The sequence below is a fragment of the Nuphar pumila genome, chromosome 2, assembly GCF_984573655.1.
Source record: "Nuphar pumila chromosome 2, dmNupPumi1.hap1.1, whole genome shotgun sequence".
NCBI classification, from domain to species: Eukaryota; Viridiplantae; Streptophyta; class Magnoliopsida; order Nymphaeales; family Nymphaeaceae; genus Nuphar; species Nuphar pumila.
This window is the reverse complement of record NC_143250.1, coordinates 61,115,693-61,259,871: the sequence shown is the minus strand read 5'-3', so window position 1 is coordinate 61,259,871 and position 144,179 is coordinate 61,115,693. Positions and strand designations below refer to the sequence as shown.

At 37.4% G+C, this 144,179-nt stretch overlaps 3 protein-coding genes and 1 long non-coding RNA gene across 4 annotated transcripts; all 4 read left to right on the top strand.

Annotated features, from left to right (window-relative positions):
* The first annotated feature begins 24,764 nt into the window (after positions 1 to 24,764).
* Positions 24,765 to 29,191, top strand: LOC149845540 (GDSL esterase/lipase At5g33370-like). The gene is made up of 5 exons (XM_089988314.1): positions 24,765 to 25,086; positions 25,252 to 25,379; positions 25,568 to 25,810; positions 26,547 to 26,799; positions 28,968 to 29,191. Exons 1-5 carry the CDS (start codon positions 24,765 to 24,767, stop codon positions 29,189 to 29,191), a joined length of 1,170 nt encoding a protein of 389 aa, XP_089844440.1.
* Positions 29,192 to 47,294: 18,103 nt separating this feature from the next.
* LOC149845539 (uncharacterized) lies at positions 47,295 to 48,359 on the top strand. Its single transcript, XR_016430451.1, has 2 exons — positions 47,295 to 47,434; positions 48,004 to 48,359. It is a non-coding gene; the product is annotated as an uncharacterized LOC149845539 (long non-coding RNA).
* A 16,367-nt stretch (positions 48,360 to 64,726) lies between these two features.
* On the top strand, positions 64,727 to 134,696 carry LOC149845538 (bifunctional TH2 protein, mitochondrial-like). Its single transcript, XM_089988302.1, has 8 exons — positions 64,727 to 64,762; positions 109,011 to 109,423; positions 109,497 to 109,605; positions 123,237 to 123,527; positions 123,667 to 124,081; positions 124,179 to 124,454; positions 133,681 to 134,291; positions 134,410 to 134,696. Exons 1-7 carry the CDS (start codon positions 64,727 to 64,729, stop codon positions 134,088 to 134,090), a joined length of 1,950 nt encoding a protein of 649 aa, XP_089844428.1. The 3' UTR covers positions 134,091 to 134,291; positions 134,410 to 134,696.
* Positions 134,697 to 136,355: 1,659 nt separating this feature from the next.
* LOC149845537 (membrane protein PM19L-like) lies at positions 136,356 to 137,418 on the top strand. Its single transcript, XM_089997660.1, has 3 exons — positions 136,356 to 136,485; positions 136,826 to 137,003; positions 137,118 to 137,418. Exons 1-3 carry the CDS (start codon positions 136,356 to 136,358, stop codon positions 137,344 to 137,346), a joined length of 537 nt encoding a protein of 178 aa, XP_089853786.1. The 3' UTR covers positions 137,347 to 137,418.
* The last annotated feature ends 6,761 nt before the right edge of the window (positions 137,419 to 144,179 follow it).

The following is a 144,179-nucleotide window of genomic DNA, read 5'->3' as shown; positions in this document are numbered from 1 at the left end:
TTTTAATACATGTTGTAACACCCCAAAATCTTAACCCAAAAATTTAAGAAAAAATTAATTTTTGTGAACTTTAAAAACAAAAAATAATATTTTTCATGAGAGAGTTGAAAATTTTTAAAGCAGGTTATAGGTATCAATCAACAATGTAAAATCAGAGAACCATTCATGAATCATTTATGAAAACTAAAATGATTTATATTTTTAAAAGTAGGCATTCACAAAATGTACCAAGGTGGATCAAAAAGACAAAGTTGCAATTACATAAATAATTAAGATCAAAATGAAACAAATTCTAAGTCTAGCCCTAGATGCTTAGAGGTCTTGATTCTCGACGTCGCCCTTGCATCTTGTCGTGTACTGTGGAGCATATCAATCACCTGAAATCCCTTTAAAGGGTAAGACTCGTGAAAGCCTGGTAGGTATACACCAATATCAGATAATTATATAATGTTAAAATATACATTTCTATAGAAGATGTCACAATTCATCAGGCATGATATAATTCTAATATGGTTTATCAAGGCATGAAGTAGTTTAACAGGAAACAATATGTCATGTTTCAAAATTAGCAACTTTAAAGTAACATGCAACTTTATTTAGAATACGACTATGCACTAGCAGAGCATATTTTCATTTCAAGACTGTGTAAATAAGAAGGTCCTTGTTTCTCTTGATTACAATTTTATCGGATACATGGGGGAATGACCACTTCAACAATCATGACATTTTGGTGGTATATTATTCATAAGTTGCAATTTACCTGGGTGCATGACTGAGTAGAACCCAAAGCAGTCGGTATGTGATCGAGAGAAAAAGCCCGCTATAGCGTAACGTTCAATATAGGATGCATCATGTACAAGCATCAGTAGTTGAAAATCTATCACCTAGGACACATTGATAGCTCCAGTTTTTTAACCTCCGAGTGATTGAAGACCATTGAGAAACCTTGCTCCCATAAAACATAATAGTCATCCAAAGCTTGTACCACCTACCTCTCTAGGTAAACCATAAATCACATGTAAAGGCGAACATAACATTACAAGTGTGTGAGTGTATTTATGTATCTTTCATGGTACGGTGCCCTTTTCACATTCATATTAACCTAAGCTCATGTATGAACCAACATAAGTTACATGCTTATATTATATCACATGTCATACACACCAACATGCCCAATGGCATTATACAGGTTCTTTGAACCCCCGACTCCAACATGAGTCAACATTCATGCAAATCATGCATTATTTCATGTGTCAAAGAAAAGACATAAGATCATGTCTCACTTGACTCGATGGGTCCCATGAGCTCTGAGCTCCATCAAGAGCCATGCATATATAATGTATCATAATTATGTAATATTTTAACATGCAAACATAGCTAGCCGGGCTATGTGACCCGTAATTCTGATTTTTGAGTTTAAACAATTCATTGTGTGCATGCATCATCACGTGTCATTTTTAAAAGTATATCACATGCATTAACATTGTAATAAAATTATATATGAATTATAATCTTCCTCATAAAATGACATATGTGAATCCAACCATAAGAAATTATATGCATGTATCTTTAAAGTTTGTAAAGCCTACAAAAGCTCGTGAACATGCAGAAGTTCGTAATTATGCAAGAGCTTATAATTATTTTAAAAGCTAATAAATATTTTAAAAGCTCATAAATATCTCAAAAGCTCATAAATATTTTAAAAGCTCCTAAAATTTTGAAAAGCTTATAAAATCTCATAATTATACAAAAAACTAGTAAATGTTTCTTCTTGTAAATAAATATATATATATATATGAAAATGAATATATTTATATATATTATATAATTATTCAAAAACCAATGTAAGCACCATACCTCGAGATTTGCTTAGGTTTTAAAGGTGCAAGAAGAGGTGACAAAGGTGGTGATGGCATATATCTCGAGACAACTACGAAAAGAGCAATGATGTGGTTGCTATGACTGAGTGGCACACCCGATCTGATGGTGGTGGTGGTTTCGCGGCCGCCTTTCCCCTTTTTTGTTGTTTTTTCTTTCTTTCTTTGCTTTTTTTTCACGGCATAGTGAACGAGAGCAGGGGGTAAGGCAGCCTACGATAGGTGGGTCTACCAAAAATAATAGAGAGAGGGAGGCGACAAGGGCAACCCACAACAGGACAGAGGGATCAAAGAGATGGCTCAGAGAGAGAGATGAGGCCTTCTCTCTTTCTCTGTCTTTTTATAGAGGAAGGTAGACGGCAGGGGAGGGTTATGGGCGGCAAGGGAGCTGACCCTCATCGTACATGAAACATGGGAGAGGACAACCGTTTGTCCTCTCAGACTCGATGAAAGGTGCCCTACGGTCTTGCTGGTCAGGCTATGGCTCAGGCCACGGGGTGACCAACACACCATAGTGTCGGTGGCACGATGGTGGGGGCTGCGATGGCTAGGGTGCCACCGTATCGACGACACGGTGGTGGCCCACCGAATACCAGTGGTGTCGAGTTGGGTGGTTTCCGACATGTTGAAAAACACTAGAGGAAGAGGGATTAAACTTAGCGTGTGATGTTCATTTTATAGATTTTGAAATAAAATGAAAAAGGGGTTTTGGGTTTAGATTGGGTGTATGTCTGATTGGATTCCAACCCAATCTAAGTGTTTTTGGTCCTTGGGTTGGATTTGGTGAGACCTATTTGGGTCTCATCAAATCTAAACCTAATTTCTTATTTCTTATTTATTATTTATAATTTATATATTAGTGTATATATGCCCATTGGATTCATTTGGGCTCTAAATGGACCCAAAATTATTTTTTATTTAAATATGATCAGTTTGCGACTTCAAACGGACCCATACTCTTATTTTTTTAGTAGGATATATTTAGATATTACAAATAGATTCAAATCTTATTTTGCTTAGTGGAATACATTTGGGTCTCCAAATGGATCCAAAACAATTTTTCTTTAGAAGGAGATCTATTTGGATCTTAGGTGGATCCGAATAATTATTTTACTGTAATGGCCATTTGGGTCTCAAATGGATCTAAAAACTTTATTCACTTAGCAGGATTCAATTGGGTCCCCAAGTGGATCCAATATTTGTTTTCTTAGTGGGATCCATTTTGGTTTCCAAATGAATCTAAAATACTTTTTATTTAATAGGATCCATTTGAGTTTTCAAATGGATCCAAAATACTTTTTATTTAGCGAGATTCATTTAGGTTTTTAAATAGATCCAAAATATCATTTTCTTAGTGGGATCCATTTATGTCATGTAAATGGACACTACAAGAGAAACTCTAATTAGCGACAGAAATTTACGACAGATTTTTTTCTGTCGCAAATTTACGACGGATTAGCTAGAGAAAACTATCCATAGCTAACATTCGAATTATTTGCGAAATTAGCGATGAAAAAAATTCTGTCTGGAATCTGTCGTGAATTAGCGATGGATTCATGACGGAACAATTCTTTCTCAAACTCTGTCGCAACTTCGCGATGGCTCAGCAACAGAAATTTTTTGTCGCTGCTCTGTCACACATTTTCGACGGCGTTTGCGACAGAATTTTGCCGTCGTGAATCCGTCGCTAGATTTTTCGTAAATCCCTAATGTGAGCCCATTTTCCCTTTTTGTTTCATCAGTCGCCCGCCCGCCACCCGTTTGCCTCCCGTCACCCGTCGACCTCCCGTCGCTCGCCCACCGCCCGCCCGACCGACAACCTCCCGTCGCCCGTCAACCTCCCATCGTCCGCCTGACGCCCATCGACCTCCTTTCTCTTTCTCCTCATGTTCTATCTCTCGTTGCTCCCCCTCTAGGTTTTTTGACAAGCCCTGTCCGCAGGCAACCCTTTCCCCTATGGTGTAGCCGCCCCCTTCCCCCTATGGTTGCCAGAGGGCCAGTAGAGGCCCGACAGCCTCTGTCGGACCCTCCCCACCCCTGTGTAGTCGGTGGGGGCTGGCAAAGGCCCCGATCGCCTCTGCCAGGCCCTCCTCTTGCCCTTGATCTCTTTGGCAGGACAAGGGGGTCCGCCTATGTCCTCTTTTTCTCTGGCATGATAGGGGGCTTCACCCCTATCTTTTTGAATGCCAACAGCCCCCCCCCCCCCCTATCCTTTTGACTTTGCCAACAAGGCCCTCCCGTAGGCTACCGGAGAATGATCGGCAAGGGGAGAAGCCTCTTGCCCTTTTATTTTCCCTGGCAGAGGGTGGCTTTGCCCCCTGTCCTCGATAATTTTGACAGGGGGCAAAGCCCCGCCGTCCCTTGTCTTTTTTGCCCGGCAGGGGGCGGATCCCCCTGTCGAGAAATTTTGTCTCGGTAGGGGGCGAGACCCCCTGCCTCATGATTGATACGGGAGGGGGCGAGACCTCCCTGCCTTGACCTTACTGTCGGCAGAGGCAGCGCCCCTATCTGTCTCGCTTTCACCAGAGGGCTGCATCTCCCTGTCCGGGATCGTTTTCGACAGGGGGCATCACCCTCCTTGTTATCGATTAATAAATTTCATTTTAACACAGTGTCGCTTGCAGATTTCTTAACGGATCCCGCTTGTGCCCTGTGACCCGTGGTAAATAAGTGACAAAAGCAATGCAAATCGGGTAAATACCTGTGGTGAGTAAGTGATGCATGTGCATCACAGGTTATTTAATTTCTTGGATGCAACACTTTTCTGTTCACACACTCACTTAGTTGTGAATATCTAGGACTGCTTTGATGGAGTTCAGAGATCATGCTGAGCATGATTTTAATGTATGAAAATAGAAGTGTTCTTATTTTTTGAGTTCGGATTCCATACTAGTCATGGTAGTAGTTAGCAGAATATTGGAGTGTGTTTGTTGCAGGTACATGTTTGACATTGTTTTGATATGAATGATTTAAATGTATTGCAATGTTTGATGTGATTTTATCCATGCTTGCATGAAGTTACTTTCAATTTGATTATGATTTTCACATGAAATTGTATCATGAAAATATGCTTCAAATGAATATATTGTGTTATGAATGAGTTTGCACTTGAAAATGAATGATAAGTTATCAATGCTTCAAACATATTTCAAATGAATGGTTTTGCACATGAAAATATTAAGTTATCAATGCATGCATCATAGTTCTTGCGATTATATGATTATATATGTATGTGTGTGTGTGTGTGTGATATATATCAAATCATTACATCTACTATGAATGTATGATAAATTTGATATTTTCTTTATCATAGCATTCTGATGATTCTCTTTTAACTGGTTAGGATAATATTCGTAATATCATACGACAAAATGACTGCAAACCGTAAATAGATATACTATAGGATAGTATACTTAATATGTAACACTAAGTTCTATGCGTGCGTACATGGTTCAGTAATATAAGTATTTGTTAAGTGCAGACGATTTGATTTGGAGTTGCGAAGAAAACTTCCACATCTCATTGATGCAGAAGTACAGAAAGAACGTGAAAATAAGTTTGTAGCATGGTTGAAAGAGTTAGTAAGGACGATGGCATATATTCTTTAAGTAGAAACAACAATAAGTTACTTAATTGGTCGTGATCACAGTCATTGTTTATGCTTGTAGGTCTGTCATGGTGATGTTAAAGATCAAGGAATATATGATTTATAAAATGATCTGACCAAAGTTGTACAATGTTACAACTGGTACATCGTACATGGTTATCGATTTTATACAAAAGATTACGGTGTAAACAACAATGATGAATAGTGGCGTGTGTGCTAAGGGTAGCAACTACAGTGAAAATGAACATGACTACTACGGTGTTATAAAAGAAATAATAGATTTGACTTAATTAGGCATAAATAATAGGGTAACTTTATTCAAACGTCATTAGTTTGATCCCACAACAACAAGAGTCGACAAAGCCTCAGGCATTGCGAAGGTGAATCATAAATCAAGGTTTGAAACATATGAACCATTCATGTTAGCCTCGCAAGCTTCACAAGTTTACTATACTTCATATCTGAGTACAAGGAAGTCAGATGAAAATGAATGGTGGGCAGTTTTCAAAGGGAAGTCTAAACTATACATCGAGTATGATCAGTTACAGGAAGACAAGTTAACTGAAGAGAGTGATTACTATCAATCAGATAATATGTATGACTTCTCTTATGGTCGCGATGTTGCGCATGATATGCATGTCATATTTTCATTGGTCGATGGCACATGCATAGAAGAATATAATCCAAATGATATACCAAGTGGATGGGCACCTAATGAAGAAGAAGAAGAAGATGACGAATAGGAGGAGGAAGAAGGAGAAGAATATGAAAGTCAAACAAGTGATGAGGAAGAATTCTTGAGCTAGTGAAATACATCTTGTAATACATACCTCTATTTGATGTGAATGATTTGAATGTATTGAAATATATTGCAATGACTTGAATGATTTGAATGTATTGCAATGTTTGAATGTATTGCATGAAGTTAATTTTGATTTGATTATGTATCTTCAATAGGTATAGAGTTATGATTTGAATGTATTGAAATGTATTGCAATGACTTGAATGTATTGCAATGTTTGAATGTATTGCATGAAGTTATTTTCGATTTGATTATGTATCTTTGATAGGTATAGAGTTATGATTTGAATGTATTGAAATGTATTGCAATGATTTGAATGTATTGCAATGTTTGAATGTCTTACATGAAGTTATTTTTTATTTGATTATGTATCCATGATGATATAGAGTTGTGTAATTGATCAAATTGTATTGCAAGTTAAGGATAAATTATCCATGATTAGCAAGTGATGTTATATCTTATGTTTTAATATATTGCAATAATTGATGTGAATGATTTGAATGATTCAAATGTATTGAAATGTATTGCAATGACTTTAATGATTTGAATGTATTGCAATGTTTAAATGTATTGCATGAAGTTATTTTCGATTTGATTATGTATCTTCAATTGGTATAGAGTTATGATTTGAATGTATTGAAATGTATTGCAATGACTTGAATATTTGAATGTCTTACATGAAGTTATTTTTTATTTGATTATGTATCCATGATGATATAGAGTTGTGTAACTGATCAAATTGTACTGCAAGTTAAGGATAAGTTATCCATGATTAGCAGGTGAAGTCATATCTTATGTTTTAATGTATTGCAATATTTGATGTGAATGATTTGAATGTATTGAAATGTATTACAATGATTTGAAGGTATTGCAATCACTACAACAAAGCAGTAGATTAGCGACGACCACATTCCGTCGCTAATCCGTCGCTAATCCGTCACTAACATGGTTAGTGACGGATTAGCGACAACGAGGCGATAGTATGCTTACGTCGCGAATATTTTGACGCTAACTGGCGACGGAATTATTCCGTCGCCAGGTCCGTCGCTAATTGCGACGGAATAACGAGCGCTATATTCCGTCGCCAATCCGCCGGTACTAAACGGCGACCACGGCTTGGCGACGGATTTAATTCCGTTGCTATGCCGTCGCTAGATTAATATGAATAGCGACGGAATCATCCGTCGCTAATCCGTCGCAAACACGAAAAAAAATCAAAAAAAAAATTATTTAAAAATTTATATTTCCTGTACAATTTCTATTTCCTGTACAATTTATATTTCTTGTAAATAAAAAACAAACCACACAAAAAAAATCATATAACAAGTATCTACAATAATTAATCGTTCTACCTTAAAATTAAGAAGTTTAATTATTTACAATTCAACAATTACATTTAGGAAAAATAAAAAAAATAGAACTTCTTCAACACAGTCCTCTAATCATCGCCAAGATTTTGTGCGTCTTCTTGTTCATTGTCTTTATCTGTCCCTTCAGCTCCACTATCCTGATTATCGCTAGCAGCCTACACAAGAAAAGAACAGTCAGTATTGATAAACAAAATATAATGAAATAAATTACACACTATATGTGATTCTATCATGTGCTCATGTGTGATCTAAGGCAATAAAAAAACTCTATATGTGATTCTATCATGCTCATATGTGTGCTAAGGCAGTCAAAAAATTGAATATGTGATTATAGCATGTTCATATGTGTTCTAAGGCATCTAAAAAAACTCTATATGTGATTCTACCATGCTCAGATGTGCTTTAAGGCAGGCAAAAAACTATATATGTGATTCGATCATGCTCGTATGTGTGCTAAGGCAGTAAAAAAATTGAATATGTGAATATAGCATGCTCATATGTGCTCTAAGGCAGGCAAAGCCAAAAAATTTATATGTGATTCTATCATAAATGATATATAACATGTTCATATGTGTTCTAAGGCAGTTAAAAAACTCTATATGTTATTATAGCATGCTCATATGTGTGCTAAGGCAGTCAAAAAACTGAATATGTGATTATAATATACTCATATGTGTTCTTAGGCAGTCAAAAAACTGAATATGTGATTATAGCATGCTCATATGTGTTCTAATGCAGTCAAAAAAACTTTATATGTGATTCTATCATGCTCATATGTGCTCTAAGGCAGACAAAAAGTTAAATATATATATATATATATATATATATATATATATATATGTGATTCTATCATGCTCATATGTGTGCTAAGGCAGTCAAAAAATTGAATATGTGATTATAGCATGTTCATATGTGTTCTAAGGCATATAAAAAAATTCTATATGTGATTCTACCATGCTCAGATGTGCTTTAAGGCAGGCAAAAAACTATATATGTGATTCGATCATGCTCGTATGTGTGCTAAGGCAGTAAAAAAATTGAATATGTGAATATAGCATGCTCATATGTGCTCTAAGGCAGGCAAAGCAACTTTATATGTGATTCTATCATGCTCATATGTGTGCTAAGGCAGTAAAAAAATTGAATATGTGATTATAGCATGTTCATATGTGTTCTAAGGCATCTAGAAAAACTCTATATGTGATTCTACCATGCTCAGATGTGCTTTAAGACAGTAAAAAAAACTATATATGTGATTATACCTGAGAGGGACCTGGAATCGAAGATCCCCTATCCTGAACAGCGGCCTTGATCTCATTTCGGAGAAAGGGGGCGACGGTGTATTGGAAGTAGTTATTCAGTGATTCATTAATGATCTCGCCTACATCATCACCGGAAAGAATAGTCGGCTGCTTGGAGCTTATGTCGGCGCAAGAAGTCGGTGAGTCGTAACTGGAAGAACCAATAACTGGTGAAGTGTTCATATTACTCCCAAACCCGAACACGCGACCTTTTTTGGGTTCACCTGCTGCAGTCACCCATGCTGTAGGATCAAATGATGGATGCTGAGTAGCGTCTTCGCCATATCGCTCTACCATCTGTTGCTCATATGCCTCCTACAAAATAATGTTTAAAGTATTCATTAATAATTAATGATAACATTATGATAACTTGCATATATATTGCAATGATTATTAATAGAATTAATACATACCGTTGTCGTTCTCGCCTTCTCTGATACGAAGACTCCCGTGGTCTTCCGTTTATGTGTTTCTACAAACACATCCTTATATGGTACACTGCCTCCTTTTTCTGCTTCCTGCGAAGTTAAATGACAAAAGATTTAGTACACAAGTTTGCAACAATACTTATAAAATTAATATTATATATTGATGAGTTACCATTTTCTTTAGGTGACTCCCAAATGTCTTAGATCCACCTGTGTGTAGATGGGCTTCGGGCATCTTCGATCAATTTTGTGAAGCCTTCGCAGAGCGATTTTTAAATGCATCTCCTGCCCACTTATCGCACATTTCATCCCAGTAATCTCTCCTGATAGTAATAGGACCATGGCCCTTCCACAGTAATGGATCATCTACTACGCCAGATGCTTTTTTTGCTACAGTCTTCATAGTGTGCAGCATGTCTGCAAATCGATTGGCAGCCACCTTCTGCCACACCTTCCTTGCATCATTTTCTTTCACCGTAGTTGCAAAGCGATTCGAAGCCTACAAATATTTTCAGAAAGTTAGTAGACATTGCTTAAATAAATTAAATATGAAACACATTAACTATGAGAAACAACTGTATACCATGAATGAGGACCACAATCTGTCTAACACCTCCTTTGGGTACTCTTTTCATTGAGCAACTGGTCCTGGTAGATGTTGAAGAAGTGAATTCCTAATCTCTCGTACTACTTCTTGTGGCTCAAACCTCGTGCTGCACATGAATTGTTACAGAGTAAATATCAATATAAAATATTTAAAAGATATGCAATAATTGAAAACAAAATACTTACGATCGATTATCGATATACACTATTCGAATGAGTCTTCTTGTGCCAGCCTGAGAAGACCCCGTTTCCTGTGTTGGCTGTTGACTTGTGCGATCAACTGGTGTAGGTGGGTCGTGTACAGGCGCAACATCATCTGTAAAAAAATACATTAGAAATTCTCAGAATGTGCATTTGAACTAATCAAGCATCTAATTAGTTATATGATATACCTATCACAGGAACCCGTGAAGATGAAGGTTGAGCCTGGCTACTACTGGATGAGCGACCACTATAACCTCTACGAACCATATTCTAACAAATAACATATGTCATATAATACATTCAAATAATTCACATCAAGTATTACAATGCATTCAAGTCATTCACATCAAGCATTGCAATGCATTCAAATAATTCAAATCATTGACATCAAGTATTGCACTAATTCAAATCATTCGTTAATTGCATAAATTATAATACATTCAGATAATTGAAATCATTCACATCAAGTATTACAATGCATTCGAATCATTCGTATCAAGTATTACAATACATTCAAATAAAATTTTTAATCATTCACACCAAGTATTGCAATACAACTCATATCAAGTATTACAATGCATTTAAATAGAGGTTTGTAGTATAAGATTTTGCTCACTAGCTTGAGAATTCTTCCTCGTCACTAGTTTGACTTTCTTCTTCTTCTTCTTCTTCTTCTTCTTCTTCTTCATTGTTTGCCCATCCACTTGGTACATCATTTGGATCACATTCCTCTATGAATGTTTCATCAGCCAATGGAGATATGACATGCATATCATGCGCAACATCGTGACCATAAGCGAAGTCACAAACATCATCTGATTGATAGTAATCATTGTCTTCAGCTAACTCATCTTCCTGTAACTGATCATACTCGGGGTATAGTTTGGATTTCACCTTGCAAACTGCCCACCATTCATTTCTATCTGACTTTTTTATACTCGGATATGAAGTATAATAAACTTGTTGAGCTTGCGAGGCTAATATGAATGGTTCATATGTTCCAAACCTGGATTTATGATTCACCTCCACAATGCCTGAAGCTTTGTCGAGTCTTGTTGCAGTTGGATCAAACCAATGACACTTGAATACTGTAACCCTGTTATTCATGCCTAAGTAAGTCAACTCCATTATTTCCTCTATAACACCGTAGTAATCATGTTCATTTTCACCGTAGCTGCTACCCTTGACACACACGCCACTATTTATCGTTGATTTGTTTATACCGTAGTCTTTTGTATGGAATCGATAACCATTTACGATATACCCGTTGTAGCATTGCACAACTTTGGTCGGACCATTTTCTAAATCACATATTCCTTGATCTTTAACATCACCATTGCGAACCTACGCACAAACATAAACAATGATTGTGATCACGATCAATTAAGTAACTTAGTGTTGTTTATAAGTACAAAATTTATGTTAGCTTCTTTACCAACTGTTTCAACCACTCCACAAACTTAGTTTCACGTTCTTTTTGTACTTCTGCATCAGTGAGATGTGAAACTTCATTTCGCAACTCCAGATCAAATCGTCTGCAAACCACAAATACTTATATTACCGAGTCATGTATCCACATATATAACATAAAAGGATTTATAATTGAGTTGCATATACATATACTTACTCGATGTATGGGTCGATCGCTGAGCAATTAAAAAGAATATAGATGTGTGCTGCATCTTGCTCTCGATCTGTCAATAGCCTTGATCGGCAACTACCAAATGCATGCCCAAGTGGTTGAAATATCGACAGCTTGTCAGCTACAGTTACTTGTTCTCCATCATCGTTACGGGGCGGACATGTGTAACGTGTTGGAATATGAGGTTCGAAGTACATAGATGAGAAATTTGAAATCTCTTCTAAAGTGTACGCCTCACAAATAGACCCTTCTACTCTTGCTTTATTACGAACCTTTTTTTTTTAGGTCGAACATGCATCTGACAAGAATATACATTTCAAATTTTAAATATCTGTCATTAAAGAGACAAATATAAAAAAACATATACCTTTCAAATGGGTACATCCATCGATATTGCACAGGGCCACCAACCCTTAGTTCATATGGCAGATGTATGATCAAATGTTCCATAACATCGAAAAATGCTGGCGGAAATATCTTTTCTAACAGACAAACAGTGGTGATGACAGAGTCCTCGAGATTCTTTACATCTGATACAATGACCTCCGATGCGCACAATGTTCTGAAAAATCCGCTCAACTCAGACAATACCCCCCATATAGGTTTGTCTAACATATCATGGAATGCTAGGGGTATCAATCGTTGCATAAAGATATGACAATCATGGCTCTTCAACCCATATAACTGTCCATCATCAATCTTCACAGCCCGAGCAATGTTAGAGACATATCCATCTGGAAATCTCAGTTGTCTCAACCATTGACATACATGTTTTATTTGATCAGGTCCGAGCACGTACTTCGCCTTTGGTTTCAGTACTTTGCCATTATACTCTTTGAGTTCCAATTCTGGTCTTTTACATATTAATTTTAAATCCATACGGGCCTTCGGATTATCCTTCGTTTTTCCTTTAATATTCATTACTGTATTGAACACATTATCAAACACATTTTTCTCTACATGCATCACATCCAAATTATGTCGTATCAATAGGGTCGGCCAATACGGTAGTTCCCAAAAAATAGATTTTTTCGTCCAATTGTGTTCCTTCCCAAATCCACGGAAGGGTGTAGGACTGCGGGCATCTGTTAATACATCTGGAAAGTATCGCAATCTTCTTAAAATCTCTATGCCAGACAATCTTGAGGATGGACCTTCCGTTTCAGCTGTGCCTGCTGTAAATGCATTCTTTTGACGTCGGAACGGATGATCGCTGGGTAGAAATCGACGATGGCAATCAAACCAGCAAGGCTTCCTTCCATGCCTCAATCTAAAAGCTTTGGAATCCTCCATGCAGTACGGACAAGCCAACCTCCCATGTGTGCTCCAACCAGATAACATACCATATGCAGGGAAGTCACTGATTGTCCATAGAACAGCGGCCTTCATGTTGAAATTTTGTTTTTTGTGGGCATCATACGTGGTAACACCGTCATCCCACAGTACTTTTAATTCATCAATCAATGGCCTTAGATATACATCAAGATTTTGGTCAGGTGAGGTCGGACCAGGGATCAACAGAGACAAGAAAAGATTTGGACGTTTCATACACAAGCTTGGTGGAAGGTTGTATGGAGTTACAAATACTGGCCAACATGAGTATGGAGTTGATCTACCCCCAAATGGATTAAATCCATCTGTACATAGACCGAGTCTAACATTTCGCACTTCCATTGCGAAGTTCTGATGAGTATGATCAAAGTGCTTCCAAGCTTCAGCGTCAACAGGATGCGTGATCTTGTTTTCATCGTGTCGAACTTTATTTGCATGCCATCTCATGTGTTTAGCTGTCTTTGAAGACATATACAATCGCTGCAATCTAGGAGTGATAGGAAAGTAGCGGAGCGACTTGTATGAAACTTCCTTTGATCTCGTGCTACCATTGCCTCTTGTCTTTGGCTTGAACCGAGGATGCCCACATGACGGGCATGATATGTCGTTTTCCTGCTCCTTGAAATACAACATGCAGTGATTTGGACAAGCATCAATCTTTTTGTAACCCATACCTAGAGCGTTGACCATAACTTTCGCACGATAGAAATTTTATGGCAATTTCTCATCTTTAGGCAATATACTCTTCACAATCATGCACAAACGGTCAAAACATGATTGACTCAAATTATACTCGGACTTCAAATTCATTAGTTGAAGAACTGCAGACAAGATAGTGTGACTCTCACAACCGTTCCAAAGTGGCTCATCAGCATCTTTAAGTAAATCATAAAATCTACTAGCTGCATCGTTTGGTGATTCTTCATCTACGACAGTTCTTACATCACTAGAACTCATAGCAGAACCCAGTTCTGTTCTTGCAGCATCAAATATCAAATTCGTATATGGATTATCGTGCACCACATTCACCCGTGCATCAAAATCGTTTCTAAATTCTTCTCCATGAAACGTCCAGTTCTGATAATCACTCACAAAACCCTTCCTGTATAGGTGATGTCTAACGCCATGAGGTTCTACAAATCGATTATTCTTACAAATCTTGCAGGGACACCTAATCCGACCTGTGGGATCTACCGTACTGACACTCGCCGTTGCAAATTCAATAAAACTATCGACACCATCCATATATTCATGCGATAACTCATTGTCCACTATCCTACGGTACATCCATTCACGGTTTGCAGTCATTCTGTCGTATGATGTTACGAATAGTATCCTAACGAATTAAGAAAAAAACAATCAGAATGCTACGATGAAGAAAATATCAAATTTATCATGCAATATACTATGTCAAACAATAACAAGAATTTTGATGCATGCATTGATAACTTAATATTTTCATGTGCAAACTATTAATGACACGATACAATCATTTGAAGCATGCTTTTATTATAAAATTTTACATGGAAGTCAAAATCAAATTGAAAGTAACTACATGCAAGCATGGATACAATTACATCAAACATTGCAATACATCATAATCATTCATATCAAATAAATGGAAAACATGTACCTGCAGCAAACACACTTCAATATCTCACTAACTACTACCATGCTTAGCATGGACTCCGTACTCCAAAAATAAGAACACTTCCACATTTCTACATTAAAATCATGCTCAGCATGATCTCCGAACTCCAACAAAGCAATCCTAGATATCAACAACTAAGTGAGTGTGTGAACAATAAAGTGTTGCATTCAATAAATTAAATAACATGTGATACGTTTGCATCACTTACTCACCACAGGTATTTACCCGATTTGCATTGTTTTTGTCATTTACTTACCACAGGTGGCCGAGCACGAGTTAGTTCCGTTGAAAAATCTGCACAAAAACAAAACAAATTAAGTAACAAACTAACTAATCATGAAACAAGATGAAACACTAACTAAAAAAATTAAAACAAATTAAAACAACTCTAACTAATTGAAAGAAGAGAAAAGAAAAATAGTATATATGTTAAGCCAAATCTAACTAGAAGATGCTAATTTAACAAACCAGCTATAACATGTTGAACCAGTCGACTAACATAAAGTCATAGACAATTTCTAATCTGAACTACTTGGCAAAGGAATAGTAAATTTTTATCAGCAAATAGTCAATTTTTTATATATATATCAGCAGTTAGACATTCTTTTTAGCAGTTGATTTTATGACAGCATATTTATTATAATTTCCAGTAGTTTGATTCAATCTTTTCACAGCAGTTTGACAAATTGCAAATCAGTAGCTTGATTTATCATAGTTCAGTAGTGGATTTTGATTTCCACAAAAATTTAAGAATAGTTCTACTTTTATCGACATGATTTTCAAATACAACAATTTGTTTTCAATTTGTTAGTTTGTTTTCAATTTGTTAGTTTGAAAGCACGGCAGGGGGTTAAACCCCCTGCCTTTCCGGCAGGGAAGGGGGTTAAACCCCCTGCCGGAAAGGCAGTTCCGGCATGGGGGGTTGACCCCCTGTCGTGCCTTTACGGCAGGGGGTTAAACCCCCTGCCTTTCCGGCAGGGGGTTTAACCCCCTACGTTTCCGGCAGGGGGTTTAACCCCCTGCGTTTCCGGCAGGGGGTCGACCCCCCATGCCTTTCCGGCAGGGGGGTCGACCACCCCTGCCGGAAACGCAGGGGGTCGACCCCCCCTGCCGGAAAGCACGGGGAGCGGCGGCTGGCGAGGTCGTCGGTGGCCGGCGCAGTCGACAGCAGAGAGGGGGAGACCTGGAGCGAAGCTCGGGGGCCACTGGGTCGCCGAAACTCAGAGCGGAGGCGAAGAGGTGGCTGCAGGGAGGATCGTCGGTCGTCGGCGGCTGAGGACGCCGGTTGCGAGTCGCCGGCGACCGAAGGGGAGACAACACCTCCCGGCAGCAGCCACAGGGAGGAACAACAGGGAGGAGGAAGAGGTCAGCGGTGGGTCGCCGGTGCTCGGGGTCCCTGGCGCAGCCACTAGCCAAGCAGGGAGGTCGGCAGCGAGGATCGTCGGCGAGGCGGCGGCGGCCGGACGGTGGTGAGAGCCGACGGGCGACGGGAGGGAGAGGGCGGCGGGCGGGAGCAATACAGTTAGGGATTTAGGGAAAAGAGAAACAGGAAAAAGAGAAAGAGGGATGGGATTAGGGATTTATGCGACATTTAGCGACGGAATGTTTCCGTCGCTAAATCAAAATACAAAAAACGCGACGGAATATATTCTGTCGCTACGCCGTCGCTAATTAGCGACGGATTAGCGACGACAGAGTTCCCTCTCTAAATCCATCGCTAAAATGGTGTTCTTGTAATAAAAAGTAGCGACAAAAAATTTAGTCGCTAATCCGTCGCTAAGTAGCGACAGATTAGCGATAAAATTTGTTTCCTCGCTAATCCGTCGCGAATTAGCGACAGATTCTATCTCTAGCTAATCTGTCGCTAAGTAGCGACGGATTTTTTCCGTCGCTAATTTCCGTCGCTAATTAACAATTTTCTTGTAGTGAATGTTTAAATGTATTGCATGATATTTTCTATTTGTTAGAATATGGTTCATGGAGGTTATAGTGGTTGAGCACCCAATGGTAGTCAGTTTCAACCTTCATCTTCACGGGTTGCTTCGATAGGTATATCATTTAACTAATTGTATACTTGATTAGTTTAAATACGCATTGTGTGAATTTTATAACTCAATTTCCTATAGATGATGTTTTGTCTGCACATGACCCACCGACACCAGTTGTTCATACAAGTTACGAGACAACATTGGATGCAGGGTCTTCTCAGTCTGACTCACGATGACTCATTCAAATAGTGTATATCGATAATCGACCATAAGTATTTCATTTTCACTTATCCTACACTTATCTTATAAATATTATATATTGATAGTTAATGTATACCAATTCATGTACAGCACGGGGTTCGAGTCATAAGAGGTAATACAAGAGATTAGGCATTCACTAGTTCAACATTTACCAGGACCGATCGCTCAATGGAAAAAGTACCTAAAGGAGGTGTTGGACAGATTGTGGTCTTCATTCATGGTATACAATCGTTTCTCATAGTTAATGTATTTCATATTTATTTATTTTTTATAATCGTTTTTGCTAACTTTCTGAAATTATTTATAGGCTTTGAATCGCTTCGCGACTACGATGGAAGAGCAGGACGCGAGAAAGGTATGACAGAAGGTGTCTGTCAGTCGATTTGCAGACATATTGCACAATATGAAGACTGCAGCAAGAAAAGCATCTGGCGGGATAGATGATCCACTGCAGTGGAAGGGTCATGACCCTCCTATTATCAGGTCAGATGTTTGGGATGCATTGTGCAACAAGTGGGCGAGGCATGAATTTTAAAACCGCTCAGCAAAGGCTGTACAAACCGAGCGAAGATGCTTGATGCCCATCTAGATCTAGGACTTTTGGGAGTCACCTGAATAAAATGGTAACTCATTAATATATATTGTCAATTTTATAAGTATTATTGCATACCTGTTAAATAACTTTGCAGGAAGCAGAAAAATGAGGCATTGTGTCATACAAGGATGTGCTTGTTGAAACACATAAACGTAAGACAACAACAGAGTTCGTATCAGAGAAGGCGAGAATGACAACGATATGTATTTATTGTATTAATAAATATTGTAATATACAAGTTAGCATAAACATTATAATTCTTAATTATTAATCCACATTGTAATCATTACTTTATAGGAGTCATACGAGCAACAGATGGTAAAGTGATATAGCGATGACTCCACTCAACATCCACCTTTTGATCATGCAACATGGGTGACTGCAACAGGTGAACCTAAAAAGGGTCATGTGTTCGGGTTTGAGAGTAATATGAACACCTCACCAGTCGTTGCCTCCTCCAATCATGACTCTCAAACTTCTCCCGTCAGCATCAGCTTCAAGCATTCGACTAACCCGCCTAATTCTTGGGATGGTGTCTGTCAGCTTGTTAAGTACACAATGCATGACTATTTACATGAAGCAATTTTCGACGTTGTCTGTAATGAGTTGTGCAACTTTTTTTGGGACAGGGGAACTTCGTCTGCAGGTGCCTCTTAGGTATGAAAGTTTCATGTGATTTGTTTCATGTCGTTAGATTTAAAGCTAGTATATGCATGATTAGAACACATATTTGCATGATTGAATCATTATGAATTTTTTAAGTCAGTCTTAGAACACATCTGAATTATGTTAATATCCTTCAGTTTATTGCTAGTTGGATTATGTGTAATTCACTCATGTTACTTTGATTGCCTTAACTTAGGTGCATTGCATATAATTTATTTCATTATATTTTGTTTATCAATACTAACCTTTCTTTTTTCTTGTAGGATGCTGAAGATAATCAACGTAGAGGAGCTGAAGGGGTAGATCGAGACGGTGAAGAAGATGACGCGCAGAATCTTGGCGATAATTAGATTCATGTGTTGAATTTTTGTACCTTCTTGTTGTTTCAAAAAAAATCTTTGTAAATGTTCACTTGTAAATAATTAGAACTTGGTGAGGATTATAGTAGATCGATAAATTGTTTTAATTGTTTTTTATATGTATTTTTATGTGTACTTTATTTTTTAGACACAAGAAATACAAATTATACAAGAAATATAAATTGTATCACGATATTTTTTTTTTATATTTATGTTTTAAACAATTTTTACAATTTTTTTTATTGTTTGCAATGGATTAGTGACGAATATTATCCTTCGCTATTTAGTATCGGTGTCTAATTTAGCGACGAATTAGGGACAAATATTTATCCATCGCAAAAGTGAATCGGCCAATGTTTTTGCAATAAATTTTTATGTCGCTACAATAGCGACGGAATTAGTGATGGATTAAAATTTGTCGCCAAACCAAATCTCTGTATATTAACGACGGTCTTGCGACGAATCATGGCATTCACTAATTCGTCGCAAATTAGCGACGGAACTTGCGACAGATAGTTTCTGTCGTTAATTAGCAACTAGAATTTTGTGATGAAAGTTATCCGTTGCTAAACTGTTTAGCGATAGATTGACGGCGGATTAGCGATGGATTGAGGTCGTTGCTAATCCACAGATTTTTTGTAGTGGGATCCAAATCTCTTTTATGTTCGATTTAAACCTTGTTATGGGTCTAAACCTTACCCAAATCCATTTGGGTTGACCTGACCCATTCAAAGATCCAAATGGTGTGAATCAAAGTCTCATAAACTAATATGGGTTTGTTTGAGTTCAGGCCCCCTCCCAGGTCCAAACTCAATAGTTCAACCACGGATTGGGTCCACCAACAGGATCCAATCCTGATCATATGGATTGATCAATTTGGATCTCCCTTGATATCCAGGTACTTTATTCAAAATCTCATAAATTCCTAATTGCATGTTTTAAATAAACAAAGTAAACAATAAACTGCTAATTTACCGGTGTACATTGTTTTTTAACGGTAAATTTTTCAATAATATATTAAAATATTTAAAAAAAAAATCTCGAATATTACACATCACATTATGATTCACATGTAATAAATTTTTATTATTTTTGGGCCGATACAGAATGATTTAGTTGAGTATCGGTATTGGCCGATACAGCTGAATTGGTGGCCAAACTATTCAGGGCGGATACCAATACTGACAACATTGGTCCGAGTTGGAGTTGTAATTGAAATGACTTGAGGCATATGGAAGAGCTGGTGCAGTCGCATTGGAATTGGAAGAGCAAGCTACGAAAGCTTTTGATTCAGGATAAAACAACTATAGTGAATGATATGTCCGAGTTTAGCATCAATTGAGTACAAAAAGTTTAATTAAAGGGCATGGCCTTTATAAGCATACAAAATGAGAATGAATATATATATCTAAAAAATAAATTGACCTACGCTACTAGTGTGACAGGTTCAATAAGCCTAACAAGGAGAAAGGTAGCACAACAATTTGGTGATAAAAGAGATGGCCAAGGACTAAAAATGGTTTCAAACACTAATTAACCCAAAGATTTGAATGAAACAGTATAATTTTGTACACCTAAAATAATCATACCAAGAAAATCATACTATGAATCATTGAAATGAGAGCACATTTTGGCAGATTGGCAGTTGTTCCTTTTGGTGAATTCAAGGCAAAGTGGAAAATTAGAAATCCTCCTGGCATGAACTGCAATTTCAAATGGTGCGAATCGAAGTCTCATAAACTAATATGGGTTCGTTTGAGTTCAGACCCCCTCCCAGGTCCAAAGTCAATAGTTCAACCTTTGATTGGGTCCACCAACAAGATCCAATCATGATCATATGGATTGATCAATTTGGATCTTTCTTGAGATCCAGATCTAGGTACTTTATTTAAAACCTCATAAATCCCTAATTGAATGTTTTAAATAAACAGAGTAAACAATAATCCGCTAATTTACTACTGTACATTGTTTTTTAACGGTAAATTCCTCAATAATATATTAAAATATTCACAAAAAATCTTGAATATTACACGTGTCACATTATGATTCACATGTAATAATTTTTTATTATTTTTGGGCCGATACAGAATGATTCAGTTGAGTATCTGTATCGGCCGATACAGCTGAATCGATGGCCAAACGACACCAATACTGACAACATTGGTCAGAGTTGGAGTTGGAATTGAAATGACTGAGGCATATGGAAGAGCAGGTGCAGGCACATTGGAATTGGAAAAGCAAGCTACTAAAGCTTTTGATTCCGGCTAAAACAACTATAGTGAATGATAAGTCCGAGTTTAGCATCAATTGATTACAAAAGGTTTAATTAAAAGGCATGGCCTTTATAAGCATACAAAATGAGAATGAATATATATATATATATATATATATATATATATATATATATATAAAATAGACTGACCTACACTACTAGTGTGACATGTTCAATAAGCCTAATAAGGAGAAAGGTAGCACAACAATTTGGTGATAAAAGAGACGGCCAAGGACTAAAAATGGTTTCAAACACTAATTAACCCAAAGATTTGAATGAAACAGTATTATTTTGTACACATAAAATAATCATACCAAGAAAATCATACTATACAACAACAACAACAACAACTACGCCTTCATCCCAAAACAATTGGGGTCAGCGATATGAACCAAAAAAGAAATTCATTTTGGGTCTTCCACATGAATCCTTTTCCTCCAATCATTTCTATCCAACGCCATGTCCTCGGTGAGGTTCAAAGCATTCATATCCTTTCCTATCATCTCCATCCAAGTCTTCCTAGGCCTACCCCGACCTCTTTTAACTAATATATTTTCCCATTTCTCCAACCTTCTAACTGGAGCATCATTAGGCCTTCGCCGAATATGTCCAAACCACCGTAAATGATTCTCTCGCATCTTATTTTCAATGGGTGCAACACCTACCTTCTTACGTATCTCTTCGTTCTGAATCTTATCTTTTATTGTATTTCCACACATCCATCTAAGCATCCGCATCTCAGCTACACTCATTTTTTGAATATGATGTCTCTTGGCAGCCCAACATTCCGTACCATATAGTAAAGCGGGTCTAATAGTCGTCCTATAAAACTTTCCCTTCAACCGCAATGGCATTCTACGATCGCACAACACTCCAGTAGCACTTTTCCATTTCATCCACCCAACCTTTATCCTATGATTTACATCTCCATCAATTTCTCCATACTTTTGAATGATGGATCCCAAATATTTGAAATAATCATTCACCGGTATATCTTGCTCACCAAGCTTCACTACACTCCCATCACTACTTCGTTGCTTACTAAACCGACATTCCATATATTCAGTCTTACTCTTACTCAACTTAAAACCTCTAGCTTCCAATGTCTGTCTCCATAATTCTAACTTAGCATTAACCCCAGCTCTAGACTCATCAATCAAAACAATATCATCAGCAAACAACATACACCACGGTACATTTTCTTGAATTGATCTCGTAAGCTCATCCATCACTATCGCAAATAGGAAAGGGCTTAAAGCAGATCCTTGATGTAACCCAACCGTTATCGGAAAATTGGTTGTCACCCCTCCACAAGTGCGGACATTGGTTACTACTCCTTCATACATATCTTTAATTATACTAATGTACTTGAGAGAAACACCTTTCTTCATCATTGTCCACCAGAGAACGTCCCTAGGTACTCTATCGTATGCCTTCTCTAAATCAATAAAAACCATATGCAAATCTTTGTTCCTCTCTCTATATATTTCAATAAGTTGTCTAAGAAGATGTATAGCTTCCATAGTTGATCTTCCAGGCATAAAACCAAATTGATTCTCCGATACCATGACAACCTTCTTCAACCTAGACTCAATCACCCTCTCCCAAAGTTTCATGGTATGACTCATGAGTTTTATACCACGATAGTTTGTGCAATCTTGTATATCACCCTTATTCTTATATAAAGGCACCAAAGTACTCTTCCTCCACTCATTAGGCATCTTATTTGTTCGCCAAATCAAGTTAAAAAGATTTGTCAACCATTCTAAACCTTTCTATCCCAAGCATTTCCAAGCCTCGATAGGTATACCATCTGGGCCAACTGCCCTTCTTGATTTCATTTTCTTCAAAGCCTCTGCAATTTCTTTCTTTTGAATCTTGCGCATGAAGTCACGATTTATCTCATGAAAAGGAATGGAGAAGTCTCCAAGATCTTGAGCATGACTATCATTAAATAGCTTATCAAAATAATCTTTCCATCTCTCCTTAATCTCCTCATCTTTGACTAAAACCCTTTGCGTTTCATCTTTGATACATCTAACCATACCCAAATCCTTCGATTTCCTATCTCTCATCTTTGCAAGCCTATAAATATCCTTCTCGCCTTCTTTGGTATCCAACTTGTCATAAACCTCCTTATATACCTTAGCCCTCGCGTTTCGAACAACTTATGAATCATTGAAATGAGAGCGCATTTTGGCAGATGGGCATTTGTTCCTTTTGGTGAATTCAAGGCAAGGTGGAGAAATTAGAAATCCTTCTGGCATGAACTGAAATTTCAATCTTGGTAGGCTGAAATTTTAATTATTTGCGTACATTCTTGAATTTAATAGCCGTAAAAGTATGTTGCAGTATTGAGTGATTTCTTAGGGAAAGACATAGCGTTGGTTATAGTAGCAGTTGAGTGTTACAGGACCTCGAATTTAGAGGCTCCCCTTACTTGGTTTAGGGATGAATGGCTGCATGGTGGTTGAGACCAGGCTGTCTACTAGTACTTAACATAGAATGGGTTTATTTTTTCTTTGGGTAAGGGGAGGTGGATTCATCTACTCATATTAAAATTTCTACCCCACAATTTTATGTTGCTCACATGGGGGAAAGCTTTACCTATCCATCTCTACTGAAACCATAATAAATGGTAAAGTATTGAGGAGTAACTAGACATCCATGGGTTTGGCTACAAGCGCAACCAACTGCTAGCAAGTTTCTCGGTTGCAGACAGTATTCACTTAAAGGCATTCATCTTTTGCAACTAGAACCTCAAGCCAAAAAGAGAGATTGCACACGTACACTCACAAAAATGAAAATAAATTAAAAGGAAAAAAAAAAGGGAAAAGAGAAACATGTTACGTAAGCCAGAAACCATATATAGTGCTAAAAGTTTTAAACGGAAAAAAGAAGACAGCCAAAATCTCGTGAGATTTTTTTTTGTTTCGGTGTTCATATCGACAAAATAAATAATTTGAAGGAGAAACAAAAGAATGTGAATGCCTGATAAGTAGTTGAAATAATCTTAAATATCGGGATAAAATTGTGTTCTTTTGATCATCTAAAAAAAAAAATCAGAAAAATTTATCTAAAACAAGCAAAATACAGAAAATGGAGTAAATGATGAAAGGTTGAATCCAATTCTAAAATATGCATTTAATACTTAAAAAATATAATAACAGAAGTTTCTTAAAATTATCACAAAATATTAAAAAAGAAAAATAGGAAACCAATTCAGACCGGTTTTGAGTAAATCGGTGAAGTAGCAATTTGGTTCGATTTTTTACAACATTGCTTAAAACACAGGCCCATATTTTTGCATTTATTTAGTTCAAAATCTCCATTATAAGAGCACCACTTCAACAAAAAGAAATCTCAATTCTACTCCTACCAGCAACACTGCTGGTACTGCTAGGGCTATTAAGAGACTAAATGATTTATCCACCGTTATTTCTGCTATTCTCACTATAAATTGCTCCTGCAAGTGTAATATTTCTTGCTACTGCTGGTATTACAACTAATGATGGTGACAACCAAGATGGAAGATAAACCTCCCCAGACGAAGCAACACTAAAAGTTGCCTTAAAGAAGCACTACAATATTTGTTGCTGTTATGATATAAATGAGGAAAATGAGGCTTAAACTGTCCCAATGCAAGTTTGTCCTTTTCTTCTGTGGTCCCTGTCTCAAAACAAGCAAAAAAAGTTATTATTATGAGAATTGTGGGGTTACCCTTCAAGAAGAGAAGATTACAGGTTGTAGACAATATAGGGCTCACTAGAGGACTTGGTCCCATGCTGCTGCCTTTTGTATAAATGACCCCTTCTCGCCTCCACCTACGTCGTGGTGACCAAGTTGGTGAGAGGGAACCCATCAACACCCAAGTCATCTTTGCCACCATGGCTCCTCGTCTGGCTCTCCTTGCTTCTCTTATTCTCTGCATGGCTCTAACCAATCTGCCGGTGCTGTTGGAGGCGCGCGCATTCTTTGTCTTTGGAGACTCGCTCGTCGACAATGGCAACAATGACTTCTTGGCTACTACAGCCCGCGCTGATTCGCCGCCTTACGGCATCGACTACCCGACTCACAGGCCAACAGGCCGTTTCTCCAATGGCCTTAACATGCCTGATATTCTCAGTAAACATAACAATGACTTCATTAATTTGAACTTCTATTATGAGTTTCTATCTCATTAGTATGTTTGATGAATTTAAAAAAAAAGAAGAAAGATAGCGTGCTTCTTCTGTTGAACTCTATGTGTTCTGCATGCTCATACTAACAATTGCATGCCACATGCAATAGGTGAGAACATGGGCATTGAATCCCCCTTACCCTATCTGCACCCTTTTCTTCATGGGGAGAGGCTACTTGTGGGCGCCAACTTTGCATCTGCAGGAATTGGCATCCTCAATGACACCGGGTTCCAATTCGTAAGAGATCGCGACATGTTAGCCAAAATCACTTGATCATATGTCCAAAACTCAAATTAATCTTTTTACTGTTGTATTCATTAATTTTTTTAATAGAATTAAACAATATGTCAAGCTTTTATCATTTCACCCTTATAATATTTGAACCAGATGAGTTTTAACCAAAATTGAAATATAAAAAAATGCAGCTTAACATCATAAGGATCTACAAGCAATTGGAGTACTTTCAGCAATACCAACGAAGAGTGAGCGCCTTGATCGGGCCTGATGAAACACAGAGGCTGGTGAACCGAGCGATTGTGCTCATCACAGTAGGTGGGAATGATTTTGTGAACAATTACTACTTGGTGCCGTACTCTGCAAGGTCACGCCAGTTTGCACTTCCAGACTATGTTCGCTATCTCATTTTTGAGTACAGGAAAGTGCTAGCGGTAAGCTCCTCCATTTCCTTTAATTTTTCTTCTTGTTTGAGCATTTTGGCTACCTAAATTATTAGAGGAATGGTTAGGTGACAGCGCCAAGTAGTTTACAAAGTACCCGGGCCACACAAAACACAGAAAATCACTAACGCTTGGACAGGTTTTCTGTATAAAACATAAACACAGAAAATCAACGTATGCTGCAATTTTCTGTGTAAAACACAAAACACAGAAAATCTTTACACGTGCAGTGATTTTCTGTGTTTTGTGTAGACCGAGCATTTTGCGAAGTACTCCGGCCCGATCACTGGATCTGCTCCACAACTATTACGTCAATTAAGACTGCTATAAATACAAAGTGCCACAGTTGCACGCACCAATTACTGTGGCAATAGTAATTTCGGCCTCATATATTCTTTTGTAGAAGTTTTGAATGTTCTACAGAAGAATATATGTTGAATGTTGGTAATACCTAGTTGTACAGGAGCTTCTCTCATGCCCTTTATCAAGTTAGTGCTCGAGAGTGCTAAAAAGATGCACAGACCAAAAATGACTGAAATTGAGATGCTAAACATGAACTCCAAATAATATGCTTGAGGTGTTAAAGGAGGACCTCAAGATGTCTTAGGCTACAAGTGTAATCTCCATACCAATGGGATGAGTGTCACTTATAATCTTTTCATCTTGGGAGCTAATTCATAAATATATTTTTCTTTCAAAAAAATATGTTGGTAACATGAAAATGCAGAGATTGTATGAGCTTGGGGCGAGAAAAGTGCTGGTGACGGGCACTGGTCCCATGGGGTGCGTGCCTGCAGAGCTAGCATTGAGAAGCAGGGATGGGAATTGTGATGTGGAGCTGCAGCGGGCAGCAAACATGTACAACCCGCAGCTGGTGCAGATGCTGAGCCAACTCAACTACCAAATTGGCTCGGACGTGTTCATTGCTGCCAATTCCTTCAACATGCACATGGACTTCGTCTCTAACCCCAGAGCCTTTGGTAAGTTTCATGCAACTATATCTATCTGATCATATTTTGATGATAGTTTTGCTTTGGTATATAAGTTCACTTGGGCTAGCATTTTTACTGTGGTACTAAGGTGAATTTATCAGCTCATACAGATACTTTCTAAAGTCGAAGAGAAAACGATTCTCTTGGTGAAAGTACCAGTCAACTCAACCTTCTTCTTGACACGCCCATTTAAACTATGGTCATTATTCCCTTCACTGTGGTGAAAGTGACATGAAATTGGTATATAGACGTATGGTAAATAGTTTTCTTTTAAAATGGAGCAAAATAATTCACGGAAACTTGGTTGTCACATGATATATCATGAATGCATGTCTGGATTTTTTAAGGGAATTTTCTTGGTTTTTTTTGATGGATTGGTTCTTGAAATTCCTAATCTCGTTGCAAAACCCATTGCCTTTTTTTTTTCGTTTTCAAAGTCTTCGTGTATATATGATTAACATTATGGTGACTAGGAGCACCTACACCTACCTACTAGAAACTAGGGATGGCAGTGGACTGGGGGAAAGCGGGGCCCCGCCTCGCCCTGTTTGGACTGGGGATGAAGGGTATGAAACCGGGATGGAGGCGGGGGCGAAGGTTAAAATCCATCCCTGTTTGGGGATGGAGACGGGGATGGACTTACACTTTTCCCCGCCCACCCCGTCCCCGCCATGTCCCTGCCTAGCCCCGCCCCATCCCCAGTCCTTCTAAAGGATGGCAATAGACTACGAGGAAATGAGGGCCCGTCCCGTCTCATCCCGGTTTGAACCGGGGATGGAGGACATGAAACGGGGATGAAGGCGGGGTGGAGGTTAAAATTCATCCTCGTGCGGGGATGGAGGTTCTAATCTTGAGACGGGGCGGGGTGGAGACCCTGTCCCCCGCCCCGATCCATTGCCATCCCTACTAGAAACCATGTGTAGGTTACTCTTATTAATCTGACCACATGAATGTATTAAACATAGTTTGTTTAGTAGGATTCATAACTAGAATCATGTTTTTTGGATGTAAAAATATGATTTTTCAAATCATGAAATTTCAGTTGCTTATCCATTATTGATATTAGAAAATCGTTTCATACAAAAAAAGATATTTGAAAATCATGAAAAACCTACATGCACATCCTAATCACATGATAAATCTTGTTTTCTACTAAGAAATGAATATAGATCATGTTGTCAGGTTTGATCAACAAAAAGAAAAACTACAAAAAATTGTAAAACACACACAAGTGGAATATGTTAAACAATCAAATATGTTTTCTGGTTTGAATCATGATTTTCATAGGTTCTTTTGCAAATATATCCCTGCATATGCATTTAGCCCGGTCCATTTGCTAGTAATCGACTGTTGGATCATCATAATTGGATAAAAAAATGTGATTTTTTATGCTTGAATATTTATGAAAATTTTAAGCCATTGATTTTCAACCCTTAAAAGATCCTTCTTATACATCTTAATTGGATGATCCAAGATTTTGTTTCTATAAAACCAAAGCATCTAGATCACATCCTCATGGTTAAATTTTGGAAAAAAGTTAAAAAACCTATGAAAATCTTGTTTCATACCAGTAAACATATTTAAGTTACCATATATATATAGTCACTAGAATATGAGAACTGAAATATGAGAATTATAATATAAACTTTTTTTTTTGCAAATCCAACCATGTGGATAGTGTATTTTTTATGAAAAATGTGATTTTTGAATGCTTGAATATTTATGAAGATTATGAGCTATTGATTTTAAAGCCTTAAAAAATCTCTTTTATGCATGAAAACCGTACTAGTCAAGAGTAGGTTCTTATTAAACCTAGCATGCAGATCACATCCGTATAGTTAGATTCAAGAGAAAAAAACAAAAAATTCATGAAAATCGTGGTGCACACATTAGTTTTCATATTTTGAGTTCTCATATTCTAGTGATATATATATATATATATATATATATATATATATATATATATATATATATATATATATATATATATATATATATATATGTGTGTGTGTGGGGGGGGGGGGGGGGGGTGAGCTGATTTGCTCAAAAAAAATGGTTTGGGTACTAAATAATGCAGGAATGTGTGCTCACAGCTGAAATATTTAATGCTATGTCATTTTAATGATTAGGCATCACTGCTCTATTTGTTTTTTCAGGGTTTGTGACGTCAAAGGTTGCATGTTGTGGGCAAGGACCATACAATGGCATAGGGCTGTGCACTCCCCTTTCAAATCTGTGTCCTAACAGGGACATCTACGCCTTTTGGGACCCTTTCCATCCAAGTGAGAGGGCATCCAGGATCATTGTTAGCCAATTCATGACCGGTTCTACACACTACATGTATCCCATGAATTTGAGCACCCTGCTTCTATTGGACTAATTAAGAGATCTTTGGCTCGTGTCATTGATTGTCATTCCCCATGTGAACGTGTCCTTTTATGTGTTCGTGTCTGTAGTAGGGTTTAAAGTGATTTAGAGGTTTCTGTTGGATATGAGTTACAACATAATGGGGAGCACTGTTTGAGTGTTTGAGGACCCTTTTTAATAATATTTGTCATTAATGCTATCCCATGCATGAGTGAAGACAACAAAGAGTTTTATTTATACACCTTATGGCCAAATCACCAACTTAGTTTGACCTAAATTAGTTCAACTGTTAGCCAATTTGATTCGTAGCCAGTAGATGAGACAGCACGGACGGAAACGGAAGAACAACCGTGGGACTCCATCCGATTCCGCGATCTAGTCCGCAAGCCGACAGCCAAAGAGCCTTCTTCTAACTAGGAGAGTAAGCTAGCTACTGGAAGTGAAGAGCTCCTCTCTTTGTGGCGTTTTCTTCCTCTTCATTCTACTTAGGTGGAGCAATCAAACTCTATCTCTTTAAAAATAACAGTGAATCATGTATGATATGGAGAAAAAAAATAGTAATAATGGTGATGAGAATCATCTCAAACCTGTAAATAAAAGAAGGAAAAAAAAAAGAAATCCACAGTGAGATGAAATATCTTATGGTCATACTAAAAAACAAAAAACTGAAAATTTAAGACGGATAAAGTAGAGGTGCAAGGCAAGCACAAACCAAAAGCATGGTTCAAGTGGCTCTATCCCTGCATTACCTTTCTTTTGTCCTTGCAATAACAGGTATACTATATATGGTCTCTGACATTTAAGTAAGAGAGGGAGTTGTGTGTTTTCCCTGGAAGACAAATTCATGTGTTCGGGTGTGTACGGAGGAATATCTTGGGACCCACGATAATTCATATGTCAATGTTACCCATGATGATTTTATAATAAAATAACATATAAAAAAGATAAGTAACATATAAAAAAGATAGATATGTGTTTGACAAAAAATGTTCTTCCATAAGATAGACATGCGTATGACTTAAATGTCCTCCCGTAAATAGTTTTGCACATTCTCGTGAGTCCAGGTTTCTGCTTTGGTTTTTAGCTTGTGTTACAATACATTACTACCTTCTTGCTCCTGCCTTGTGTTACAAAACATTCTCGGGTCCGTTCCTACCTCGTAGAGATAACTATAAATCGATCGACTGGTTCGATCATTGGTGGACATCATAGTAGGATTTGTCGGCCATCGCTTTTTGCCGTCTTCTCTTCTTCTTTATTTTTGTTAGGCAGCATGGAAAAAAGCAATGACGCACAAACATTTCAACAAGTGTCATTAAGGCATCGTGAGTACATTTCCATGTTATCATGCTATTGTTGAAGAACGTATGTCATCGTGAGTGCCATTAAGGCATTGTTTTGTTATTGCAGGTCGATGCTGACTTTTTTATGCTTGGAAAATTGAAGATATTTGTAAGACGCTGGAACCTGTTGACAAGAATGCTTGATTACATATGCGAGGAAAGGCTTCTACTCCATCCGGTATCGTTCATTCACTCGGTATATGCAATGTAATACAAATCGTGATTGTAGTAACATACTACCGATTTGTGAGATATTGTTTTGTTTGTTAATATTGATTTGTAAGCTATTATGCTGAATTTTTGTATCAATTTGTAATATATTATGCGATATGTATATCGATTTGTAAGATATTATGTGTTTTCTAATGTCGATTTGTAAGATATTTGTAGTGTGATTTTAAAATGTTTGTGTACAGAATTTACATTATTGTACGTTTGTGGTGGCGATTTGCGTATACAATTCGCTTCTCATTTAGCAATTTCTATTAAAACCGCTTCACAGCGTCATAGATATAATTAAATCGTTGTCACATGAATCGTTATCATCAACACACATCTACAATAAATCATTTCTTTTATTCTCATGGTAAATAACAACTCGATGTATAGTATAAGCAAATAACAAATTATTGTTTTTTTTATACTATGATTCATTCAATCGTTTCTTTGACTTGCTTAACTAAACAGTATATGTTGTTATATGCATCTTGAATAAATCATAGTAAACATATGTGCTGGCTAACACAAATTGATATCTTGCTTATGACAGTGGTGAGCTTATCATCTGGTTGTAGTGAAGATGATGTATCTCAATCATTGGAAAGTTATAGAAAAGTGAACATTTGTATTAATGACGCACCTAAAGAAGTGAACATGTGCACTAATGATGCACATGATAAGAAGGGTGCAGACATTGGATTCACTCTTGACTTGAATATTTCAGTAGAAGAAATGCAATTTGATAATGAGGTAGACGATCATGACATTGCACTTGATAAAGGTGCAGGCACTGAAAATGTACATGATAGTACACTCAACTCTGTTTTCGTAGAAAAAATGCAATTTAATAATAAGAAAGTTGCATACAAATTTTACAATGATTATGCCTTAAAACTTGGCTTTAGTATTATAAAGTATTCTTGGTTAAAAAATGCACAGGGTGTCGTGGTGAGAAAGACATATGTTTGTTCTAAAGAAGGTTGGAAGAAATCAAGTGGAAATCCAACAAGGAGCAAGCCAGATTCAAGATGTGGTTGTCTGCTTGTCCTTTTCGGTGTATTAGTTTTAGGAGTGTAAGTGGCCTAGAGCTGGTCAGGTTTTGTTCATGTTCTATGGGACTTGATCTTGCATTAGGTCTAGACAGTGGATGCAAACCTAAACCTATTTGGATTGAGTCGATCCAATTCTGGTTCAAAATTCATATTAGACCAGTATAGGCTTTTTTTATGCAATTTATTTTTGGTTCAGGTCCATGTATATAGCATTTCAGGTGACGGATGGTCAACAATGGTTCTGATCCCAATTGGGTTGGGTCATGGGAGGCCTTATTATTTGGTAATAACTTCATTTTTAAAAAGTACAATCGCTATGCATGAAGATAGTAATGGTGTATATAGATATAATATAAGTTCATGTAGTTTTTTCAACAATAAGTTCATACAGTTAGGTTGGGTAAAATTTCAATCAAATGAAACTAGTTAACATATGAATCAGGTACACATTGTGTATAAATATTGTCCAAGTTTAGGTTTGCTAATTGGGTTCATGCCAATCAGGTGTAGTCATCGAGGTTCATCAGTGTTGGAGATGCCCCTGCATTTTTTCTTTCAAAAACAGGCAACTACCTTTTTCCCAATCCCCAGAGTCCAACCTCAGCATCTTCTTTAGAAACCTATGTCACTATGTTACTTTACACTCTTACCAGCAACTATGTTCATTCTAATACTTGGTGCAATCAGCATCGATGTCAACAAAACCTCGATGACTGTAACTGGGATCAGAACCATTGTTGACCATTCTGCATGTCACGTGAAATTCTATATACATGGACCTGAACAAAAAATGAACTGCATACAAAAATCCTATACTGGTCTAATATGAATTTTGAACCAGAATTGGATCGGCTCAATCCAAACAGGTTTAGTTTTGCATCCACTGTCTAGACCTAATGCAAGACCAGGTCCCATAAAATATGAACAAAACCTGACCAGCTCTAGGCTACTTACACTCCTAAAACTAATACACTGGAAAGATGTTGACAACAGAACAGTTGAATGTACATGCAAAATATATGAATTCAAAGGTATTTTATGTCGTCATACATTAAAGACACTTAATCAAGAAAAGATATCAGAAATATCTGAGTCATATTTAATGCGAAGATGGATGAGACAAGCAAAGATTGAATTGCTGGTATGTAATCAATGTTAAGAGAATGTTTGCATTTCTTATTAAACTTAATGTAGTGTCTTATATTGTTTTGTTTTATGACAGGCTCAGTTCAATTCAAAAGTGAGCAATGAAACACAGAAATCGCGTGTGAATTCTTCAGCTACATAATTGTATTTGATTGTATTAACATGACGAAACATAACATTGTATTAACATGATGCAACATAATAAATCTGCGTGATTTATGAATTATGTAATTTGATGTAACTTAATAAATCTCTGTGATGATTGACTTGTATAATTGAAATCACACTGTAAAAATTATTGTAAATGGTGAACATTTCAAGATCAATCATTGTAATATGTATTGATCACATATATAAATCATTGTCTCATCTAGCCTACAGAGCTACAATTTTGATACCATTGGTAAATCGTCGTTGTTCAGTGCTTATTCCATTAGTTGTCTCATCTAGCATTCACATATACAAATTATTGTACAAATCATAATTTAATAATGGTATAAGAATGTTGTCTATGTTATATAAATCGCCGTCTCATCTAGCCTTCACATATACAAATCATTGTACATATATTGTATATGAATCATTACACAAAAAGTTATTTTGTAAATAAACTGTATTAAAAGTAAAATCCGTTGTCTCATCTAGCCTTCACTTGTACAAATTGTTGTAAATGCAGAAAACTTTTTTTCTTCCAACATGTTATAGAAATCATTATACCATATAGTGTCCTATAGCGATTTACATGATGACGTCTATGTCAGAGACAATGATTTGCCTTTTCTACAAATAACAGTCTAACTTATTGATGTGTATAGTAAAAGTGATTTATCATGTAGTCCATCAGTGCGATTTACAACCACATCAATTTACATAGTGTCCTATGTAAAAGGATGAAAAACACAGATCTTTCCATTCTGAAAGTATATATCAGCATTCCTCTTGATATCAGATCTATCAGTATTTATCAGCATTCCTCTTGAAATTGGGGTAATTGTTGAATTTTTATTTCAACCCATATAGATTTACATAATTTGTATACACAGTCTTACAAAATTTGTATACATAGTCTTACAAAATTTGTATACATAGACTACAGAATCTGTTATAAATCTTTGTACATCATATTACTCCTGGGGGGCTCGCGTCGTTCGTTGCCTTCTAGGTATTCTTGCCATCTAAGTTTTTTTGTCTTCCACAATTAGAAACTCCATCAATTTTTTGCATAGTTCTATGCGGAATCCATGTATATCATCCTGCAACAAAAAGGTAATGTGAGACCAATATAGAAATTGAGTCCCCGATAATATAGGATAATAAAACATGTTTAAGTGTAAAGCATACATCATCGAAATCATGTTCTTGTCCATTATATATTGCTTTAATATGATTCTTTATGAACGATATCGATATGTAATATCGCAATTTACTCATATCGATTTGCAACTGTTACTAAAATATTGTTTTAGTATAAAACTTAAATCAGTATCAAGTTGTAATCGATTTGTATTTATGAAGTTACCTCGATTTGTATCATTGAAGTTACCTCAATTTATATTTTACTAAGTCTAAACATTGTATCAATTTGTTTATTATTTTTCTTTTCTACCATTTATGAATCAGTCATTGTGTAAATCGTGATAGGACATATCATTCACATGGACAAAGCTCATAAAAGCAAATTGCGATAGGACAAATTGTTTCCACTTTATGTTTGTGCATATACAAATCATGATAGAATACTTCCTCTATAAAAAACAAATCATGATCTGTTATAGAAAGAAGTATATAATTATACAATGTTACGTTAAAACAAAGAATTATAACTGATTGCAAGCCAATCAGTATCAAGCAAATTGTGATAGCATGTAGCCTTCATATGTACAAATCATTTTAGCCTTGTATCAATCATTGTATAAATCGTGATAGGAAGACAGCTCATAAAAGCAAATCATAATTTCTATAGCACACAACGTTAAACGCTTCTTCAATTTTTATTTATGAAGGTCGAACATTACAACAATTTATTCAGTGGCACTTATGTGTTACACTTATTAAAAAAAGTCATCGATTAACATGCCAACTTGTGCTTTCAGATTTAGGTAGCATATATTAATTCAAGCTAGTGGTGAGATATAGATCTTGGAAAATTGATCCAATTATGCCTGAAGATCTGCTATAAAGTCATCGAGTAACATGCCAACTTGTGCTTTCAAATCCATGTAGCATGTATTGATCCAAGCTAGTGGTGAGATATATATCTTGGGAAATTGATCCAATTATGCCTGGAGATCTGCTATAAAGTCATTAAGTAACATGTCAACCTATGCTTTCAGATCCAGGCAGTATGTATTGATCTAAGCTAATTGTGAGATATAGATGTTGCAACAAATATCATGATTTACGCAATGACGTCTATGTTGTCCACAACGATTTGCCTTTGTTACTAAAATATTGTTATAGTATAAAACTTAAATCGATGTGGTTGTAAGTTGATTTATATTTATCAAGTTACCTCAATTTGTACATTACCAATAAACATTGTGTCGATTTATTTTTTCTTTTTCGCCTTTTATCAATCATTATGTAAATCATGATATGACAAATTGTTTTTGACTTGTACTTTAAATTTATCAAGTAACATGCCAACTTGTGCTTTCAGATCAAGGTAGCTTGTATTGATCCAAGCTAGTTGTGAGATATAGATGTTGCAACATATATCACGATTTACGCAATAACGTCTATGTCTGTCACAAAAATTTGCCTTTGTTACTAAAATATTGTTATAGTATAAAACTTAAATCGATCTAGTTGTCGATTTCTATTTATCAAGTTACCTCGATTTATACTTTAGCAATAAACATCATATTGATTTGTTTTTTCTTTCTCTTTTTTGCCATTTGTACTTTACCAACTTGTACTTTAAAGTCATCAAGTAACATGCCAACTTGTGATTTCAGATCCAGTTAGCATGTATTGATCCAAGCTAGTTGTGAGATATAGATATTGCAACAAATATCATAGTTCATCTGCGCGATTTATAGCCACAAACGTTTCATAGATACATCATGAGCAATGGTTTGACTTAGATACAATACATCACTATTACTATCGAAGTTTACACAGAAGATGCCATCATCATTATAGAAATCTCTACTGATTTAAATGTATAAATCGTTCATGCTTCAAACGTACAAATCATTGTAGAAATCACAACCTTCGTAAGTACATATCATTGTAACATTTGGGCTTCATAAGTAAACATCGTTGTACAATTCATGGTAACTTCATAAATCATAAATACACATCGCTACTACTTCAAACGTATAAATTGTTGTTGCATCGAACATACAAATTGCTACTGCATTAAATGTGTAAATCATTGTTGCATTCAAACATACAAATCGTTATAGAAATTTAGTCTTCATAAGTACATATCGTTGTAATGTTTGGCCTTCATAAGAACAAATCGTGCTAACTGGTTTTCGACGCCTAGAAGGGGGATAGGTACAAATCAATTTGTTTCAGTGTGAAAATAGGTGTTATTTATCATGAATAGTACAACCAGTTATAAGATTTAGCATTTAGATTTATAAATCAATTTGTTTACATAACGAAACATTATACAAAACTCACAGAAATGACAGGAGTTTTGGTAATCCGACAGTGGAGGAGAAACACTTAGAAGGTAGATGCAGTTGATGGTGGCAACAATGCTCTCACTGCGCAGACAATGGCAAAGGTTGCTCCGGTGGCAGCAGACGACGACAAAGGGTGCTCCGACGGTAGTAGACGACGACAAAAGGTGTGTCATCAAACGGAGCTTCTGTTACAGTAGATGGTATGCCGTCAAAGGGTGATTTGGTGGCAGCATAGGAGTTTACTGCTTAGGGCAAAATGGAGTGTTTGGACTTTGAAGAATTAAGATCATCCTCCCTTTTTTGGATGAAGGATATTTTTGTCATTTTCTTGAACCGTCATTTCATGGCAGGAATGGTGAGAAAGGGTACTGAAGTCTTTGTAACGGCATCGGTCTTCGATGCTAAGTGATGCTGATACACACGGGGATACGAGCCCCACATGCTTATATATGTGACGCTCATTCGGACCCCCAAACATGCACATGCGTGTTCGGGGGGGCATATAACCTGCTTCGTTTAAGTAAGGGCTAGCTCTAGCTTATGTAATCATTATTTATTAGAAGGCTTGGATTTGTTTTTTCAGAAAATGGCTAGACTGATCTTGCAAAATGGTGCACTTTCCGGAATACCTAGCAATTTGACAAAATTTCTCATATTTTTAAAATTTTGATTCTCAGGTTTCTAGGACATTTTTATCCTTTCATAAATATATCACCACCTTTGAAACTCTTATTTGTGCCAAAGGTCTTTAAGATGTATCAACTTTCTTTTACTAAAATCACATAAGAGACACGAGGACGTTCTCAAATGTGAGAGTATATATTTAGTTAAAGAAGGTTGCACATTTTGGAGACCTTCGCAACTATGGTTGCGAATGTTCTAAAAATGTGCAAGCCTCTTTTTAATAAAATTGCATAAAGGGGAACAAACATGAGGAAGTTCACAAATGTGTGAAGACATTTGAGTGCAAATGTCACAAATGTAGAAGTATTTAGTTAAAAAAGGTTCACATGTTTTGAGGACATTCGCAACTCATGGTTGCGAATGTTCCCAAAATGTGCTAGCTTCTTTTCAATAAAAATGTATAAATAAAAATGTATAAGGGGCACAGGCAGGAGGGCGTTCAGATGCGGATTTTGATGACATTACCTCCAACAGATAGACTGCAACAGAATGTAGACTGATTTAGCAGCAATTGCGCAGGCGAGATCTTTGTTCTCTACGCATTAGAAAAGGTATATGAGCTTCTTTTTCTTGGCATTCATGATCTCCATCCCTTCTTCTACAAAGGAAAAAACTCACTACTAGATTATGTCCCACTCTTCCTTCTCTAGAGCTAAAGATACAGACTCGGGGCAACACAAAACGATGGATAGTCATAAAGACAACGCTCGTTCTTCTGATGCTAGCTTCTTAGATGCTTTGAGGGGTTTTATTGAGAGAAAAATGTTGACCCACATCTCCTTGTTAAAAAAAAGGAAGAATATGAAGTTTTTTATAGAGGTGGTGTGCTGCAAAACGCAGATGTAATCAGTGTGAACGACGTTCTTGTCCTCTTGGTGGCATCTTACTTCAGCACAAATTTAGTTAAAAACGTGCCTCTTTCCATGAAACTGGAAAACTTTATTTTTTTGGTTTTCTCAATATATCGCCTGAAAAACTCATTTTTTGAAGACGTTTAGGATACGAAAAATTATATATCTAAAGATATTTTAAAAAAACACAGAGTATGGATCCAAAGTCTTGAAGATTTTCGATCCCCAAAATAAAAGAATTTTTGTTTAGAGAGATGTCTTGAGAAACGACAACCTTGTAGTTTTTCAATGACATAGTACTTTTTTAAATCTTAATATTTTATTGAGTTTTGTTTTTTTAGTTCCTCATTTTCCTGTATATGCTACTCACCTAATTCTTTAAGTCATTTTTATGCCATTTTTCTTCATCGGTCTTTCTGAACCTCCGTAAGAAATGGTAGGAACATTTGCCTTCCATGAGTTGCGAACTTCCACGGAATGTGCAATAAAAAAAATGGCATAGGCAGGAGGACATTCACAAATATAGTAGGACATTCACAACAGTGTATTTGCGATTGTACTATATTTGTGAATGTCCTCTTGTGTCATTTTTTTTCCTCACATTTTGGGGATATTTGCAAGTAAGAGAAGCTAAGTTATGCTATATTTGTGAAGGGGTAAAAATGTTCTAAAAAGTTGGGAATTAAAATTTTAGTTATGTAAGGATTTTTATCAAATTGATAGGTATTTCAAAAAGCTCACCATTTTACATTAATTTTTTTTCTTATGATAGATAAACCAGATCAAAGCCTACTAGGTACTGATATAGAGATGCAAAATGTACTAATAATGGAGGTTTTACAATTTTTGGTTGTTCTCTAAATCCCTTTGCATCCCTAATTGATGCCACATTGGTGCATCAAGATTAGGATTTACTTGGGCTAGTGAAGGTATGATTCTTTGACCCCTCTAGATTTGGCCAGGTCTCTCTCTCTCTCTCTCTCTCTCTCTCTCTCTCTCTCTCTCTCTCTCTCTCTCTCATAGAGGTGTCAACAGGTCGAATTTATTCGGACCTGACCCGACTCGAACCAAACCCTATAGGGTTCGAGTATGGTAATAAATAATAAGACTCGAGTAAGACTCTAAAAGCCCGATAAATACATGGACTTGGGTATACTTTGTGAAATTTTATACTAGACCCGGACCCGACCTGAGTTCATATTAAGATCTGCAAATTTTTAATGTAAAACTGATAAAAAATATGATTTTATCAAGTGTTGATAAAAAATTGAAAGTTGGGAAAGATTTGACTTACTCGGATTCGCAATTTTTTTTTAAAAGATGCGAGGACATCTTCTGCAAGTTTTAACCATCCTTTGCTTGAAGGAAGGGTAAAGTCCAGACCAGTTTCTCGATTTTTGTAGCGTGAATCACACCGTCGAGAAAAATCAAGTTGCAATAGAATAAAAAAATGTGTAAGTATCTATTGAAATGAATAAAGAACTAAATAAACAAATGAAAAGAGACAAATTGATATGAAAAATACTTTTTTCGAACTCAAGGGCCCGTTTAGATTTTACGCTCATTTTCGTCTGTCAGCACCTCCATGTAGGTATGATGGTTCTCTGATGGCTTCGAGATAGAGTGTAGACAAGACTTGGGTATGCTTATTCTCCGAGTCAACACCTAATATAAGATTTACAGATTTTTTTATCCTCTTAGATTATATGAGACTACCCTATTTATAAGAATTTTGCATGGGATGTGGATTCATAAATTACTGGGTTTGAATCTAACTCAAATGAAAATGTTTTTATCCTTATGAAAGATAAGACTCATCTAAAAAGAGTTCTGCTTAGGATAGGACTTTGGGTAAGATAGTTTTTTTAGGCTTTAGGGAGATAATTATAGAGTTTTTGGTGGTTTTTATTCAAATGACATGTGTGGATGAAGTTTCTAGAAGTTTTCTACAGATTGGATAATAAAAATTTGGATCTCCATGCTTAAATCGAGTCGTACTTCGAATCTGTTATAATAAGATAACTTATTTTTAATCATAACTTGATGTTCATATGTTAGATTGAAGCACCATTTGATGCGTTAAAAAGCTAACATCCTCAACTTTAATTCATCTTTTAAGTAAAAAACCAAATTCAATTATTTTGATGATCAACAATGCACTCAAAGTGGGTTTTATCTGAAAAACAAGATTTTTATTGAATAAGTTACATTATTTTTGTCATAACTTCCTAATTTGATATCGTATTGACCTGATTTTTAGCTTGTTGAAAAGTTAATTTTCTCTAGTTTAATTGATATTTTAAATAAAAGTTTAAAATATGCCATTTTGAAGTCCAAAAGTTTAATCTAACAAAACTTTGAAATAACGTAATCAAATTTGAGGTGTTTACAGGTATGGTTTGAGTGTGGTTCATATGTAGTTCTTATGTATAGTTTTTCTTATAATGAACCCGTTTAGACTCGAGTTTGGACCCAATACCATACCTAAAAGTCAGGTCTAAGTTTGGTACCACTGGGTCCAAACCAAACCCGACCCGTTGACACCCCTACTCTCTCGTACACACACTGACACACATGCAAGCACGAAAGAGTTTTCAGCCGTTCATTTTGCAAAGTTTTAATGACGTTCATCTAAGGCATCAACGGTTCTGAAAAAAAATGTAGCCTTAATCTAAAAGATGCTGAGTCCAACAATGGTGTTTTGTATGGCGTTCATTGTCTAGTGAAATTCATCATTGCCATCATCAGAACCAGAGTAATTATCATCTAATAATGATTAATTACATAGAGGATGGTGATGATTATAGCAGTATTTACATTTTGTGATTCACAATTGGGATGTGTTTAGCCATAAATAGTCTCATAGAGCCTTTTTTTTTTTACAGTTGGTTAGAAAATTTCATTTAGAGCCCAATTTTTTACCCTTAATTTTAAAAAGGCTAAAACTCTTTTGAAAGATCAGAAATAGGCAATAAGTTTCCCAATAATTTTAAAAAGGTTATTATTGTTTTGACTTTTTGATTTAACGTGAGTAAATATATATAGTAATAAAGGTAGGCCTATGTTCGGCAGTTTTTTAGGAAAACCAAGGCCCATATTGGAAGATTCAGAAATGTACGGTTCATTTTTGGAATTATCAGTTTCGTTCCGTATCAGCCTAAATCGACTGATTCACTTTGTATTGGCCAAAAATCGACAAAACTTATTCAGCTTATTTTAAAATTATTTTAAAATAAATTTTAAAATTTATTTAAAATAGTTTTTAAATTTTAACATATTATTAATATTTTCTTGACATGTATCATTTTCTGATAAAAATTTGGCCGATTTCCTGAATCAGGGTCTGGTACGATTTTGACAACATTGGATATTCCTTATATAGCAGGGAGATACTGCTGTTATAGTTTGGATGTTCGATGGCTGAGAGGTAGGGGTGTCAACGGGTCGGGTTTGGTCGGAACCAGGTAGAACCAGACCTGACATTAATTTTTGGGTATGGTATCGGGTCCGAACCCAGGACCCGATAAGAACTACATGAACCAGACTTGGGTACTAACCAGTAAAATAATATTTTTTATCATTTTTACATTGAAAAATTACAGGTCATAATCGAAACTCGGGTTGTGCCTGAGTCTAGTATAAAACTTTGTAAACTATACCCAGATCCATATATTAATCGGACCTTTAAATCCAGACCCAAGTATTAATTGGTTCTCCTTATTTATCACCATACCCAGACCCTGTAGGGTTTGGTATGGGTCGGGTATGTGTAAACCCGGCCTGTTGACACCCCTACTGGGCAAAACCTGACACGACCCGCCAACCCGACCCGCCAACCCGCCTCTTAGGCGGGTTCGGGTTGGGCTTAAGCCAACCCGTTTAATAAACGGGTCGACCCTCCTAACCCGTTTATTAAACAGGTCGGGTTCGGGTTGAGGGTATGCCAACCCGCCAACCCGGCTGACCCGTTTAATAAACGGGTTAGGCGGGCGGGTCAACCCGTCTGCCAACCCGCTAACCCGTTGACCCGTCAACCCGACCCGCCAACCTGAAAACCCGTTTACCCGACCCAACCCATTTATTAAATGGGTTGGCGGGTCGTGTCGGGTTACCCGTTTATTAAACGGGCCAGGTTCGTGTTTGCCACAGCTGACCCGTTTAATAAACGGATCAGGTTCGGGTTGAGGTATGCTGACCCGCCAACCAGTCGGGTCGACCCGCCAACCTGACACGATTGCCACCCCTAACTGCAAGGTGATACGATGATCAGGACCTTGTTTTGGTGTTGGTGGTGCAAAACTTTAGGAGTACTCCTCCCTAACCACTGAAGATAGTTTATTGTTGGCTTCACCTGGAATTTTTTAACATAGCGTTCTATTTCTATAACATTAAAGGACCAGATGAAATCACATTGCACAAATGTGTTCCCAGAACCAGGCTGCCCTCCTACTTGGGCTCAACAGAAGATGGAGGATGGCCAGGTGCATAGGCACACATTTTATGTGACCGGCAAGTTTGTTGTAAGGGTGCTAAGATGGAGTCACCGGATCAAATCTCACTGGCACACCGTAACTCTTAGAGGTGGGTCAGGGCGATCATGGGACCCCACCCAGGGTTTTCCTCACTTGGGCGACGGTTCTTCATCATAAAAAAAAAAGTGATTGCACCTGACCCACCATCCTCTCTCTCTCTCTCTCTCTCTCTCTCTATATATATATATATATATATATATATATATATATATATATATATATATATAATGACAGTTGGTAATATTGCCATGATGTCATGTCATCTCTAAAAAATGATACGTTCAAGTTGTTGTGACCTTATAGATGTGTTCAACATGTTAGGGATTGGTTGTTGAACTGTGTTTTTTGGACGAAAAATATATTTTTATGAAAAGTATCATAGGTATAGGTATTTGAAGCCTTTTAAAAACTTTTCTATATAGCGTAATTGGACTATCCAAAAGCCGTTTCCCAGTGAACAAAACATATACATCACATCCATGTGGTTAGTTTCATGAAAACAAAGATATTAAAAGAAGCTCCTGGTCAAATGTGTTCCCTATCAACACGTTTGATAGTTTGATACGCCCGAGAAACACCACGCCGGCAGGACATGCGGTGTTTGTCCTGAACGCGCCAGTCTCCCGCTGAGTGTCCCGCCAAATCCAACTGCACAGGATGCGCGTCCCGTGTATCAAACATGCCCTATAAGTGCGTTTGAAGACCTTTTCTATAGGACATAAGAGTTGGACCCTGGGGGCTGACTCTTGCATCCCCATTTTTTAAGACAAGCTGGGGCGAAGCATCACAAATGCAGGACAACCCACCTACGGGGACTGCAGTGTCCAGAACTGATCTTGTCCCATGTTTCAAACACCCTTTACGATACATATTAGCTACAATTAATTATAGATGCATACATTATTGTTGTTTGGCAAATTGGCTTCAGCTTTCATTGCAAGGCAAAAATAGCAGCCTTAGAACTAGTGGTGTCAACGGGTCTGGTTTATCCAGACCCGATTCAGAACAAACCTTATAGGGTCCGGGTATGGTGACAAATAAGAAGACTTGATTAAGACTCAGGTCCGGACCCGAAGGTCCGATTAATACTTGCACCCGGGTATAGTATGTGAAATTTTATACCAGACCTGGACACGACCCGAGTTTCAATTAAAACCCAGAAATTTTCAATGTAAAATTTTTAAAAAATATTACTTTACCAGGTATTGTCCAGGTCTGGTTCATGTAGTTCTTATCAGATTTGGGTATGGTTTCTCTTATCGTAGATTCAATTAGACTCGGGTTCAGACCCGATACCATACTCAAAAATCTGGTCCAAGTCTGGTTCAACCTTGGTCCAAACCAAACCCGAGGGTTGACACCCTGAACTGTGAGGACATGTCCTTTTGGGCTGTACGTGTCGTGCAAGTCGCATCTGAAGTTGTCGCTTGTGAGAATAGATTCGTGGATAGGAAAGGGAAAGAAAGTAAAGCAACAGCACTTTTCAGTGTATGACCACAAGAAATTCGTACTAAGTGCGCCTGCACGCTTAGTAGAATCTGTTCTTTCTTGATTTCCATGCTTGGTGGTGATGACAAAGACACTTTGGGACCAAATCCCCATCTCACTATATATATTTTTTTTGGATAATCCAAGGGTAAAACCCCTTCCTCACCAACCGCACATTGGCTGGCCTACGGTTGGTAAAACCCTTCAGGTCCCCCCTGGCCACGGATATTGCACCCATCCTCGACCTTGCAGCAAGAGACACCACCGGTGGGTTTTGAATTTGTGAATTCCCATCAACTTGGTGATATTCACAAGTCGCCCCTACCAAATAAACAAAGCCCTCACGAAGAATGATTAAATGCGAGGGTCGCTGAATTGAATATACTTGAACTAACTGGTGACTAAATTGATCATTGTAGTTATTGTTGAATTTGAAAATTGTGTAGAGAGAGAGAGAGAGGCAAAAGAGCTGAACAAAACAACAACATTACTAAGACAAAGGGTCAACAAAACGTTGAGCCCGCGGGCAAACAAAACAGCAGACCCAAACCAAGGGCCGAAAAACACGAAAGCAAACATAAAAACATGAGGACAGAAGGCCAAAAAAGAACGAAATTCTGACAAATTCAGCAAAGGTCAGGAGGAAGAGAGGGCGGCGGCTGAAGGCGGAAGAGACCAGAGAGAGAGAGAGAGAGAGAGCAATGGAATGTAAGGTAAGGTAGGTGGGTTGGCTCAAGGCTTTCAAGTTGAAGGAGGTCAAGAGTTGGCTACCCAGGCTGCCCATCCTTTGCTGCAAGGTTAAACCCAAATGAAAAACTGTCTTCTATGAAAAGGGAAGTACTGGGGCTCTGTCTGGTTGGTAGGAGTTGTCGGTGCACGTCTCTTTGTGGTGGGACATTGCAGGTTCAAAACTCAGTGGTATTGATTAATAACTAGTGGGAGCCCAGCTTACCTAAAAAAATGGGGAATACTCATGGAGTTTTACACTGCAGACAACGACGAGGTCCATGGTCAACGCACCTCTTGGCGAACCAAGTCATCAACTGGGCTCCGCTTGTCTGTTAGGAGAAGCTAGTGCATATCACCTGTGGAGAGAGGATCCTGTAAAATGCTGGGTGAGATTAGCGTTTACAACCACAAAACCCACCCCTGTGTGGGTTTCACTTGTACTGAGCTACAATACAGTGGGGTGGGTTATGTGGTTGTAAACGCTAATCTCACCCAGCATTTTACAGGATCAGCTCTCCACCTTGTGTTGGACCGTTGCAGGTTCAAACCCCAATGGTATAGTTGTATAACTGATAGGGGTCTGCCTAACCCCAGTTTGCCTTTAAAAAGAAAAAAGAAAAAAAAGCGAACCAAGTCAGTGCTTCTTTAAGAAACCAAGTTGAAAACGGCTTAAATTTATTAATTTAGGAGTGTTACATGGACCCCTAGCTACCCCAAAACCTTGAGGGGAAAAAAAAGTAGTTGGGCCATGTTGAAAAAGTAGGAAAAATGGAATCATGAAAAGGTCTGCATATTATAAAGTTGGCATGGTATAAACTCATCTCTGATCTTATCAAGAAGAAAGAGCGGCCAATACATTTGAAGTACATTTCCTATATACGGATTGGGAGAACCTTATAACACCAAAAGGGACTAATAAAACAGCCTTCTCAAGAATCATGAAAATGGCACGCATCTTTTCTCTTACCCCGTTGTTTGCATGCCCCCATTATCTTGAAAAGTGAGATATGCTCTACAATGATATCCAGCATATATGTCACTTTTCTAGATAATGAGTATTTTTTAAACGCCTTATTAATCAGTGGAGCATAATGTGCTGTTTTAATTTTCTTGAAGGAAATAAAATTTATTAGAAAGATAGTAGAATCATGTCGCACGCCCTTGGTAACTCCAGATTTTTGCAACTCAATGATCCTTTTGCTAGGTTTTATGAAAAAATGCAGAAAAAAAAATCTATACGAAAACAAGATCATGTTAGATAGCTTGTCTCGAGGAATAATGAATGAGTTAATATTCGGTGCTTAATGAAGGTATGGAACTAAGGAATATAAAGCACCTTTTTTTGTATTTCTTAGATTTTTCTTTTTAAAGATTGGACCCTATGAATATGATTTACAAGGTTTGTTTAGTAAAAAATGAAAAAAAAATGTGACAATTTTTTCATATTTTTTAGATTTCATTTGTTTGTGTGGCATGAAAAAACAGGCTGAAAAATGTGAGAAAATTTTCGCTTGTTTGTGTATAATAAGAAAATTAGAGTCTGAAACTCTCACTCTCTTTAAACACACGCACAGACACAGTTGAAGATGAAATTAACCAGGAAATGTAAACAAGAAAGTACAAAAGATCAACATATTCATTCAAGACTTGTTTATCATATCCTTGACATGGACATTCCTAAGGTTCCATATAAAGTCCCATCTGTATCACCTTATAACATACAAATTAGTGAATAATAGCCTGGCCAAGGATGAAACACAATTTCAATGTTTATCTCATTACTAACAGAATTTATATCTTTTTTTTTCTACAACAAAACACACTAGCAACAACCGGGAGCATGTGAACCCTCTTCTTAGAATGGTTATGGCTAAGGTATTCTAGATTCCAAAGTGTTGACCATATTAGAAGTGAACCCCTTCTTACAAGGTGAAGCCACTCAGCTGCTGTGTGGTTGAGCATGAAAGCCACTTCTTAGAGGAAAGGGTGACGAGTTGTCATAATTTAAATGAAAACTTTTGTTATGAAACTATCAAAAATTTGAGTTTTAGTACAGTAAATTTCTCACGTCCGAGACAAGATATATAAAAAAAGTTTCAAAATTTTCTTTCTTCAACTTTTCCTGCTATTTTCCTGCTTTCAAGCGTGCCCTTATAAAAGAAAGAGAAAAGTAATGAAGATTTGGAACGTTTAATCCAACTTTAATGATGGCAGCATACATTACACCAGCTCTTGCTTCAATTAAATAAGGGAATGAGAGCTTTGCTTTTAATATTAATAAAAAATTTTGTTTTTGTAAACTAGGAAGCAAAAGTTAAATTAGAACTTCTAGTACTTTGGTTGTACTGTTTATTTTAGTGCTCGCTGCAGTGCATCAAGCGAAAGAATATATCACGCTTGTCAACAATGCTGACAAAAAAGCAATGGCACGCATATTTAAAAGCCACCTTTTGTAAACCTATAAATACCTCTCCTTGCATTTTACTGCTATTTAATCAGCCAAATGAGAGGAGCTAGGATCAAGGGAGCAAGCCTCATTCCGATCAATCCCACCTCCAATCTAGGACGTCTGTGGTTAGAAGTTCATTATCCATGATCTTCCATGTTACTTGTCAGATCGAATGCTGTATCAACATCATTTATATGGGTTTTTTTTTGTTCACCTTGTTAATACATGTACTTCTTTCTACACAATTTTCAATTCATCATCATCAACAACAACATTACATCAATCTTCGATCTTACTATAGAACATTCTATCGTTCTATGTCACTGTGACTGTGTGACATGCCATTTAGAGTGTGTATCATGGGTAATACCAGTTGGGTACACTATGACACTGCTGACATGCAGACACTGACACTTAAGAACACTATTTAAATAAAATTTAGTTATTTTCTAATATGTTTAATAATATTTCAATCAAAATGCGTGTTTATATATCTAAATATCAAAAGAATTCTACTGAATGAAAAAAATCTGCGTGAATCATCGTGTCTTGTTTTTCTCAAAAAGCTTTCGAGCTTGCATGCCGAATTGGAGTTGCATGTCGAGTCGTACCCGTATCTTTGTGTCATTGCTATCGTTGATTATTGTGCTATATATATAGTGCTAATCCCAAGAGTATGCAATATTTGATGTAGGACGGGTAGCAGGAGGGATCGCTGCACCAACTCTACTGCTGAAACCTGCAAAGAGCACTTCAATGAGGATGTAATTACTGGCAGCACAGCCGAGTCACATAACTGCTGGGTGCCTCACCCAGAGAGTGGAATGTTTGTGCCACCTGGTGCTCTAGCAGTCAAGGGTGGTGCAGGAAATGTGACCATCAGGCATGACCCTGCAGTTTCTAAGGTCTGGGTTCGAAGCACTGAGACCATGGAAGATAAAGAATTTGGTTGTTAGAAGTGTGTGTGCTTCACGCTTTGTAGTTTATAATAAACAAAAGTATGAATAAATGAGGTGATATATATATATATATAGATAGATTAAGCCACTACCTTGCTTCATTGCTTGGCCTGTTAACAATGATCTCTCCTATGCTCTGAGCCTTGCATGGTTGAGAAGCCTAACCAATATACATTTCCCTAGATAATTTTTTGGATAATCCAAAGGGAAAAAACCCCATCACTGGCTGGCCTCTGGTTGGTAAAATCCTTGAGATCCCCCATGCCTACCGGGGAGTGCACTCAGCTTCGACATTGCTGTAAAAGATGCCACCCGTACAACCGAGGTGGTATCCCATGTGGTAAGCAGGGTCTTGTGCTAAGCTGAAGGACCAGGTTCGAATCCCTCAGACACATGGGGCTTAAGAAATATCTGGTAGGGGTTTGCCTAACCCCAGCTTGCCTTTCAAAAAAAAAAAAAGTATGCCACCCATGGGTTTTGAACTTGTGATGTCCTGTTAACTTGGTGACTTCACGAGTGCCCCTCACCAGAACTCAAATACTTTTCAAAAACGTCACTCGCCATCATCATCAATTCACCACCATAATTATCTTGTATGAAAACAAAGTGGTGGTGAGATGGTCATGGTGGTGGCCGTTGTGGAGGCACCACATGATAGTGATGGTTGTTGATAATGGTAGTAATATGTGCCCAACTGCATCATCATCAGAACAGTGTCAGCACCTAATGTATTTGTAACATCTCTTTGTTCAACAATGTTCTCCCAATTACCTTAGATAAAACCAAGTTACTACGAAACAAAATGGATACGAAAAGTGATGAGTGGAGTGAAAGAGGAAAGGTGAGTGTTAAAAGTAGTATGAAGCGAGAAGTGGGATACTTTTGAAGAAAATAAAATTTATTAATTCAACATGTTGATTACATCGAGCAGGAGGCTGGCAATCAGCCCCAGTCCATGGAAAAATAAAGTCCTAACTCACGTAGCTGGTTATGGTTAAAGAAACAATCAAGACCTAACGGAACCCAAAACTAGCAACCAAGCTAGTTACTTAGGATACTTTTGGTTGTGTTTTTGGAAAGTGAAAATACTGTCTAAAAGAGATTTACTTTCAAAATCTCATGAGAAAGTGAAACTCACAGAAAGTGAAACTCACACAAATGATATTCACTTTCTAAAATCACACTTTTGGGTTCTTTGTCAACTCACTTTTACGAGGCTTGTTTTTGGGGTTATGTGCCAAAAAAAGACCTATGTTTAATTGGTTTTGGAGTATTATTCAAATGAGATTCACTTTCTAAATATAATGTGATTTCAATCACATGAGATGCAGCCAAACTACTCGTTAGTATTGACATTCAACATCTACAGTTCCCACCTTTGAGGCCCGTAAGACTTATTGGAGGACTTCACCACAAGCTTCATCGCAGCAATGAGGGCAAGAAGTGGGATACTTGTGAAGCAATTATGAAAGTGCATAAAAAATGAAAGAAAAACACATGGAAATAATATGAAGTGAGAGCTAGGGATTCACAATGAACCAACCCGGCTCGGGTACATCCACTTTGTAAATGAGTCGACCTTGAACCGGTGTATGAAGCTCGGACGAGCTATCGAGCTGTGCTTGAACGACATGTCGAGCTCGATAAGGCTCAATAGGCTCGATAAGGCTCAGTTCATTGTAAACCCAATGTATATGATATCTTTGCAAATAATTTTCATGTGCATTGTTAGTGTAATGGGTAGGGCATTAGTCTTTCTTCAAAATGTTTTGGGTTCAAATCCTGTCTTTTGCACTTTTTTTCGTTGAGAATTTTCAGTATGTATATAATTATTTCAGTGATAATAGTAAAAAAATGATGTGCTTTGGTTTAATGGTGGGTCACTTGGTTAATATTAGAGAGGTTGGAGGATCAAATCCATCAACAATTTTTTTTAAATAGATAGTGTTGAAACTTGGCTCGAGCTCGAAACCAAGCCGAGTTTGGACAATGCCTTACAAGATCGAGCTTGGACAAAGTCATTTTGAACCGAGCCGAGTTTGAACAGCCCCAGCTCAACTCGAACTCGGCTCATATGCATCCCTAGTGAGAGCACAAAAGAATAGGAAATGACTTGAAATCTAGTAGGAAATGATATATAATTTAAATGCACACTTGCTATAAAAAATGTATTGTATTTTAATATGACAAACATAAGTAAGAAAAAAGCGAGAGGGTAACAATACGAAAGTGAGGGGGCATTGGTCGAGTTTTCAAAACCCATAGTTTCGATTGAGTTCCCTTGGGTGCTAGTAGAAAGTAATCCAAACACATCCTTGATTTTGAAAATTCCTTATTTTCTATGATTTAAAAAATTTGTGGTTGTATTTGGTCTCAAACACCTACTGTGAAGTCAGAGTCCAAATCCAGGGAGCAGATAAATGCCATGGCATATACCTGACCAACACATGTAAAGGCATTTGAGGGTGTGAGAAAATTGAGAGAATGTCGGTCCATTTTGCCCATCCATACTGGAAACAAAAAACTAGTAAAAACCCTCAAAAAAATGTTATCTCCAAAAAACTTTCTCTCTTATTTTGAGGAAAATCGGTTCTAGGGAACGAGTATACAGAGAGAGGGGTACCACAAGGAAACTAGTTTGGTCAATTGTTGTCAGAATACCGACTAGTTTCTATCGAAATACTGGTTGGTATGTAAGAAACTTTAAATGTGAAAACACAGAATTCGATGGGCTGAAGTGTGTGCTGTTATGCTTGAAATCGCCAGGGAGGTCCACACTCTCAACTCTTTACAGTTAGAATGTCTTTCTTGTAACTGTATCTATTACTATATGTTTTCCATACCATTTCACTGCATTTATAGACTTGTAAATAGTTTAAGTTTGGGACACATTCCTGGGAGAAATCCCTTCAGCCTCAAGAGACACATCTCTTTATTTTCTAAACATTGTGACTGTTGGAATAGCCCCCAACAATCACCTTATGGTAATATAGCCTCACATCTTCCACTTGGCCATAAGGGATTTCCTGTGTTTATATGCTTGTTCTCAACCGGAACCTTGCATATACACTTTCTGAATGATCTTTACTCACTTACCACTTAAACATATCTGAGTCTCATCTGACTCACATGTCTAGTGAAAACATCTTCAATGACTGCCTTGGTTAGCGGATCTGGTACCATGTCACTTGAAGGAATATAGTTCACTGCTATTTCACTTTTTATAAGCATATCATGAATATATTGATATTTAACTTCAATATGCTTACTTTTAGAGCTATCAACTCCTGGTTGTATTAATCTTATAGCAGCTTTATTGTCATAATAAAGTTGAATTATACCTTTTAGAATATCCAATTTTAACTTATTTAAAAATCAATTTATCCACACTCCAAATGTAGCTACCATGTTAAAGGCAATATACTCAGCTTCTTGGGTATGTTATGTCACACACCCTTGTTTCTTGCATGACCATGCAACTGCCCCACCTCCTAACATAAATACATAACCAGAGGTGGACTTTATTTTATCTCTATCACCAGCAAAGTCAGCATATGAATAACCTACAAGCTTTAAACTATCTGACTGATAGCATAACTTGAGTTCCTTAGTTTTCTTTAGATATCAAAAAATCTTTTTCACTGCTTCTTAGTGAGAGAGCCCAAGATTACTTTGATATCTACTCACTAGACTTACAGCAAAACTTAAATCAGGTCTAATGCAAAACATTGAATACATTCGGCTTCCAATTGCCTGAGCATAGAAAACATTCAACTTTCTTATCCATCTTTTGGACAATCTTTCTTACTAAGTTTTAGGCTTTTTACTATAGGAGTGTCATTTGCCTTGGTACTTTCCATTCTAAATTTTTGTAGAATATGATCAATATTTTTTTCTTGACTTAGACATAGCAATCTCGATTTTCTATCTCTCTGTATCTTAATTCAAAGGATATATAAAGCTTTACCTATATCTATCATTTTAAATCAAGAACTTAACCATGATTTAGTCATATTTATCGTGTCTATATCATTTTCTATAATTAATATATCATCAACATAGAGAGATAACACAATAAACTTACTCTCACTATTCTTGGCATATACACAGTGGTCCAGACTATTTGCCTCATAGTCCAATTTGGTTATAGCATTATGAAAAGTCAAATATCACTATCTTGGTAACTGCTTAAGTGCATACAAGAATTTATTCAACTTGTATACTTTATCCTCTTGACCTTCAATTTCAAAACCTTTTGGTTGTTGCATGAAAATAATTTCAATTAATTTACCATTTAAGAATACTGCTTTTACATCCATTTGATATAGGTCAAGATCAAAATAAGCTACCAATGCCAAAATAATTTGAATAGATGCCAGTTTGGCTACAGGAGAATAAGTTTCTTCATAATCAATCCCTTCTCATTGAGAATAGCCTTTTGCTACTAGTTTTGGCATGAATTTATCAATAGATCTATCTGCCTTGAGTTTTTTCTTGAGAACCTACTTACTATCAATTGCCCTATATCCATAAGGCAAAGTGACTAATTCTCAAAGTCTAGTTTTTTTATAGAGTCCAGCTCATCTTTTATTGCTTCCTTCCATAGTTCAAACCCATTGGAAGCAATTGTATCTTCAAAACTTAAGTTGTCATGAGTTTCATTCAAATTCATGGAATAACATAATTCTTCACTTAATAATGTATAATAATAATTCAAATAGGATGGAGGAGTTCTTATTCTTTTCTATCCAATTACTGGTTATGAGTTTTACTCATTATTCACAACTGAATCGTTATGCTCTAACTCTTGATTTAATACCCCAGGATCATTTATGATATCTAGAAAGACACCATCATCTTTAGGATCAAAGCTATTTTCTTTAGTTTTCAGGAATTCTATCTCTCTAGTTTTATAAATCCCTTTTAAGGATTATATAGACGATATCCCTTTAATCCTTTTGGGTATCTCATGAAGATGCATTTGATAGTTTTGCTATCTAACTTATCTCTCATTTGACTAGAAATCAACACATGAGTAGGTAATTCCCACTTTTGTAAAAGACTCAAATATAGCTTCTTACCATTCTATAATTCATGGGGTGTAAGCTCTACATCCTTAGAAAGAACCTTATTTAGGATATACAAGGCAGTGCAAATTGCTTCTCCCTAGAATTTCTTGCAAAGATTTGCATGTGCCAACATGAACCTTGTCATATCCATTAAAGTTATATTCTTTAGTTCCGCTATATCATTCTGGTGTGGTGTATAAGGCATACTTGTATGATGAGTTATATTATTATCATTGCAAAAGGTCTTAGACTCATCAGAGTTTTATATGTATACATACATTGAGTAGTCATCTATAAATATGACGAAATATGATTTCTTTTCATGTATTTATACTATTAAGGGTCCACATATATCTGTGTGTACTAAAACTAGTAAGTCACTTTATCTAATTTCCTTAGAAAATAGTTTTCTAGTAATTTTACCTGATATGCATAGTTCATATTTTTTAAATTCTATATTTTTAAGAGAAGGTAATAATTCTATGCGAATTATTATTTTCATTTTATTGACATTTGCATGCCCTAACCTTAAATGTCATATATATGCATCGATATTAAATGTGCAATCAATATAACTTGAAATATTTATTGCATTATTTATACAAAGAGTTATATTTAAATGGAAAAGACCATGGTCAGCATCATAGCGATCCTTAAGCTTCACTTTTCCATCTTTTTTAATAGTGACCTTGTCACCCTTGAAGCAGATTTCGAAGCCCTTTTTAGTAAAATCTCATATTGCTAAAAGATTCTTTCTTATAGAAGGTACATAAACTACATTTATTAGTATCAGACGGTTCTTTCTACTTGAAACCTATAGGTCCCTATCTCGACCATATCACTATGAGTGTTATTTCCCATATACACCTTATGATCTCAAAGCTTCAACTCCTTCATTTTCACAAGTCATTTCTTTGACTTAGACACATGTCATGTTGCCCCTGAATCAATCCATCATCCTGAGAGATCACTATCTACGATCAATGATTTAGACAAAGTGCATATTAATTTTCGTTCTCCATTTACTTGATTTCCTGGATTCTTTTTCTTGGTTCTAATTGGGCAATTATTCTTGAAATGCTCAATCTTTCCGTAAGAAAAACATGCTCACTTGGTTGCAGTTTTGGAGTTTTTGGTTTGCACTGGACGCTTCTTGTTGAATTTATTCTTCTTAAATTTCTTGAAGAATATGCCTTTAGGCTTAAACTTATGAGAGGTTGCCAGGAAGGATTCTTGATCATTCATAACTTCTCCATTCATGTTTTTTGACATGTACTCTTGCTCAAGGGCTAGTTGTAAAGGAAACTCAGTTAGAGTAAGACTTTTCTGGTTTAATCTCATGGCAATTGACACCATCTTCTAAGTTGGAGGAAGGTTGTTTAGTATGGTAGATATTTGCATTCACTCAGGAATATCATTTCTAGTTATGGCTAAGTCCTTAACTCTTACCAGCATTCGATTCACATGATCGACTACGTTGTTTGAGTCTTTCATCTTGCATGAGTTGTATTGTTCTAGAAGGAGTTGAATGTAGGTTTCTGAAGTCATATCATACTTCTTTCTAACTTTTTTCATCAATTTTTTTGTAGTGTTAAAGTCTTTAAATACTCGGATGAGGGCATCTTGCATAAATGTTATAAGAGTTGCTCGAGCAAGTTGATCGTCTTCCATAAACTTATTGTGAACTTTCTTTTCTTCTTCACTCGATTTATCAGTTAGTGAAGATTTTATATTATTCAATACATATAGTCTTATCATGTGTTAATAGATATTTCATCTTCTTTCTCCACATTCCAAAATTCATCCCATTGAGTTTTTCAAATTTTGATAACTCAGCCATGACTATTTGATTTGCCATATTCTTAATTATAAATAAATATTAGAATTAATAAAGCTTATTTCAACTAATATTTATAAATGTAACTAGTTTTGATCCTTCTAAACTAGTTTAGCATGCAATATGGTCTTAAAGTACGCAAAAAAAATATAAAAATTGCTAAATTTTAAGCACTATTTGACAAAAATAAGTAGTAGGTGATTTTCAGAAACTTAGGACCAACTTTATGCAATTTAAAAAAATAAAATAAAAGCTTTTGTGTAGACAAAAATCACTGAAACTTGTTTTTGCAACTTTTTGGGTTAAACAGAAAGTTCTGGCCCTCTTTCTATAATATCAAAAAAGATTAGAGGCCTTATTCTGAAAAAAAACAATAAAGCAAAACACTTTCTGAAATATTTGAGTTTATCAGAAAAAGAGGAACCATCTTTCTGCAATTTCCAAAAAAGCAGAAACAAAACAAAAACCTCAAAATGAAAATTTTTTGAGTTAAACAGAAAGATTCAATCCTCTTTTTGTAAATTCAGAAAACCATAAGTTTGTTTCTAGAAAATTGATAGGTAGAGACCCTGTCACAGAATTTTCTAACAGACAAGTTTGTTTTTTGAAAAAATCCAAAAATAGAACCACTAATTAGAAAATTACAGAGGGTTCTAAATGGAATTTATAATAATATTTTGGACTTCAACAAAAACAACTTTAAATGAAAACAAAATTATTAAAACTTTGAAGAAAAAAACAAAAAGAAAGGTTTCGACCCTTCTTCCTCCTCAAGCCAAAACCAGAATCGTGACTTCTTTCGGCGATGCACCATTGATGCCCTCAGTGGAGTGCAGCAAACGAAAGATTTCGGTGATTCGGTCTTTCATAAGAAAGCCAGCATCCTTCCCATTTCAAACTTGATGGATCGACCCTCTCTGGTACCTTCTCTGGACTGCGATGCACCACGGGTACCCTCTCCGAACTGCGATGCACCATTGATGCCTCTGTCAATTCAGTCTATCACGGAGAGGTCAATGATCAGCCTACCTCAAGCCCGATGGGTCGGCCCTCCTCAAGCTCTCGTTGATGGGTTTTCAGAAAGATGGGAAAATGTTTTTTCTGACAAGACAGAGTTGTTGGTGAATCCTGTAAAACAAACACTGACAGGAAGTGTACGTGAATTCGCCATGGAGTGCTTGTAGGAAATTTGACGTTCTCCTTAGTCGGTCGACGCCCACAATGAGCCCAGGCCTTAGGTCGACGGTGAGCAGGACCCTATTCCACTATATCAGAATGTGAAACTGTTTTGGCAGGATAAATGCTATGAATGTCTCATCATCTTCATAGCCCCTAACCCCTTATATAATGGGAGAATAAGGCAGTTACGTGAATGTGGTCTCTTCACATTCACGTAACTCCCACCCACTAAGCCCGTCACGTGGCCACTAATGTGACCCACTAATAGGTGTCAAACCGGGTCACATTGTGGGTTGGACCCATAACCCATAATGTCCAACATTCTCCCACTTGACCCATTGACACCACAAGTGTACTAAATTGAGGTGTATACCGTTATCTCGATTTAATTCTTCATGTGGGTTCACATGCCACCCTTTATCATAAGGATGAATCGTATGAGTCGTAGATATGAACACTCCTTTATGAAATGTCATATTCCCATGTACTACGCTACAATTCACCTTCAGTGCTTAGGCATGTAGAAAATTACATTTATGAATATTGGTCTCTCCCCTATTCGATTGGTCCTTTAATGTTGTTATTCTGCTATTCTCTCTAACCCATATGAGAGATTCTTTATGCAAAATCAATAATAACACAAAACCTTAGAGAATCAAAAACATAAACACAAATGTGATCACATAATATATTGTCATACATCAGAAGGAATAAAAAAGACCCATCCCCTTTACATGTTGGGAATACAATCCCGGTGCTAGCCCTTTAGTAAGGAGATCCGCAGTCATTTCCTTCATCCCAATTGTATCAATACATACCAGATGATTCTCAATCCTTTTTTTAACAACAAAATATTTTAACTCCATGTGTCGACACGATGTTGAGCTCTTGCTGTTATTTGAAAAGGACACGACTGCTTCATTATCACAAAAGATCATTAGTGGTCTCTCAATAGAGTCCACTATACCAAGACCCATAATGAAGTTTCTTATTCAAATGGCCTGTGACGAAGTCTCGTATAGAGCAATAAATTCTGCCTCCATGGTATGAGCAGCAGTGGTAGACTGCTTTCCACTTCTTCATGAGACAATACCACCCGCTAAAAGGAAAATGCATCTAGTAGTGGATTTTCTAATGTCAATACACCCTTCTAAGTCCGCATCAGAGTATCCAACGACCTCTAGGTGGTCAACTTTTCTATAGGTCAATATATAGTCTTTTGTTCTTTGTAAATAGCGCATGATCTTCTTCGCTGCCTTTCAGTGCGCAATACCTGGATTTGACTGATATCTACCAAGCATTCCCACAGCAAATGCTATATCAGGTCGAGTGCAGGTCTGCGCGTACTACAAACTCCCAACTGCCGAAGCATATGGGACAGCATCCATTTGAGCCTTCGCAATATCATCCTGAGGACAGTACTTTAAGCTCAATTTATCCTCTTTCACTATAGATGCCGAACAAGGAGAACAATTCTCCATCCCATATCTTTTAAGAACCTTAAGGATATACGATTTCTGAGAGAGGCCAAGGACACCCTTAGTTTTGTTACTACGGATCTTGATTCCAAGGACATAAGTGACCTCACCCATGTCTTTCATATCAAAATGAGAGGAAATAAAATCTTTTGTTTCATGTAATAGACTCAAATCATTAGTTGCAAGAAGAATATCGTCAACATATAAAACCAAAATTATGAACTTACTCCCACTAGTCTTAATCTAAATACACTGATCAACAATGTTTTCAGTGAATCCAAAGTTCATTATTACCTTATTGAACTTCTTATACCAATGGCGGGAGGCCTGTTTAAGTCCATAAATTGACTTATTCAATTTGTAAACTAGGTTATTCGAGTCATCTATACTGAAACCAGGAGGTTGTTGCATGTATACCTCCTCATCTAGATCCCCATTCAGGAAGACAGTTTTCACATTCATCTGATGCAGCTCTAAATCAAAATGAGCTACGAGGGCCATGATTATCCTCAATGATTCCTTAGTTGAGACAAGAGAAAAAGTCTCATTATAATCAATGCCCTTTATCTGTGTGAAACCTTTTGCAATAAGCCTAGCCTTATACCTCTCCACATGACCTTTAGAGTCTGTTTTAGTTTTATAAACTCATTTACAATCAACAGGTCTAACTTCATCAGGTCGAGGTACAAGATCCCACACTTGGTTCTTTGCCATAGAGTCAAACTATTCTTTCATGGCATTAATCCAATGTGTTGATCTTTCACTTTCAATGGCTTCTGCAAATGTGAAGGGATCTTTATCAATGTCTATGAAATCATTTGACTCTTGTAAATACACCACATAGTCCGGATGGATAGCAGATTTTCTAATTCTGGTGGACCTCCATACAGGTGCTACAGGTGGTTCAAAATTAGCCTCAGTATCCTGTTGTTGTATATCCTAATCAACAACCGGATCTATTTGGGATTGATGTTCATTAACTGGACTTTCTCTTACATTACTCGAAGGAACAATGATAGAGAAAATTGGGTATTTATCTTTAGCAGGTGTGAAACCTAAATCCTGCATTTCCTCAAAATCAATATTTTGAGATACATCTATCCCAACATAACCATTTTCAAGAAATCTTGCTTTATCTGTTTCCACTATCTGTGGTGTATGAGATGGACAATAAAACCTAAAGCCTTTCGATCTTTCTCAATAACCAATGAAGAAACCACTAGTTGTCCTAGGATTAAAAGCTTTTATTTGTGGGTTATACAATTTAGCTTTTGTTGGACATCCCCATATGCGCATATAAGACAAAGAAGGTTTTCTACCTATCCATAACTCGTAAGGAGTCTTTTGAACAACCTTCGTAGGAACCTTATTCAGAATATGTATTATTGTTCTAAGAGCTTCACCCCACAAGGTCAAATGAAGGTTTCAGTGATTCAGCATCTCTTGAACCATTTCTTTAAGCGTACGGTTTCTCCTTTCAGCTACACCATTCTGGTAAGCACTATCAGACATGGTATACTGAGGTACAATGTCTTTATCGTTTAGAAACCGCGCTAATGGACCTTCCTTTTGTCCTATCTCAGTGAAACAACCATAATATTTGCCATCTTTATCAGACCTGACAACCTTAATAACTTCATCGGTTTGTTTCTCTACTTCTTTCTTGAAGTTCTTAAAAACCTGAAAGACCTCTGATTTTTCAGATAATAAGTAGAGATATATATATCGTGGGTAATCATCTATAAAGGTGACAAAATATTTTTCACCCTTATAACACGGTGAAAAAGGGTCGCATACATCCGTATGCACTATTTCTAACTTTTCATTGTTGCGTTTGGCATCTTTCTTATATGTGTTAGACTGCTTAGCCTTTATACAATCAACACATGACTCTATATTCGTAAAATCAAGGGATCCGAGGATTCCCACTTTCACGAATCTTTGGACTCTCTCTTTTGAGATATGTCCTAACCTTCGATGACAAAGCAAATATGATTGATCATCCTTTAGGCTACATTTATTGTCAATCATTATGTTCTCAATGGAGTGAGATTCCCAAATTTGGAATTTGGTTCTTAATCGATACAAACCATCACACATATATGCAGAACCTATATTCATTGAATTTTTCAAAATAATAAGTTCAGATTTTTCAAAATTAAAAGCAAAACCAAACTTATCAAGTTTTGAAATTGAAATTAGGTTTCGACTATAAGATAGAACATAAAATGTATCGACCAAATCCAATATAAATCCCGACTCCAACACAATTCTGCAGGTCCCAATGCTCTTGACATGCGAACGCATCTTATTTCCTGAGAAGATGCTTCTTTCATACTCCATTGGTTTCCTTTTGTTCAGAAATGCCTGCAAAGAGTTGACAATGTGCATTGTGGCACCAGAATCAATCCGCCAACTATGCAATGGAACATGAAATAGATTACAATCATGAGAAATGGATGACTTATTACCTTTATTTTCGAGTCACTTCGTGTACTTAAACAATCCACCTTCTTATGCCCCTTCTTTTTACATAAGAAACACTTTATAGAAGGGCCTCGTAACTGGGATTTAGAGATTTTAAAGGGTCCATACTCAGTAGGTAATGAGGTTAAGATCAGATGGACTAAGAAGGAGTCAGAGATGGCGAATTTCATGTCATTTAGTTGAGTCGCAATATTTCTCATTTTCAAAATGTGTTGTCGAATATGACTGTCACCAACATATTTCATAGACACTAATTTGGACATGAGCATACTGGCCCTTGCCTTATTAGAAGTGACGAATTGAGCCTCAATGGCTCCCAGAAATTTCTTCACAGTCCTACAATGAGGAATGGCGCCTCGAATATTCTTAACCACCCGAGATTGCAAAAGCAATAGGCTAAGTCTGTTCGAGCACTCCCACTTCTCAGAGGCAGCCTTCTGATCGGTTGTACTCTGCTCTGTAAGAGTGAGAGGTTCGACAATTCTAAGGGCCAGATCTAAATCCATATAGCCCAAAGTGAATAATATGATTTCTTTCCAATCAGAAAAATTCGATCCGTCTAAAATGGAGATATTACTAGAACCATCGATAAGGAAGGAACCTGATAAAACAAGGAACGAAAATGAAAAGACATTACTATTATTGATCAGACGAGACTCGTGTTGAAAAGGTAAAATTAAGACCCTTTATTTTCACCTTTTTTGAGGCAAGCATAGTAGAACCATTATTGTTCCACTTTGGTGAAAACGACAATACGCATAGTTGCTCTGTCCCTTCAATTATCAAGGAAGTGACTTCAGTTGGTGAAACTAGCAGATCATGTAACCAGAGGTAATTCAACACTGTACTTTTAGGTACGAACATGCTTCATGGGCTGGAATACACATCTACTATCACATCCTGTGTAAACTTGAAACACAACGACCTACCTTTGGGTAGAATCGATGTTTCATAAATTCACACATAATCAAAATAACAAATCTTAATACGGTTCAAAGAATCCTTAACTAACACGACTCAAATCACTTTGGTGATTACAAGAATCGGTCAATCAAGATCTTTTACCGAAAATCCTATTCGTATTATGGAGCACACCCATGCACACATTTTAATGCATGTATATTCATGACATAATATAAGTTCATAAACTAATTGTCATGAATTTAGTTATAATTTATGCTTAAAACCATCATGCACAACTTAACTAACGCAAAATACATGAATTAATATGCATAAGTCATGCATTACTTAAAATAAATACTTTATAAAGCATGAAAAATAACAAAAGCATGCTCATATAGGTAAAACCAAGGGTCCTTAAGTAGAAACTGGTCTAAAAACACTCTGAATTGGTCTGAAATGGCCCTGAATCGATCATCTAAGGGTCCAAACCGGTTCTGAACCTTATGAACTGGTACTTAATATGAACAAAAGTTCATAAAACCCTATAATCGTATGCCAAAATCCTTGTACTTCCTTATATTTATGAAAACAGAGTATTAGCATCTCGGAACCAGTGAAAAACTGGAAGGAACCGGTCTAAAACGGCTTCGAATCGGTCTCAGAAAGGGCCGGATCAGGTTCCTGATCCGGTTCAGGCCAAATAGTGCCTAGATCCTGCTTAACATGGATCTGACCCGGTTCAAATGGGATCCGGGTTTGACCCAACCCATACTTGATACGGGTCGAACCCGGTCTAAACAAGACCCGGGTTAGACCCGGTCTAAAACGGACCCGGGTCTGACCTGGTCCAAAATGGACCTGATCCAAAATGGACCGGGTTAGACCCGATCCAAAATGGACCCGGATCGGACCTGACTCACAATGGATCTGGATCAGACCCGATCCTAAATGGACCTGGTCCCAACCCGATCCGAGATGAACCCGAAATTTTCCAGATTAGACCCAGACCCGGAACCATTATGGGTCTGGGTCAGATCCAAGAATAAGCGGCAGACCCGATCCACCCAAAATGGGTTTGGATTGGGTCTGTCATTGGGTCACCTGGCCGGACCCGATCTGGTACCCCTGCTAAAATGAAATAGAAACCTGATTTCTGTTTGCATTTTCAGGAAAACCGGAAGGGTTTCTGCCCTTTTCGGTTCCACGGTGACCCCACGTCACCAAACGACGACCGACGTCGGTTGCCGGCCACCTGCATCACCCCATGGTGACGTCTATCTGGCGACAGCCTCGACACCGGCTGATCCTGATGGTGACGACAGTTGTTTATGGATGCCCAAATGTCCTCCAGTGACCCACGTCACCCGCTCATCGACGACCGACGCTGGTGTCTAGTCGACGACGCTCATCACCTCAGGCGACGCATCTACGCCGACGGCCATCGGCAACCGACGTCTCCCCATGATGACATCTGGTTCACTGCAGTCCGATGGCTGAAGGGGCAAAGGAAGAAAGGGCACGACACCAGCAGCACCGCCGGCGACCGACGGCCGATCCTGCCGGCACATCGCCCCACGGCGATGGTCCGATCCTCCGACGAAACACCTTGCAGCCCAATGACCACAAGAGCAGGAAAAGGGAGGTTTCGGATGCCAACTCGATCCGAGATGAACCCGAAATTTTCCAGATTAGACCCAGACCCGGAACCATTATGGGTCTGGGTCAGATCCAAGAATAAGCGGCAGACCCGATCCACCCAAAATGGGTTTGGATTGGGTCTGTCATCGGGTCACCTGGCCGGACCCGATCTGGTACCCCTGCTAAAATGAAATAGAAACCTGATTTCTGTTTGCATTTTCAGGGAAACCGGAAGGGTTTCTGCCCTTTTCGGTTCCACGGTGACCCCACGTCACCAAACGACGACCGACGTCGGTTGCCGGCCACCTGCATCACCCCATGGTGACGTCTATCTGGCGACAGCCTCGACACCGGCTGATCCTGATGGTGACGACAGTTGTTTATGGATGCCCAAATGTCCTCCAGTGACCCACGTCACCCGCTCATCGACGACCGACGCTGGTGTCTAGTCGACGACGCTCATCACCTCAGGCGACGCATCTACGCCGACGGCCATCGGTAACCGACGTCTCCCCATGATGACATCTGATTCACTGCAGTCCGATGGCTGAAGGGGCAAAGGAAGAAAGGGCACGGCACCAGCAGCACCGCCGGCGACCAACGGTCGATCCTGTCGGCACATCGCCCCACGGCGATGGTCCGATCCTTCGACGAAACACCTTGCATCCCAATGACCACAAGAGCAGGAAAAGGGAGGTTTCGGATGCCGCATGTCATCGAACGACGAAAGCTCCTTCTCTTCCGGTGATGTTCCATGGAAAAAACCTCTATGTCGGTAGAACACCCTGCAGCCCAACAGTCATAGGTAAAAACACTCCTCTGCATTTTTTTTTGTTTTTTAAGGATCTGATTTGTCGTCCGGCGACCAAACATCGCCCCATAGCGATTGGCGGTCACTTGTGAAGGTTGTCACTCCACGGTGACAGGCTGCGGAAAACTAAGATCGCCATCCTCTGTCGCAAACATCACTATTTGCGATAGTCTGCCAGAATGTCACCCCACGGTGACATGTTGTCGCAGAATTCAGACAACGCCGGGGTGAAATGCCGAAAGGGCCTACACAACCACGCACAGCGGAAATGTGTGGCAGTGGGCCCATAACCCAAGGTTGGTGAATCCTATAAAACAAACACTGACAGAAAGCGTACCTGAATTCGCCATGGAGTGCTTGTAGGAAATTTGACGTTCTCCTCAGTCGATCGACGCCCACAATGAGCATAGGCCTTAGGTCGACGGTGAGCAGGACCCTGTTCCACTATATCAGATTGTGGAACTGTTTTGGCAGGATAAATGCTATGAACGTCTCATCATCTTCATAACCCCTAACCCTTTATATAATGGGAGAATAAGGCAGTTACGTGAATGTGGTCTCTCCACATTCACGTAACTCCCACCCACTAACCCTATTACGTGGCCACTAATGAGACCCACTAATGGGTGTCAAACTGGGTCACAATGTGGGTTGGACCCATAACCCATAATGTCCAACAAGAGTTTCTTTGGCAACTTGAAGGTTGAACTGAACAGAGAAGAGTCTGCCAGCGTCGATGACTCTGGAGACAACCAATTTTGTTTTCAACAATGCTCGATTTTTTAGGATGCCCAAAAAAACTAATTTTGCCTCTTTTTTTTTAGGGTCTGATTCTGGTTCGTTTGCACGCAGGGCGGTTAGAGCAACTTCCGACTACAAAAAATGGGTATTATCTAACCCTTTCTCAAGTTTTTTTTGTTCCTCCTTTCCGGTGATGTGTCCCCACCGTGAAGATAAAGGTATTCCGGCGGTGGCGCTCTTCACCAGAGGTGGTGCTCTATGACTTCTCCGACAATGCATGTCTGCTATGTCTGACCCTTTATGGACAACAGTGTCATGGCGATGCTCGAGGATCAAGCCACCAGTGGCAAGGTAAAACCCCTTTTTTTATTGCAGTATATATATACCGACAATTTTTTTTAAGTTTTCACAAATAGCAATTTCTATTCATTGTTTGTTATCTCAAAGATAGAAGTCGAAATTAGAATCGACTAACTTGTCTTTGCTCAATTTTCTGAATTTGTAAGCACGCTATCATAGCCACGGGGAAGGAACCGCTTGGCTTTGATATCAATGTAGGAAACTTTAAATGTGAAAACATAGAATTCGGTGGGCTGAAGCGTGTGCTGTTACGCTCGAAATCGCTAGGACAGTCCACACTCTCAACTCGTATCTATTATTATATGTTTTGCATATCATTTTCTTGCATTTATAGACTTGTAAACAGTTCGCGTTTGGGACACATCCTTAGGAGAAATCCCTTAAGCCCCAAGAGACACGTCTCTTTGTTTTGTAAACATTGTGACTGTTGAAATAACCCCCAACAGTCTTATGGCCATATAGCTTTACACGGTAGCGAGCAACGACATTAACTCCAACAAGCACGGGTCTAGCTGGTTTCTACCAGAATACTGGCCGGCAGGAAGGTCGGCGTCCACTCCAATGGCCTGTTGGCCAGTATTATTCACCTTCAAAATCGTTGTGCTTGCCTTCAAAATCATCGCAGTTTTTTTTCAGTATTATTCACCTTCAAAATCGTAAGGAAGATGGGGAGAATGCCTCCCCATTTTTTATTTTTGAATTGCCAAAAATCCTACACGTGTCCAATTTTGGCAATTTGATTTTTGATTTTTACTAAATAAATGATGTAGATCACATCTGTGAAGTCTGATTTGATCATAGCTTGCGTCAATGAAATCTCAAAGAGGAGTTTGAAGATAGGGATGACATACGGGATGATTGGAACTGAATTTGTGCTCCTTTTTCTTTTTGAGTACTCTTTTGCCCTCTAAAACAAACGTCTAGTTTATGGGAGTTTTAATGGCTCATGAAGTTCATGAATTTGAAGGATGCATTGAATTTTGGTGGAAAAGAAATTACATAAGTGAACTTGCACTGGATTTTTATCAAAGCATTGGTTGGACTTATAAGAATTTAATTATTGTCCATTAAGGAGATGCAAATCTGCAAAATATACACTAAGATTGTAGTAGATTCGGTGATTGGCGAAGTACTTTATGAAGGTACTAAAGGAGAGGCAGATCAGATGATTTTTAAGTAAGTGATTTTGACATATTCACCGTCTATTGCTTCATCCCACAAAGACCCCATGGTCTTTATGCAATTTGTGAATTCTGTTGACAGTGATACTGTACATGAAATTGAAATTAAGCACAATAAACACATTAAAAACCAATGATTTTGGTTCTAATTTTTATGCATTTCTGGTTTAAAAGATTGTGTTTTCCAAGAGGTTGTCTTTTCAAGATGTTGCCTTTAAAAAAAAACTATAAATAACGAGATTGATTTAATTATATTAATCATAAACTGCCACATCCCACACCTCCCCCTTGCAAGGTACTGGTCCCAATAGTGAATCCTCCCTCCACTAAGACATAGAACACATTATTCACTAAAAGATATATATTCATGACATTGATTTTGTTAGGTGTAAGAAGGGAGGGGAGAGAGAATTCAAAAGAAGAAACATGGGTTGTTTTAGAGAATGTTTGGTTTTGATGACGTGGAATAGTCCCATATTGATTGTGTTTGAGTTTGTTGTGGGCTTTATAACCTACATGTAAACTCTTATATTTGTTCCTGAGAACAAGAGGTTGGGATGACTACTACACACACGCGCGTGCACGCCCGGCCGCCGAGCCGGGTTCGGGTAATTGGCCCTTTAGGGCCATATCCAATCAAGACCAAAATATCTTTTTGCTCAAAGTTTCTGTGGATATTTGGATTCTTTAACGGGTTATGAGAAATGATAACGGGTCACGACTCCTCGTAGTCCATGCTTGTTATGGCTCTTCGGATTCCTTTAACAGATCTCGACTCTTTGATTTCCGTTAATGGGTCACGTTGCCTCGGATTCTACAATGGGCTCCTTCCACGTTTCATAATCATTCGTGGGTTATAAAAGCATGGATATGGTTGGGGTTACTCAGATCTGAGACGCACTGATTTCTGAAGAAGAGCTTTGTGGTTTTCTCTTTCCCTATCTCTCTCTCTCTCTCTCTCTCTCTCTCTCTCTCTCTCTCTCTCTCTCTCTCTCTCTCTTGAGTTATCCCGAAAGGGGTTTTTCTGCAACTTCGGTTCGTAGAGGTTGTTTTCGAAGAATGATTTGTCGGAGTGCACCGATCTGATCGTCGCGGTTATTGTATTCTGGGGGAAGGATGCCGGACCCTGATTGCACTGTATGTGGGGGCGAATCTTCTCTAAGGGGAGTACTTTCATACGCCTTAGCCTTTTACATAATTTAAACATGTCTTTGTTGTTTCTATTATGTTTCTTGCATCTGTTTGTCTATTTGCTTGTGTCTGGATTTTGGTGTTATGCGGAACCCGACATGCTTGCTCCCTATGTCTGTTTCGATCTGTTGAAAATTATGCTTTTTATTTTGTTGCATATTATGATTTATATCATGTTTTATATCATGATGATGATTGTGAAACTGTGTGATCTGAATATCGTTCCAAGAATTTTCTCACCAACAGTAGGATTTTTTTTGTTTCTTTTGGCTAAAACCTACTCGTCGTTGACCACACATTAGAATACCTTGAGAACCCTTCCCTTTACAAGGGAGTACACTCGGCTCCAACCTTGCGGCAAGGGATGCACCTCGTGGGGTTTGAACTATGGCTGTTTCATTTTAAGTGACAAACCACCATTGCCCCTATCCACTAAAGTTGTCCTTGCAGGCAGTAGGATTTACCTTTGATTTTGGTGGTTTATAGGTTAGGTTAACCTTTGTGGGCAGTAAGATTTACATTTGGATTAAATTTTTTTGCTTCTTTTTCATGGGGTTGGGCTGCAAATGAGCTTCACTCATCCCCTATGTCATCCCTATTTTCATACCCCTCTTAAATATTTCATTGACGCAAATTGTTTAGATCAAATCGGACTCCGCCAAATTGATCTATGTCATTCATTTTAGTGAAGATCGACATTTAAATCGTCAAGATCTGACTTTTGTGTGAGATTTTTTGTCGATTAAAAAATCAACAGTTAACAAAAACACAATGTTTTATGATTAAAAAAAAAACTTTTTTTTGTTGAAAAAATAAGACCCAAGGGTAGATCTTATTAAATGGGCAGTGCTCAATCCATCTATAGGGTCGGAGTTGATCAAAACAACTGGTATCATAAGATTTAAAAAGCGTATGAAGATAGAGATAATGGATGACTGCAACGGAACTGGACCAGGGCATGCAAGATGTCTTAGAGAATGATAAAGCATCTTATACATGTAGAAGAGATCCTCTCATATTCAATATGAACAAAAATTGGTGATATTATGGACCACTCTTGTTTCTCTTTTAGTGGTCCCCACCTTATGGCGCTAAGAAGGTCTGTTTCCGGTTAGGTGGCTGCTGAAAAAAATGCATGCATACCTGAGGTTAGGGGTGTCAACGGGTGGGGTTTGGTTCGGACCAAGGTGAAACCTGACTTGGACCCAGTTTTTTGGGTATGGTATGGGGTCTGAACCTGGGTCTAATCGGGTCCACTATAAAAAAAATCATACCCAGACCTGATAAGAACTACATTAACCTGACCCGGACCATACCCGATAAAACCATATTTTTATCATTTTTACATTCAAAGTTTGTACGTGGATCTTAATCGAAACTCAGTTCGGGTCCGAGTTGGATATAAAATTATTACAAACTATACACAGGTCCATGTATTAATCAGACCTTGAGGTCCAGACCCAGGTCTTAATCGGGTCTTACGCCTGTACCCTATAGGGTTTGGTTCAGGTCAGGTCCGCGTAAACCCGACCAGTTGACACCAAAATTAAAGATATTCAGGCTATCTTATAAGGCTATAGGCCCTAACTTTTCCATACTTTTAAGTCCCTAACTTTTCATCAAATTCAAAAAGCTCCCATAAAGTTAGACTTCTTTTTGAAAATTGTAAGAAAGCAAGGCTAGATTTGTCTGTAGCCCCATATGGAGGACATAGAGATGTCAACAGGCTGGATGTTATATGATATCCAACTCGAATTCGACTCTGATTGGATAGATTCGGTAACCTAAGTCGTATCCAAATAATAATCAGATTTGGATTTGGTTTAGCATTTTACTACCAATGATATTTGAATCTTTTTTCTTTTGAGAGGCCCAATGATATTTGAATCTTATTATATGTAATTAATCACATTTGATATTTATCCTTTGTTCATCTGAATCCAAATCCAATTAGTTGGATCCAGTATGTGCTACATCCCACCTCAATCCAACCAATTTACATCCCTAAGGTTAAGGGTGCCTTTGAACCTGCCCCGGGACAAAACGGTCCTTGCGGTTGTTCCGTGCTTGAAAATGCACCCTGTTCAGTGATAAAACAGTCTTGCTGGGGTTGTTTTGTTCACTATTTTTGGACATAAAAGTCAAACTTTTTGTGCTCAAAGACAAGCCAACGGGTGGCTTTTGAACATAGATGCACCAACTTATCAAAATATCCCACCAGGGCTATCAACCGGTTGGGTATCCGATCCATCAAGGTGCACCAGAGCTCGCACAATATTTGTCAGTCAGGTTCGGGTTTGCATTTTGTTAGTTCAAGAAAATGAAATCTCAAACCCAGATCTGTATGATTTAAGAAGTTTAATTTTCACTAAATTTGTATCTAACATACTTGAGTGAGCTGGGTTGGGTCAGGTTGGCTCTAATAGAATGATAATCCAAACCCGACCTGCATCTTCCTTGGACTGGGTTCGGATTAACCAAAATAATTTTTGGGTCAGCATTTTTATACCCATACCTGGATATTTGGGTTGTGGTGAAGTTGGGTATTCGATACCGACCCGATCCAATGACAACCCTGCCCACTAGATCAGTTGAAAAACACACAATACTCTTCTGTGACAGTTAGATGGGAAGGTTCGGACAGTAACAAGTAAACACGGATGGTTTTATGTAAAAGTAAAAGAAAATAACAGGAGGAAAAATAAACGCCAGGAGAGGAGAAAATTAATTCAATATAGGCTGTCAATGGATCGGATCTTTGGTCGCATACCTGCTTATTCATATCCAAATTCGAAGGTTTGTCAAAAATCATAAAACGTCGATAAAAAGATATATAGTCGGGTTTGGGACTTTGTATTCCAATCCAAATGGGCTCAGGCCTGGATATGAACAGCATGGACAGACTTCCGAGTTGCGATGAGAATCTTAAGTAGGAGTGTCAACAGGTCGGGTTTGGTTCGGACCCAGGTAGAACCAGACCTGGCCCCGGGCATGGTATCGGGTCTGGAGCTGGGTCTAATTGGACCCACTATAGACCCGCTAAGAACTACATGAACCAGACCCGGTCCATGACCGGTAAAATAATATTTTTTATCATTTTACATTGAAAATTTGCGGGTCTTAATCGGAACTTGGGTCGGGCCCGTGTCTGGTATAAATTTTCACAAAGTATACCCGGATCCATGTATTAATCAGACCTTTGGGTTCAGACCTGGGTCTTAATTGGGTCTTCTTATTTATCACCATACCCGGACCCTATAGGGTTTGGTACGGGTCGGGTCCTGACCCGTTGACACCCCTAATCTTAAGCATGATGTTTAGCCTCATCCGAATTCCCCCCAAGAAAATATACAAACACACCTGCTAACAAATCCCAACTCAACTCAACCCAACCGACCCGACTCTGATCCGACCTGGTGTTTAGTTAATCCAAATAGTATGAAAAAAGAAAGTCGACGATGTGCTCTCTCATATCTGACCCAGCAACTGCCAGAACCCAAATCCAAACCCGACTATATGTTATTTGGTCGGATTTGGAAACTTAAATGGGTCAACCCATTGAAGCCCTATCTCCGTACGACACAAGCAGCACTAATTTACATCCCTCAGATTTAATTCAAACGGTCAAATGGTAAATCAATCAATAAAAATTTGGGTACAAAAGCGATGGAAAAACCACCATTCTATCAATTGTGATTATTTATGCTAACTATTAATTAATAAAAAAAAGTGATCTAAGCCAAAAAAAATACTCTCTCTCTCTCTCTCTCTCTCTCTCTCTCTCTCTCTCTCTCTCTCTCAATTTAGATTTATGGATTCTTTCCATGGTTAGATATTATTCTTTTAGCTCAATTATTTTAAAATTTGATATCTCCTTTGCCTCCATTTTGGCATTCCCTAGCAACTCATGTTTGTAAGTTACTCCAACGGGTATATATATATATATATATATATATATATATATATATATATATATATATATTAAAGGCAAGCTGGGGTTAGGCAGACCCTACAAGTTATACATAGATACCATGGGATTTGATCTTGCAACGTCCTAATACAAGGAGACGTGCAATAGCTGCTTCTACCAAACAATCCGAGCCCCCATTGGTACCAAGGGGTATAATGGAAAACACTTGATTTGATTAAATCGACTATGCTGAACACATTTATGGGGTTGAAATCATGAAAAAAAATATTTATGGGTGGAAATAGACTATGCTAACACACACATATATATATATAGAGAGAGAGAGGCTGCAGAGTATATGCTCCCATATAGGGGTGGCAAAACCTGACACGACCCGCCAAAGGCGGGTTCGGGTTAGGCTTAAGCCAACCCGTTTAATAAACGGGTCGACCTGCCTAACCCGTTTATTAAACAGGTCGGGTTCGGGTTGGGGGTATGCCAACCCGGCTGACCCGTTTAATAAACGGGTTAGGCGGGCCCAACCCGTCCGCCAACCCGCCAACCCAACCCGCTAACCCGCCCGCTACCCGCCAACCCATTTATTAAACGGGTTGGCGGATCATGTCGGGTTACCCGTTTATTAAATGGGTCGGGTTGGTGTTTGCCACAGCCGACCCGTTTAATAAACGGGTCGGGTTCGGGTTGAGCTATGTTGAACCGCCAACCTGCCAACCCGACCTGATTGCCACCCCTACTCCCATATACTAATAAATCATGGTTGTAGATTGTATCTTCTCCATTAAACTTTATGGATGTACTCAACATAGTTTATTTGATAGGAATCATGCTTAGAATCATTTTTTTTAACATAAAAGTAAGATTTTATAAGTCATAAATTTTTTAAAAAGATACATATATGTTATAATCACATGATCCAAATCTTTTTTCTACTAAGTAATGCTTATAAATAATCTCCATAGTGTCTAATCAACTAAAAAAGTTTAAAAATGTTGACAATCTAAAGCTTCTATTAGGTGGGAGTAAGTACTCGTATCATTACTAATATATATAATGTGTATAAAAAATATTGGCTACTCTCAAAAATATCCTCCAGCAGAAACCATTTGTTTCTTCATATTTTCTAGTTTTTTTTTGGTGACTCAAGCCACACCAATATAACTTATATGATTTGCTAAATTGATCATTTTTTTAGTTTTTAGTTTTTTGTGAATCAAGCCACATGAATATCACTTTTATGGTTTGCTCACTCAAAAACATGTTTTAGATCATCCGATCATGTTTCATAAGAATTTTTTTTAAGAGCTATACAATGCTTCCAAATTTCAATATTAATAAAATCACAATTTTACATCCAAAACAACTCATAGAATTGGCCAAATAAAGCTCACACCCATGAGAGTGTAGTAAATATTTTCTCACATATTATAGCAATCAATATTATATATATATAGTTGATTGGTTACAAAAAAATTTATGTTCTTAGACATTTGAATTTGAATGTGTTTGATCTATGGGGAATCTTTCTAATTTCACTATAAAATAATGAAACGTGGTTGTACGCAGTGCCAGGTTTGCATGTACTGGTGTATCTGCCAACAGGGCAGGTTGGATCCGGGCCAAGGTCTGGCCAGCCGTAGACCGTTGACCAGCCTTTAATCCCAGCCTGGCGATTCGAATTGAGCTGGTCTCCTTTGGCCTTTTCCTATAGAGGATCAGTCTTATTGGGCCCACTTGGCCGGGCCGAGTATTGTAAGCCTTGATTGTCAATTGGCATTGGTACATTGTGAAGTAGCATGGAGTGGCTGGTCAAAGCCTGAATGTGGGGCGCGAGCTTGGTCTAAATTGAGCCAAGCCTTGTTTGGCACATTGGACCCACCGGATTACGGTTGTCAACTGGTTGGATGTAATCGGACATTCAATCTGAATCTGAGTCTTATTAGTCAGATTTGGTAGCCAATTAAGGATTCAATTATTAATCGGATCCGGATTCAGTAATGAGTTTGCTTGTTGCTCCCCGGAGCCCGTTGCACCTCCAAGTATAGGTGGGGGGTCACAGGGGGAGGATCCATGTGACTCGGTCAACAAAAAAGCCCAGGCCCAAAGGCCTGGTCAATCAAGCTGAAGCGAAGCCCTAAAGCATAAGCTAAAAAAAAAAAAAAATTAACAATTTTTTTTTATAGTGCAATTGTTGGTTGGGAATTCTCGAAAGGGGAATGCCCAACAAAGAGCCCTTACTTGATTACTGTGCTATCCACTTTTGTTCCCTTTTTCCTCTTCATGAAATGAAAAACAAAATCCCAACAATTTTGCATCCAAATCCGACAGACCTTGAATCTGATTATGTGTAAATATCATATTTTAATCTAGTTAGATCCGGATTCGGTTTTGTCTGATCCCATCCAACTCCAAATCTGGTTATGTCAGATCTGATTAGATCGGACTTGGTAATGACTTAAATTCTACCCGTTTACATCCCTAGGCCAGATGAACGTGCACTATTGCATTGAAGTGGATCAGAGCTTGCCAGTTTAGGACCAAACACCGTCCACAATTCTCAAATATGTGACACGTGGTGGTCGTGCTTCCATTTGCATGCATTGGATTCGTTTCGTTTGGAAGTAATGGGTTCATAAACTAGGTTCTACTTTTGCGACGAACATGCCAATGGAGTTAGAAACCCTTCGTTGCATTTGGATCCTTCCAGACCCAAGGCAAATCTGTGAGCCGTGGGCAAGGCTGCAAATGGATCAGATGGTTCCGGATCCTTCCTGATCTGATCAGAAACAAATTGGAATGATGTGCCGTTTATCTGAATCCCAATTCAAATCTAAATAAGATCCAATGATATAAGATTGAATGTGGATTCGAAATGTAAATGGTGATGCTAGATCCAGTAAAATAAGACTGAAAACACGATTTTCATATGTAAAATGTGGAAATGATCTGATTGGTAGTTGCTAGAACACCATCAAGTTAGTTTTTGTTTCAACCGTTCATTTTTTACATTGTAGATGCCGCTCATCTTAAACTCAAATGGCTCTCAAAAAATATGTGGGACCCATCTATGTAATATCATATCCATCCATGATGTTCTGCTTGGGAGGGAGCAATGAATGCTAATGGATTGGATTTTATTCGATATCTGACAGAATCCAACTCTATTTCGATAATCTTGGTAATCCAAAACTATACCCAATTACAATCAGGTGCCTAAAAGGTTTTAATTTTTTACTACCGAACCAGACAGATATCTGGATTAGATGGATATCCGAATCCAATTACATCTAAAAGATCAGATTTGCTATGAACTTTTCACTATCTCAATCCAAATCCAAATGAACACTAAAAACTTGGTTTGGGTTCAGTCATCGACTCGGGCTTTACGTTCCCTTATCGAAAAACACATTTTCTTGTAGTGAGTTATCGATTATTATATGATAATTTCTTAACTTTTCATATACAAAAAATATAAAAATGAATAGATTAGAAATGGCATCTCTTATGCCAATGATATCATCTTCTTTAATTAAATAACATTCAAAATCAAAGAAAGCAAGCATTAGCTTTCTCCCAAAAGGAGGTGATCCCATAGGGCTACCTTGTTACCCCTTCACTCCAGTCACTAGCCCTGCTTTTGGCATCCTCCTCCTTGTGGTTAAGGTAACAACTTTGGGCATGTCCAGCTCCCATAGTGTGATGGGTGGAAACGAATTCACCGTCGTATAGCCGACCGGCGATTACTAGTGATTCCGGCTTCATGCAGGCTGCATGTTGTTGTGACATAGCCCTTATCTAATAATAATAAAAAAATATCGATTCATGAGCACCAAGGGCACATTTGAAAATAGGAATTATATACAAAATGTGAATACTCTAGAAATGCTGATATTCATTTTTTGACAACTTCAAAAAGTATCCCATGTGGGGTCGTTGGGCTTTCTTTCTTAGGCGCATATTCATATCATGTAAAACATGACCACAAACTCCATTCTTTTTCTGCTATACTTTCTTTGAAACCCATTTTTTGTTGCAAGGGAAAAAGCCCTTTAATATGAAATAAACCAATGTTGTCAGTATCGGATCTGCAGAAAACCGATACTAACCTTAATTTGCAATTTTTTAATAAATGTAAAAAATACTTAAATTTTAATATTATTTTAATAATTTTAACACATGTCACGTTCTGATTGACACAAAATATTTTTTAGCCGATTCAGAACGATTCACTTGAGGATCGGTGTCTGCAGATTCAGCTGAATAGTTGGCCAAACGATTCAGGGCCGATACCTATACTGACAACATTGAAATAAATCATGCAGCCAAAAAGCAACCATCCACCTTAACCAATGTTGTCAGATTTCGTATCGGACTATAAATAGATTTTCAAAACAATTCAAAGAACCGGCCGAATCTGATAATTCTGATCCTAATTGAATTCAATCGGCCAATTTTTAAACATCAAATGGCAGATGTCATAAAAATATCAGAATAATATCAAACAATGATTTAAACCATTAAAAAATCAGCCAAATCAGCTTAGTTTCGTATCGATTTTTTTACCGAGAATCGACCGATTCACAACAATACTAACATAACATTGAGGGTGGGAAAGGTGTTTCTTGAGAATCGCATGAAGCATGATTTTTTTCTTTTACGAAGGGTGGGTCTTGCACGCAAGAGAAAGGTTCCTTGCAACATTTTTAGCATGAGCAAGAAGAAGAAACATAAGATTTGCATTTTTCCACTACTATTGTAACAATTAATAACTACATGTAGCAAAAACAAAAATGAGGTTAAAAAAAAGTTGGACTCTATGATAAACCGGGGCGACATTGCGGGGGCCTTCGCTTTTAAGCCCGTGACACTATGGATGTAGGGACATAATCCATATTTGGATTTAGCAACGACTACGCCCTTGCTTAAGAGGACATCTCTCTAATATTAAGTCAATATTGGCAAACCATTGAAGCCTAACTTTTAAGCTAGGATTAATCATGCCCCAATTGTTTGCAATACCAGTTTTTTTCTTTCTTTCTTTTTCTTCTTTTAGAGGGTTTGAAAGCCGGGCTTTTTATTATTAATTGGCGGATAAAAAGCCCGTCATCCTTGTTTTTAGAGATTTCTTTCTTCCAAAAAAAACCAAAAAACTGTTGTCCTTGATCATCAAGGAGTTTGGCCGCGGGTGGGCTTATAAAAAACTGAGACCTCTAGCGAAACTGGATAAGGGGGTATCCAAAAGTCTTGGAAAGACCACCCCCCAAGATAGGTTCCCTTAGAAGGGAGATACATCAATTCTGTATTAACATTCTAATATTGAATTAGTGATACTTGGTAGGGTCTGCCTAACCTCAGCTTGCCTTACAAAAACAAAAACAAAAACAAAAGGCACTACTAACTGGGGGGCTTTGCTTTGGCAGGAGCAGTTAGTGCACCTCACCTTGTGTACGGACATTGCAAGTTCGAATCCCAATGGTGGTATGTGGTTGTATAACTGGTAGGGGTCTGCCTAAGCCAAGATTTCTTTGTAAAAAAAAATGCCAAAAAACCAAGGCCTTTTTTTTATCATATTTGAAACACAAAGATGGGACTCACTCAGAAAGGTAAACCTCCTGTCAACACACCCTCAAAAAGGCATTTCCAGTACAAGACATCTCATATAAAAAAAAAAAAACATACCAGGATCCTATAAGGATTACTCAAACCTTATCCGGTCCATTCCTGGTAAAATAATATATTTTTTATTTTTTTTTTCAAACTTATGGATCTTAAATGGAGCTTTGGTCGAACCTGGGTTTGGTATGGAATTTTATAAACCATGCTCGGCTCCGTATACTAATCAAACCCTATGGATCTTATTCAAATTTTTAATTGGACTTGTTTTTTTATCACCAAATCTCGACCAGGATTGGCACAGGTTGGGTATAGGTCAAACCTGAATCATTGACGCCCTAATCTAGGCCCCATAAAATAAGGGTCAAATCTAGGGGTGTCAACTGGTCATGTTTACTCAGATCGACCTGCACCAAACCCTATAGGGTCCGAGTACGGTGATAAATAAGAAGACCTGATTAAGACTCATGTCAGGACCCAAAGGTCCGATTAATATATAGACTCAGGTATAGTTTGTGAAATTTTATACCAGACCCGGGCCCAACCTGAGTTTCAATTAAGACCCGCAATTTTTCAATGCAAAAATAATAAAAAAATATTGTTTTCCCGAGTATGGCCTGGGTCTGGTTCATGTAGTTCTTATCGGGTCTGATTATGGTTTCTCTTATGATGGATCTGATTAAACCCAGGTCCAGACCCGATACCATACCAGAAAATCAGGGCCAGGTCTGGTTTCGTCTGAGTCCAAACCAAACCCAATAGGTTGACACCCATGGTCAAATCCATGAAGATTCCTTTGCATGAAACAACAAGGTGGGGGACCAAAAACAAAAATGAAAATGAAGGATAAAGTCTCACCTGGGGTAGGTGTAGATTCCAACTCAGACATGATTAGGATATATGATGCAATGCTACGGTGGACTCGGTACACACTGATCCACAATCCAAGATCCAAACGCATGCGCAAGCTGAAATGATATAGAGTCTGAACAGAACTCTGGAAAACTGATTTTCGGGATCTGTGCATTTTGTTTCGACAGAGAAGATCCAAATAAAAGTTGTGCGTGATTCGCACAGCTTTCCAACAAATCCAAAAATACTATATTCGGAGCAAGAACAACCGCTCCACGGACTCGACACCGGAATCGCTAAACAAGTCCAACACAGATTATTGAAATTCAGGGGGTAGATTGTTTGAAGGAAATTTTGACCCTTCAAACATTAGAGTTTGGACAAACTAACGAAATGAAGGTCAAATCCAGACCTTTCCAGAACACTAAAGATTGCAATTTTTTAAATTTTTTATAATCTTATACGAATTTTTAAATTTTAGAATGGTATGAATTATTGTTTCAGAAAATAAAATTCAAAGATTCGACAGTAGCAGCAAAGATCAATATTTTTGAAGCAACTAAGCAACGATTCAATCAAAACCAAAAACATAAAAGTTGTAGGTCTAGATTATAACTTTCCACAAAATCAAAAAAATCGAAATTCCATTTAAAAAATCTCTAGATAATCAGAAAATACCTAACACTATTAAGTTGGTTCTAAACCAAACTGGTGACAGTGGATGACTATCAAACCAAGACTTTGACAGACAGATTCAGGAATTCAAATGAACGAATCTCAGAAACCTTTTAACTACAAAGTTATAGAAAATCTTCTTAGCTTTCCAAGAAGTTAAAGAACACCAAAATCCGTTCAAAAATGAGTCTGACACAGATGTTTTAGCAGAGACATTTCTGTTATCATGTAACAGCGATTTGGTCCTTTTGAAAGAACCCGAGTTCATTCACACACATCAACAACCCGAAATAACTTAAGATCAAATGAGACAAGTTTTAACATGAAAAAAATACTTCTAACATGCCTTCGCAACTCTTTAATGGTCTAATACAATTTAGCAACATCAAATCATGAACAATCGCAATAAATGCGAATAAAAGTAACTAAAGAAATAGAACGAAGAACCGATAGAGATATCCGTGCTGAAATTGATAATGGTCATCATTGGAAAGCAACCAACGTCATAAGAGAGATACGAACAATATGGATGGATGATCAACCACCACGAACAAACTTAGAACAACCACGATGAATAGAACCTCTTCACAAGAGCACCTTCCACACAAAAACGAAGTTCGGTTTTTCTTTCACACTAAGATACCTTTCTTTTTAACACCAACCACACCAAAAAACTTGATTTTTCTCACTCAAGAACCAGCCACACTACCAATTTCGAAATTGAACAAGACTCCTCACCCCTTGATCTACCTCTCTAGTTAAGAGCTTAGGTTGCTTGGGAAGAGCCACAATAAAGAGACCTTGGCCTTCCCAAGCTTTGCACCAAAAACAAGTGTGTAAGCCTATATTTTGTCAAATGCTAATGACTCCACCAACAGTCCATTTTTGACTTTGGGATGGTCAACATGAATTCAAATGAGGTCCAAGATGGACCACACTAAAGTGGTGCCACCTAGGACCCCCCTCCCCTCATGAAGACGGATCAAGATCCGGATCCCAATAGGCTGTGAATTGGATCTTGCACCAACACCAAGAGAGAAGTGAATTTGTGAAAAAATAAAAATTACCCTTGGACTTCATACACCATCTAGTACCACAAAAAGATCCTATAGGGTACTAGAACTATCCAGATCCGTAAAATCCGACTCCTAAAAAAAATAAAAAATAAAAATATATGAAATAACTATTGATGAAGCAAAATCCAAAAAAATGATTCTGTAATGGAATCAAAGCAATAAAAGGATCACGATGAGCATCAACTAACTGGGAGATCCACTAGAACCATGGATGTCCTGCAAGCGTGTGGATCGCCTTGGGTAGCGATGTTCGGAACAGGTCTGGATATTTGAATTGGGATCCAAATCTGCTTCTGTTTCTGGATGCTCTGCATCATCCCCCCCAGGTTGAAAAGGCTTTGTCCTCGAAGTCGACTCTTCGCCTGCAGCATCACCACGGTACCACTCCAAGTGTTTGACGTTGAACACATTCGAAGTTTTGAATTGAGGCAGCAACTGAACCCTGTAAGCATTAGAATTAATGATGTTAGTAGTTGCACAATGACCAATGCGCTTAGGCGCCAACTTACCATGCAACTCAAAAGGTAAACGTTCTTTAGTAAGAGTAACCCATACCAGATATCCAAGTTCAAACAATACCTGTCGATGCTTCTTATCATAGCTTGCTTTATACTTACTGATGTTGTCTTGAAGATTGAAATGTACTTGTTCATGAATATCTTGCAACAAAGAAACACGATCTTGAACAGAATTTAAAATAGGATCAACAACAGGAACAGGAGCTAAGTCAACATGAGAACATGAATTAAAACCATACAAAACAGTAAAAGGGCTAAATCCAGTAGAACAATTTATAGACTTATTAAAAGCAAATTCAGCTTGTGCAATTATTTGAGTCCATGACATAGGTTTATCATTACTTAAAGCTCGCAACAAATTTCCTAAAGACCGATTAACTTCAGTTTGACCATTGATCTAAGGATGATGGACAGTGTTAAATTGTAGATTGGTTCCTAACTTTTTTCATAATTGATGCCAAAAATGACCTACAAATTTAACATCTCTATCAGAAGTGATAGTTTTTGGAATGCCATGCAATTTATAGATTTCTTTGAAAAACAAATCCGCAATATGAGATGCATCCATGGTTTTTCTACACGAAATGAAACAAGCCATTTTTGTGTATCGGTCGACGACCACAAAGACAGAATCAAGACCATGAGAGGTCTTAGGTAATCCTAAAATGAAATACATGGTTATATCTTGCCAAGGTTTTTCAAGAATAGGCAACGACAAATACAACCCAACATATTTGACATTTCCTTTCTCGATATGACATGTATGACATTTTTCCACGAATCTATTCACTTTCTTTCGCATATGGGGCCAAAAATATGTTGAAGACACTAAATGCATTGTTTTGTCTCGACCAAAATGTCTCTCATTATGTATCTCAGAAATCAAATGTTGCCTTAGAGAACAGTCTGGGATACAAAGTAAATTGTCTTTAAATAAAAACCCATCAACCAGTGAGAAATTTTCATGAGGATGACTTGTCACTTCATAAATAATTTTTGAGAAATAGCTATCTGACTCATATAATGACGTGAATTCCTCAAAACCTCAAACGGATGATTTCATGGTAGACAGGAGAACGGTTTTCCTACTTAAGGCATCAGCGACAACATTATCCTTTCCTGCCTTATGTTTCAGAATGAATGTGAACTCTTGCAGATATTCTACCCATTTGGCTCTACGGTCATTCAACTTATGCTGACCATTGATGTATTTGAGAGCCTCGTGGTCAGTATGGAGAATAAATTCTAGATGCACCAAATAATGCCTCCAGTGCATTAATGCTCTGACGATAGCATAGAATTCCTTATCATAGGTACTATACTTCAATTTGGCTTCATTCAGTTTCTCACTAAAATAAGTCACAGGTTTACCATCTTGACTCAACACAGCACCTATACCTAAACCAGATGCATCACATGACAACTCAAAAGCAGGATTAAAATTACGCAATACTGTTGAGAAACTCTGTTTTGGTGTCACATAATATGATACACTGTCTTATTTGATTTCATATAATATGATAATATGTCTTCTTGAAAAATGTTATATAATGACTGGATATGTTTTGCCATATATCTAACGAGTATTTGATGCAAGGATATCTCACTCAAAAAGGATGGAGACCTCTTGTTCAAGTACAACTATGGTGCAATCATACTCCTTGAAGAAAAAGCTTGTTGAGCCATGCACTCCTAAAGACCATCTAAAGAGATCGGCTTCCTCAAGTTGAAGATTTTTTCTTCTTTAGAGTCATATGTAACAGAACCTTCAGAAGCATGCATATTGCATATTACATACTCACTCATAAAAGCTATATCATAAAAGTATACAATAGTTTCAAAAAGCTCCTTTTTGAAAACAAATAATTGTACCTTCTTACAACCCTTTATGAAAAAGGTATTTTGACATGATTTCAAAATGTAATAATTGTACCTTATATCATATACAAGACAACTTGAAAAGTAATGATTTTAAAAGTAGGAAAAAGACAAAACATGAAATCGGCTACACAAAGAAAACAAATATAATATGTTTTGAAAAGACTCTAGTTACCTTCTTTAAAGAAATGATTTCAAATATAGGAAAAAGACAAAACATGAAATCGGCTACACAAAGAAAACAAATATAATATGTTTTGAAAAGACTCTAGTTACCTTCTTTAAAGAAATGATTTCAAATATAGGAAAAAGACAAAACATGAAATCGGCTACACAAAGAAAACAAATATAATATTAGTTTTGAAAAGACTCTAGTTACCTTTTTACAAACCCATAGAATGTCGACTTACTTGAAATCATCATTCTCTTTGTATAGCATTAAATACCTCCTGTAAGAAATCCTTGTTAAATATCCTTCTCAAGAATGTCGACTTACTTGTAGTCTTCATTCTCTCTGTAGACATTGAAAAACACAACATAAAGAAACCTCCTGACATGACTATGTACAAATAAATATCTCAAAGCATTTATTGTACTTGCACTCATTTAAAGTAAAGAAGTACTTATGTACCACAAATCATTAATTAGGATAAAGACAAAACTACATGACAGCCTACAATCCAACGTTCAATGTACTATTGTAAGAAATAGACTTTTTACATAAAATATATATTACCTAAAATATTACGACGACTAGTGTACCCTATATTTTACTTTTATGGAAAGAAGACTTTCTCGAATTTCTCTAAAGATGTTTTTTGAAATGACATGACATTTCACATCTCAAAAAGGCTACGATTTTAAAAAGCCAACGACTATTTTTTTAAGCTATAAAAACACACTCAAATGAACTATTCAAAACAGAAGGGAATGGAATAGACAAGTGAGCTTACAACGAGAAAAATACCTATCCGATATTTAAAAGAGAGCCTAGAAAAAAGAAAGAGAAAAGAAAGAGAAAAGTCAAAAATAACTCTTTGACAAAGAGTATCTTCTGAGTGACAAACAGAACATTCTGAGAATCCTTCATTCGTGCATTCATATCATCCTGAAGGTTCTATAGGAAGTATTGTAACTTTCTGTTATTCATTGTATTCCTTCTTTATTAAAAGAAGTAGACCTCTGAGAAAGAGGGTGTTGCCCTTCTCTGTTGAGAGAAGAAGACCTCTGTGTAAGAGGGTGTTGTCCTTCTCTATTGAGAGAAGAAGACCTCTGTGGAAGAGGGTGTGCCCCTTCTCTGTTGAGAGAAGAAGACCTCTGAGGAAGAGGGTGTTGTACTATTTATCCGGTGACTCGGATGTTATAGTGGAAAGCTCAAGTGGTTTGCTTGGGGACTGGATGTAGGTCAGGGTTTTGACCGAACCAGTATAAATCCTGTGTTTATTGTGTTGTGCCTTATTGCTTTATTTTTTATTATATCAACTTGCATCGTATTTCACTATTCACCCCCCTCTAGTGGAATTTCATTTGGTATCAGAGCAGGTTTGCTGGTTTCGACATAACAAGTCTTCCAGCACATATGACATCTACCTCTTATGCTCGTGATATTGAAGGTCAACACGCATCTCGTCCTCCTTTCTTCAATGTCTCCAACTATGGATACTGGAAGTGCAGAATGGCTATATTTCTCAAATCCATATATTTTGCTTTATGGAAAATTGTTGAGCATCCGTACACATCTCCTTCCGCAGACTATAACTTATGGTCTGATGAAGAAAAGAAAATGGCAAACCTAAATGCAAAGGCTATGAATGCCTTATATTGTGTCATCGATCAGAATGAATTCAATAGAATATCTATATGTGAATCTGCATATGATATTTGGCATTCTTTGGAGGTTATTCATGAAGGAACCAACAAAGTGAAAGAAGCCAAAATCTCATCTCTTGTCAGAAAATATGAGTTGTTCAAAATGAACAAAGATGAACCCATCACAGAGATGTTCACCAGATTCACCAACATCACCAACGATCTGAAATCTCTGGGTGTAACCCACTCTCAGACAGAAAAGGTGAAGAAAATCTTGAGATCTCTCACAACTAATTGGAAGAAAAAGACTACTGCTATTGAAGAAGCTCAAGATTTATCCAAATTTACCCTGGACGATCTAATAGGCAATTTTATGGCCTATAAAGTCCACATGAAGGAAAGAAGGGAAGAAGAACAACCTTTGAAAAAAACTCTAGCCTTCCCAGCCCTTTCTGAGGATGAAGACTCAGAAAAAGAAACTGAGATTGCGCTACTCACCAGAAAATTCCAGCGCTTTATGAGAAGGAACCGGCTTCCAAATAAGCACAAAGAAAGAAAAGACCCAAAAGAAGATTCTATGTGCTACCAGTGTAATAAGCCAGGTCACCTGAGACGTGACTGTCCTCTTCTCAAAAGAAAATCCAAAACTGAGGAACCAAAGAAAAGGTTTTTCAAGAAAAAGGCTCTACATGCTCAATGGGATGATTCAAAACCATCCACTAGTGAAGAGTCAAATGATGATGAAGCAAAAACCGCCAACATGTGCTTCATGGCAGAAAGCTCTGTAAGTGAATCTCTTGATTTCTCCTTTGAAGATCTTCAAAATGCTTTTCAGGAACTTTTTAAAGAATCAAGAAAAATGATTCTAAAAAATAAACAGTTGAAATCTGAGAATCTAGAGCTCCTTTTGAAAAATGAAAAACTCAGTATTGAAAATTCTGAGTTACATAAGAAAAATCTTCTTATTACTTCTAAAATCTCTTCTACTAGCTCCAAAACTAAAAATCTGTAAGTAGAAATTTCAGAATTAAAAAGTAAAACTGAGAACCTTATGAAAACAGTTTTCAAGTTTACTAAAGGAAAAGCGAACTTGGATAAACTCCTATCCTCTCAAAAAGTGACTTTTTACAAGAATGGCATTGGCTACTCTCATTTTAACAAGCCTTCTTGTATGAATCAAAAGACCACGTTTGTGAAAAGTTCTTCTGAACCTAAAAAGGAGTATTATAATTTTAACTTCTTGAACTCCTCTAAGGCTGTAGACAAACCCAAATCTAAATGAATATGGGTTCCAAAGTCTAACAAAAAGGGACCCGACTGGGTACCAAAAAGAAATTTTACTTAATGATTTGCAGGCTCCAAACAAGAAGAACAGATGGATACTAGACAATGGATGTTCAAAACACATGACTGGACATTCAGACCTCTTTGTTGTTCTTCATAAAAAGGAAGGAGGAACCGTCACCTTTGGAGATAACAACAAAGGTTTGATAATAGGTATTGGTAATATTGGAAATATAGATAAACCTCTTATCAAAGACGTTCTCCTGGTTAAAGGCTTAAAACATAACCTTCTAAGTATTAGTCAAATGTGTGATACAGGTTATAATGTTAGCTTTAATCATAATGCTTGTCTTATAGCAGACACCAACGAAAATATTATCTTAAAGGGTATAAGAAAAAATAATATATATGAACTATACCTAGAAAACATCACAGAACATTGCCTCATAGCTAATAATGACTCTCAACATTTATGGCACATGAGAATGGGTCATGTCAACTCTAAGTACATGTCTAAATTAGCTAAAGATAAGTTAGTACGTGGGTTACCCAAAATATCTTTTAAAAAGGATTATTTTTGTGATGCATGTCAATTAGGAAAACTATCTAAATCATCTTTTAAATCAAAAAATATCATTTCAAGCAAAAGACCTCTAGAGCTTCTCCACCTGGATCTCTTTAGTCCTTCTAGAGTAGCTAGTCATAATCACAATAAATACGTTTTTGTCATTGTAGATGACTACTCAAGATTTACTTGGGTAATATTTTTGAAAAACAAAAGTGATACGTTTTGTCAATTTGAAATTTTATGTAAAAAATTACAAAATGAAAAATCTTGTTCTATTGTTAAAATTTGTAGTGACCATGGAGGAGAATTTGAAAATGAACTTTTTGTAAATTTTTGTAACTTGCATGGTATTTCTCATAACTTTGCCTTTTCTAGAGCTGCACCTCAAAATGGTGTAGTAGAAATAAAGAATAGAACCCTTCAGGAATCTGCTAGAACTATGCTCCAACACAATAATCTTGCTAAATCTTTTTGGGCAGAAGCTGTTAATACTGCATGCTACATAACAAATAGAGTTCTCATTAGACCCTTATTAAATAAAACTCTCTATGAATTATTCTATGACAGGACTCCAAGAATAGACTATTTCAAAGTCTTTGGATGTAAATGCTTTATCCTAAACACAAAAGATAGCCTAGATAAATTTGATGCTAAATCTATTGAAAGCATATTTTTAGGATATTCAAGTCATAGTAAAGCATACAGGGTTTTCAATAAGAGTTCTAAGTCTATTGAAGAATCTATGCATGTTAGTTTCTGTGAATCTATTGATCAATCTGTTCATAAGCAAACTAACGATGATGATGTTGAAAGTACAAATTTGTTTTTAGATAACACAGCTAAGTCTAATGAAGATGATCATCAAAGAACATTTGTCGATATCAAAGATCATCCTCAAAAGCAGATTTTGGGAGACCTGACAAAGGGGGTTCAGACTAGAGCTCAGCTAGAACGGATTGCAAATATGGCATTCATTTCTCAACTTGAACCAAAGAAGATTGATGAAGCCATCATCAATGAGTTCTGGATGCTAGCCATGACTGAAGAACTGAATCAATTCCAAAGGAATGAAGTTTGGGATCTTGTACCAAGACCAAAGGATCATCCGATCATTGGGACAAGATGGATCTTCAGAAACAAGCTAGATGAAACAGGTAATGTTATAAGAAACAAGGCCAGACTAGTAGCTCAAGGATACAACCAGGAGGAAGGTATTGATTTTGATGAAACATTTGCTCCTGTTGCTAGACTTGAATCTATTAGAATGTTTTTAGCATATGCAAGCTATATGGATTTCAAATTATATCAAATGGATGTTAAAAGTGCTTTTTTAAATGGTTTTATAAATGAAGAAGTTTATGTAAAACAACCTCCAGGATTTGAAAATGAACAATATCCAGATCATGTTTTCAAACTAAAACGTGCTTTATATGGCTTAAAACAAGCATCTCGTGCTTGGTATGACAGACTCAAAACCTTTCTATTAAAAACTGGTTTTTCTGTAGGCAAAGCAGACTCGACAATATTTGTGAAAATAGTAAATAATCATACCCTAATTGTTCAAATATATGTAGACGATATTATCTTTGGATCTACTAACAACACTCTCTGTGAAGAATTTTCTAAGTCCATGCAGAAGAAATTCGAAATGAGTATGATGGGAGAACTCAACTACTTTCTTGGACTGCATATTAAGCAAACCAAGGATGGAGTTTTCATCAATCAATCTAAGTATGCTCATGAACTTCTGAAGAGGTTCAACATGAACTCAACTGCTTCAAAAACCACTCCTATGAGCACTACTACTGTTTTGGACAAAGATGAAGATGATAAGTCTGTGGATACAAAGGTATACCGAGGTATGATAGGATCACTACTATATTTAACTGCTAGCCGTCCAGATATTATGTTCAGTGTTTGCTTGTGTGCTAGATTTCAGTCAAATCCAAAAGAATCACATCTTAAAGTTGTAAAAAGAATAATGAGATATTTTAAAGACACAGTTGATTTTGGATTATTCTATTCAAAATCCTCTACATTTGATCTAATCTCATACAACGATGCTGACTTTGCTGGAAGTAAATCTGACAGAAAAAGCACAAGTGGAACATGTCATATGTTGGGGCAATCACTAGTATCATGGTTCAGTAAGAAACAAAACTGTGTATCCTTATCAACTACTGAAGCCAAATACATTGCTGCTAGCCTAGCCTGTACACAAGTTATCTAGATGAAACAAACCTTAAAAGATTTTGGTTTAAATTTTGAAAATACAACTATTTTCTGTGATAATACTAGTGCTATAAACTTATCTAAGAATCCTATTTTACACTCACGAACTAAGCACATTCAAATAAGACACCACTTCTTAAGAGAACAAGTCTTAAACAACATAATTAAATTCGAATTCATACCCACTAATCAACAGTTAGCAGACATATTCACTAAACCATTAAAACATGAAGACTTTACACGAATTAGAAGAGAACTAGGAATATGCAAACTAAGTGACTTATAAATTAATCACACTTATTATAATTAATACTTCTTATAAGTTATGGTAAAATCGTATTTTAAAAGTTTTTTTCTTCTTATCGATTTTTGTTAGTCAAACTAGGTTTCCCTATTCACGTATACTCTAAACTCTTATAAGACACATTCTTTATGTCTTTCAACTTGTCATTTTTCAAGTACACATCCATAATGACTCCTTGTCCTATTTCCTTTCACTTATATCCATAAGAACTAATTATATTAAAGTAAAAGCTATCATGACATTATTCACATCACTCATCTCATAACTCCTTTATTATTTTTTTTCTCCTTTTGTGAAAACTTCTTTTACGATAAGTTGGTTCACCTTCAACATGATAACATATTATTTTATGAGAAATTTTGCTTTTCAAATTTTAGTCAAAATCGAATGATTATTTTTTTTGGTTCTTTTTACCTTCTTCTAAAGATCTAGTTGCTATGTCTTACGTATAATTTTTACTATATCATCTATTATATCATAGCTTAAGAACAATCTATTATCATCTCTTCATGCTTTACATCTTTTACGAAAAAGAGTTGTAAAATTCTCTTTTCAAAAACGTGTACTCCACTCATAAGTACGATTTGTATCACTTTTTTATCTCTCTCTCTCTACATTATATGAAGTACCTCTCCATCCGTGACCATGACTCTCTCATATATTTTATATCTCTCTCCAATTGAGATTCATTAAAACCTTGTCCTTAACTCCACTTTATGTCATTCATCTCCTATCCAACATCAAGTGATTGGTGTCCTTTATCACCACTCTCTTTTCTCTACATATCTGTATCACCCTCCTTTACATCTATTCACACTCCTTTCACGTATATCAAAATATACACTTCTTAAATAAGAAATTATTGCATTTCTTCATACTCTCATGTTTGTTCTATTCCAAACTCCCTCTTCACGATTTTGGAATAATCTCACATAAAGTAAATTCTTGAAAAAGTTGTTTGTTCTTATTAGGCCATTATTCACTCTCTATCTATTCTTCATGATCTTCACGAAAATCTTTAAAAACTCTCGAATCATTCTTAATATGACACTCCATACTCAATTCATGACTCTTCTCACTATCCAACAAGATTGCCCATAGTAAATTTGTTACATATATAGAAAAATTATTTCGAAACTATGTCCTTAATATCTATACTAATATAATACACTTTCTTCCAAAATTGATTTGATTTGTCATTCACAAGCCTCTTCTTTTACAACTCACGCATTTCCTCTTTCCACTAAAATCTAAAAATCCTTCACTTCCAATGTCACTCATTTCCTATCACCATTATTTTTCTTCTTCTATTTATTAGATTGATTCATATCTCATTCCCACGATTTTCTCTATTCTCTTACAAACTCTTACTCTTTCCAAGTCCTTTTCTCTTGCTCGTTCTTTCTAAGCTCTTGCCATGGCTTCCTCCTCAAACACTGTAATCACTGCCGCCGACTTAAGGTATCCCGATTTATTTCACTTCTACAACTCCCTTTGCTCTCGACCAATTCATGAAGGAAAATTGGTTCACTACGACGACTTCGTATTATTTGACCTAGAAAGATCTCTCCCCGAACTTAAACACTTACTAGGATCTTCATCCCAAGCTGCTTACTATCCCGAACTCGTCTGACTCTTCTACACAAACTTTTCTTCTGATCATGAGCAAACTACCATCACCACCAAAGTACGTGGACGCCTGATGATTTTTCATGCTTCCTCATTAGGTAGAATTCTAAACCTTCCTTCTACCGGCGTAAACCTAGACAACATAGTACCACTCGACCGGTCGGTACTTCAAAAAATTCTTCTCTGCACCAACTGCTCACAACTTTTCTGGCACATGAGGAATCTCCAACCTCATGCTCAACTGATTTCCCAGATTCTTCTCCACAATATATATCCCAAGCCTCCACGCAAGGGATTAGTACCAAGAAAAATCGCTCTCCTTCTCTACGCATTTTTTTCTTCTACTCCGATAAACTGGTCCAACATTCTTTTCGGCCTTTTTATTCGCTATCAAAAATTCCAGCCTCTTCTTTTCGGGTGTTTTATAACTTCCATTTTAAAATACTTCAAAGTACCCCTTCAAAACGAAGTTATCCTCTATCCCTCTCAGGTCCTCGATGCCACTTCCTTCAATCTAAGGTCCCTGCACCTTCCCGGCTCTGATGAAGAAGATCCAACATCCAACTTTGATTACTTCTCTGCACTGATGGATGTCCAGCATTCTCAGGATCGCATACTTCGCCGTCAAGCCTCGTTGCAGCAAACTCTACAGACCCTCCAACAGGATCAAGCCAACCGTTCACTTCAATCCTCTCCACCTTCGGAATAAACTCATTTGTTTTTTTTGGACTGTAATAATTTATCCTTTTTACTGTAATAACTTTACATTAATTTTGGTTTGTAATAACTCTACTTACTCTTATCCCTTCCTTTTTGTCTATGACAAAGGGGGAGAAAACTTGTCTCCATTATTGGAGAAAAATACTCGTATTTCACATTTTTCAATATTTTTATGATAAGTATTCTTTCTATGCATAATGTCTTTTTGACAGGGAGAGCATATTTTGTCATCATCAAAAAGGGGAGAATGTTGAGAAACTCTGTTTTGATGTCACATAATATGATACACTGTCTTATTTGATTTCATATAATATGATAATATGTCTTCTTGAAAAATGTTATATAATGACTGGATATGTTTTGCCATATATCTAACGAGTATTTGATGCAAGGATATCTCACTCAAAAAGGATGGAGACCTCTTGTTCAAGTACAACTATGGTGCAATCATACTCCTTGAAGAAAAAGCTTGTTGAGCCATGCACTCCTAAAGACCATCTAAAGAGATCGGCTTCCTCAAGTTGAAGATTTTTTCTTCTTTAGAGTCATATGTAACAGAACCTTCAGAAGCATGCATATTGCATATTACATACTCACTCATAAAAGCTATCTCATAAAAGTATACGATAGTTTCAAAAAGCTCATTTTTGAAAACAAATAATTGTACCTTCTTACAACCCTTTATGAAAAAGGTATTTTGACATGATTTCAAAATGTAATAATTGTACCTTATATCATATACAAGACAACTTGAAAAGTAATGATTTTAAAAGTAGGAAAAAGACAAAACATGAAATCGGCTACACAAAGAAAACAAATATAATATGTTTTGAAAAGACTCTAGTTACCTTCTTTAAAGAAATGATTTCAAATATAGGAAAAAGACAAAACATGAAATCGGCTACACAAAGAAAACAAATATAATATGTTTTGAAAAGACTCTAGTAACCTTCTTTAAAGAAATGATTTCAAATATAGGAAAAAGACAAAACATGAAATCGGCTACACAAAGAAAACAAATATAATATTGGTTTTGAAAAGACTCTAGTTACCTTTTTACAAACCCATAGAATGTCGACTTACTTGAAGTCATCATTCTCTTTGTATAGCATTAAATACCTCCTGTAAGAAATCCTTGTTAAATATTCTTCTCAAGAATGTCGACTTACTTGTAGTCTTCATTCTCTCTGTAGACTTTGAAAAACACAACATAAAGAAACCTCCTGACATGACTATGTACAAATAAATATCTCAAAGCATTTATTGTACTTGCACTCATTTAAAGTAAAGAAGTACTTATGTACCACAAATCATTAATTAGGATAAAGACAAAACTACATGACAGCCTACAATCCAACGTTCAATGTACTATTGTAAGAAATAGACTTTTTACATAAAATATATATTACCTAAAATATTACGACGACTAGTGTACCCTATATTTTACTTTTATGGAAAGATGACTTTCTCGAATTTCTCTAAAGATGTTTTTTGAAATGACATGACATTTCACATCTCAAAAAGGCTACGATTTTAAAAAGCCAATGACTATTTTTTTAAGCTATAAAAACACACTCAAATGAACTATTCAAAATAGAAGGGAATGGAATAGACAAGTGAGCTTACAACGAGAAAAATACCTATTCGATATTTGAAAGAGAGCCTAGAAAAAAGAGAAAGAGAAAAAGTCAAAAATAACTCTTTGACAAAGAGTATCTTCTGAGTGACAAACAGAACATTCTGAGAATCCTTCATTCGTGCATTCATATCATCCTGAAGGTTCTATAGGAAGTATTGTAACTTTCTGTTATTCACTGTATTCCTTCTTTATTAAAAGAAGTAGACCTCTGAGAAAGAGGGTGTTGCCCTTCTCTGTTGAGAGAAGAAGACCTCTGTGTAAGAGGGTGTTGTCCTTCTCTGTTGAGAGAAGAAGACCTCTGTGGAAGAGGGTGTGCCCCTTCTCTGTTGAGAGAAGAAGACCTCTGAGGAAGAAGGTGTTGTACTATTTTTCCGGTGACTCGGATGTTATAGTAGAAAGCTCAAGTATTTTGCTTGGGGACTGGATGTAGGTCAGGGTTTTGACCGAACCAGTATAAATCCTGTGTTTATTGTGTTGTGCCTTATTGCTTTATTTTTTATTATATCAACTTGCATCGTATTTCACTATTCCTCTAGTGGAATTTCAAATACTAATACTGATGTCGAACAGAGATAGGATTTCAAACACTCAAATGATTGTTGAGCCTCTGGATTCCAATAAAAGGTCTTACCTTTAATACAATTGGTCAACGGAGCAACAATACTGCTAAAATGCGGAATGAACCTCCTATAGAAGGAAGCTAACCCATGAAAGCTACGCACGACAGTAATGGAGTTTGGCACAGGCCAATCTTGAATTGACTCGACTTTCGAAGAGTTAACAGATATACCGGACGTCGAGACCATGTAACCAAGGAATAAAACTTCAGTGGCCCAAAAGACACACTTATCAATATATGCATAAAATTGTTCCTTTTTGAGGATATCGAACACTACATGTAAGTGTTCTAGATGTTCAGGTTCGGTTCGACTATATATGAGAATGTCATCAAAATAAATGACCAGAAATTTACTGATGTAAGGTCAAAAAATTTGATTCATGATTCTCATGAAGGTAGATGGAGCATTGGATAGACCAAATGGCATTACGAGCCATTCATAGAGACCATCACGAGTTTTAAATGCGGTTTTTCATTCATGGTCAGGCCTAACTCGTATTTAATGATATCCGCTACGCAGATCTAACTTAGAAAATATCTTTGAACCCGTCAATTGGTCCAACAGGTCATCCAATCTCGGAATGGGAAACCTATATTTGATGGTTATCTTATTGATAGCTCGACTATCAATGCGCATCCACCACGTTCCATTCTTCTTGGGAACAAGAAGAGCAGGAACCACACATGGACTAAGACTTTCACGAATGTGACCCTTAGTAAGCAATTTTTTAACCTGTCTACGAAGCTCTTCACACTCCGTAGGACTCATGCGATAATGCGGAGCATGTGGCAATATCGCGCTAGAGTGTAGATCAATATGATGTTGGACTTCTCGCAGAGGGGGTAATCCGTCCAGTAATTCATCGAGAAAGACTTCACGGAATTCCTCTAAAAGGGGTATGACTTTAGAATCTATGGTGTCAGACTTTGACTCACCACACGATGAATCAGAATCAACAAAGAACAAGAAATAAGACATACTAGATTGATTCAGAGCCTCTTGGAGCTCGTGTCTAGCAATAAAAGCATTTGAAAGTTTAACTTTTGAAGGAGCAAGTTTGGATGAAGTGGGGTGGGAAATTTGAGTGAAAACTGGAGTACAAGAAGATGAAGCAGATGACGAAGATAAAGACAATGGTGGTAGATCCTTGGATGGCTTTAAATGGATCTTCCGCCCCTCAAATGTGAACGAGTATGAGTTGGATCGACCATTATGAATAACGGAATGGTCATACTGCCATGGTCTTCCGAGTATGATATGACTAGCATCCATGGGAAGCACATCACACCATACTTGATCGAAATAGGTGTTTTCAATCAAAAATTTGACCAAGCATTGTCGATCGACACAAACATCAATGCTCTTTTGGAGCCAAGACATCTGATACGGACGGGGATGAGTCTTACAACTCAAACCTAGCTTAGTCATGGCTTCAACTGAAATGACATTCTCACAGCAACCTGAGTCTATGATGAACCGACACACTTTTCCATTAATGGTGCAAGTGGACTCAAATATGTGAGTTCTTAGCCATCGATCACTCATTTCTTGCCTTGGGGCCAAACAAACTCGCCTCGTGATGAGTGCTTCACCTCGATCAGGTAGCAATATATTCTCTTTCACAAACTCTTTTTCTGGTTCTTCTTCAAAGGATTCAATCTCTGGGTCATAAATGTGATCGAACTCAGGATTGAATTGAACATCCTCTTCTTTATTAATTCCTTCAACGAATAGGGCTTTGTCACGACATTCAGTGGACTTATGATCGAGTTTCCCACAAGTATAGCACTTGATGGGAGTGCTCAAACTAGTGGTTCTAATCTGGTTTCCTATCGAATCATTCTGGCTCACAACCCTAGGTGGATTTGAAGCATTGGGGTGATGGTAGGGTGGGGAAACTTTCGCACTGAGGACCGTAGGAGCCCGCGCTACGGGTCTAGTCACAGGACTAGGCCTGACCAAGGTCTTTCTCTAGGTAGACATCTCCCATTGACGTGCCTTTTGATGTGCTTCAGACACAGTCCAACATTCTACGAAGTTTAATATATCTTGTAATTGAAAGTTCAGTCCTCCAATATACTTTGAAACTAATTGTTCTTCACTCTCATGAATGTCATTTCGTGCCACAAGATCATGAAATTCTTCGGTGTATTGATCCATCGATCTAGTTTCTTGTTTCAGACTTTGATATTTTTGATATAGTTCACAATGTTAGTTTAATGGCAAAAACTGAGCACGAAGCTTCTGCTCCATGTGCTCCCATCGCTCAATCGGGGCTCGACCCTGATGTCTGCGTGTCTACTTGAGTTGACGCCACCAAGATGCAGCTCAACCTTTTAATTTGAGGGATATTAATCCCACACGACGATCTTCGAGTACCTTCTTAAATTCAAGGATTTCGCGAACTTCGCTAATCCAATCCAGAAATTCTTCAGAAGTTCCAGTTCCTTTGAATTCTGGGATATCAAAACGTAAGCCTGAATCCCAATGGTATCTTCGTGGCTGTAGGTTATCTCTTCTTTCTAGACTTCATCGATATGGCTCAAAGTCATCATCAGAATCATACGATTGGGTTTCTCGATTTCCTCGAGAACTATGCGAACTCTTTTCCTCATGCCGATCGTTAAATCTAACATTCTCGGCCATTTGACGAGTTAAATCTTCAACTCGACAATTAACCTCAGCCAGTTGTCTTTGTAGATCTCGCACCTCATATCGATGGTCACAATCATTGTTTCCGCTATTAAAATTAGTTTGACCTCGACTGCCCATTCGACCCGCCATGGTGAATGGTACCTAAATTTTTTTTTGAACTCCCCACGACACAAGGAATCGTGTCAGATTGAAAAATCCAATAACCCGATTTGATACCAAAATGATGCAATGCTACGGTGGACTTGGTACACACTGATCCATGATCCAAGATCCAAACGCACGTGGAAGCTGAAATGATATAGAGTCTAAATAGAACTCTAAAAAACTGATTTTCGGGATCTGTGCACTCTGTTTCGACAGAAGAGATCCAAATAAAACTTGTGCGTGATTTGCACAGTGATGTCTTTTTGCAATCGTTGTAATTTTGAAAAGATTTTTAAATGTAAAACATGTGAAAACCAGACATCAAATAATAAAAACCGGTTCTCACTAGTGGATGAGACCGGGTCGAACTCAGGGAACGGGAATATTTTGTATTCAAACACACAAGTCTAAACTAATCTTTATTGCTGAATTATTTGAAATGTAAAATGTTTAAGAAGAGTAAAACAACTAACTATTACAACAAATGAATACCCTTCGCAGAGGGCGTAAAGTGCAATATTTACAAACCCAATTAAATTCCTAAATTCTAAAATAAGAGAAAAACATCTTCTATTCTTGCACTTCCCATGTCATGCAATCGCTTCTGCTCCAATCCTGTGCGATCCTGCACAAATAAAATGAACACGAGCAGTACCAGAGATAGAAATAGACTATACTAAACTAGCTAGATGCTAAAAATATGAAATGATAACACTTCTAGATCCGAAATATGATTTCTAATTAGATCTAACTAATTAACTACAATTTAGGTAACTTTCAGAACATCAGAATGTAAAAAAATTCAGAACATCAGAATGTAAAAAGAACAAGAAATTGAATATGAAAACTAAGCTATATGAATGTATTAAAAATAGGAAATGACAAACATGAAATGAATGTTAAAAACAAGAAAATTAAGATCAACACACAAGTAACTAAAAATCAGATTGAATTAAGCAAAACATAAAAGCAATTAACAGGTAAGTAAACGACATAGAACCGAAACCAAAATTCATACTTGAAATGAAAGCAAACAAGACATTACTGAACTGAAAACAGTAAAACTCGTAAATGAAAACAGAAGACAAAAACCAAAAAATAAAAGTAAACAAGAGATTAAAAATCAAAAATCAGATCTATGCTAAAGATGAAAACAGGAAAAAAAAAACAAAAATTCAACTCAAAACAACTAATGAATCGAAGTGAAATAGAAAAATCAGAAAATCAAAGATCAAAATATTCAGAATTACACATTACACACATAAAACTAAAGAATTATGAATGACACACAGAAAATCAGAATTACGAAGTGAAAGAAAACTAATGAATCAAGAAATCAGACACACACAGAAAACTAAAGAAAAATCAAGAAATAACAATCAAAACAGGAAAATAACAATGATCGAGTCTTTTTTTTTTCTTCTTTTTTTTCTAAAACAACGCAGAATGATAGAATCGGTTGAACAGAATCACAGATGCTTAATACAGGAAACAGAAAAATAAATGCCTAATAGCTAATTCGATCTATTTTTTTTTCTCGGTTTTATTTTGTTGTTCTTTTTTTTCTTTTCAGTTTTTACTACACAGCATTACAAACAGAATTCATTCAAGAACCTGCAGAAGAAGAAGAAGAAGAAGAAGAACGACTTACCGGAAAAGGAAGGAAGAGGTGGCTTCCACTTCAGGCGCCGCCATCGATTGGAAATTTCCTTGCCACCGGATGATGATCGGCTGCTGGAAGAAGAAGAAGAAGAAGAAGAAGAAGAAGAAGAAGAAGAAGAAGAAGAAGAAGAGAAAGACTCAGCACTCACCGCACCGTGAACCTGAGGGAAGAATCTGGCGACCTCCACCACCGCCGCCGTCGCCGGAAGGAAGCTCCACCACCGCCGGTTGCCGGATTTGACAGAGAAAGAGGGAGAAAGGGAAGGTAGGGAAGGGAATAGCCACCGATGTTAGTGGAAGATGGTGAGAAAAGAGGGAAAGAGAGGGAAAGAGGGGAAAGAGGAAGGTTTGGGCGTGAATGGAGGAGGCGCCCTTCCGCTCCCTGTTTTTGGGGTTTTTAAAAGTAACGAACCGGCTGGAACCGGTTTGAAACAAATGCAAACCGGTTCAAGCCGGTTTGTTTATTTATTTATTTTTTAAAAGCAAACCGGGTGAACCGGTTTGTGTTTATTTTTGCAATTTTCAAAAATCAAAAACTATATAAAATTTTCAAAGATTTAAAAACAAAACTTATTTATGAAGAACTAAAAAAACTATTCTAAATTTTTTTTCTCTTTTTAAAAAAAACAAACACTTAAAATGAAAAAAATATTTTTCTATATTATTATTTTTTTATTTCATTTTTAATTGCAAACTAAAACTAAACTACTATGAATATAACAAAAACTAAAATATGTATAAAAATGTAAAAATAAAACTATTTTTCATGCATTTTCTATTTTTAAATCATTTTAGCACATTTACTCAAAAACTAACATAAAATTGGGTTTTTGAAACATTATTTCATAAAATCATGCATATTTAAATGTTAATAAACCCTGAATTATATGCATGATCAAATACCCCCATGCTTATGTTTTGCTAGTCCTCGAGCAAACTAGAAAAATGCAAAAAATCAAACTATCACCTAACTCACTTTCGTAGGAATCACGGTTGCATTTAGCTCATGCAACAAGCCCTTTCAACCCCTGCGTTACCCCAGTGGACGAGTAAGGTCTCGTGAGGGTTTGCAGTGATGCTACCCACAAACATCTCTGTCATGTATGCATAATATTACACATCCTCACAATCAGTAGGTAATTAAAGACTTTATTTTCACAAATATTTCCTGTTATTTCAAAATCAAAATATAATTAGAGTTTTTTATGTACCACCACAGAAAAAGAATTTCTTTCACTTTTCTAAATATCACAGTTATTTATGTTTTATTCTTAGAAAATCCAATAAAAACATATTATTATTTACTTATCCTCACTCATATGTTTTCTACACAGGTTTTCTCAATCATACTTCTAAGCATTGAACTTTTCTTTCTTTTTAAGCTCTTTCCTCTTTTTTTTTCTTTTCACGCTTTTTTTCTTTTTGCGCACTTATTTTTCTCATATAGCTTGCGTGTGGTCTGCTTTTATGCCTTGTGCAATGTCAATATCTTCTATACTTTTTCAATACATACCAAAAGATATCAACTAAGACATAAAAGTGACTTCCTTCATTCACCTTTATAACATGAGAGTCAAATATTTCAACTTGTATCTGTTCTCAGTTACGTAGGATCACAAAGTTTTCCACTCTCCTTTTCCGAAATGGAATTAAAAGTTTCAACTTACATCTAATTTTCATCTACTCAGGATTGTGGAATTATCCAAACAACCTAACACATGCTATATTTTTTTCTTTTGAGCTCATTTTTTACACTTTTGTTCATTTGCTTAGTTTTTCAAAAATAGAACTGTGCATATTCATATTTATGATTCAAAATAAATTCTAACATGTATCTATCATCATTTCTTTGAAATCCGCATAAACAACCATAATTTTTAGATCTATGTCAGAAAAAAAAAATTTCGTGGGGCTTAAAAATCCTCTAAAAACATTAGATTTGAAATAACATTCATATAAGTTCAAACTCTTTCTTTAAAAATCTACTTTTCATGAGAAATGTGTAAACATGTGCAAGAACGTAAACAGAAATATCAAGGTGTGCATTCTACACCCTCCCCCATGCTTATATGACATTGTCCCAGTGGCACTCCCCCATGCTTGAATAAAACTAAGTAAATGTACATGAGGGAAATAAATGAGGGAAAAGAGTAGAATAACCTGACATGGAAAAATATACGTTCTATGAATGTAATGAATGCAATGTATACATGACAAAACATAAAACTCATGAATGAAAAAAAAAGAATATGAAAAAAAACTCATGAAGAAAACTAAAAAGTAAAAACAAAATAAAATCTATAAATTCTAAGTAAACCTAATAATGTACAAGATATGGGTTGCCTCCCATAAAGCGCTAAGTTTCACGTCCCCAGCCAGACGGATCTCTGAAAAAACCTTCATCGTCCATGAGATCAATGGACATGAAGTCAGACTCAACCGGGCTCTATGAAGAAAAGAGTGTCATCTGTGACACTACGCACTGTGTTTCCATCCCGTCTACCTCTAACTGTAGTATCAAAACTCTCTTGACATGAAGAACGGAGATTAGTCTCATCTGAGAGACTGGTCAAGAATCGAGAGTCTAGGACCGACCGAGTATCAATAAATGCTACTTCAGACAAGTGGTGAATATGATCAGGCTTGACTTGGTCAAGCACCTTCTGCATCTGCACCTCTTGCTTACTCAAAACGATTGGTGATCCTAAAGGCTGAGAAAATGGGGCTTTATATGATGAAAATGTATGTTGTGAGTAAGGCCCCTTCTGCTGAGGTATCATGGAGATCGACTCGTCAGTAGAAATGATATAGGGTTCATGAGTCGATTCCTGAGTGGGGTGACATGCCTTTCCATACTGAAGGGATGTAACAGATTTGACTTGCTCATGATGTGAATCAGTGGGTTGCAAGTCAAATGACATGGAATCCTCTCCCTTTGAGACAACAGACTGACTATGAAGGTTCCCCTGACTTTTTCTACTCAATGTTTGAGCTAACTGTCCCATTTGAGTCTCTAGCTTGGCTATTGACTGCGTATGGGAACAAAGAGTGGCCTTGATATCAGAAAAGGCTTCTAACATCTTATCTTGAAATGATGAACTTGGAATGGGCTCCTGAGGTGAAGGTAGACAATACTGGGGATGAACCTGTGGAAATATAGGATGCGAGTAACCTTGTGAAGGGTTACTGGGTCTATACTGTGTTTAAGAGGGCTGATGGGATAGGGGAATGGATTGGTTTCGCCAACCTGGGGTATATGATGATGTAAACGAATCAGGCATGGGTCTAGCAAAACCTTGGGCAACATTCACCTGCTCCTGAACGAATTCAGGATATAATGGTGCTGCCGGACAATCTGCAACACAATGTGCAGGGCTAGCACATATCTCGCACACTCTTTCTACTGGATTTCTCGAAGAATTGGCTAGGAATTGATCTAACTTCCTAGTCAATTGGTCAACCTTGGTACGCAATTCTAACTCGGACCCAACTTCGGAAATCCCAACTTTCCTAGGACCACTAGGCAGAGATGTAGTCCTATTGAACCGTGAAGACAAATTATGATGCATCGTGTTTTCACTCAAGGTCTCAAATAGAGACCACGCCTCATCTTCACTCTTGAGCATAAAAGTGCCCCCACAAGACGAATCAACCATTTGACGGTGCTTCTTAGTAAGCCCGTCATAAAAATACTGCACCAACTGCCAACGAGGCACCTGGTGATGGGGACACTTACAGAGAAGATCTTTCAATCTCTCCCAAGACTCGTGAAATTATTCTCCCTCAATTTGAGAAAAACTGGTTATAGCTTTACGAAACTGATTCGTTTTACCAATTGGGAAGTATTTTTTTAAAAATTCTTTTTGCATTCCTTCCCAAGTAGTAATACGAACCGTCTCAAGAGATTTTAACCAGTGCTTGGCTTTATCTTTGAGAGAGAACGGAAATAGAGTCAACCGCATAGCATCATCTCCAAAATTATTGATTCGCACAGTCGAGCAAATCTCAAGGAATTCGTCGAGATGACGATATGGGTCCTCATTGCTAAGGCCATAAAACGAAGGTAACATTTGAATCACACTGGCCTTAATCTCAAAATGACTCGCTCCTACATCAGGTCTCGTGATACAGGAGGTGGGAGTATACGTATTTGGCATGAAGTACTCCCTCAAAGGACGGATCAAATAATGATCGTCAGCCATTGCGTACACCTTAGAGTAGACCGGTGTAGCACACGTCCTAACTTTGGGTTTTCTACCTAACTAACGCACTAAGCGGCCAAACCACGCAAACCACAAAGCGAGTGAACTAAAAACAACAAAAACTAAACAAACACCACGCAGTTACACATAAAAGAGATTATGCACAGAAATATAAAATCTATGTGTACGGTACCAATCGTACACAGTCACCTCTAAGGGGATCCTAATAGGTGGGTTGTGCATAAAAGTAAGCTCGTCTCTAAGATATGCACATACGTGGTTCTAAACCTAAATGCACACAAACACTAGGCAATAAAGTGAATACTAATATTACGCCGTTCCCCGGCAACGGCGCCAAAAATTTGATGTCTTTTTGCAATCATTGTAATTTTGAAAAGATTTTTAAATGTAAAACATGTGAAAACCAGACATCAAATAATAAAAACCGGTTCTCACTAGTGGATGAGACCGGGTCGAACTCAGGGAACGGGAATATTTTGTATTCAAACACACAAGTCTAAACTAATCTTTATTGCTGAATTATTTGAAATGTAAAATGTTCAAGAAGAGTAAAACAACTAACTATTACAACAAATGAATACCCTTCGTAGAGGGCGTAAAGTGCAATATTTACAAACCCAATTAAATTCCTAAATTCTAAAATAAGAGAAAAACATCTTCTATTCTTGCACTTCCCATGTCATGCAATCGCTTCTGCTCCAATCCTGTGCGATCCTGCACAAATAAAATGAACACGAGCAGTACCAGAGATAGAAATAGACTATACTAAACTAGCTAGATGCTAAAAATATGAAATGATAACACTTCTAGATCCGAAATATGATTTCTAATTAGATCTAACTAATTAACTACAGTTTAGGTAACTTTCAGAACATCAGAATGTAAAAAAATTCAGAACATCAGAATGTAAAAAGAACAAGAAATTGAATATGAAAACTAAGCTATATGAATGTATTAAAAATAGGAAATGACAAACATGAAATGAATGTTAAAAACAAGAAAATTAAGATCAACACACAGGTAACTAAAAATCAGATTGAATTAAGCAAAACATAAAAGCAATTAACAAGTAAGTAAAAGACATAGAACCGAAACCAAAATTCATACTTGAAATGAAAGCAAACAAAACATTACTGAACTGAAAACAGTAAAACTCGTAAATGAAAACAGAAGACAAAAACCAAAAAATAAAAGTAAACAAGAGATTAAAAATCAAAAATCAGATCTATGCTAAAGATGAAAACAGGAAAAAAAAAAACAAAAATTCAACTCAAAACAACTAATGAATCGAAGTGAAATAGAAAAATCAGAAAATCAAAGATCAAAATATTCAGAATTACACATTACACACATAAAACTAAAGAATTATGAATGACACACAGAAAATCAGAATTACGAAGTGAAAGAAAACTAATGAATCAAGAAATCAGACACACACAGAAAACTAAAGAAAAATCAAGAAATAACAATCAAAACAGGAAAATAACAATGATCGAGTCTTTTTTTTTTCTTCTTTTTTTTCTGAAACAACGCAGAATGATAGAATCGGTTGAACAGAATCACAGATGCTTAATACAGGAAACAGAAAAATAAATGCCTAATAGCTAATTCGATCTATTTTTTTTTCTCGGTTTTATTTTGTTGTTCTTTTTTTTCTTTTCAGTTTTTACTACACAGCATTACAAACAGAATTCATTCAAGAACCTGCAGAAGAAGAAGAAGAAGAAGAAGAAGAAGAACGACTTACCGGAAAAGGAAGGAAGAGGTGGCTTCCACTTCAGGCGCCGCCATCGATTGGAAATTTCCTTGCCACCGGATGATGATCGGCTGCTGGAAGAAGAAGAAGAAGAAGAAGAAGAAGAAGAAGAAGAAGAAGAAGAAGAAGAAGAGAAAGACTCAGCACTCACCGCACCGTGAACCTGAGGGAAGAATCTGGCGACCTCCACCACCGCCGCCATCGCCGGAAGGAAGCTCCACCACCGCCGGTTGCCGGATTTGACAGAGAAAGGGAAGGTAGGGAAGGGAATAGCCACCAGTGTTAGTGGAAGATGGTGAGAAAAGAGGGAAAGAGAGGGAAAGAGGGGAAAGAGGAAGGTTTGGGCGTGAATGGAGGAGGCGCCCTTCCGCTCCCTGTTTTTGGGGTTTTTAAAAGTAACGAACCGGCTGGAACCGATTTGAAACAAATGTAAACCGGTTCAAGCCGGTTTGTTTATTTATTTATTTTTAAAAGCAAACCGGGTGAACCGGTTTGTGTTTATTTTTGCAATTTTCAAAAATCAAAAACTATATAAAATTTTCAAAGATTTAAAAACAAAACTTATTTATGAAGAACTAAAAAAACTATTCTAAATTTTTTTTCTCTTTTTAAAAAAAACAAACACTTAAAATGAAAAAAATATTTTTCTATATTATTATTTTTTTATTTCATTTTTAATTGCAAACTAAAACTAAACTACTATGAATATAACAAAAACTAAAATATGTATAAAAATGTAAAAATAAAACTATTTTTCATGCATTTTCTATTTTTAAATCATTTTAGCACATTTACTCAAAAACTAACATAAAATTGGGTTTTTGAAACATTATTTCGTAAAATCATGCATATTTAAATGTTAATAAACCCTGAATTATATGCATGATCACACAGCTTTCCAACGAATCCAAAAATACTAGATTCGGAGCAAGAACGACCGTTCCACGGACTCGACACCGGGACTGCTAAACAAGTCCAATAAAGATTATCGAAATTCAGGGAGTAGACTGTTTGAAGGGAATTTTGACCCTTCAAACGTTGGAGTTTGCACAAACTCACAACTGACGAAATGAAGGTCAGATCCAGATCTTTCCAAAACACTAAAGATCACAATTTTTGGAATTTTATATAATCTTATACGAATTTTTAAATTTTAGAATGGTATAAGTTATTGTTTCAGAAAATAAAATTCAAAGATTTGACAGTAACAACAAAGATGAATATTTTTGAAGCAACTAAGCAACAATTCAATCAAAACCAAAAACATGAAAGTTGTAGGTCTAGATTATAACTTTTCACAGAATCAAAAAAAGTGAAATTTCATTTAGAGAATCTCTAGATAACCAGAAAATACCGAACACTATTAAGTTGGTTCTAAACCAAACTGGTGACAGTGGATGACTATCAGACCAAGACTTTGATAGACAGATTCAGGGGTTCAAATGAACGAATCTCATAAACCTTTAAACTACAAAGTTGTAGGAAATCTTTTTAGCTTTTCAGAAAGCTAAAGAACACCAAAATCCGTTTGGAAATGAGTCCGACACAGATGTTTTAGCAGAAATATTTTTGTTATCACGTAACAACGATTTGGTCCTTTTGAAAGAACCTGAGTTCATTCACACACATCAACAATCCGAAATAACTTAAGATCAAATGAGACAAGTTTTAACATGAAAAAAATACTTCTAACATGCCTTCACAACTCTTTAATGGTCTAATATATTTTAGCAAAATCAAATCATGAACAATTGCTACAAATGCGAATAAAAGTAGCTAAAAAAATAGAACGAAGAACCGATAGAGATATCTGGGCTGAAATCGATAATGGTCGTCGTTGGAAAGCAACCGACACAACAAGAGAGATACAAACAGTAGGGATGAATGAGCAACCACCACGAACAAACTTAGAACAACCATCACGAATAGAACCTCTTCACAAGAGCACCTTCCACATAAAAACGAAGTTCAAATTTTCTTTCACACTAAGATACCTTTCTTTTTAACACCAACCATACCAAAAAACTTGATTTTTCTCACTCAAGAACCAGCCACACTACCAATTTCGAAATTGAACAAGACCCCTCAACCCTTGGTCTACCTCCCTAGTTAAGAACTTAGGTTGCTTGGGAAGAGCCACAATAAAGAGACCTTGGTCTTCCCAAGCTTTACACCAAAAATGAGTGTACAAGCCTAGATTTTGTCAAATGCTAATAACTTCACCAATAGTCCATTTTTGACTTTGGGCTGGTCAACATGAATTCAAATGAGGTCCAAGATGGACCACACTAAAGTGGTGCCATCTAGGACCCCCTCCTCATGAAGACGGATCAAGATCCAGATCTAATAGGTTGTGAATTGGATCCTGCACCAACACCAAGAGAGAAGCGAATTTGCGAAAAAATAAAAACTATCTTTGGACCCTATACACCCTCTAGTACCACAAAAAGATCTTATAGGTTACCAGAACTATCCGGATCCGTAGAATCCAACTCCTAAAAATAATACATGAAATAACTATTGATGAAGCAAAATCCAAAAATATGATTCCATAATGGAATCAAAGCAATAAAAGGATCACAATGAGCATCAACTAACTGGAAGATCCACTAGGACCACGGATGTCCTGCAAGCGTGTGGATCGCCTTGGGTAGCGATGTCCAGAACGGGTCTAGATATTTGGATTGGGATCCAAATCCGCTTCTGTTTCTGGATGCTCTGCATCAATATGACTCAGACATGGAGTGGTTTACATTCACTTGGTCCATATCTTTACTCAAATTGAACTGGGAAATCTGACCCTATATAGATTTCAACCTGGGATGGACCGTTTGATGGTCCTACGAATCTCCTTTAACAAAGTGAGGTTCTTTAATACCATCAAACGTCACACTCCTCTTTGGCAATAGGGATGGCAGTGCATGGGGGACGCCCCATTTAGATCGGGGATGAAAAGAAATGGGGATGGAGGTTAAAATCAAAACTTACATGCGGATGGAGGCAGGGATGGACTTACGCTTTCCCCCACCCTATATGCCCCATCCCCAATCCTTCTTTAGAGATGGCAATGGACTGAGGGAAAACAGGGCCCCATCCCACCTCATCCCGTTTGGATCGAGGATGAAGGACATAGCGGGGATGGAGGTTAAAATCTAAACCCGGGGATGGAGGTTCGGATTTTGAGATGGGGGTGGTGGTGGAGACCTTGTCCCCTGCCCCGCCCGGGTCCACTGCCATCCCTATTTGGCAATGTACTCATGATATGTAGTTATTATATAAAGTGAATGACAAAACACTACCTAATTGATAGGTTATTTACAATGAACTGCTTGGATTTTTTTTTGGAAAGGCAAGGTGAGGTTAGGCAGATCCCTATCAGTTATACAATGGTACCATTGGGTTTTGAACCTGCTCAATAGCTGCTCCTACCAAACAAGCAGAAACCCATTGGTGAAGCGCTTGGTTTTTTTCTTTTCTTTTAAAAGGCACAATTGATCATAAAAAAATATTAAAATTGTTGTAAGACATTTATTTATTCAACAAAAGAATGAGTTTAATAAAATAAGTTCACAATTAAAAATGCTGTCAGACAATAGCCTCGGATTTCAGATACATGGATCTTTAGCCTGACCCACATTTCAGGCCAGAGATTCATGTATTTTGGGGGCTTCTGAGGATCTCATAACTAGGTTTGGGCTGTGATTTTTGCTGGGTAAATGATCTGACCAATTTGTTTTTTGCCAGACCCCTGACCCTACCCGAATTTTTTATATGTATTTTTAGTAAAAGTAAAATTTTGAAATTACGCAGATATGAGTTTGAGATTTTATTTTGGTGACCTGACAAAACTAAAACCCGACAATTTGTTATTTGAGTGGGTCACCTGACTCATTGACATCCCTACTCCTAACCATAGTGACAAATATCTCGAGATTTATTAAAATCTTGGGATAATATCGTGAGAAATCGCCTGAAAGTTTAAAATGACAATTTCTCGCGAGATTTATAAAAAACATAAATATCATGAATTAAACGTGATATTTATGTTTTAAAAGGCTATTTATCCCCAAAAATGCATATTTTTATTTTTAAATAATGTATATTAATATTTTCTTATAAAAAAATAAAATTTATATTTTTTAATTAATTTTTTTATTTCTGAGATTTTGCCAAAAAAATGCAAGATTTATGAAATTTTTTCAATTTCTCAAGATTTTTTGAAAACCGAGAAATTGCCGTTTAAAACGTTTGTCACTATGCTCCTAACTGAGTGTTTTGAGATTCCTTTGATATTTACATAGAAACCAACCCCTTTGATCTGAGACATAGCCACACTGGCTTTGCATATCCTACCTAATTTTTTAAAGGCAAGCTGGAGTTAGGCAGACCCCTCCCACCACCACCACTTACTATTCAACGTACCCACTGGTGTTTGAACCCGCAAAGTCCCACCATAAGGAGATGTGCACTGACAGGTCCTAACCAACCACGCGGAACACTGTTGGTGATTTGTCTGTCGTACTTACGATTGCTGTCCTGCCAGCACAAAACTTTCCCTTTGAGAATTGGTGTGGGCACTATGCTAGATTAGACCCTCGGATCTAAAGAACCAAGGCAATCAAACGCCAATTTCTCCATGCTTATTTGAATAGACGGACTTTTGTTGCACCTATCAGTCATGTGTTCGGCTGAGAAAAATAAACTGCAGAAAACAATGCCAAAGGGGCATCAATTTCCAGTGTAGTAACCCTGGCTTAATGGCATGAACCACTCAATGACATTCTTATCCAAGGTCAAAACGTGATTCTAACTAAAATATAAGGCATGAGTACAAGTTAATTGTAATTAGTTTTATTTAATAAAAGTTAAACTATATCCTACAAGACACTATTTTTGTTTGATTTTTCTTATAATTATAATTAGTTTTATTTAAACCAATTATTTCCTATAATTGTGAATGCCACCAAGTTGACAGGATGTCACAAGTTCCAAACCCATGAGTAACTTACCTTGTTGAAGCCAGGAGTACTCTCCGGTGGGCAGGGAGGACCTCAAGGGTTAAAAGCCAACCAATCTGTGGTTGGTAAAGAGGGCTTTTTTCTTATATTATCTAAAAAAGAAAAATTTCAAAAATATTACAGGTTTTTTAGATTGTATGATTGTATCAGCTTTTGCAAATTTCACTATTCAAACACATTGATATTTGTGTGTATCATGAGAATCTGATATGAAAAGCCATCTTCCTATCCGGATATGAATTCCAATCCGAATTCAACTGAACAGTATTTGATTATTTATGATTTTATCAATGCCCACATCCAGACCAAATCCAGCCCGTTCAAATCCACCAATTTCTTTACTACCTCTCTCAAGCTCAAGTCGGTGAAAGTCTGAAGCTCAAAGTCCAAGGTCCAAGTCCAACCCCCCCCAAATAGGTTGTGGAGCTTGTTCATCCAACCACTTCAGAATCTGCTTAGTAAAATTCGGTAGCCAAAGTTGAATCCGATTAATAATCGGATCAGAACTGGGTATTAAGTTCTGCACTTGAAACTGAGTCCAAGTCCGAATAAAATTGGAACCCAACTAAGATCCAAATCGGAATACATGTGTCAGATCTTACTTAAGGTAGTAGGATCTGGATTCGACATTAACTGATGCCCAACTGACTCTGAATCTAATTTAGGATTCGATCATAATATATCCCATAAGGTCAGAGTCGGTAATGCCTAGATCTGACCCGCATCCGACCCGTTTGCACCTCTAACCCTGACTAAACACTGTTTGGCATTCATGAAAAAGACAAAGAGCAAAATAGTCAATAAGGCCCAAGATATATAAGGGCAAGATGGTCATTTTCACAAAAAAAAGAGGTCTTGAGTCTTGACCCATGAGCTCCAACTGCCTCTCTCTCTCTATAAGAGTCTATGTTAGGTGCGGTCAACACTCACGGGAAGGCCATGAAATCGAAAAGGATGGCCGGCCAAGCCCCTTAAAGGCAAAACGATAAGTCTTTTTCCCCTTCCTTTTTCTATTTTTCTTCTCCTGCAAGTATTTTTTTTTTTTTAAAATTTCTCAAATGCAGTCTCTCTGCTATAAATTCCCTAATTTCCTTCGCCCTTTAAATTCCCTCTCCCTCCCTCCCTCCTCTTCCCACCACGCTTCGTTCCTTCTCCGATCGTTGTCGCTCTCTCTCCGCAAAACCCTTGGATTTCGCCGGAAACTGTTGACGGCGAGGCCTCAGCGGGCCATCGGCGGGGGGAATTTCCGGTCGGTTTCCGGTGAATACTCGATCGCCGGCGGCGTGGTTCCCGTGGCGTCGGCGATGGGCGAGGAAGGAGCGCCGGCGAAGCGGTTCTGGACGAAGTTCCGGGGGGAGTCGCTCTTCGCGATGTACAGCCCGTTTCTGGTGGGGTTGGCGTCGGGGACGCTCAAGCTGGAGGGGTTCCAGCAATACATCGCCCAGGACGTGCATTTCCTCCGGGCGTTCGCTCGCGCGTGAGTTTTTCTTGGGATTCTGACTAGGTTCTGACGTCGATTTGTTTTTTACGATTTCGGGTGGGGTTTTCAGGTATGAGATGGCTGAAGAATGGGCGGATGATGACGATGCGAAGGCGTCGATCTGCGAGTTGAGGGATGCGGTTGTGGAGGAGCTCAAGATGCACAATTCCTTTGCGGAGGTGAGTCCTTGATTCGGTATGATTGATGGGGGTTTTGGAAGGTTTGTTTGCTTTCGTGTTGCTTCGTTATATCGTTGGTGATCGTGTGTTGGGTATTGGAGAATTTCTCATTGGAGTGATGATTGACTATGGATTCGAGTTATTTGAACTTTTTGTTATCGACTGGGTTCTCGTACGGCGTAGATCGGTAACGGTTATGGCCTCAATTCGCTAGTTATTGCAGCCATGTTTCAGCTTTTAGTTATTGAAATCTGAACTAGAAGGAGATATGAAATATTTGATATTCTATTTCAGAATATGACGGTTTTGTGTGAATTCAGATAAATGCATCAGAATGTATGTGACAGATGGATCGCAAAAACAATTCGAGCCAAGCTTTCTTAAGAGTTTTTTATGCTAAGATCATCCCTATATTTTCATGCTTCCTTCATTCTTGTAAACTCAAATTTAATTCTGCATGCAACCGTGTGAATTTCTTGTCCACTCTGTTTTTGACAATTTTCTTTATGGAGAATGCCCTTATCTGCAATCAAACACGACTTACAACTTTATTGAAAATTTGGACTCTTGCATAAGTGGTTGTGAAAGTCTTGGCAGATTGGTGAACATGAAATTGTTGTTTCTCTCGACGTTGTTTTTTGGTCTTTTCAGATGAAGGCCGGTTTTGAATCAGGTAGTTTGATCAGGGATAAAATGCAGAATGGATCTTAGTGTTTCTTTACCGTTTTCCATTCTTACCGTGCATCTTGTTACATATGCATAGCTGCCTCAAAAGCTGAAAGATATTTTGTCACACTACATGCTTTGGTTTCTCCTTTTTATTGCTTGATTTTCAGAAAAGAAATGGTAGTAAACTTCATTTTGAAGAAGAAGCATGCTAGATTCTACATTGATGGTCTTCATTTAACTCTAGAAAAATTTCTCCAGTGTATTAGTTAAAAACACATTTTGCAAATGTTTGAATGGATGTGAATATCGTTCTTTGTTGAGTAACTGAGCTTGTTGTTTTTAGTTGGAGTATATTGGCAGTATATTGCAATCTCTCTCTCTCTCTCTCTCTCTTTCTCCCCTGTACGATGCATGTGGAGGAATGAGCGTGTTTTTTCTTTTTTGTTTTCGTGAGGAAGGGGGTGGTGAGGGGAATGAAATGTGGTTGGAAAGACTATCTAACTACCCAATATCAAGTTGTTGCGTGCCACGTTTATATGCTTGTCCAGTCCACCAATGTCTATACAAGTGGTGTAAAAGTCATGATATATCCTAGCATGGGTGTGGGTACCGGTGCAAAGCAATTTCAAAAATTTTGGACATAGGGACACGGCTATATATATGGATATATTTAAAAATATATATATATATATATATATATATGTATATATATATATATATAACAATAATAAGACTCAGTCAAAGTTGTGCCCATTAGGGGACACGACTATATATATGTATATATAACAATAATAAGACTCGGCTATATATATATAAATATATAAAAAGATTGATTTTTTTTTTTAGTTTTTATACGTCTTTTGCCCTAAAAATGGAAAAATATAAACTCGATCAAAGTTGACCGAGTCCAAAATGTGGACGGACTCGGCCCCAGTGCGTTGACCGTGTCCGCCCCGTGTCCGAAGCCGCACCCGTATCGGGGCGTATTGATGCGGGTGCATCAACCTTATAGCCGAGTCCGTGTGACTTAGGATATATCACACAGTAAGTCATGATATATGATTTTAAAGGCTCAAAAGTGCTGCAGTACTTTCTTGAAACTGGGTTCAGGGGTGTATGAAATCTGTATCTGATGCCATGTATGATACAATATGGTACATTATAATACACCCTTATATAAATGTGCTATGCACCCACTAGGTGAAAGAATTACAATTTTCCTTTTTTTTCATATTATGGTCATTTTTGTTCATCTCTTTTTGGTCTATTGGGGTCACTTTTCACTTTTAATACCCTGACCACCCAAAATCTTTGTTTACACTTTACAAGTTTTATGAAGAATTTTAACGTCTCCAATAGTGGAAGTTTCAAGGATTTTGGGAATACTTTCCTTGTTTCTCATCGATCACTTTAAAGGCTGATTTTGGCATAAAAAAAGGGTGGTGTAAACTCTTTTAGCAAACATAAGCATTTCTCAACCTAGTTTGTAGCTTCCTCTTATCAAATGTAAGTCTTTTTCATATTTTCATAGAAGGAATGACATTGTTTGTTGGTTAAGAAAATTAATCGAAAAATGAGTGTACTTTACAACAAAAATGACACGTTTCGTGAAAGACCTTGAAATTTTAGAAATCCGTCTGCTATCCAAAATAACAAATACTATTATTTTTAGGACTTTTTAGCCATCAAACCTTTCCTTTATATGCGAATTTTCGCCTCCGCCAAAAATGCCTTAGTCGCCGCCATCGTCGGCAGTCGCTGCCATCGCCGACAGATGCCCCTTCAACCGACACTTAATCTTCATCATCCTGTCAAAAACCAGTCTACGGTAGATCCCTTGGTGGTGCGGGTATGGCGGATTCCACCATGACTAGAGGAGCCACCACTTGGCGGTAGAGAATGGTCTGGATTTTCTGATGGAAACTCGAACCTCGAAACCTCACAAATATCTGAGTTACCGCGCATTAAAAAATTACCAAATTCGCATAAAATAAGTGTAAGCAAACTTTTTTTTAAACTCGAATCGACAAACATCGCAAATACTTGAGTTACCTCGCATAAAAATGTAATAACATCGCAAAAAAATATGCGTTTTTTTTTATCTCGAACCGACAAACCTCACAAATAATTGAGTTACCTCGCATAAAAAATGTAATAACATCGCATAAAAAAATTTGTGATTTTTTTTAACTTCATCCCACAATCCTCGCAAATACTTGAATTACCTCGCATAAAAAATGTAATAACGTCGCATAAAAAATCTATGATTTTTTTTAACTCGAATCGACAAACTTCGCAAATACTTAACTTACCTCACATAAAAATATAATAATGTCACATAAAAATTTGTGTGAGCGAACTTTCTTTTAAACTCGAACCTCTAAACATCGTAAATACCTGACTTACTTCGCATAAAAAATATTGGTAATTCATATAAAAAGCATGCGAACTGCCTTTTAAACTCGAACCGACTCTTGGGTTCCTCCGTGTTATATAAATAGTAGCTGTCAAGACATTGCATATTCTATGGCTCACATTCTAGCGCTATTTTATTATTTCTGGATTTTTTATGTGAAGTAACTCAGGCATTTGCACCAGTTTGGAGGTTCGAGTTTGAAATAAATTTCGCAGATTTTTTATGTGACATTATTATATTTTTTATGTGAAATAACTCAGGTATTTGCGTAGTTTGTCGGTTCAAGTTTAAAAGAAATTTCACAATTCTTTTATGCGAATTTAGGATTTTTTATGCGAAGTAATTCAACTATTTGGGATGTTTGGAGGTTCGAGAGTTTAAAAAAAGTTCTCTCGCACTTATTTTATGCAAATTTCGTAAATTGTTTATGCAAGGTAACTCAAGTGTTTGCGAGGTTTGTCGGTTTGAGTTAAAAATAAATTTTGCAGATTTTTTATGCGATGTTATTACATTTTTATGCGAGGTAACTCAAGTATTTGTGATGTTTGTCGGTTTGAGTTTAAAAGAAAGTTTGCTCGCACTTATTTTAAGTGAATTTGGTAAAATTTTAATGCGTGGTAACTTAGGTATTTGCGAGGTTTCGAGGTTCGTGTTTCTATTAGAAAATCCAGGCCATTCTCAGCCACCAAGTGGTGGCTCCTTCAGTCACGGTAGAATCCGTTGTACCCGCATCACTGGGGGAACTACCAGAGATTGGTTTTTGATAAGGTGATGGAGATTAAGCGTCGGATGTGGGCAGCGGTTGCCGGCAATGGCGATGGTTAAGGCATTTTCGGTGGAGACGGAGAAAATTCACATATGGGAGAAAATTTGCACTGAAAATGATAGGTGCAAAGGATAAAAGGGTCTTAAAAAAATAGTATTTGCAATTTTAGACAAAAGATGGATTTCTGAAATGTCAAGGTCTTTGAGGAAACATGTCATTTTTTGCCATACAGTACGGTCATTTTTCAAAAATTAATGTCTTGGTAACAACTTCGGATGGATAGAGGCAAAGGAAGATGACCCTGCTCATGATTAAGGGTTGAGATGGTTGATGAGCAAACATCCACTTATTACCTTGACTTGAGAGTTGAGAGAGTAGAAAGAGAACATTTTACTGGAGTCAGGTGTAAAACATTTTATTTAGGTTCTAGACACATCACATTGGCTATAATGTGATTTTTATGATATGTACTTCACTATATCTTTTCATTGTCGCAGATATGACTAACTTGCTAAGTCACACAGACTCTGCTATAAGATCGATGCACCTGCGTCGACATGCCCCGACACGGGTGCGGCTTCGGATACGGGGACAGACACGGTCAACCAAGTGTCGGACTCGGTCAATGCACCGGGGCCGAGTCTGTCCATATTTTGGACTTAGTCAACTTTGACCGAGTTTATTTTTGTCTATTTTTTAAGGCAAAAGACGTATACAAACTAAAAAAAATTGATCTTTTTATATATTTAAAATATATATAGCCATGTCCCCTAATGGGTACAACTTTGACCGAGTCTTATTATTGTTATATATATATATTTTTAAAAATATATATACATATATATAGCCGTGTCCCCGTGTCCAAAAATTTTGAAATTGCTCTGCACCCGCACCCGCACCCATGTGACAGAGCTAACTTGTTTTTTTAAGTGTTTGATATTTCTTTGGTTGATCATTTGTTCTGATCCTACATTGTAGTTTATCTACCTCATTATTGCAGTATCAAGATAGCATAGCAATCATATAAATGTCAGTCACCCTACAAACTTTACATTCTTGGTCTGGATCAATTATGATACTGGGAATTTCGATCTTTGCGGATATTTTAAAATGAAATAGTCTGATTATTGGATCCATGAAACAAACACATCTCATACTAGAGGAATTGTATGGAGTGTTGTGTTGGCCATAGCATGAACTACAACTTTTGCTTCCAAAACTATTCTTGACATAAAAAAGGTGCTGGGGATAACATACAAAGAATAAGTTATCTTCTGGGATATTTTTTTTTATTTCTTTCTTTTAGCCTAACCAATTTCTTTGTTGTGTAAAGAAATAGAAGTTGTTTGGTAATAATGTGATTGGTTGCATACTGGTAATGAACTTTGAGTGAAAATTATTTTTGTGAAAATAGAGTTATGTGGCAAAATCTCCTATGTTTTTTTCTTTCGTTTTTTGGCTGAATGGACTGGGTTTCTATTGTGTTTAACTCTTGTTAAAAAAGAAAAAAAATTGTCCAGTTTGCTTGTAATATCTGTGATTTGTGGTTGGTGTTGCTGGCAAACTTAGGTTACTATTTTTCTCCTGAACCTATCAAATAGCTGTGAAGTCTGTCTTATTATCTCTTATTTGCTACTTTTATGATCATCATGATGGTGATCATGTAATGATGGGTCTTCTTCCTCGAATTCATTTCTTTTCTTCCTATTGTTGTCTTGCATATTTGGTTTGACATGTTCATTATATAAGTGTTTTTTATTTTTTGGTATGTTTCTTGGTTCACTGTAAGGTTAGTATGACCTTAAAGGACTTATTTTGTTCATGGAGAAAAGTCTTTGCTAAAATGAAAGAAAAATTTAAAATCTGTTTAGAGAGCTTTGTCCATCAGTCAACACTCCCCAACCCCACCTCCTGCCCCCAACAAGAAAATAAAGAAGGATGCTACAGAATATTTTTTGCAGTATGAATCTGTATTACAGACACAGATCAACATGACATGATTCACTACATATTATAATATAGAGGGTCTTGTTAGATTTCATAAAACAGAGTTTATCCTGCGTGAAGGGTGAAGAACAGAGAGAGAGAGGGAAGGAGCTGCAGAGAAAACCTGATTCCTTAATTCAGGAATCGGCTGCTACTAATGCTTTCATTATATATGTTACTAATCCAAACTTAGGGTACTAAAATACCCTTTTACAAAGAGAAGAAAATACATGTATGCCATTAATGCAAGTATACATGATCATGGGTCTGGACCCGGACCCATGATCCAACACATCTTTTCACCCTCCCTCAAGTTGTGCATGGCTTTGAACCATGAACAACTTGCCTTTTAACATCCAAAACCTGTCTTTAGCCAAACCTTTTGTGAATATATCAGCCACTTGATCGGTGGTTCGTACAAATTCAGGCTCAATCTCCTTCTCTTCTACCTTTTGTCTCACGAAATGTTGATCTATTTCGATGTGTTTGGCACGACTGTGATAAATAGGATTGAAGGACATATTTATGGCACTTTGATTATCACATAAAAGAAGGGATCGAGAGATTGATTCTCCCACTTCTGTCAGTAAGTGCCTAATCCATGTAGCTTCAGCAGTAGCAGCTGCCATTGACCTATATTCGGCTTCTGTACTAGATCTAGCAACAACCTTTTGTTTCTTACTGCTCCAAGATACCAAATTCATCCCAACAAATATACAATGACCTGATACAGATCTACGTTCGTCTGGATCTCCTGCCCAATCTGCATTAGTATAGACAGTAATTTCATGTGCATTTTGTCCATTTGTCCTTTTTCTGTACAAAAGTCTATCCCCAACAGTTCCTTTCAAGTACCGAAGTATCCTCTTAACCGCCTCCATATGCCCTTCATGCGGCTCATGCATAAACTGAGATACTTGATTTACTGAGTAAACGATATCAGGTCGAGTGAAAGTAAGATATTGCAACATGCCGATTATGCTACGATATCTTGTAGGATCCTTATACAAATCTCCATCTTGAGAGCTGAGTTTCTGATGAAGGACACTAGGAGTTCCCAAAGGTTTGCAATCCTTCATACCTGCCTCGTTGAGAACATCAATAGTGTACTTATGTTGGGTGAGAGTCATTCCTTCAGAAGTACTGTCAACTTCAACCCCAAGGAAGTATCGCAGTTTACCAAGATCCTTCATTTTGAATCTTTGATTCAAGAGATGTTTAACCTCCTCAATATGAACTTTGAAGTTCCCTGTGATGATAATATCGTCTACGTATATCAACAGGAGGGTGACTGCGTCTTGGTTCTTGAATATAAACAAAGAATGGTCAAGGAGAGAGCGCATGAAACCATATTTTTGTATTTTCAGAGAGAAACTATCAAACCAAGAACGAGAAGCCTGCTTCAATCCATATATTGCCCTTTTTAATTTGCAAACATATTTTGTAGGATTGCCTTCTGCATATCCAGTGGGTTGTTCCATGTATACTTCCTCCTCCAAATTTTCGTGTAGAAAGGCGTTTTTGACATCAAGTTGACTGATTGTCCACTGATGTTCAATAGCCAAAGATAATATGATTCTGATTGTTCCCATTTTCACAACTGGACTAAAAGTCTCATCATAATCCTGTCCTTGCTCTTGTGTAAATCCTTTGGCGACAAGTCTCGCCTTGTACCTTTCTATAGTGCCATCCGGTTTGTACTTTATTTTGTACACCCATTTCGACCCAACTACATTTCTGTCAAGTGGTCTGGGAACAACATCCCAGGTACCACACTCATGTAAAGCCTCCATCTCTTCATTCATTGCTTCAATCCATCTTTTAGAATTCGCTGCTTGGGAAAATGTTGTGGGCTCATCTTCCTTGCCCAAAGCAGTTAGAAAAAGTTGAAAGTCTAGCGAAAAATTCTCATAGCTGACCCATCTTTCAATCGGGTGACGAGATCGGGTGGATCTTCTAACATCTAAAGTGGAAGTAGATGTAGAGGGGGTATCCATTTCCTGATAAAAAATAGTGGGTGCCTTGCTTCCTCGTCGAGTATAGACAAAACCTCTATACCTTTCTGTATTCAAAGGTGGCTCTGTGCTCTCCTGTGCAATCAACTTATCAGCAGGCATAGTTTCCTTATCCTTCTGATCACAATCTGAAGAACAAATATTGTTAGTACTGGAGAAAAATTCAGAATTCAACCAAGGATAATAGACCTCGACTTTGGAATTTGATTTAGAATAATTGATGTGACGATGATCAAAGTTCAATTCGTCGAAGATAACATTTCTTGATATTTTGATGCGCTTGCTCATGGGATCATAGCACCTGTATCCTTTATAGTTACCTTCATAACCCACAAACCTGCACTTCAAGGCCTTGTTCTGAAACTTATGTCTCATTGAACTGTCAATATGAACATAACATACACAACCAAACACGTGCAAATCATGATAGTTGGGATGAACTCCAAATAGAGAAAAGTAAGGAGACTTGTTTTCCAAAATATCCATGGGCAGTCGATTTATCACATGGACTGCTGAATGAAAGGCTTCTGTCCATAGAGTAATCGAAAGATTGCTATTATGCATCATGCTCATTGCACTCTCAACAATATGTCGATGCCTTCTTTCGGCAATTCCATTCTGCTGAGGCGTATGAGGACAAAATACCCTTCTCCTTATTCCATTACTTTGAAGAAAATTAATAAAGTCACTTGAAGAGAATTCACCTCCTCCATCACATTAGAAGCAAAGAATATTTTCAGAAAATTGATTCTTGACAAATGAGTGAAAATTTCGGAACAACTTGAAGGTCTCAGACTTGTGTTTCATAAAGAAAATCCAAGTATAACGAGAATAACTATCAACAAATATAAGATAATATCTAGTTCTAGACCCAGAGGCAACTGGGGCTGGCCCCCAAACATCAGAACATATAATCTCAAAAGGTCTTGAAGCTCTTTTATTGATAGAATGAAAAGGTAAAACATGACTCTTGCACAAGGAACAACTAGAACATTTGTTGTCACATTCATTCCTAAACTAGACTTGGGAATGAGATTATTTGAAACAAGCTTCTGAATGAAACTACTACGGCAGTGACCTAAACGACCATGCCAAAGATTTGACTTATTGGACTCAGAGACACTAAAAACACATGAAGGAATCTCTGAAGATGACGATGAGGAGAGCTTCAAGTTGGAATCAATAGGACGAACACGAGTAGCAGGATCTTCTTGAAAAACATACATATTGCCTTGTCGTTTCCCTTTAGCGAACGTCTCCCTCGTGCAGAGATCCTTGACAAGGACAGAAGAGGGAGTAAATTCAACTGAAGCATTGATATCATCGACAAGCTTGGAAACGGAGACAATGTTTTTCTTGATGTTAGGAGCTGAGAAAGGACTTTGACATAGGTATGACAGAATTACCAATATGAGAGATAGAGTGGTGGGATCCATCCCCAGTGACTATACTATTTTTACCAATGTAAGGAACAAGGTTTAAGAGCTTACCAGCATCACCAGTAACATGAGTCGCTGCTCCAAAGTCCATATACCAAGTACCCTGCTCATTCTGTTTCAGATTTAATCCTGCTAAGGCTGACAATAGCAACTCTTTTACTTCTCCACTGACCTTTGAGCTATCAGTTCTTCTTTTTGCTTCAGTCTGTGTTAATTTTACTTTATTCAGGGGATTAAACCAACAGTTAGCTTTGATGTGCCCCTTTTTATTACACAGAAAACAAGTAGGAATTGGCCTCTGTCGCTGTGGGTTGGGAGCTATGTTGGGTGTAGGTAATATTCCACAACCTCCTTGTCCTCCTCTTTCCTTAACATCATAACTTCTTCGTCCTTGCCCATAAACTACCCCTGTGGCAAGAACATCTTTCGTGCCTGTACGCATATATGGTTCTTCAGAGAACCCTTTTAAGGTCATCTCATATTGGAGTAATTTTGCACGCAAGTCTTCAAATCTGGGCAGATCAGGTAAACACAATAAAGAAGTGACAATCATATGATATTCAGACTCCAATCCACTCAGAGTCTGTTGTACCATATCCTTATCACTCACTGCACACTCAACAACTGCTAGTTGATCTCTGATGACCTTTAATCTGTTCAAGTATTCCATGATAGTCATTGACTCTTTTCTTATCATATGAAATTCTCTTTTAAGAAACATAACCCTGGCCTGAGAAACTTGTGAATATGTCTGAACTAATCTGTCCCAAAGTTACATGACTGTACAGTCATCAGGAATTGCCACAAGCACCTCTTGTGACAACGTAGAAATAATATAAGCCACCAGCGCCTGGTCTCTTTTCATCCAGGTTACGAATTCTGAATTTCTAACATATACTGTGGTAGATGCTCATTTACTGTCCTCTTCTTCACGTGATATAAACTCTGGAGGGATTGTAACAAATCCATTCAGGTGTCCAGAAAGATCCTGACTCCTAATAAAAGGAATGATCTGTCTCTTCCAAGTTAGGAAATTAGAATTGTTTAATTTTTCAGACACGAGTTTATTCAGAAAGCTTGATGAGAGACCCAAAGAAGATAATGAATCCATGTTTCACAATAAGAATAATATGTCCAAATGTGAAGATTTAAAAGAAAGAGTCAAGAAGACAGCTGATTGCGCAAGTGAGGCTAGATCTGATTCTGATCAGATCTAAGGAAATCTGATCAAGAAGGGAAGCCGATTACGTGATCAGACCTAATTCTGATCAACAAGAGAATATAGAACAAGGTTGAGAGGAAGGCATGAAGTGTATTAATAACAGAGAAACACGATCATATCTGATTCTAATTAGATCTGATCAAGAAGATGTCGTAGAAGAAATAATTAGGGTTTAAGAGTCAAGACAGAATTGCTGAAGTTGATTTCCAATCAGAGAAACATGATCCGATCTGATTCTGATCAGGTCTGATCAAGGAGACTATGCAGAAAGTTTTGGGTTTACGAGGGAGATCGAAAAGAAAACTCGGGTTCTCGTGCTCAGATCTGGGTATTAAAAAAAAACGTGATCAGATCTGATTCTGATCAGATCTGATCGATAAAATAACACAGAAAGGTTTGGGATTAAGAGAGAGACAGAAAAGAGAACTCGGGTTCTTGTGCTCAAATCTAATTTTGATCAGGTCTGATCAAGATTAAGAATCAGAAGAAAAATGTTGGAATTCGATTTTCTGACTTGGAAGAAGAATATTCTTTCTAGACATACCTTTTTGGAAGCAGTCCCGAATCCAGCTCTAGCGTGGCTCTGATACCATGTTAGATTTCATAAAACAGAGTTTATCCTGCGTGAAGGGTGAAGAACAGAGAGAGAGAGGGAAGGAGCTGCAGAGAAAACCTGATTCCTTAATTCAGGAATCGGCTGCTACTAATGCTTTCATTATATATGTTACTAATACAAACTTAGGGTACTAAAATACCCTTTTACAAAGAGAAGAAAATACATGTATGCCATTAATGCAAGTATACATGATCATGGGTCTGGACCTGGACCCATTATCCAACACATCTTTTCAGGTCTATCATGTTGTAAGGGGTAGCAATACTATGACAAGTAGTATTGTGTAATGTGAGCTTGAGTTTTGGTAGTTTTTGATATGTGTTGGCGCTGGCAGATTTTTAATTTGTTTTTTACCTAAGTGGGATTGTTTTTTCCTTTTGCCTCCATTTTTTTCGTAGCGGGTGCTTGGTCTCCTGGATACTGATGCAGGCCTTGTCTTTTTTCTCTTTCTTTCTCTACCAAGGTCCCAACAGAGTAAGAGTAAGGCCCTACGTGATGATTTGGTAGGAAAGATGTGTTGTGCAAGTCTTAGGTGTCAACAAAGATGGCCTCCTCTTAGGGTTGAATGAGATAGCTGGATGATGAGGTCTCACTATCATAACCGAGGGGTGGGTTTGTATCCTATGGGGCTTACCCCCTTGCTTGCCTGTCAAAGAAAAAACAAACAAGTAAATGGCTGGTGGTTTAGAAGAGAAAAGAAATCTACTTGAATGAGGCAATTAATGATACATTTTAAACTGATACTTGCAGACATGTCCTTCACCTTTAGTTAAACAATTTTCATCTACTTGAGCTACCCTACATGGTATTGTACAGGTTCCGAGTACGCCAACTTTTTCAATCACTTAGCTGCCTCCTGTTAGTTCTATTTGCCCTTGCCAAATTTTGACTTGATTCTTGGAAAATGGGGACTCACTCACACAGCCGTCTAGCATGGCTTGGTGAAAAAAGCCCATTGTCAGCTATGTGCACGGATGCTCTATTTTGGCTCCCGTTCCATATCCCCTTGTATACTAGTCATATTGAAAACATCATAAAAATGGTTGTATACTGGTATCTGCGGCCTTATCCTTGTGACATAGATTGTCAGTAAGCAGGCTTTGGCAAAGTCATAATGCTAGAACTTTTCTTATTTTAGCAAAACTACATTGCCTCAATGCACACTTAAAAAGCACACTAAGGTGTGAGGTGTGCATCTCATGCACCTCGAGGTGCGTTTTTGCCTCGAGGCGTGCCTCACACATGAGGCACACACCTCTTATATAAGCTGTTGACCACTTTAATGTTATTAAAAAACGAAAGGAAGAAGGGTTTAGGTTGTCTCCTCTTCTCTCCTCCACCTCCCTTCCACCGCTCCGGCGACCGATTCACTGTTCCGGCAGGAGCTTCCGCCAACAAAAGGTACTCTCTCTCCTCTCTCTCACCATTTTCTTTCTTCCTTTTCTTTTTCTTTTTTTTTCCTTCTTTTTTCTTTTCCCCTTTCTTCCATCTCCTTTGATTGTTTCTTCTTCTTTTTTCTTTTGTTTTCCCCTTTCTTCTTTATCTTCTTTTTCCCTTTTTCTTTCCCTCCTTTCTTCCCATCTCCTTCCTTCATTTTTTCTTCTTCTTTTCCTTTTCTCCTTTCTTCTTATTCTTCTTTTTCTTTTTCGTTTTTCTTCTTTTTTCCTTATTCTTTCAATGATGAGCTGGACTGTTGCTCATCTCATTCATGGATGAGTCGGGCTTGAGCTCAGCTTGTTTAAACATGAGCATGAGTCTAGTCACAAGCTCGTTCTACTGGTAAACGAGCTGAGCCCGAGCTCGAACGTGCGCTGTTCAGTTCGCTTGGCATATCAGTGCTAATTGTTGCATGTGAGGCCTGATTGTCTCTTTAAATTTGAGCAACAATGGTTTTATGACACATCCTTTTGGGACGTCTTTAAGTCAAAGTGAAATGCCATGATCTTCGGCAAGTGGACAAGCTTATTGTAAAAATCTAACCTGAAAAATCAATAAATTTTTTTATTAGTCAAATGGATTATGAAAGAGTAGCATTTAAAATATTATGAAAAAGAACATAAATGATGCATATTTATTTTTTTTTTAACATTTTTTGTGAAGCTTACGCTTTACACCTCGCTATATATATATATTTAACATTGTCAAAGGATAGAGAACCCAATGGTAGCAATACGGTTGTTTATGCACGTGTTTGACACTATCTTTGCTTGGTACTTTTTGTATTTGGTCCAAATGAACAAAATTATTCTGTGTCCAAATATAGATTGTTAATAGGATCGAAATGTATGGTTTTGTGGAAGTCTATAGTGAAAACAGGGAAATCACATGAGGCAAGTTCAATTTCTTTTCTGATTGGATTTACTTCTTCCTTTTGCATGGTTTCTATTGTTCATTCTAGCCTAGCACCTGCTGAGGCTTATATCAGAGAATCTGTCTGGGCAGGTCTTATATAAGAAAAGAGTTTTTATGACATGATTTCTCTGACGGTGGTCCCTCGTGCAGGCTTGGGGTGTTGATCATGTCAAAGAAAGTGCTCCTAATTCTGCAACGGTCAACTACACTGAGTTCTTGTTGGCAACAGCTGCTGGCAAAATTGAAGGTGGAAAAGTTCCAAGCAAAATTGCAACACCTTTTGAGAAAACAAAAATTGCTGCTTACACTGTAGGTGCCATGACCCCTTGCATGAGGCTCTATGCCTTTCTTGGTGGGGAGCTGCAGCGAGTTCTGGATCATGATGACCATGATCACCCTTACCAGAAGTGGATTGAAAATTATGCCTCTGAAAGTTTTGTGGTTAGCATACTTTTAATTATTTTCCAGTTTTCTATTTTCAACAAATAACCTCGCTGATGATATTATTGTGCTTTCAAACATGGGAATGGAATGGAAAAGCCAGCTTTCCTCCTAGCTAACCTCTCTCTCTCTCTCTCAGGCATCAGCTCAGATGACAGAGGAGTTGCTCGACAAACTCAGTGTTTCATTTACAGGCGAGGAGCTTGAAGTCATAGAAAGACTTTATCATCAGGCGATGAGACTTGAAATAGAATTTTTTGATGCTCACCCCATGTCTCAGAGAAGTTTAGTGCCTTTGTCCAGGATTCATGACCCAGCAAAGCAGCGGTTTATTGTCTTTTCTGATTTTGATTTGACATGTACTATCATTGATTCATCAGCCATTTTAGCAGAAATTGCAATATTAAGTGTGCCCAAAGTGGAAATTGACGAGTCTGAGAATTTGAATGGTTGGAAGTCATCTGCGGACTTAAGGAAATCATGGGATGCTCTGTCCAGGCAATACACTGAGGAGTACGAACAATGTATAGAAGACATTGTTCGTACTGAAGAAGGTATATCAAACATTTAGTAAGATTATTACAAAAGCTATGGTAGTTTTTTAGAAGTATTCACTTTTGTACCAAAGCATATGATCAATTTTCTTTTCAGGAGAAACTATACCATTTGCGTATGAAAGCCTGTATAAAGCACTTGAACAACTTTCTGAATTTGAGAAACGTGCAAACTTAAGAGTCATCGAGTCAGAAGTACTAAAGGGATTGAATTTGGAGGATATCAAGCGAGCAGGCGAGTGTTTAAAACTTCAAGATGGTTGTGCAAAGTTTTTCCAGCAGATTGCACAAAAGAAGGATGAGTTGAACTCCGATATTCATATACTTTCATACTGTTGGTGTGGAGACCTTATTAGGTCAACCTTTAAATCAGGTAAGTTTCTATCATAGTTTCTGTTGTCAAAAGAATTAAAGGAGCAAGAATTGACTGGTCTATCAGGGGAACCAATTTGATACACTTCTATAATCTGTTGGCATGTGCATGTGCATGCACATGGGTTTGCACACCTGTGTGCATGTGTGTGTATGCACACATGCACGAGACTTATTTAGTTTTTTAGTTATCTGTCATGTGTCTCTGCGATTGTGATGTGCTTTATGTGATGTTTTCAACTCTGAACAGTATAGAGATGTTTATTATCTGGTGCAAATGGTATGTATTTGTGTGCGGGTGCATATATTTTATGCATATTGACCTGTTCTTGTTGGCATGAATCTGAACTATGAACCTGTTTTTGAATCTGGCCTTGTGCACATTGATTTGTCCTTTTGTTAGAATATGCTTACTGTTACCTAGATGACAATTTGCTCTTTAGGATCAGTTATTATTTGTGGGAGATTTTTCAGTGGCAGACTCTCAATGTTACTCTGGCAATCATTGCTAAACTGGGTAGCATTGTGGAATTTCTTTTGTTGTTTACGTTTCATAAAAAAATGATTTTGGTCTTAGGATAGTTTTCACTTCTTTCGTCATTAGCTCATGCTCTGCCTGGTTTGGTGGTACTACTGCTTAGAATGTCAAGTGTGTGGCCTTGTGCATGTCTGAGGTATACCAGTGGCCCCACATGATGGTCTTGCTTTGTGGGTCTGTAATGACAAGTTCACATTAGTACCAGACCAACTGTATAACCTGCACGAACGCATTTGTGTGGTGTACTTTGACCATTGTTAGAGTGGGAATTGACATCAGAAATAGAAGTTGGCAGTAAATTTAAATCATAAAGGATTGAGGAAGCAAGAAGCAGAAATGATGTGCTAGGAGGAATTATTTGGGAAATGAAATATGATTTTGTGATTTAACTTTTTAAGTGATGTAGAAGTAATAAAAGTAAGAAAAAGGATTTAAGCGAATCTTTATATTCTATATGATATCTTAGGACATCCTTAATTTAATTAAAAGGACATGTAAGTATAGGTGCGAAATTTAGAAACAAATAATTATTTATTATGGACAAGAATGCCATTTATGACAGTAAACTTTCTTTATGGTGTATACTGTTAAAACATATGTAATAATACCATAATACCCGATAGGGGTATTATGGTCATTTCACAAAGTACCCCATAGGGGTACTTATTTTGTTTCTCTTATTTTACTGTTTTTTATTTTTCTTTTTATTTTTTAAAATGTATTTTTTGGATACCGAAAAGGGGCCCCACAATGGAGTCGTTGGGGCCCCCAACGGTCACATATGTGACCGTTGGGGGCTCCCAACGACTCTATTGGGAGCCCCTTTGGTCTCCTTTTCTTATAAATAGGGGGAACCCCCCATGTATGTTGTATTGCTCTTGAGAGCTCCTCTTCAATAATAGTGATATTATCTTTCATGTGTGTAGCCTTTTTATAAGGCCCTTTGTATATCCCTTAGTGGATTTCCTCTCTTGTGCTTGTTGCACTTGTCCATGTGGGACATAGTGAATGCTTTAGCATTCTTGGTTTCTTCCGCTTATTTCATTACATGGTATCAGAGCCATACGATCTTCTAAAGGTAAAATCTTGTCTCTCTCTACTTCCTTTCTTTCTCACATCTTCATTGTGTAGCAATGGAAGTCAAGATCGATCTATCATTCAAACTCAATGGAAAAAATTACATGATGTGGGCATCCGCAATGGAGAATAATCTCAAAGGCAAGAAGCTTTGGGGTTATGTAATGGGAACCGTTCCGGAACCCCAACTTAAGCTCACAAAGATGGAAGGAGATCAAGAGAAAGCACTTGAAGGCGATGCTCGTCTCAAGGCCATTGAAGATTATAATCATCAAATGGAAGATTGGGAGAGCAACCATGCAAAAATACTAGCATGGTTTATGAATAATGTTGAACTCAAGGTATGTGCAAATATTGCAAAATTCCGCCGGGCAAATGAAGTTTGATTTTTTATGAAGGGTATGTTTACCCAAAAGGATCTTGCAAGAGCTTATTTCTTGCAAGAAAAAGTAAGAACCACAAAACAAGGTGACATGAGCATACAAGATTACTATAGTGCTCTAAATCCTTTGTGGGATGAATTGGCTCTTTTAGAGCCTAAATGAGTATCTATGGAGGATGTGGTTCTAAGACAAAAACAAATGGAACAAGATAGATTGTTTCAATTTTTATTTGGGCTTCGTCCCGAATTTGAACAAGTGAGATCCTCACTTCTCCATAGATCCACGTTTCCTCCCTTAGAAGAGGCTATTGCCGAGATTACTCAAGAAGAGACTAGGCATAGCATGGGTAAAAGCATAGAGGAAGTTCTTGCCGTATCTAAACCCGGCAATCATGTTAAAACATACAAACCACCTCATTTTGGTAAGCAAGGGAGTGGTGGAAGAAAAATGATTATATGTCACCATTGTTATGAGCCAGGACATATTAAACCCGTTTGCCCAAAGCTAAATGGGGCATTCAAGCCAAAGGTGGCTTCCGTTGAAGAATCCACCACCAAAGAAGATGACGGCAAGAACGGGGATCTCAAAGATACTCTTGGACAAATCTCCTTGGCTCTTCAACAAATTCTAAAGGTCACTTCTTCCACCTCCGGTGCCGCCATTGCCTCATCATCACCTCCCGGTACGTACTCTTGGATTTTAGATTCCGGAGCCTCTTTTCACATGACTCCTCATGAAAATGCATTAACCAATGTGCACGCCAATTCAAAATTATCTTGTGTCTCTACGGCCGATGAAACTTTTCTCAAAATAAATGGTATTGGAACTCTTGATTTTAAAAATATTCAAAATTTTCTTGTTCCAAAAGTTAGAATAGTTCCTAAATTAAATCTTAACCTCTTTTCCGTTTCTCAAATAGCCGACCATGGATGTGAAATATCTTTCTCATCCCAAGGGTGCTTTGTGCAGGATCTCCGGTCCGGGAAGCGGATTGGGCAAGGCCATAGGAAGGGAGACCTTTATTTTATGGATAACTTAACACTTCGAAATACCTCATTTTGTACTTATGTCCAAGACAAAAATATTGAAACTTGGCATAAAAGACTTGGATATCTAAGTTACTCTAAAATGTATCTTTTTCCTTTTGGAAACAAGTTTTGTAAAGAAAAAGATATCAATTGCAAAGATTGCATTTTTGGAAAAATGAAGTCTACTCCTTTTCCTATTAGAACCTTTGTGACAACAAGACCTTTTGAATTGATGCATTCCGATGTATGGGGACCATCTCCGGTTTTATCCAAAGGTGGTTATTCGTATTATGTTACGTTTATTGATGATTATACTAGATACATATGGATTTATTTTCTTAATGCTAAATCGGAAGTTTTTAACTTCTTCAAAGAATTTCATGCAAAAGTTCAAAATCAATTTCAAAGTCAAATATCCATTCTTAGATCCGATTCGGGTGGAGAGTACTTATCAAATGATTTTCAATCATATCTAAAGCAACATGACATTTGTCATCAAAAATCTTGCCCAAGGACTCCTCAACAAAACGGTCTAGCGGAGAGAAAACATAGACATATTTTAGAAACCACTAGATCCTTACTCATTTCTAAAAATATTCCTAAAAATTTTTGGGCCGAAGCCGTGTTGACCTCCACCTATTTAATCAATAGGATGCCATCTTCAAAATTGAATAATATCTCTCCTTATGAAAAACTTTTCAATATGACATCCGACTACAATCGTCTTCGTATTTTCGGGTGTAAATGCTTTGTTCTTTTGCATAAAAGAGATAAATTGTCACCTAAAGCAATAAAATGCGTATTTTTAGGATATGGTGAAAATCAAAAGGGCTATAGATGCTTAACAATAAATTATTTGTTTCCAAAGATGTGACGTTTTTAGAAGAGGAAAATGGATTTGAAATTTTGGAAAAACCAAATGAAATTGATTATATGTTTATCAATGATCTTTTAGAAGACTCAAATGATGATCTTTTGAGTCATCCGGAATCTTTAGAAAACACTCATGATAATGATGTATCACCAACTAATGGTGACAATCTCCAAGTATACACTCGGCGTGAGGAAGCACAACCTATTAGTGCTTTAGAAAAATTCTTGCGGCTTAATGAACCCCTAGAAGAAACCTCTCTTAGGCGTTCTTCTAGAGAATCCATTCCACCAAATAGGTTTGTCTCATATGAAACTCTCTCACCTAAATATAGAGCTTGTCTAATTGCCTTGCATTCTTACTATGAACCTTCCCACTATAATCAAGCAAAAAATATTCCTCATTGGGTTGAAGCAATGAAAGTTGAACTAGATGCTTTAAATAAGGCTAAAACTTGGGAAATAGTTCATCTTCCTCCAAATAAAAAAGCTATAGGATGTCGATGGGTCTACAAAGTCAAAACAAAAAGTGATGGTTCCCTAGAACATTATAAAGCTAGATTAGTTGCTAAGGGATATTCACAAGAATATGGCATCGATTATGAGGAGACTTTTGCCCCCGTGGCTCGCATGACAAGTGTTAGAACTCTAATAGCAGTAACATCATCTAAGAAATGACCTATATTTCAATTAGATGTTAAAAATGCCTTTCTTAATGGTCAGTTGAATGAAGAAGTATATATGGACCCTCCGCCGGGAATTAATGTTAACCAAGGTCAAACTCTTCAGTTATTAAAAGCTTTATATGGTCTTAAACAAGCCCCTAAGGCTTGGTATGATAGATTTAATGCTATCATGTTAAAATTGGGATTTCGTTCATGTTATACTGACACTGCTCTCTTTGTTAAACGTGCAGGTAATAGTATCATCATCCTTCTGCTTTATGTTGATGATATGATCATCACTGGCAATGATGAAAGTGGTATTCTTAATGTTAAAAATATGTTAAAACATAATTTTGATATGTCTGATCTGGGTTTTCTCAGGTACTTTCTTGGTATAGAAGTAGCATACTCTCCTCGAGGGTATATACTGTCACAGATGAAGCTTGCTGCAGACATATGTTCCAAATCTGGGATTTCAGATGACAAAAAGGTGGAGACTCCCGAGGTTATCAATGCTAAACTACGACTGGAGGATGGAGTTCTGCTGGATGATCCTACGCCCTACAGGCAACTCATAGGCTCCCTCACCTATCTGACTATCACCAGGCCGGATATTGCTCATGCTGTGCACTCTGCAAGTCAATTTCAGCATGCTCCTACATCTGTGCATATGAGTGCTGTGCTCCGGATCATTCGATACATCAAAAATACTTTGACTAAAGGGCTATTCCTATCCTCAATCTCTTCCTTAGACTTACTGGCTTATACTGATGCTGACTGGGGAGGAAACCCAAATGATCGAATCTCAACTACTGGCTTTTGTGTTTTTCTAGGAGATTCGCTAATTGCTTGGAGGTGCAAGAAACAACAGAAAGTCTCGTTGTCTTCTACTGAAGCAGAATACAGGGCTATGACAACCACTACAATGGAGCTTGTGTGGCTTCGAAGTCTTCTTCAAGATATGGGAGTCGAAATTACCGGTGCTTCGAAGCTTTGTTGCGACAACAAAAGTGCCATCTATATTGCCAGCAACCACACCTTTCATGAAAGGACTAAACATATTGAGATGGACTGTCATTATGTACGTGATGAATATCTTCGTGGGACAGTTACACTGCCATATGTCACTTCAGAATATCAACTTGCAGATTTCTTTACCAAAGCCCTGCCTGCTCCTCGCTTCTTGTTCCTTCTTGGCAAACTTTCGGTCATTCCCCCGTAAAGTTTGAGGGGGGTGTTAAAACATATGTAATAATACCATAATACCCGATAGGGGTATTATGGTCATTTCACAAAGTACCCCATAGGGGTACTTATTTTGTTTCTCTTATTTTACTGTTTTTTATTTTTCTTTTTATTTTTTAAAATGTATTTTTTGGATACCGAAAAGGGGCCCCACAATGGAGTCGTTGGGGCCCCCAACGGTCACATATGTGACTGTTGGGGACTCCCAACGACTCTATTGGGAGCCCCTTTGGTCTCCTTTTTTTATAAATAAGGGGAACCCCCCATGTATGTTGTATTGCTCTTGAGAGCTCCTCTTCAATAATAGTGATATTATCTTTCATGTGTGTAGCCTTTTTATAAGGCCCTTTGTATATCCCTTAGTGGATTTCCTCTCTTGTGCTTGTTGCACTTGTCCATAGTGAATGCTTTAGCATTCTTGGTTTCTTCCGCTTATTTCATTACATATACGTCATGGCATTAGAAATAATAAAAAAGTACTTACACAACATTTTTTACATATTCTATGATATCTACCAACACATTTAAACAAGCAATACAACATCGCCAAAGACCAAAAGCACTTTTTTCTGAAAAGTAAACAGCTGCAATAATTGTTTCAAGAATCCCAATTCTCTGAGTCCAGGTTTGTATTTCTGTCACAAGAAGGAACTATGACTTTGATATCATAGTGACAAACATTTTTATCGGCAATTTCTCGTTTTTCAAAAACTCGCGAGAAATTGAAAAAAATCCATAAATCTCGCATTTTTGGCAAAATCTCGGCAATAAAAAAATTAATTAAACAATATAAAAAATATTTTTTATAAGAAAATATTAATAAAAATTATTTAAAAATAAAAATACATGATTTTTTTCGCGATAAATGGCCATTTAAAATGTAAATATTGCGTTTAAATCGCGGTATTTATGTTTTTTCATAAATCTCACGATATTTTGTAAATCTTGCAAGAAATTGCCGTTTTAAACTTTCAGGTTCAGGCAATTTCTCGTGACATTATCGCGAGATTTTCATAAATCTCGTGATATTTGTCACACTGTTTGATATTCACAACTCCCAATGTAGGAATCATCATTTCTGATCGTTACCTACTTGTTTTGGAAATGGGCCATTTTTTGGGTAGAGGTTTCTGTTTTTCAACAGTAATTTTGGCAGAATAATCTTAAGGTATGATTGCAACAGGAGAGCGTTCAACTTTCCTAACCCTCAAATGCGGTGGAGTTTTTCATGGGGGAAAGGTGTGAAAGTAGAGTCAGGTTTAACTTTCTCTCAAGTACTTTTAGGACATTTCAGACAGAGAAAGAAAGTCTCATCTTTGCAGCAGCTGGGTAAGTCGGAGCCTTCTGACAAGTTTATGAATTGAATAGTAATTGTTCTCCATTCTAAACATGCCCTTTGAGTTGATAAAAATTTTAATCGAAGCCATACTAGCCTCTTTCGATTGGTTACACACATAAAATTTTTAAGTTGGAGCCTGCTGACAAGTTTATGAATTGGATAGTAATTTCAGCTTGGTTACACACATATATAGAGTGAATATCCCTTAATGAACTAGCGTCTTTCGATTCACTATAAATTGCAGCATGGTTCAAACAACTATTAAAATGTTACTGGATGTTTTTTTTTTCACATAAAAACTTTTAAACAACAACAACAACAACTACGCCTTCATCCCAAAACAATTGGGGTCGGCGATATGAACCAAAAAAGAAAATCATTCTGGGTCCTCCACATGAATCCTTCTCCTCCAATCATTTCTATCCAATGCCATGTCCTCGGTGAGGTTCAAAGCATTCATATCATTTCCTATCATCTCCATCCAAGTCTTCTTAGGCCTACCTCGACCTCTTTTGACTAATATATTTTTCCATTTGTCCATCCTTCTAACTGGAGCATCATTAGGCCTTCGCCAAATATGTCTAAACCACCGTAAACGATTTTCTCTCATCTTATTTTCAATGGATGCAACGCCTACCTTCTTACGTATCTCCTCGTTTCGAATCTTATCTTTTATTGTATTTCCACACATCCATCGAAGCATACACATCTCAACTACACTCATTTTTTGAATATGATGTCTCTTGGCAGCCCAACATTCCGTACCATATAATAAAGCGGGCCTAATTGTCGTCCTATAAAACTTTCCCTTCAACCGCAATGACATTCTACGATCGCACAACACTCCAGTTGCACTTTTTTATTTCATCCACCCAACCTTTATCCTATGATTTACATCTCCATCAATTTCTCCATCATTTCGAATGATGGCTCCCAAATATTTGAAACAGTCATCCACCGATATTTCTTGCTCGCCAAGCTTCAGTACACTCTCATCACTACTGCGTTGCTTACTAAACCGACATTCCATATATTCTGTCTTACTCTTACTCAACGTAAAACCTCTTCCTTCCAATGTTTGTCTCCATAATTCTAACTTAGCATTAACCCCAACTCTAGACTCATCAATCAAAGAAATATCATCAGCAAACAACATACACCACGACACATTTTCTTGAATTGATTTCGTAAGTTCATCCATCACTATAGCAAATAGGAAAGGGCTTAATGTAGATCCTTGATGTAACCCAACTGTTATAGGAAAATTGTTTGTCACCCCTCTACAAGTGCTGACATTGGTTACCACTCTTTCGTACATATCTTTAATTATACTAATGTACTTGAGAGAAACACCTTTCTTCATCATTGTCCACCAGAGAACATCCCTAGGTAATCTATCGTATGCCTTCTCTAAATCAATAAAAACCATATGCAAATCTTTGTTCCTCTCTCTATATCTCTCAACAATTTGTCTAAGAAGATGTATAGCTCCCATAGTTGATCTTCCAGGCATAAAACCAAATTGATTCTCCGATATCATGACAACCTTCCTCAACCTATGCTCAATCACTCTCTCCCAAAGTTTCATAGTATGACTCATGAGTTTTATACCACAGTTTGTGCAATCTTGTATGTCACCCTTATTCTTATATAGAGGCACCAAAGTACTCTTCCTCCACTCCTTAGGCATCTTATAAAGTGATAATTAAATAGGAAAGGGACAGAATGTCAACTTATGTACATTTTGGAATAATATTAAATGTATAGGGAATTCAAAAATTTAAATAGGAAAAGAAAATCTGTATTGGTCACTTCTTTAAGCAAATTGTTATCAGGTTTTGTTTTAAATCATATGAACTATGCATGTTTGTGAGCTTAAGTTCGTCAACATTAAAAATGTTAATCATCTACAGTAAAATTTGTTTAAAACATGGTGAGATATGTAATTAATTTGGGGACTAGGCCCATACTTGTCCAGGCACTTTCTTCTCATGCCTTGGTTTTTCTTTCCCCATTTTGTTGTCCTGTTATCTACAAGTTTTGAAAGAGTAATTGGGAATTGCTGCTTTCTTTGACATGCAGGTGGTCTTGAGGTTCTGAATATACATTCAAATGGATTCACGTATGATGAATCCATCTCCACCGGTAAAATAATCAGGAAGGTAGAGTCACCTATGGATAAGCTCCATGTTTTTAAGGACGCCTTGAATAACTGCAGCGATGATGATAAGCATTTGTCTGTTTACATTGGAGACTCTGTTGGCGACTTGCTCTGCTTGCTTGAGGCAGATGTGGGTATTGTCATCGGTTCTAGCCCTAGCCTTAGGAGGGTAGGGAAAAGGTTTGGCGTTTCCTTTGTACCTTTATTTCCAGGGGTGGTGAAGAAACAGCGTGAGTTTGTTGGAGGCTCCTCAAAATGTATATGGCAAAAGGGAGTTCTTTATACCGTCTCTAGCTGGACTGAGATACAAGCCTTTATCTTGGGATCATGAATCATTTGCCATCATCTCTCTCTCTCTCACTTATTCCCTTTTTATTGGAATATTGATCTGGTTTTCGTATCTAGGTATAAAAGTAGACATTAGTTGGTGGCTGATTTTACAAGTGCCACTCCATAGTTGGACGCCTTATCAGGACTGCCATGCAATTATGGAAGTTCTGCTTGTCCTCTGACAAGTGCATGGCATTTTTGGGTAATTCTTTTATCGTTTGCATCATCTATTGCTCCTTACAGCTGTTTCTGAAGATTTCCTTCTCAATTATGACTTTTTTCTGCTTGAATGAAAGAAAAATTTATTGAATTACTGTTAGATTGTTCAACTTATGCTGGTGGGGGAGTTCCAGCCTGTGCAACCCTTAAGCGGGGGAACTTGTATGAATACATGTGATGTTGAGGAGTCAGTACGTTTTGCATTTGTTCTCTTGTATTGTCTTTCCTGCTTGTGGAAGAGGGCAATCATTTGTATTGTAAAAGAGAAACAACCCAAGTTTGTGACCCACCAAATTGATCAGTATTTGAAATCGATCATGAAGATGAATTGGGTTATGTCCGTATGTACTTGCTCTTTGTGTTGAATCAAATTTGGTGTTCAATGCAATGAATGCTTTCCTGTTTTTTTCCTAGTTAGATTTCTGTCTTTCAGCCTAATATGTTGCTCTCCTGAAATTTAGTACAGCAATCTGGCGGGTACTTGATCCAAACTGTTGGTTTCAAAACCAAAATTAATAAGGTTGGCTGGTTGGATCTCTTTCCATCAAGTCAAGTCTGACTTCATTATCAGAACTAATCGTTCTCAGGGTAGCCAAACGGGTAGGATCCCAGGATCCTGAATCTTAAAATCCTTGACCTTTTTGATTGGGTTAAGTTGCAGTAGATTAGTCAAAGGGCTCCCAATTTTGGTACCGCTCTAATAGGATTCAATCTGATTGGACCTGTTTGAACTTCTAAACACTGGATATTCAAATCTCTCTCTGGAGCCAAAGTTTGGGGCACAATATGATCCGAATCTATCTCAACAGTGGTGTGCCCAGGATTTTTTTTTTCTGTTGAGGAAAACGCTGGTTAAAATCCGGTTTTTGTTTCAGGGTCTGCAAGTGGTTGATTGGGATCTATTCGAAATCAATCCTACCTTTTGTCACTAGTATCAGCTGTATAAACCAAGTTCTGTTGCAGATGAGAATGGGCTTCGAATTGCAATTTTGTTGCTTCTTTGCCTAGTTCCAAGTTGCTCTTATTAAGTCAAGCATGGCCTTCGGAGGCTACTCGAAGGTAACATAGGAGGCATGTTGGATCCACAAGAACTCTGACCAGATTGATTCTATATCAAAGTGTTGGGCACGACCTGGTAACAGTGAACCTGAAGCAGGTTAATTTGCTCAATTATGTCGCACTTGAAGCCATGCCTAGTTGGACCTACCCTTGGTTCCAATATGCAATGATTTGGATCTTCGAAAAATAAATATGGGTCACTCTGGTACCCGATCCCATATCCTACACACTTTTTTTGAGAGAGAGAATTCACTCTAACTTCGGTCACTAAGGAACTACATGAAGATTAATAAATTTTGCAAAGAAGGTTAAGTAGCAAACAATAAACTCACCGAGATCTAACATAGCCGGGATGATCTACACTGGGATTATTTCTTCTTTCAGATGTTATTTATTTAAAGTGTATATCCCTAGGGAAAAAGGACCCGGTTTCGGGCTAGATAGACAAACACTACAACCCTAATCTGTGTAAGTAAATACGAGATAGTTGTTCAAGTGGTGCTGCTTCACTTCTTTTTTATGCTTAAAACAAAGGCTATAGTTGCTCCCATGAATGCTACTGCAAAGTACCATTTTCGATGTAAGAGTGAGCTTAAAAGCACGGTCGTCTCCTAATGAGGAGGTAGCACTGCTTGCAGGAGGCCTTCTTTTTCGGGATGGTTCTGCAATTTTAGGTGGCAACCATGTTTTGAAAACCGACGGGTTGCAGTGGACACGTGTTGTGTACGTGTAAGGTTGCAGCACAGTAATATAGGCCAAGGCTCTTACACACCAAACATGCAGAACGTGTAACGTGTCACATGCCCAATGCCATGCTACCCCTTCTATGCGTTTCCCACATGAGCCTTTTCCCCTTCAGTTTGTGGTTCTCTTTTTCCAGTGCTATAGATAGAAGCAGACTAGCTGAGCAAAGAGTGTGACTTTGAATTGAAGAGAAAGTAAGGGACGTTGTTGTTGGTAGGAGGAGGAAGAGGAAAGAGTAAGAGATATGGCTCTGACGGTTGGTAGGAACTTGGCAGCTCCGCTGGTCTTCCTCAACTTAGCTATGTATGTTGTTGTTATGGGGTTTGCTAGTTGGAACCTCAACAAGTACATCAATGGCCAGACACACTATCCTGGTAAAGTACTCTCTCTCTCTCTCTCTCTCTCTCTCGTTTCAAGGTTTACAATGACATGGGGTTTGCACAAGTGATTCTTTTGTACGTGCATCACAACGTGGGTTTGCACAAGGGTCTCTCCCTCTCTCTCTTGTTTAGGGTTTACAATGACATGGGTTTGCACATGTGATTCTTTTATACGTCCATCATAACATGGGTTTGCACAACTCTCTCTCTCTCTCTCTTTTGTTAAGGGTTTACCATAAGATTGTGTTTGCACAAGTGATTCTTTTATACTTGCATAACCCAAGTATCTCTCTCTGTCTCTCTCATGTTGCCGGCTTACCTTTTATTTGTTCAGGAGTAGCCGGGAATGGTGCAACCATATTTTTCCTCATATTTTCGATACTAGCAGCGGTGGTAGGCGTTGCATCGAAGTTTCTAGGGGGACACCACATAAGGTTTTGGAGGAACGACAGTCTAGCTGCTGCCGCTGCCTCTGGTGTTGTGGCCTGGGCTGTCACTGCCTTAGCCTTTGGGTGAGATCTCACCTTCTTTTGTTCTGTTGAGTTTGTTGTCATACTAGTAATCTTCTTACTAATATTGATTGGAATGACCATTACACTGATTGGTTTTTTTTTTTGGGTGACAAGGTTGGCATGTAAGGAGATCCATATAGGGACCAATAGGGGATGGAGACTAAGGGTCCTGGAGGCCTTCATCATCCTCCTGACCGTCACACAGTTTCTGTACCTAATGCTCCTCCATGCAGGGCTTGTGAGCAGCAATTTTGGGCCTGGTTATAGAGACCCTGATTACCCGGTAGCTGGAGTTGACCCTTCAGTGCATAAGGGGGGAGGTCTCACAGGAGAGAGGGTGTGAATCCCCCATAAAAGAAGATATAATATGAAGTATCTTTTTGACTTTTGCTTTGCACTTGTAGTTTCCTCTTCTTCTTTTTTTTTGGGGTGGGGTGGGGGGGTTGTTGCCAGCTCTCAACCTCCATTTTCATGTGAAGTTTGGGTAATGTTGGTTGTAGATGATGTTGGGACAGTGTTTTAGGGTATGTGGCGTCCCACATCTAGGGTAACTTTGTGTCTCTTGTTCCAAGACTTGTATGAAGAAAGTATGAAACCTGTGTACTTAGTTTCAGATCTTTGAAGTTTGAACTCTTTCTTTTTGAATGCCTTTTGTAGATTTTATTTATTTTGTTTCTTACCGGACGGACTTAAAAAGGTAGGATTTTTTTTCTAAGACTAGAAATTTGCATCGTGGGTAGTTGATTCTTGCAGATCTGAAAAAAACCTGCATCTTGTGTTCTACTAAGAATTGCATGTAGGTAATTTGTATGGATTAATTTGGCGAACAAAATTCATGATCTTCAACAACTATTGAAAACTTTTGCTCAAGAGTAATGGGAAATTAATTAAAGTTTCTATTAAGGTGGGCCTTAGTACGCAATTTCTAGTGCTTATCCAGCGTTAAGTTGGTTGTATTAACTAGGTATAATAAACCTAGAGTGCACAATTTTTTTCAAAAATTGAGACATGAGGACACAAACTTTTTTTATTTTAATCAATAAAGAAAAATACTTTTAAATATTTTAACATTAAAAATTATTTTTATTGAAATAAATTAAAAATATAATAAAATATTATTTGAAAATATTAAAATAATTAATGCCATACGTGTCCGTGTCCGTGTCCGTCTCCAATTAAACACAGCCAGGGTGGTGTGTCCCTGTGACATGGAATAGGGCTATTCGAAATGGTAAATTCTTTTGTGTGTGACATGGTGTCATGAATATGCTTTTAAAGTCGTGCAAACCTTTTGCTGTGTTCATATATTCAATGTGGTGCTGCAAATGGATCAGATATGTTCCGGTATCCTATTGGAGTCCAACATGTTATTTTTTAGATTTGGTTTTTTTAAGTATGCATTCAGATCGGATATGAATCTATTCAATCAGATTACTTTCAGATTTGCATTGGATTCAAATCAATGTTTTGAGTTGGATCTGGAATTGATCTGAATCAATTCCGATCCAATTGAATTTTCATATGTAAAATAGCTTGCTTTGTTCTATTTTTTGGGGGATCTACTATTACTAACATGTATTTAGGATTCACATTCGGATTCAACCTCGTGTCATCTGATCTGATTTGGTTTAGAACTCGGATTTGGACTTGGATCTGGCTAGAGCCAGCCCAAATCCAACCCCTTTACACCCCCTATTTCAATGTTAAAGGAGCTAACTAAAAATCTGTCAAAATATCTGACATCGTGAGATATTCAATATCTTGCGTATCTACTTTTTGTCGAAGAAAAAGAGATTGAGATAGGATCAGGGCAGAGTGAACTATGATGGTATTCCATTAGATTTCTTCCGGATGCAGTCGATCTCAAGATGAACGGCATCCAAAACCTGACAAGAAAAAATAAAATGCAATCTACATGCCTTTCTCATGACATTTGACAACTAGTACAAATCAAATATGTATTATGACCAACAACATCAATTAAATTGTTTTTATAAAAAAGTTAATATTTTTTTTATTGTGGGTGGCCTAATTTAGCATGTTAATGGTCTGATGTGGCTTTTCTAAATCAATTTGAAAAGAAAGCAATTGGTCCTTGACAAGGCATATAAGTCTCCTCTTCTAGCCTGATAACAATGGTACATATAAAATATTTTTTAAATGTATAAGAGAAGGCTTCGTCTATACGAGAGGGGAGGGTGGTGTATGTTCGCCCCCGATGATTCACTGAATCCCACGTCTGTGTTAGGGGGGTCGAATGAGCGCCACATATTCATGAACATGGGTCTCGTATTCCCGTGTAAGTTGACATAACTTTGCATCGGACTCTGGTGTTGTTGCAAAGACCTAATCACCCTTACTTGCTTTTCATGCCCTGAAACGACGGTTCGAGGAAATGACAAAAATATCCTCCATTCAAAAGTTGTCAAATGACGGTTCGAGAAGCGGGCAAAAAAGTCCTCCATCCAGAAAGTTTGATGTTAACTATTTAAAGTGGAGACATTCCCTATTCATTAAACTCCTGCGCCATCTGCTGTAACAGTAGCTCCCATTATCAACCCAAACTTTGCCTTCGTCTCCAGTCGAGTTTTCCGCCTTGTTTTTTACCCGATTTTACAACACATTGTTTCCTTCTCGTGCCTGACTTGTGTTACAAAACATTCCCGTGTCTTCTCTTCATTTTTGCTGTCGTTAGGCATCATGGAAGAAAGCAATGATGCACAAACATTCCAACCAGTGCCATTAAGGCAGCTTGAGTAGCTTTTCATCTCATCATGTTATCGATGAAGAAGACATGTCGTCTTGTATGCCATTAAGGCATTGTTTGGTTATTGCAGGTAGATCTTGTTCTTACGATGGTTGGAAAGTTTGATGTTAACTATTTAAAGTGGAGATATTCCCTATCCATTAAACTCCTGCGCCATCTGCTGTAACAGTAGCTCCCATTATCAACCCAAACTTTTCCTTCTTCTCCAGTCGAGTTTTTCGCCTTGCTTTTTACCCTGTTTTACAACACATTGTTGCCTTCTCGTGTCTGCCTTGTGTTACAAAACATTCCCGTGTCTTCTCTTCATTTTTGTTGTCGTTAGGCATCATGGAAGAAAGCAATGATGCACAAACATTCCAACCAGTGCCATTAAGGCAGCGTGAGTAGCTTTTCATCTCATCATGCTATCGATGAAGAAGGCATGTCGTCTTGTGTGCCATTAAGGTATTGTTTGGTTATTGCAGGTAGATCTTCTCCTTACGATGGTTAGAAACTTATCGATATTTGTAAGATGCTGAGACCTGTTGACAAGAATGCTTGTTTACAAATGCTAGGAAGGGCCTCTACCCCATCAGGTATCCTACATTGTATGTCAAACCTCTGTATTAGTAACATACTCCCATTTTTGTGAGACACATTTTTGTTAGTTAATATCGATTTGTTTGCTATTATGCTCAATTTCTTCTTTATCGATTTGTAATTTATTGTGCGATATATTTATCCACCTTTTAGACAGTATGGTTTTGTATTGTCGAGTTGTAAGTTATTATGCTGAACTGCCGTATCGATTTTCAATATCTTACAAATCGATTAGTATATCGATTTATTCGATATTATATGTTTTGTAATATGTATTTGTAAGATATTTGTACACAGACTTTGAAAACGTGTGCGTGCAGAAACACATCGTTACACGCATTGGGGGGTGATTTTTGCATGCATATCACTGCTCTCTCAACGACTTCTATTGAACTCGCGTTATAGCCTCGTGGATATAATAAGAGTGTTATCGTCAACACACATGTATGACATGAGTATTCTATTGGCATGGTAAGCGACAACTCGATGCTCATTATAAGCAAACATCAAATCACATACGTCATTCATTAAATCGTTGCTTTGACTTGCTTAACCTTATCGATATCCGTTGTTACATGCATCATGATTAAATCGTAGTAAACGTATGTGCTTGCTAACGCAGATTGATATATTGGTTACAAAACATTCCACTATCTTCTCTTCTTTTTCGTTGTTGTTAGGCATTATGGAAGAAAACAATAATGCACAAACATTCCAACCAGTGCCATTAAGGCGACGTGAGTAGCTTTCCATCTCATCATGCTATCGAGGAAGAAGGCATGTCGTGTTGTGTGCCATTAAGGCATTGTTTGTTTATTACAGGTAGATCTTCTCCTTACGATGGTTGGAAACTTATCGATATTTGTATAACGCTGGGACTTGTTGACAAGAATGCTTGTTTACAAATGCTAGGAAGGGCCTCTACCCCATCAGGTATCCTACATTAACTCATTATATGCATTGTATGTCAAACCCCTGTATTAGTAACAGACTCCCGTTTTTGTGAGACACATTTTTGGTAGTTAATATCGATTTGTTTGCTATTTTGCTGCAAACACAAATTGATATATTTCTTAAAACATTGTTGAGCTTATCATCATGTTGTAATGAAGATGATGTAGCTCAATCAATGGAAAGATCTGAAGAATTGAATATCTATACTAATGACGCAACTGAAGAATTGAACATTTGCACTAACGATGCACATGAAAAGAATGGTGCAGTCATTAGACCCACTATTGACTTGAATGTTCCAGTAGAAGAAATGCAATTCAATAGTGAGGTAGACTACGATTATTCCAATTTAGGCACCGGTAATGTACATGGAAGTACACTTGACTTGAATGTTCCAGCAGAAGAAATGCAAGTTAATAATGAGGTAGATTTTGATGTCAGTACACATAATAAAAGCGTAGGAACGGGGAATTCACATGGAATTACACTTGACTCTGTTCCCGTAGAAGGAATGCAGTTTAATAATAAGGAAGCTGCATATAAATTTTACAATGATTATGCCTTAAAAGTTGGCTTCAGTGTTAGAAGGTTTTCTTGTTCAAAAAATGCAAATGGTGTCTTGGTTAGAAAGACATATGTTTGCTCCAAGAAAGGTTGAAAGAAATCAATGGGAAATCCAACAAAGAGCATGCCAGAATCAAGATGTGGATGTCAAGCGAGAATGGTTTTAAGAAGACATCCAAATGAGAAATTTGTTGTGCGCACTTTAATCAATGATCATAATCATAATTTATCTGCATCATTTATGACTCCTATGCTAAGGTCACATCGCAAAGTAACTGTAGCGCATGCTGCAATGGCTGAAATAGTCGATAACGTCGACATTGCACCAAGGAAGACATACAATTTGTTTACCCGCATAGATGGTGGTCGCGAAAATGTGCCATTCACACCTTTGGATCTAAGAAACCACTTGAGAAGGAAGATGACATATAACATGAAGAATGGATAAATATGTTCTTTGGTTCATTACTTACAAAATAAATCAAGCAATGAACATGGTTTCTTTAGTGCAATGCAAGTGGACGAAGATGGATATGCTGTGAATATGTTTTGGGCAGATTCAAAGTCAAGAGTAGATTATGAATGCTTCAATGATGTGCTTGTGTTTGATACCACAATAAAGATTAATACTGAACAGTGGCCATTTGCGCAGTTTGTCGGAGTGAACCATCACGCACAGAGTTGTATATTAGGCGGTGCATTTTTGTATGACCAGACCAAGCAAAGCTTTGAGTGGTTGTTTAGAGTATTTACACAGGCAATGAATGGGAAGCATCCTGAAACTGTACTTACAGATGGTGATCACGCAATTGCGGCTGCAGTGCTTCAGGTGTGGCCAGATGTACATCATCGCCTATGTTTGTGGCATATCTTTCAAAATCCAGCAAAGAACATAGGACACATATTTAATCAGAATACAAGGTTTGACAAAAAGTTTACAAGGTGTGTACTTCATAGCGTAGACGAGGTCACCTTTAAGTCAGATTGGGAGCAAATGATTAAGACATACGACCCTTTTGATTGTCTGTGATTACAAAATTTATATGCAGAAAAAGAAAAGTGGGCATTCGCATATGGAAGGCAATACTTTTGTGCAGGTATGATAAGCACACAAAGAGCTGAATCTATGCATGCCACGTTGAAGAAAACCCTGTATTCATGTTTAACAATGTTTCGTTTCATGGAACAATATAAATTATTTGTAGACGGTCTAAGACAGATTGAGCTTGAACAAGACGTGAAATGCTTCAATACACGACCTCTAACTTTTGGCATGAAGATATTAAGACGACCTGCAACTCTGTATACACTAACTGTATTTGAATGGATCAAGAAAGAGGTGTTACATGTCATGAATTGCAAAATAGAAGGACTCGTGCAAACCGATAATATGCACAAATACCAAATTTTATGGCAGGGCGAAAAGCATCACGAAAGGCAAGAAGCACATGTCACGTACAATGTTGACAACGAAAGAGTTGCATGTTCGTGCAAAATGTATGAATTCAAAGGTATTCTATGCTGTCATGCATTAAAGGCACTCAATCAAGAGAAGATACAAAAAATACCTGAGTCTTACGTAATGCGAAAATGGAAGAGACGCACAAAGATTGAAATGCTCGTTATGGACAATGCGAGAAAATCTGGTGTTGACGAGAAGTGCCGCATAGCCTCTCGTTACCAACAACTGTGTAGGTCATTCATGCATGTTGCAGATTTAGCATCGAGAAGTGAAGAAGGCTATGTATGTGTGAGAAAAGCTGCAATGTAGTTACTTGAAAACGTGGAGTTAATTCACCTTAAGTTCGTTGTAGCGAATGAATACCAGCCGAAGATAATGGGAACGAACAACATAGGTGAAGATCATGTTTCTCTTGACACTCTCGAGAAGTTGCACCGAAGCGTAAACATTATCTTCAACAAGTCAGTAGTGAACGTTGTTGATTATGATGAACATATTCATGAAGCGAAGGGCATCAAAAGAAAACCTGCCTCTGATCGCAGTCGTCGGAGGGCAAAGGGTGCACTAGAATTGGTTGGCAAGAAAAGGACTAAGAAACAACCAACCTGTAATAAAAAACAACAAAGCTCTTCGAATGAACAGGTATGTAAGACATTATATTGCTTCCCATTACGTGAAGCTTGTCAATATCAAACTCGTGTAATGTCCAACATGCAGCAATACCCTACAGAAGTACCAGCAAACGTTGAAACCTCCATTCCTCCCGACCAGATTTTCGACAACGATCACTTGAGTTTTACAAGTCTTTTGGTATGTAATCAATGTTGTGTGGAGGTATGCTTTTGTTGTG

Bases quoted from the DNA above. Each gene is read 5' to 3' on its own strand.
- LOC149845540 (XM_089988314.1), top strand. From the start codon at position 24,765: ATGACCCCTTCTCGCCTCCACCTACGTCGTGGTGACCAAGTTGGTGAG. The intron at 25,087-25,251 runs GTAAACATAACA...CACATGCAATAG, and splicing joins TAACATGCCTGATATTCTCA to GTGAGAACATGGGCATTGAA. The intron at 25,811-26,546 runs GTAAGCTCCTCC...ATGAAAATGCAG, and splicing joins AGTACAGGAAAGTGCTAGCG to AGATTGTATGAGCTTGGGGC.
- LOC149845538 (XM_089988302.1), top strand. From the start codon at position 64,727: ATGGCGATGCTCGAGGATCAAGCCACCAGTGGCAAG. The intron at 109,606-123,236 runs GTGAGTCCTTGA...TCCCTCGTGCAG, and splicing joins TGCACAATTCCTTTGCGGAG to GCTTGGGGTGTTGATCATGT. The intron at 123,528-123,666 runs GTTAGCATACTT...TCTCTCTCTCAG, and splicing joins ATGCCTCTGAAAGTTTTGTG to GCATCAGCTCAGATGACAGA.
- LOC149845537 (XM_089997660.1), top strand. From the start codon at position 136,356: ATGGCTCTGACGGTTGGTAGGAACTTGGCAGCTCCGCTGGTCTTCCTC. The intron at 136,486-136,825 runs GTAAAGTACTCT...TTATTTGTTCAG, and splicing joins TGGCCAGACACACTATCCTG to GAGTAGCCGGGAATGGTGCA. The intron at 137,004-137,117 runs GTGAGATCTCAC...TTGGGTGACAAG, and splicing joins GTCACTGCCTTAGCCTTTGG to GTTGGCATGTAAGGAGATCC.